General features: G+C 30.3%; 16 protein-coding genes and 2 long non-coding RNA genes across 26 annotated transcripts; 9 read left to right on the forward strand and 9 right to left on the reverse strand.

Annotated features, from left to right (window-relative positions):
* Positions 1 to 222: 222 nt before the first annotated feature.
* LOC116771181 (pickpocket protein 28-like) lies at positions 223 to 8,029 on the forward strand. 3 transcript variants are annotated; one of them, XR_009752991.1, is made up of 14 exons: positions 223 to 266; positions 368 to 556; positions 842 to 971; positions 1,119 to 1,240; positions 1,524 to 1,629; positions 1,705 to 1,856; positions 1,968 to 2,082; positions 2,987 to 3,079; positions 3,288 to 3,427; positions 3,658 to 3,788; positions 4,435 to 4,494; positions 4,707 to 4,772; positions 5,783 to 5,956; positions 6,040 to 8,029. XR_009752991.1 is itself a non-coding variant. In XM_061523385.1 (14 exons), the coding sequence occupies exons 1-14, from the start codon at positions 250 to 252 to the stop codon at positions 6,089 to 6,091; spliced, it is 1,692 nt and encodes a 563-aa protein (XP_061379369.1). In that variant the 5' UTR covers positions 223 to 249; the 3' UTR covers positions 6,092 to 8,029. The 3 variants fall into 3 exon arrangements, 2 of the variants coding, with proteins under 2 accessions (XP_061379369.1, XP_061379370.1); XM_061523385.1 differs by having other exon boundaries at positions 4,707 to 4,917; XM_061523386.1 differs by having other exon boundaries at positions 4,707 to 4,782.
* A 2,307-nt stretch (positions 8,030 to 10,336) lies between these two features.
* LOC133319292 (uncharacterized) lies at positions 10,337 to 11,711 on the reverse strand. The gene is made up of 2 exons (XR_009752973.1): positions 11,498 to 11,711; positions 10,337 to 10,582 (listed from the first exon to the last, which is right to left on the reverse strand). It is a non-coding gene; the product is annotated as an uncharacterized LOC133319292 (long non-coding RNA).
* Positions 11,712 to 11,757: 46 nt separating this feature from the next.
* Positions 11,758 to 19,476, forward strand: LOC116771182 (pickpocket protein 28-like). The gene is made up of 14 exons (XM_061523237.1): positions 11,758 to 11,881; positions 11,949 to 12,137; positions 12,347 to 12,476; positions 12,775 to 12,896; positions 13,228 to 13,333; positions 13,731 to 13,885; positions 14,011 to 14,128; positions 14,309 to 14,401; positions 15,608 to 15,747; positions 16,297 to 16,427; positions 16,506 to 16,565; positions 17,833 to 18,043; positions 18,396 to 18,569; positions 18,651 to 19,476. Exons 1-14 carry the CDS (start codon positions 11,865 to 11,867, stop codon positions 18,757 to 18,759), a joined length of 1,755 nt encoding a protein of 584 aa, XP_061379221.1. The 5' UTR covers positions 11,758 to 11,864; the 3' UTR covers positions 18,760 to 19,476.
* A 15-nt stretch (positions 19,477 to 19,491) lies between these two features.
* LOC133319291 (uncharacterized) lies at positions 19,492 to 20,461 on the reverse strand. Its single transcript, XR_009752972.1, has 2 exons — positions 20,277 to 20,461; positions 19,492 to 19,741 (listed from the first exon to the last, which is right to left on the reverse strand). It is a non-coding gene; the product is annotated as an uncharacterized LOC133319291 (long non-coding RNA).
* On the forward strand, positions 20,148 to 25,041 carry LOC116771291 (inhibitor of growth protein 3). The gene is made up of 11 exons (XM_032663111.2): positions 20,148 to 20,308; positions 20,507 to 20,578; positions 20,724 to 20,921; positions 21,108 to 21,249; positions 21,566 to 21,671; positions 22,281 to 22,370; positions 22,759 to 22,846; positions 22,930 to 23,017; positions 23,259 to 23,345; positions 23,782 to 23,917; positions 24,404 to 25,041. Exons 1-11 carry the CDS (start codon positions 20,281 to 20,283, stop codon positions 24,521 to 24,523), a joined length of 1,155 nt encoding a protein of 384 aa, XP_032519002.1. The 5' UTR covers positions 20,148 to 20,280; the 3' UTR covers positions 24,524 to 25,041.
* Positions 25,042 to 26,457: 1,416 nt separating this feature from the next.
* Positions 26,458 to 28,093, forward strand: LOC116771331 (calcyclin-binding protein). Its single transcript, XM_032663158.2, has 5 exons — positions 26,458 to 26,724; positions 26,804 to 27,029; positions 27,101 to 27,307; positions 27,420 to 27,582; positions 27,840 to 28,093. The coding sequence occupies exons 1-5, from the start codon at positions 26,701 to 26,703 to the stop codon at positions 27,931 to 27,933; spliced, it is 714 nt and encodes a 237-aa protein (XP_032519049.1). The 5' UTR covers positions 26,458 to 26,700; the 3' UTR covers positions 27,934 to 28,093.
* On the reverse strand, positions 28,085 to 31,476 carry LOC116771202 (putative uncharacterized protein DDB_G0282133). The gene is made up of 2 exons (XM_032662980.2): positions 28,331 to 31,476; positions 28,085 to 28,253 (listed from the first exon to the last, which is right to left on the reverse strand). Exons 1-2 carry the CDS (start codon positions 31,420 to 31,422, stop codon positions 28,208 to 28,210), a joined length of 3,138 nt encoding a protein of 1,045 aa, XP_032518871.2. The 5' UTR covers positions 31,423 to 31,476; the 3' UTR covers positions 28,085 to 28,207.
* Positions 31,477 to 34,087: 2,611 nt separating this feature from the next.
* LOC116771347 (large ribosomal subunit protein uL13) lies at positions 34,088 to 36,989 on the reverse strand. The gene is made up of 6 exons (XM_032663181.2): positions 36,880 to 36,989; positions 36,379 to 36,509; positions 35,624 to 35,733; positions 35,242 to 35,387; positions 34,432 to 34,554; positions 34,088 to 34,218 (listed from the first exon to the last, which is right to left on the reverse strand). Exons 1-6 carry the CDS (start codon positions 36,898 to 36,900, stop codon positions 34,135 to 34,137), a joined length of 615 nt encoding a protein of 204 aa, XP_032519072.1. The 5' UTR covers positions 36,901 to 36,989; the 3' UTR covers positions 34,088 to 34,134.
* A 684-nt stretch (positions 36,990 to 37,673) lies between these two features.
* Positions 37,674 to 38,753, forward strand: LOC133319288 (group XIIA secretory phospholipase A2). The gene is made up of 3 exons (XM_061523231.1): positions 37,674 to 38,079; positions 38,143 to 38,388; positions 38,472 to 38,753. Exons 1-3 carry the CDS (start codon positions 37,848 to 37,850, stop codon positions 38,615 to 38,617), a joined length of 624 nt encoding a protein of 207 aa, XP_061379215.1. The 5' UTR covers positions 37,674 to 37,847; the 3' UTR covers positions 38,618 to 38,753.
* LOC116771258 (myotrophin) lies at positions 38,745 to 40,004 on the reverse strand. Its single transcript, XM_032663063.2, has 4 exons — positions 39,835 to 40,004; positions 39,533 to 39,643; positions 39,294 to 39,377; positions 38,745 to 39,198 (listed from the first exon to the last, which is right to left on the reverse strand). The coding sequence occupies exons 1-4, from the start codon at positions 39,901 to 39,903 to the stop codon at positions 39,112 to 39,114; spliced, it is 351 nt and encodes a 116-aa protein (XP_032518954.1). The 5' UTR covers positions 39,904 to 40,004; the 3' UTR covers positions 38,745 to 39,111.
* A 533-nt stretch (positions 40,005 to 40,537) lies between these two features.
* Positions 40,538 to 46,947, forward strand: LOC116771257 (uncharacterized). Its single transcript, XM_032663061.2, has 9 exons — positions 40,538 to 40,706; positions 40,778 to 40,984; positions 41,152 to 41,391; positions 41,697 to 41,816; positions 42,271 to 42,652; positions 43,240 to 43,421; positions 43,775 to 43,967; positions 44,476 to 45,066; positions 45,516 to 46,947. The coding sequence occupies exons 1-9, from the start codon at positions 40,626 to 40,628 to the stop codon at positions 45,791 to 45,793; spliced, it is 2,274 nt and encodes a 757-aa protein (XP_032518952.2). The 5' UTR covers positions 40,538 to 40,625; the 3' UTR covers positions 45,794 to 46,947.
* A 2,146-nt stretch (positions 46,948 to 49,093) lies between these two features.
* On the forward strand, positions 49,094 to 53,542 carry LOC116771274 (neuropeptide-like precursor 1). Its single transcript, XM_032663086.2, has 6 exons — positions 49,094 to 49,171; positions 50,330 to 50,425; positions 50,508 to 51,291; positions 51,372 to 51,528; positions 51,883 to 51,915; positions 51,990 to 53,542. The coding sequence occupies exons 2-6, from the start codon at positions 50,330 to 50,332 to the stop codon at positions 52,342 to 52,344; spliced, it is 1,425 nt and encodes a 474-aa protein (XP_032518977.2). The 5' UTR covers positions 49,094 to 49,171; the 3' UTR covers positions 52,345 to 53,542.
* LOC116778648 (uncharacterized) lies at positions 53,431 to 54,312 on the reverse strand. Of its 2 annotated transcripts, none has more exons than XM_032672662.2 (4): positions 54,198 to 54,312; positions 53,967 to 54,107; positions 53,728 to 53,891; positions 53,431 to 53,528 (listed from the first exon to the last, which is right to left on the reverse strand). In XM_032672662.2, exons 1-3 carry the CDS (start codon positions 54,237 to 54,239, stop codon positions 53,742 to 53,744), a joined length of 333 nt encoding a protein of 110 aa, XP_032528553.2. In that variant the 5' UTR covers positions 54,240 to 54,312; the 3' UTR covers positions 53,431 to 53,528; positions 53,728 to 53,741. The 2 variants fall into 2 exon arrangements, with proteins under 2 accessions (XP_032528553.2, XP_032528554.2); XM_032672663.2 differs by having other exon boundaries at positions 53,724 to 53,891.
* Positions 54,313 to 59,988: 5,676 nt separating this feature from the next.
* Positions 59,989 to 61,137, reverse strand: LOC116771263 (uncharacterized). The gene is made up of 2 exons (XM_032663069.2): positions 61,031 to 61,137; positions 59,989 to 60,419 (listed from the first exon to the last, which is right to left on the reverse strand). The coding sequence occupies exons 1-2, from the start codon at positions 61,067 to 61,069 to the stop codon at positions 60,075 to 60,077; spliced, it is 384 nt and encodes a 127-aa protein (XP_032518960.2). The 5' UTR covers positions 61,070 to 61,137; the 3' UTR covers positions 59,989 to 60,074.
* Positions 61,138 to 65,607: 4,470 nt separating this feature from the next.
* LOC116771235 (uncharacterized) lies at positions 65,608 to 66,550 on the reverse strand. The gene is made up of 2 exons (XM_032663036.2): positions 66,416 to 66,550; positions 65,608 to 66,219 (listed from the first exon to the last, which is right to left on the reverse strand). The coding sequence occupies exons 1-2, from the start codon at positions 66,446 to 66,448 to the stop codon at positions 65,929 to 65,931; spliced, it is 324 nt and encodes a 107-aa protein (XP_032518927.2). The 5' UTR covers positions 66,449 to 66,550; the 3' UTR covers positions 65,608 to 65,928.
* Positions 66,551 to 74,282: 7,732 nt separating this feature from the next.
* Positions 74,283 to 79,859, forward strand: LOC116771431 (putative uncharacterized protein DDB_G0282133). The gene is made up of 2 exons (XM_061523157.1): positions 74,283 to 74,388; positions 75,085 to 79,859. Exons 1-2 carry the CDS (start codon positions 74,362 to 74,364, stop codon positions 79,744 to 79,746), a joined length of 4,689 nt encoding a protein of 1,562 aa, XP_061379141.1. The 5' UTR covers positions 74,283 to 74,361; the 3' UTR covers positions 79,747 to 79,859.
* Positions 79,860 to 80,215: 356 nt separating this feature from the next.
* Positions 80,216 to 99,821, reverse strand: LOC116771552 (protein gooseberry-neuro). Of its 4 annotated transcripts, none has more exons than XM_061523160.1 (6): positions 99,626 to 99,821; positions 87,286 to 87,458; positions 85,092 to 85,229; positions 84,483 to 84,591; positions 81,423 to 81,619; positions 80,216 to 81,235 (listed from the first exon to the last, which is right to left on the reverse strand). In XM_061523160.1, the coding sequence occupies exons 1-6, from the start codon at positions 99,696 to 99,698 to the stop codon at positions 80,513 to 80,515; spliced, it is 1,413 nt and encodes a 470-aa protein (XP_061379144.1). In that variant the 5' UTR covers positions 99,699 to 99,821; the 3' UTR covers positions 80,216 to 80,512. The 4 variants fall into 4 exon arrangements, with proteins under 4 accessions (XP_061379144.1, XP_061379142.1, XP_032519325.1 ...); XM_061523158.1 differs by having other exon boundaries at positions 80,217 to 81,235; positions 85,092 to 85,232; positions 99,626 to 99,815; XM_032663434.2 differs by lacking the exon at positions 99,626 to 99,821 and adding an exon at positions 88,442 to 88,867 and having other exon boundaries at positions 80,218 to 81,235; positions 85,092 to 85,232.
* Positions 99,822 to 106,645: 6,824 nt separating this feature from the next.
* On the forward strand, positions 106,646 to 121,822 carry LOC116771544 (protein gooseberry). Of its 3 annotated transcripts, none has more exons than XM_032663423.2 (6): positions 106,646 to 107,191; positions 115,139 to 115,311; positions 115,405 to 115,663; positions 117,146 to 117,348; positions 117,866 to 118,473; positions 121,179 to 121,822. In XM_032663423.2, exons 1-6 carry the CDS (start codon positions 107,137 to 107,139, stop codon positions 121,294 to 121,296), a joined length of 1,416 nt encoding a protein of 471 aa, XP_032519314.1. In that variant the 5' UTR covers positions 106,646 to 107,136; the 3' UTR covers positions 121,297 to 121,822. The 3 variants fall into 3 exon arrangements, with proteins under 3 accessions (XP_032519314.1, XP_032519316.1, XP_032519315.1); XM_032663425.2 differs by having other exon boundaries at positions 106,649 to 107,191; positions 115,405 to 115,507; XM_032663424.2 differs by lacking the exon at positions 106,646 to 107,191 and adding an exon at positions 113,056 to 113,158.
* Positions 121,823 to 123,850: the final 2,028 nt, after the last annotated feature.

Consider the following 123,850-nt stretch of genomic DNA (forward strand, 5'->3'; position numbering starts at 1 on the left):
CTATCTGTCTGTCTGTTCTCAATAAACAGAAAAACTATTATTTATTTTATATTATTTGTAAAGAGCCCGTGTGAAGCAGGGGCTGGTACCTAGTTTCCTATATAATAGTCTTTGCAAAAATGAATGGAAAAACTTTGAAACTGTCGGTGTTAAAAGCTTACCATACAAACTCGTACTAGACAAATGGGATTAATTCACACGTATAATCCAGTCATCATTTGATTTAGATCTTTCGACCATGTTGGCAGCATGAAACGACGCTCCAGGTTGGCTTGAATTAAAAAAGAATCGTAAACTTACTTCTATTTTATAACAATTGCAATAGATATAAATCACTGGCACTTAATTTTTTTCTATATCTGTCTAGATCCAGAAGTGTTGGAAGTATTAAAGATATAACCCTAGAGGCAAATGAAAATCTTTCCAAGGACGAAGAAGTGAAAACAAAAAAACATAAATTAGGTTTACTCAAAAAGCATTTAATTGACTACTCAGCGAACTCAAATCTCCACGGACTTAAGTACATTGGTGAAAAGGACAGAACTCTGTTTGAAAAGTGAGAAAAGAAACTTTTATTTTTCCAAATTACAATCCATTATTTACGCAATAAAACCTTATTAAATATTTATTATTAATTAATATATTTTTAATTTGCAGTAGGAAAAGGAAGCTGTTTACACATTGCTTTAAATAGAAAAGTCAGTGAAAACAACTTTTCACTGATTAGTACAAAAATTTATCTCTCTATGGGTAGTTAGCTGATTATTTCCACTTCATGTACAAAAACAGGTTACACACGAATATATTACAAATCAGGTCCTCATAAAAGTTACTTTTACAGAATTTTCTGGCTGTTAATGTTTTCCTGTTCTTTAATATTCTGTATTGGAAAGATTCACTTAATATGGATTAGATGGAACGAAAGTCCCGTAATTGTAAGCTTCGCGGAAAAATCAACACCAGTTTGGCAGGTATTTAAATATTATTTTATAAAGGAAATCCATACCATAAAAGTTTGCCTTTAACGATATACGTTACTTTTAATGTAATAAAAATATACTTTTTATTAGATTACACATAATACAATATTCTGATTAAATATTTTTTTTGTGATTTAGATTCCTTTTCCGGCTGTAACAATCTGTTCAGAAACAAAGGCGCGTCAAACGATTTTTAATTTAACAAAATATTATCATCTTTATGACGACGACATCACACGTTTAAATTTAACCAAGAAAGAGTAAGTAATGATGTATTAGTGTAAAACATGTGGCATATCGCAACTATCTAGAAAAAAATACCAGTAGTCTTAGTCTAAAGTTTGGATCATTCTACTGCACACGAAGCAGTTCCCGTTTCTCATACATTAACCTATTTTAATATTATAGTGTGCGAAGATTTAATAGTGAAATCTGTTAACTTTTTGTATGTAGTCTGACGATGCAAACTCGCCGTAATCATATAGATCAGCTGTATATTATCTAAAGGTATTTAACATTTAATTCAAACATATTTTCATACAGGCGCCGATTATTCGAAGATGTTTCAATGGTTTGCGATGTGAACGTGGCATCTTACTATGGAACTAAATTTTCTGATGCAAAAGAAACTGTTCAAAATATTAAAGAGGTTGACGAATACAGAACCAATTATGGAATATGTTGACGTAAAATTTATTATCATGAAATATTTTTACATTGGCAGCTATCTCCGAAAATAAATGATACATTTTATGCCTGTGTTTGGAAGAACTCTCTAAGTATCTGTTTAGACGAATTTTTGCCGATCATCACTGAAGAAGGTGTTTGCTACACCTTCAACACCTTGGGTGCTGAGGAATTATTTAGACTTGAAAAGTAAATAAAATCCTTATTAAAAAATGGAATTTTGTGGTCTTACTTTCGCAAAATACTTACCACTTTCAAATCTTCGTAAATGTGTAGTTAATGTATTTTTAATTTCTGCAGCCTCAATAAGGACTACGATTACTTAGAATATTCCAAACGAAATTCCAGTCTTTGGACGTTAGAAGATGGATATCCAGCTGATAGTCCGGTAGAGACATACCCTCATAGAGGAATTGTGAGTATACTAACATCTATTATTATGTAATATTTGCAGTTAGTGTTATATTGGTTCAAATACCAAATATCTGGTGACCTATTTGGCCCAATAACCGAATAATAGGCACTTTATGTGTAGGCCGCGTGGTGCCAAATCTCGTAACGTCCTGATTGTTTCTCTATCCTCTGTTCTATGTACTCACTTTTTTAATGAATTTAAATAACAATAAAACACTATTATTTATTCGTCTGCCTGTGACCACGGTTGCTGTAAAGTAACCGAAACGTCGAAAGCATGTTACTTAAAATAATTATAAAGGCGTAGGAAATCGTATTAATATTTTCGAGGAAGGTTTTAGGACATAATTTATTACGTTTTTGTTTTTACTTGTGTGTACATAAACGATATTTGTTGAAGATGTCGGGAAAACATGAGCCGTCTGAGATATTTTAACAAAAACCCTGCCTAAAGCCTTCGACATATAACAAAATAATATATGGTGAAATTTTTTATCTTAAATAAAAGAATATATATATATATTCTACTGGAAAGTCCGCAGTGGCATATACCTTAAGCATAACATACTATGTATATCCATTTTACAACTTTTAAAAATTGGCATTTCTAAATCGTTTATTGGAAAGCTATTTACATAAATACGGTATTAAGTCATCAAAATAAATTACTTCGTTTCCAAACCTACATCAGTATCTGTAAATAACTTTTTAAATCATAAGTTTAATAATTCTCAAAATTAAAAAGCTCTATTTTATATTTTTTGTAAAGAGCTTGTGCGAAGCCGAGACTGGTACTTAGTTATTAATTAAATTAAAAGAATTGTTACTATAATTGTGTTATATCTAAATGGAAGAAATGTATATTTTACTTTTGTTTTGAAACATGTGATACCATTATTTTACAGGGTTTTGGCATTAAATCAGGATTGAATATATTTTTACAATCTAAAGAAATTGATCAGGACTTCCTTTGTAGAGGTCCTGTTAAGGGATTTAAGGTAAATTTATTTGATAAGTTGCATCATTATGACATCTCAAAGAAATGGACAACAACATAGCAGAATAACGACAGAATATGATGATTTCTTTGAAGAAATGCATCGCTCAGTTTTTATTTGTTTCTTGCTTTATATTACTATACTTAATCATTTTATAAAACGTACATACATTAAATGTTATGTAGTACTAAATAATAATTTTATTCAGATATTACTGCATAATCCGGCCGAACTGCCTCGTCTTTCAAAACAATACTTCAGGGCACCTTTATCTCATGAGGTGGTTGTTGCAGTTAAACCTAACATGATGACGACCTCTAAAGGCTTGAAATCTCTTGATTCTTCGAGGTAAAAAATTACCATTAAAAATATTCTGAATAAGAAACATATTTATGAAATTAATGGTGTAGTAAACGAATATTTTTCTTTTATACATAACAGTTTTCTCTTAATTTTCTTTAGATATCTTTATCTTTTATATAAATATTAAAAGATTTCGAACGTGGAATACGACAGGAGAATGAAGAGTACTTTCATATATCATTAATTAACAATTTATCTTATTATTTGTATTTCAGACGTCAATGCTATTTCCCAACGGAGCGTTTCCTTCAGTATTTTAAAATTTACACACAGGCTAATTGTGAAATAGAGTGTCTATCAAACTTCACGTACGCCAGATGTGGCTGTGTTCATTTTGGCATGCCTCGTGAGTGTTTCTGTTAATATCGAACATAACAACGAAAATTGTTGCTATAATTGAAGATTTTATGCATTTATGTTTACTACATCGACGTTCAGAGTTTTTGAATTTAGAGTACCTAGTTATAAAAATAGCTTAAATTGAGTCATGAATGTTGCTCCACTGTATAAACTGTTACAGTTATTAAAGCGTTTAATATGAATACCCTATAGAAATGTATTTTTTGTAGATTCCACATATGTTTTGTACCACGCAATTTTTTTTTTTATCAGGATTCTTTTTTTATAAATTATTTACAGCTGATGTAAAAGTGTTTTGTCAGTCATATTTCTTTGTTGTTAAGGAAATATCTTTAAAACAATAATCTTTTTCTAAAAGACTGCAGACTTTTGATTGGATCAATAGTTCAGGCTTCAGTATTACTGGTAAGGGCCTCAATCTTAGCAACAATAACTTTGGATGCATTTTTCATAACCCTACTTTCTGGAAGCCCCAATACGGATACTGTGACGAAACCTCTCAGCCTTCCATGGATCCACCGTGCTGGTGACGGGTCCATCGCGCTTATTAGAGACGTTATATTTATAAACATTAATTCAATTTTTGCCTCCAATTTATAATAAAAACTATAATAAACCAATTTTTTATATAGATGGTCCTAAAATTCCGGTATGCAACGCCCGCAAAATCATCTGTATGAGTACAGCACAAAGTGAGTATCTTGGTTTATACTTTTTAATTTCAGTTTTTAAATATAACTGCCAACTATATTTTATATTCTAATAGGAAAAGGCAGTAACTATCATAATCCCCTAGGTACATTACGTTATTTCGCAGACAATGCTACATATACGTGTTACATTCATTTACATAATAGCAATAATAATTTATGTATAAATTGTATTAAAGCATATTACATTTCAGTGGAACTAGCCACAGCAGAAATACAAAGTCATCTGGGAAAAGATACAACTGATAACGGCACTCTGGGTAACGCTCTGTTAGTAGCTACAAAATGCAAATGTCTTCAATCCTGTACATCTATAGAATACGATGCTGAAACATCACAAGGCGATTACAATTGGCAACCCCTATTTAAAGCCCTCAAGATAGATATTAGCAAAGAAGACACGGAGTAAGAACTTTATTGCTATAAATTTAGTCAGAGGCTTAGCTCTTAATGGACCTTGTTTCAAAATGTCCTGATAATTAAGGTGGTAGAGCGTACCTGTGGTCAAGTTACCACAGCTCGAACACGGGCTGGCTCGACCGGGGAAATACCTCCCTCTTACAGATCGGCGTGAAGTAGTCTTTAATGGCTGCATTTCATCCAATAAGTGAGAGAGCCGGGGATCCTTTCGCTGATCAAACCCTTTCCTGCCATCTCCTTATTCCCCCCCTATCCGCCTCCCTCAACAACCAAGGTCGACAACGCATCCGCAACATCTCTTATGTTGCAGAAGTCGTTGGGCGACGGCGACTACTTACCATCACGTAGGCCGTCTGCTCGTTTTTCCACCTTTCACATAAAAAAAATTACTGCAAAGCCGAATGTATCCGAAGAGAGCCTTTATAGGCCTTATATATATGCGAAAGAGTTGGTCTCTCAAATGTGTCCCTTGACTGTTAATGAGTAAAATTGTTAGCTATTAATTCTTTTTCCAAGGTGTTTAATTGTTTTCAAAAAAAGATAGCATACGAGTATTGTAGAATTTTCGGAGAGTTAACTCTAAAACCAAACCTACGATATTTTGTGAGAATTTGGTTAATTGCTTCTTATATTGCTCGTAAAGTTTGATTACTAAAGTATATACTGACACTGTAACTTCACGGTGTTTATATAAAACATTGGCTTTTTTAAGAATTTCACTTCATCATATTTTTCAATTAATTAACCAAACCTCTTGCTTTAGTTTTTTTCCTATAAAAATATCTGATCATAGTTTTGGCACAATTTCATCATGAATTTTAAAAATAAATACGAATCTTATTAATTTCAGTGTTTCTATTAGTCGGGTTTCAATTTTCTTCAAAGAAGACCAATTCATTACATCACGAAGATCTGAATTGTATGGTCAGACAGAGTTTTTAGCCAATGTCGGTGGTCTGCTAGGACTCTTTTTGGGCTTCTCCATACTAAGTCTAGCTGAAATATTGTATTTCCTTACCTTGAGGTAATCATAACATCTAATACTTGCATATAAGGTAAATAAAAATTTTATATACAATGTATTAGTTACGTCACATTTATTTTTAGGATATGGTTTTTTGTGGAATCGCAGCCAAGCAAATTAGAAACAATCCCTTAGTGAAAATGGACGTGATAATTTCAAATTATTTCAAATATCTATTCATTGCAGACAAACGATACACAAAATAACATATAGAAGATTTAAAATTGTGTGAGAAATGGGTTTTTTTCTTGTCAATTGGAATTATTTCAATTTTCAATTATAAAAGAATTGTAAATCGGTGTAAGCTTCTGTCTCTTAAAAATCCTGTCATAATTTATTATTCATAACCATTTTGAAGATGGATATTTATATAATGTGTAGGGTCATTTTTATGGAAAACGAATGTACGTGTATTTTATAATATAATAAAAACATATGTGTATCGAGAACGTAAGATGTAGGCAATTTCAAGAAAAACTGTAAAATAAAAAATAAACTTGTATCCCAAGTTATTGTATTCGCTTAAATCGATTTCTGCTCATTCGAATCATTTGTTAATCATAATGGAAATACGGAAAAGCAGAAGCTTACATTCAAGTTTACATCATCAAGTTACGTACGGAGCGTTTCAAGTTTTTTATTCACAAATCTAAAAACAGCATTATGTTAAATAAGTTTTGTGAATGAAAAATAAGAAACGCTCTGTATGCACTTCCGCAGTTTGTATAAATGTACAAATGAGATGACGGCAAACAGTGAAATCATATATAATCATATGGATTCCCAGCGATAGCTTAACACTGACCAATTGAACGATCATAAATTGACTCTCATAGCAATGCGTATGTAAATGTATTTATGAAATAAAACTTTGAACCCTTAGTAATTTGGTACGCGATTAATTCTTTCGATTCAAATCGAATTAATAATAATCGTCTGATCTATATGGCATCTAAAACGGTCATCACTACTGGTAGTAATTTCCTTGGTTAAAATCTAGACCTAATAACAAAATTTAAAGGCTTTGATCTACTCTATTATCTTTAAATGATAATATTCGTGTAGATTACCCTTCAAACGACCTTTCAAACTGATTTTGTTTTGTAAAAAACTTCCGCTTGCATATATTGTGTTTCACGTTTGTCCTGGAACATTAAATATTAAATTTAAATTCATTAAATGAGCACAAGGTTTTATTTTCCTGCAAATGTTCTTAAAGTGGTTACTGTAAATCAGACGTTGCCAAACCATATTTACAATAGGCGAAGATGGCGTGACTAAAAGTCAGAAATTCTTTTATTTAGCGCAAAGTTGCTGTAACGAAGGTTTTTTCACCTTAAAACAATACTTTTATACAAATGACTGAACTAGACATTATTATGTTATGAGTAATATATATTTCTTTCAATATTATCTTTTTTTTAAATATGGCCTTATTATCTTCTTACATACATATTCATTCAGTTATGTACATACGTTTAGGAATGTTACGATTGACATTCGACTTTTATTTCAACCAAAGCCTAAACAAAAAAAACCTTGCATAAGTAACCTTCAACGGGTTTAGAGAACTATTAAATTCATTTTTACAGTCGTTATTATCTTGACCTCCACCCTTGAATTAAAAGTACTTCCTCTTATCCTCTCTGCATCTACACGCCGGAAAAAAAATCCTTCGTATAAAATGTCATCCTCATTAATTCACATATTATTTATTAATAAAAAACTTATTAATTTATTCTTATAGTATATTTCAAATATATATCAGAACTTAGAGTCTAGATTATATTATAGGTTATAGAAGTAATCGAAATTATTATACTTTTAATTTAAGAACATTTAAAAATAAGTGTCACCTCGGTATTGAGATTACAGTCAAAATATTATTGTTTCTAAATTTTAATATTTTTAAGTTATTATTAAAAATTTAAATTATAAGCTACAAAAATATTATTCAAACATTTAATATATTTAAATAACATTTTACAAAATTTCTGAGCACGCAATGTCCTTCACAGAAAGTCAAAAATTTTGTAGAGCACATTGAAATAAAATGACATTATTTGTATTGAAGATGTATTTTTTATACAGCCCATTGAGACTTATCACATGTCTTATCAAATATATAAAAAAAATTGATACTTTAAGCTTATTTTTAAAATACTCATTTTTGACATTATCGAAATTATAACTATTACTAAATTATAACTAAGTGAATTAAAATCTATTCCTGAGAAGTTTTTATACTATTCTTGACTATTTTTATTAACTATTAAACTTAACTTAATCTATTTTAAGTTTTGATACTATTCTATTCTTGACTGGGCAGTCATACAAAAGTCCAAAAATCTTTATAGAGGATCGAAAATTAACAGCCTTTAATTATTCATATATACGTACAGACGTATGATAAAAATTTGGAGAATTATTACCTAAAATATAATTACTCTTAAAAATTTCAAAAAACAAGTTTAAAGAACTTAAAACCTATAACTATTAAATAATTAACATATTATTAGTATTTTTTACCCTGACATTCATTAATTTATACTTCACACGTACCTATACTTCGTACTAAGAAAGAATATTTACCTTTTTTGTAACACAATATTTCATTTTAATATTCCATAAACTCTAATGTACCTCGTATAATGAGAACACACGAAAAGCAAACGAAGATATTACTTAAAAGTTAAAAGTTTAAACAACAAATTATACGAGTAAGTATAATGGTCGAGGAATGTCGCTAGTAAAGTTTGATTGCAAAATTATTTAACCAAATCAGAGAAAAGCTACAACTCTTTTGAAATATATTAGTAACACGATCGCGATATATTGTTGCCTTTAATATTAATTTTAATTATTTAACAGTAATTAGATAAACCATCCCAAAAATTTTTTTTTGTTCATCATATTAATAGTATTATTTGTATTCTCACGAGGTTACAAACGACAAATTCATCTCTGTCTTCAATTGTACCTATTACCTACAATTTGTAAACATAGCTCATTGGTTGTAATTTAAAATAAGATTGACATTTACAGATCATGCATTTTAATATGTTATTATTGAAATTAATAGATATTTTTAAAGTCTATCTAACAATATCTACATAGATATCAGTATTTACTTCTATTACATATAATAAAATCGTTCACGGGGTCAATTCTGTACATTGAAAATAAATGACAATAAATCCCTATAGGGGTATTCCTAGAAGAAAACAGATGCCAAAAATATGTTTTTTGAAATTTTTGTCTGTCTGTTGTCCACTTAAAAACTACTGGAAGGATTTCAATATAATTTTATATGGGGGTTGCTGATTACCTGATGCAACATTTAAGGTACCTTATACCTTATGCCTCATTCCCATGGGAATATTTTTAAACTATATTACTTTGAACCAAATTTATGTAAAGTTACTTACATTAAATGCTTAATGGGTTTGGGCACAGCTAGTTATTACATATAACTAATTATTTTACCGATCAGAGATCTATCAAATTTCCTAATAAGGATACTTATCCTTTTCACTTGACCATGTTTCAAATGCCAAGATGTATTGATGTTGTCTGATTCACATTATACCTTGATGTTCCAATACACGGGAAAAACTCAATCAATTGTTTTTCCTGTTTTTCGAACGCCTTAAACGTATCAGTTCACTTAAGATGCTGTTCAATCAGTGAATGTAATTATAAATATTGAAATGAAAAAAATATACAATATTTCTAATCATAAACAAAACGAGATAATTTAACTAAAATTATATAGGACGCAAGCTACGGCAACTCGAGATTCTGTTAAAACTACGAATACTTAGTTGAACATCCTACTAATGTTATAAAAGGAAAAGTTTGTGAGGATTGATGATCTTTCACGCAAAAATTACTCTACTGATTTTGATGAAACTTTACAGTATTATGCAGCACACACGATGGATGTCATGTACACCCAATTTAAAAGTTACTTCCATTGGTTCGGGAGCTAACAATTGTTTTGTGTATAAAGTGACGTGAAGCTGACTGTAAATGTCGCTGCTGGTTGGTTAACATAATACATATATGTAGCAATATTATTTTAACATGCTCCGTACATTCTCTCCGAGCCTAATTCCGAAGTTCAAGCGGACGAAGTCGCCGCCAACAAACTAGTATATTACAATAAACTTACATTACCTTAGACAGCGCATTGGTTTTGTTAGGATAGCTGTAGGGATTATTTATGTATATTGTTTGGAGTTATAAATCTTCTGTTTTATATGGCCAGATTTTCTTTTCTAGTCAGCAGATATAATCAACTTATTTATACAAGTTTGTAGATTTTCTAAACCTATATAAGAAAATTTTGAAAGTAATTTATAATAATGAAATTACACATTCAATGATTTAAAAAGTTTTTATTCACAGTAAAATTTAAAAATGCCTGAACATAAAACGAGAACTATGTCTAATTTAGTGCAAAATACGTGCATCATAACAAAACATGAGATATATTTTGTTTTTTTGTATAATTTTAAAAAATTAATAATAATTTCCCTGCAACATATATTTTTTTATGTCCCAAAGGGGCAAACGAGCAGACGTCCTTCCTGATAGGAAGTAGTTACCGTCGTCCATGGCAATCTGCAAAATAAGACGTGTTGTAGATGCGTTTCCGACTTTGTTTGTGGAGGAGCCACCTGAACACTTGAAGTTTGAAAGACCCCATTTTGGAGCTCTCTGGGAAAAACTCAAACGGAAGATCATTCCACATCCTGCAAGTGCGTGGGAAAAATGACCGCGACGCACGTACGGTCCTACAACGTCAAACAATTCCTCGAGACATTCCCCATTGAACAGACGAAAGAACACATGCCCCCTATGTTACATCCATTCGGAGGCCTAAGGGTTCCAGATCGTCTGTGAGCATGGGATCGTTGACAATACGAACAGACCGATGTTGTATGGTGTCAAGTGGAGGTAGTTGGTACTGTGGGGCACCGGGCCAGAGGTGAAAACAATATTCCATGCGGGGACGAACCAATGCTTTCTATAATAAAAGCAAGTGTCCCGTTGTAAAGTACAGCCTGGCTCTACTTAGTACCCCTAGTTTTTTAGAGGCTAGCTTAGCCTTATCCTCCAAATGCCTTCGGGTTTGAACGTCGTATGCTATGTCAACTCTATGATCACAATAGATTGGTTGATCTTTAGGGCAATGTCCTGGAAAGTTGGAGCTACGTACGTTGGAGTAAATGGGGTCTTTTTAGTGGTAAATATATTATATAATATCTTCTGAGTACTAATTAAAGTTACTTGAGGTCACTCTGTAAGAAACTTTTATTTTCCTTTATAGAGTTATTAATTTATATACATCGGGTTAGACGAAGACAGACATTAAAATAATCATGATATAAGATTATTAAAGAAAGTTAACGAATCACCTACATTGTTTTTTGTTTGATAATAATCTGTGACGTGAATGTTAATTTAAGTGGAAACTACAACATCACAACTTCAAATGTAATAGAATACTAAAATTATCGTGACACACTGCCTTACCTTTTTATTGCCGGATAAACACGTGTGTTCACTAAATATAAACAATTTTGTGACCCATTTTAATAAATTACACAATAATTGTAGCAAGAAATATATAATATCTAATTAAATAGCAATCCATTTATCAAACTTTTGTTACACTCCCTCTAATTTCATTTGTTTTAGTATATAAAAACTAGTATTGTTTAATTCATGATTCCAAATGATGACATTAAAAGTTATTCTTTGTAACAATTTAATTTCATAAATGGTGTTAATATCCCACGGGATAGAAGGTGGGTTGTATTAATTATTTGACAGCCAAGCCTCAATAAAAATTTCTAATTCATTCGTCATTTCGGAAAGTGCCTTAGAAGTTGTCACCAGCATGAAGCGACACTCCAGGTTGGTTTACATTCAAAAAGCTTGACTATATGTCACTGTATGTATATATTTTTATATTTTTAACCAGATCAGGAAGTATAGGAGGTATCCAGGACGTAGACCCTGAAGTAAACAAAGGTCATCTCAATACCAAAAATGAGAAAATTAAAAAAGGAAAGCTGAGTGCCATCAAGCGGTATTTGATTGACTACACCGCAAACTCAAATCTTCACGGTCTGAAGTATATTGGAGAAAAGGAGAGAACTTTGATTGAAAAGTAAGATAAAATAAATTTTAAATATCAAGATTTTATAAACTAACTTTTCACTGCCCTAAATAAGAAGAATATTTATATAGCTAAAAATTATTAATACTCTTTAAATGAAAATTTAGTTATAGATTGTAGTAATATGCTGAGCATATTGATATGTAAGTATGTATACAAATGTATACCTATATTGGTTCTTAAGAAAGCTTTTTTTGCAGAATTTTCTGGCTTCTAATGTTTTCCTGTTCTTTAATATTCTGTATTGGAAAGATTCACTTAATATGGATTAGATGGAACGAAAGTCCCGTCATTGTAAGCTTCGCGGAAAAATCAACACCAGTTTGGCAGGTATTTAAATATCACAAATAAAACTATATATTTAAAATTTCCCTCTTACATTTTAACCCATATGTTAGACTTGTCAGCAACCGTCACCAATTCATCGCTGTTGAAAAAAAAAGGCAATAAAATATGCTAATGAAATCCGAAAAACTTAGTTCTATCATAATAAGTACTAAAGAAAATCTGAGATATCAATAATTATTAAATTATTATTTTTATTATTACTATCAACATATATAGACTTTACATTTATATGAGTTCAATTTTTTTTTAATTTGCTTACACTTTTTTTTTTGTTACCCAGATCCCATATCCAGCCGTGACTATTTGTTTTGAAACAAAGGCTCGACAAACCATATTTAATTTTACCGAATACTATCATCTGTACAAGAATGAGACTACACGTGCGAATTTAACCGAAGAAGAGTAAGTCAATTACTTAACTACAAAAAAAATCCACCGTATAAAAATGACCCTTTAAGAAGTTAATTATATTAAATTTTGGGATAATCTTTAAATCAATTACATTATCAATTAAATTGTCGTATTTTTTTTTTTGTATAAGTTATAAGCAATTTTGGGTAGTTAATAAATTAGCTTATAGTTATTTTAAGTAAGGAGAGTTCCTTTGGCTAAAATCGACTGGGACGCCGCATGACGGTAGTTGCAGGGTCTCATACTGATTATGAAAAAAATGTAAATTATACTATATTATTTGTTGGAAATAATAATTATTTTATTATTTTTTTTTCATAAGACGCCACCTTTTTGAGGACGTATCTATGGTTTGCGATGATCACTTGGCCCCATCAAGTGGAAGAAGATTTTCTAATGGAAACGTAACAGTTGAGAATCTTAAAGAGGTAAACAGAGTATATAATAGATAGCAATTAAATTAAAAGTTATCCTTATCTACCCCTACATTCCAAAATTACGCTATTTTATGATCATTTTAATAGAGGAATTCTTGAAGCTTTTTTTTGTATATCAAAGCTTTAACCCGCCATCTATAAAGGCAAATCATAAGAGATTTTTTTTCTAAACTAAGTATACTTTTCATTATTTCACGAAAATAATTTCGTGATTAAAATAAGAAATCTTTATTGCTTTTTTTCAAATGCCGGTTTTCAAGTAACAAACAATTTTTATAGATACAGAGTTAGTCAATACCTTTAGACTCGTGGATTTATCAGTCAAAGTTTCAATCCATCGATTTTTTTTTATATTTTTTAATTTTATTAATCATATATAATTTTTTAGCTATCACCAAACATAACTGAGATGCTCTTCGCTTGTAAATGGAAAGATGTTTCCCGCGTGAATTGTTCGGATTTATTTTTGCCGATCATCACTGAAGAAGGTGTTTGCTATACCTTCAATACCTTGGGTGCTGAGGAATTATTTAGAGTTGAAAAGTAAATAAAACCTATATATTAAGATATGGAATTTTATGGTTTTGCTTTCGCAAAATACTTACCACTTTTAATCCTTTGTAAATGTTTAGTTAACTGATATAATATATATTTTTTAATTTCTGCAGCCTCAATAAGGACTATGGTTATTTAGAATATTCAAAACGAAATTCTAGTCAAATTTGGACGTTAGAAGATGGATATCCTCCTGATAGTCCGGTAGAGACGTACCCTCATAGAGGCACTGTAAGTATTTTTTTCAATAATAATTACTGGAATCTCTATGAGACGTCAATAAATCTAAAAGTAAATACAAAAATGTATTATGATATATCCTGGGAAACAAACTAGGTAATTAGTGTATAAATTGCTTCTTTAAAAAGGCTTCTATAATATATTAGAACATTAAGTTTTCTCAATTTCTAGGGATTCGGCGCAAAATCAGGATTAACGTTTTTGTTGAAAGCTAAGCAAATGGATCTTGACTACCTTTGTAAGGGTCCAGTTCAGGGGTTTAAGGTAAGATTATTGAATTTTTTCCTAAATATCAAGTTTGTAAATCAACATTTCTTTTTGATTAGTTTTGAAATGAATCTTTTAAATAAAATGAATGCTACATAACGTCTTAAATAAATAGAATAAATTTATGTCTGCAAAACCTACAGAGAAATTGTAACTATTAAAATATAAGTATGTTCCAATCTGTAAATATTTGTTGACAAAAAAAAATATTTTACAAAGGATTAACTTTTATTCCGAACAAGTAAATATAAAAAAATATACATACATAAGTTGAAGAATCACGAAATAATAGTTGCTCAGGTTATAGGGTTCCATTATCTAAACCCTATTTGTGGTTACCTGTGTAAAATAAAACGAGTGATGATAAAAAAATAAACACAATATCATTCTAATGATATACTAAAATAGTATAATACTTCAAGAAAAAAATTACCAAACCCATTTTTTTGGTTAAGTACCCACCACAATCTTGCTGTCAATAATAATTTTAATTAATATATACCTTTTTTTTAATTGGTGTAGTCTCTTGATATTTAACAATGATATTATTTATTTGCAACATATATCTGTATAAATAATTATACATGAATTTTCTTTGAACTATTTCTATTTTGTCGATTTTATTTTTCATCAAAGAAATTATTTCTTCTAATAAGTAAAGTCTTATGACATTTCGCACCTTTCTGAAATAAATGTAATTTTTTCTAGGAACGCTGTATTTTTTTTTAAATAATTTATGAAGTTAATGACTTCTCCAGTTAATTAATAAAAACCTAACCATAAAAAAAAAATTACACAAATAACAACCATGATCTATCACTTCTTTATTTAAATTCAAACCTCAAATTGTTATCGGTTCAGTAATATTCATAAATTATCCTCAATAATCGACAAACTGCCAGATAAACATTCAAATCCGCCCATGAAGTACATCAAACGTAGGTAATTGTATGAATGTGAAACGTAATTATAAACGTGCCGGTTGAAACAATTTTTTTTTTTTTTTTTTCAAAAATGCTTTTAGTTTTTGAAATCAATAAGTATATTTTTTAGCCTATTGGAACATTACCATTTTTGTTTAGACATTTATTAGTCTTTTTGGACTCAATATTCTGTAGATCTTTGGGAATGGGTATTTGCAATTAAAATAAAAAACTCGCTAATTTCTAATTTTTTTAGAGTCAAAAGTTTATATTTTTTCAGATATTACTTCATAATCCGGCAGAATTGCCTCGTCTGTCAAAACAATATTTCAGATCACCTTTATCCCAAGAGGTAGTAGTTGCAGTAAAACCTAATATGATGACGACTTCTGAAGGATTGAAACCTTACGACCCTACAAGGTAATAGCCAATGGGAGAGCCAAAAATATTCTGTTCTAACAATATTATAATTATTTTAAACAAATATTTCAAAGGTCGTTGTACGGATAGGGTAATTTCATAACAAACAATTTTTAAAAGGTTTAATGAGATCTGATAAATATATGACTCCAATTTAGGTTTACACAAAATTATCTTCCGTAATTATATTTCATTAAAAAACTCAGTCCAAGACGATGTTAAAAACAGTGCCCTTCGCCCAAATTCTCTACTCCAAACTTTTTTCTTTATGCATTTTAGATACATATGTATGAAGTATAAAGTGGTAAAATTAATTCGCTTAGCAATAAGTATAAATTAGCTTATTTAATATTAGCATTTAGTTACTTGTCTTCTTTAAATTATGTACCTAGTAGATTATTATAGAATAATTCTATCTAAGTCTCGTAATTTGTTACAAAAGGGGTTTTAGTGTTTTGAGAAATCACTGATACAAACAAAAAGTAAAACAAAAACAAAACAAAAGTAATTCAAGCAATAAATGTTTTGATACAGTTATTTGTATTCCAGACGTCAATGCTATTTCCCAACGGAGCGTTACCTACAGTATTTTAAAATTTACACACAAGCTAATTGTGAAATAGAGTGTCTATCAAACTTCACATACACTAGGTGTGGCTGTGTTCATTTCGGCATGCCTCGTGAGTGTTCCCATATAAATATATTTAATGTATGAGTGTATATTCGAGACAATTAATTTTTAATAATTTTTTTTACAGATGGTCCTACAATACCCGTATGCAATGCCGGCAGTATGGCATGCATGAAGAAAGCACAAAGCAAGTAAAATTTTAACAAAATTTAAACCTAAAAGTTCTAAAATTTTATAGTAATTTTATAATAGTTCATAGAATTTTTATATTGTAATATGAAAATTTCATGATGTGTGAGCAAAATCCACTAAAATTATGAAGCTTACCAGTAAAAGACGTTACGTTGTTAATGGAAGTTGTAACAGATATTGATTCATATATTTGTCAAAATTCTAACAATAAGAGAACAACATTTTGTTGGTTTGGATGACAAGTACATTAAGTACATTTTGCTTCATAACTTTGATATAAACAAAATAAAAAATTACGTTATTTGAAACAATGTAAGGGGGGTGACGGTTCATGTTTAATAATAAATACACAGAATCCGTTTTAGCCCTCGCTGACGATCTCGCAATACTCAAATGTATCCACAAACACTGTCAAGTACTATTGGATGAAGTGGATAAATTCTGTCAGTGGACGGATGGATTTAGGGTACAAAAATGTCACCTGTCTGTGTCTCGGTAGGCAGAATACAAGATATATCTCATACGATCCGAGATTATCTTTGGGCGGTCAATGCGTTTCTACGTTTAAGGAAAATGCTCTATTTAAATTTCTCGGACGTAAGATAAGTAATAATATAGCTCGTACTCCATCCTTAGAAGGAATACTAGATAACTTTAAAACAATCTTAGCAAGATAAATAACCAACCAATTAGTAACGTCAAAAATGCTTGGATCTACAATAATTACCTAAGATCAGTTTGAATTGACCTTGAGTTAAAAGAGCTTACGGTTCCAAGGAACCATCCCCAAAGACCAGTCCATCTAGGTCAACGAGTATTACGAACTCACTAAAAATAGTTTCGTCGTAAATTTGTATGCGGTAAAAGTGGCAGCGAGAGGCATAACAGCCAAAATGTCTCTACAAACTACTAAAAGACTTAGCCTGTCCAGAACTAACATCAATTCATTCTTAGAATGTACTTCGAAGGCAACCCTAGTAGTTTCAAATTTGGTTAGGTAAAGAGAGGATCTTGGACGGTAGAGGTGAGCAGTCAACGTGCGTTACATAGGGGCCCCTTAAACCTACACCTAGGTCACAAGTCCGAGGCACTGTTAAAGCTCTTCTCCCTGCAACACGATGGATCCGACATCCACACGGTGAATCCATGGCGGAGAAGTTTTCGTCTCTAAACTTACTTTAACGATAAATTTTAAACAAAAAATTCACCCTATATTCCCACAACATAACTATTTTTTCTGTAACAACGCCTTATTTTTTCAGTGGAATTAGTCACAGCAGAAATTCAAACCAATTTGGAAAAAGATGCAGCTGATAACGGTACCCTTGGTGAGGCTCTACTAGTAGCCGCAAAATGCAAATGTCTTCAAGCTTGCACGTCTATAGAATACGATGCAGAAACATCACAAGCTGACTACGATTGGCAATCCATATTCAGAGCTCATCGTCAAGAAATTGAAGAACAGGATAAGGAGTAAGTATTGTTTTGAGAAGGTATTACGTTTGTAGTAGAAGCCATTACAAAGTGAAGTACTTTTTTTATTATTTATACAAGTGCTATCGGCCAAATTTTCCAAGAATATCAAGTAGTAACTCCTGAACTGAAATTGGACATTAATGATTAAAGTAAGATCTCTTACTTAAAGTGGCAATTTAATTTAGAAACAGCATACATATTCGTCAAAAACTACCAATATTTGTGACATTGAATATAAGATTCACCAAGGTCACAAATAGAATAAAAAACTATTATTATTATCTCTCGCAGTAACACAAAAAATAAGTATTTAAAACCACCACTAAAAAATAATATTTATCTGTTTCAGTGTCTTCGTAGCTCGCGTTTTGATTTTTTTCAAAGAAGCTCAATTTATAACTTCACGACGATCCGAATTGTATGGTCAAACAGAGTTTTTAGCCAATGTCGGTGGTCTGCTCGGACTCTTTTTGGGTTTCTCCATACTAAGTTTAGCTGAAATACTATATTTCCTAACCCTAAGGTAAACATTCTGGAACGTGTAATAAATAAGTTTTAAGTAGTAATATGATTTCGTTAACAATGTCATAATTATTATTTTCAGACTTTACTGCGTTCTGTCAAAGCGCCGACAAGTGAAGCAAAAAAGCCTTGCTACAATTAATGGATCTCATAACTTTAATACAAATTCAAAGAATCAATTCATTGATTAAAAAAGTGCTTTATCGATTAGGAATTAAAATCGATTTATAATTTATGAAACTCATCACTAACTAACGTGTAAATTATTGAGACAAAGTTTTTACATTTTTTTAGTCTCCAGTTTAAATGACTACTAAGTACTAACTGAATAACGTTGATGGGGAAAATCAATACTATTAAGTTATAGCTATTTAAAACTTTATATATCTTTGTACTGTTCATACAAAAATAGATGATATAGTTAAAAAAAATGAAAAACTCAAATTTCATATTTTCCACCTTCGATGATGATTTCCTGAGACATCAAATTGAGTTAATTTTACTTTGATATCACTTCGTCACATAGCTTTATTTAAGTCACTACTAACCACTTGACAGTTTTACCTTTTATTATTATTATGTTTCGGGTCTTTAACTTGTTAAAACAAGCAAAATAAAAGCTAAAATCATTCAATTGACGACAGTTGATAGATAATTTAAATTAGATAGACTTAATTAATGTTAATTTTCTTCAATTAAGTTATTGATATTCAAATGGGGTGCTACTGCTACTACTGCACCTTATTACTAATACATATTTAACACATTAAATACGTTTAAAATCACTTTCTAGTGTTTAAATTACTATTATGCTAATAATCATTAAGATGCTTCATTAGTATAAGATATATGTAAGAATACATTGTGTTTACTTCACTTTAGTCTAAAAAAATATTAAGCACATTGAAATGAAATATATAATATGGACTATATTTTGTTTTATTTTAATTTATACAGTACTGGGACCTTGCTTCTTTTTTGGAGCGTAACCGATTCTATTATGTATTTCTTCAATAGTTTTTGTCCCACCAGCTAAAGATCTAGGAGTATCTTCTTGCATTTCATTACTTATAGAAGAATTATTAGCTTGTTCTCTTCTATAAGTTTCATATTCTTGTAAATCTTCAAGCTTTAGGGTTATTTCTGTTAAAGGTCTTCGAATCATTTTATAATCTGTAACAATTTTTTTAACATATACAAATAACTTAAGCAGTTGGTACACTGTCATAGTGATGTTATGAATACATATCGACTTTTTACTAGTTATGGTGAAAATTAGCAATATATATGTTAATAAAAGAAATAGTAAAAATATTATCACTTCATCAAAACACAATATAATATTATTTTAATTATTAGAAACTACCGAAGGAATTAAAGGGACAAAACAGTTCCCCATATTAAATATACTTAGTAATTAATTACAAAAAAAATCTATATCTAGATACTAAATACGAAACAAAATGACATTTTAGGGGATTCTTTTAATACACCTTAATTTATTATCATCGACAATATCAATATTAACGTAAACAGTGCAACACTAGCTCTCTAAATTGATATTTCAGTATTCACCATTACCACATTGCTTAGGTGTACACGTCATCTTTCTCTTTTATATACTGCTCTTTTCAAATAATAAAGCTGTTATAATTCTTAATAGTGGTTCAATAATTGTTTAACTTTCTGTTATTAAAAAGCAACTTACCAAAATGTTATATCTTGAAGATTATCTAGAAAGTAAGTCCTTCTGTTTCTCTTTGACAATTATTGTTGAGTCGCCATTACGGTTGCCAGTTGGCACTATTGAAAAATTAATTGTTTACCGGGAAATTTAAAAAATTATATTTTGATGCCATATATGATAAAATTTTACTTTCATTCTTTAATTATGAAGTGTTTATTGACATTAATAAAAGTTATTTATTTTATTTTTAGTGATAGAGCACTTACCTCAAGAATTAAGAGATAGGTTTACAGAAATGCGAGAAATGGATTTATCCGTTCAAAGTAAGTATTTACCATTAGCTATTAATTGTTACTGTTTAAGCCTTAAGGCAATTATAAATACTTTGCTGAATAATATTGGACACTTTAGTATAAAATTTTAAATGTATCATAATTATATCTTGTTATATTGAATTTTTTGTTTTAGATAACATGGACACATTAGAAAAACGTGTTCGCACACTTTTTGGTAGTTGTCGCCGAGGTGAAGTTAATACTGACCAAGCAAACACAGAATTTTCTGACATTAAACGGGGTTATAACAAAACACTTGAAGAGGCAGATGAAAAAGTCACATTAGCGAACCAGATGTATGATTTGGTGGATAGATATTTACGGAGACTGGGTAACAAATTATTTCTATTGTTTTAATAAAGTGAATTTATTTATAAATTACTAACAATTCCAAATAAGACAAAACACTGATGAATTCCTAGTAGTTTCTCAATTTTTATTACTTATACAAACACATATAAATATAAGGGTGTAAGCTACTTCTCGATCCCAATTCAGTTTAATCTATTGCCAACAGATACTGAACTTCATAAATTCAAGTGTGAACTGGAGGCAGATAATAAAGGAATAACAGAGTTACTGGAAAAGAGATCCTTGGATCTTGATACAAATATCAATCATACATCCACATCTAACAATAACCACTACAAGGATAACAAGTAAGTTTTGTAAATATAAACTTTTTCTTCTCTAAACTAATGAATTCTGGTTGAGAAACACTGTAGATATATACATATGTGATAAAAAGTAATAGTCATGTTTTTTTAATTAATATTATCCCACACTTCACTCTTTTTTGTTGTATTTTATTTAACTTAAAAACAGCGGGATATAATGTTATATATTTTCCAAACAAGACTATAGTATAAATGAAATTATTTTCTCTTGATTTTCCTTAATGATATTAAATAGATCTGATCGATAATTGTGTTTAAAATTAACAATATCTTTGGTAACTATACTCAATAATTTTAGATATCGTATTCGTGCTGAGAAAAGACGAGAAGCAAATTGGGCTCCCCGCGACGCTAGGGCACATACTAGCAACGGAAACCATTCACGTACTGACACAGCTTTACAGGTGATTATATGAAATATATCTTTAGATTACAACTCAATGGGACAAAGATTTAAATATTATAAGAAATTACATGTTTTTAATTCTGTTTGTAAAACCGGTACATAAATATTGAAAGTAATACATATGAAAATTAGCATTTATTCATACACTGTATAGATTAAGCAATTTTATCTGCATTGCATCTGTTATTTGTTAAAATACAAGGTACTTTTTTGTAAAAAAAATCCAGACTAGAAGGGTTCTTAGGCAGTACTCTATAATTTGATGAATTTGATAATCCAACACTAGCCTGTAAAAGGTTTGTCAAATTACTGAGGGTCAACTACATCTATATTTAAAAAAAAAATCTAAGCTACAACTATAACTTGTTGTCAATAAGACTTAGAAATACTAACTCCAATAGTGGATTCTTAATATATGAACCCTTTGATATATTCATTAAGAAGATTCTTTACTTGGATAATTCTAAGTATTAAACATTAACTTACAAGGACCCTATGTACCTACTTAATAAATCAAATAATAACAAGGACTTAGCTTACAAATAGTTTTGTAAAAGCAGGCATTTTTCTTTGTTATATTTAAATATATATAATATGTAATTTTCAGGCTGCCTTGGGTCGTGATTCCTATTCTCTTGGTCATGCTGGTAGTACTATAGCCGCAGCAGCAAGTCAAGCTATTGCTGCTACACAACAGGTTAATATCTCATTTTATATCTATATATGTACATAAGTTCAACTTATTCCCCTTCCTCACTTATTAATAATAGACTTTGGAATTATAATGTAATTCAGTCATTTAGTGTTTTTTTATAGATTTAATGTAGTAGAATTCATAACACTTAAGAAAAATACTTTTACATTACAATGATAAACTGTAATATAAATATATTGAAGGTATTTTCATAGTTCTCTTTGTACATGATAATAACATATATTTTTTTTATACTTATATTTCTGAACGAATAATACAGACACCTGTCATATACCACAGTAGATATTCGGAATACGTTTGCAAATATGAATAATTAATAAATATGTTAAACACTTTGTAAGAGACACGCGATAATTATAAATATTGTTAGATGCAACAAGGTCGTCGCACGGCTTCCCTGAAGGCGTCATACGAGGCGGTCGCTAGTGAACTGGCGCATCACGCACATCATGACCACGGTATATTAATTATAATAATTAAAATTAAACATACCATATTGATTTTTATTACATAACCTAAAAAAATATTCGTTACTTTTCAGGTCAGGCATTAGCTTCACACTCTCAAAGCGCTTCTCACGCACACTCCACTACAACGGCTGTGGCTAACAAGCGGCATAACAAGCAAAAGTAAGTTTATAAGACGTAAAATGTTTATATTATCGTATTATTGCTTAACTATATAATTTTCAACTACAAATAAATCATAAACTATTCAAAAATATTAAAGAAATTTTGCCATTTTGAAATGTGTGAACATATAATTTGTATATTGTATCGGATAAAATTTCACAAAAAAGTATGTATATGCGACAGAATTACTTTTTATCTAATTATAATATTCTATAATTTGTTTTATTATCTGTATTAGGAAGAATTCCTACAGTTCTAGCAACGTGTCTCTTCACACTCAACCAACGGCTGCAGTCGCAAGTCGTTCATCGTCGCCAACTGTGGGGTTAGTTATATTAATATGTGTATAATAAATACTATTTACTCTCATAGCCGAAAATATAAATCATCCATGTATAACTTTAAAGGCAACATACTATATAATGGAATTTAAGGAAATAATGTAAAATGTACGGCATATTATTGCTTTGCACTGAATAGTCTCCTAGAAAAAAAAAACTCAACAATAATAAATTCTTTCATTTCATAGAAGCAAATTCTAATCATAATTTAAACGTGAGAATATTTATGTGTTACTCGATATTTGTTACTTTTATTCGAAAATCTAATTATTTCATTGAAACTTAAGAATAATGTATCCCTAAATTTCATATAGTCACCATAACATTACTATTTAAATCGCAACCTGATCGAAGTCCAAACGGACAGTCACGGGAAAAATAATGTATGAATACTGTAAGAAATATTTTTTTTATATTCAGTATAAACACTGTGGTCAACAACGTTGCTATCGAAGAGCCCATGGAAGAAGAATGGACTTACGACCCGAACGAACCACGCTATTGTATCTGCAACCAAGTGTCGTACGGTGATATGGTCGCCTGTGACAACCAAGACGTGAGTACAGTACTAGTATTAAAAGTTTTTATTGAACTTATAAATATATATTAAATAGAATCTAAACGGGAATTTATATTAGGTCAAATTATTATTATAATTATTTTTACAAGTAAATAACTTATTTTGTGCCTTTACAAGGTTACATCGTCAAACTAAATACTAAATCAACAGTTTATAATTTAAAAGTGTTCTCTGGTATTTTCGACGTAGATTTATAAATGAAAAACTTTCAACTCGCCGTATTTGGTAAAGGTACTTGGTCCTTGTAACCCCCCTGTATACTTAGTCGAAGTTCGCATTATAGCACTACATACAGATATTTTCATATTACAGTAATCTTAATTATTGAATGAGAAACGGCCAACACTTTGTATTTAGTTTGATGATTAAAGCTTGGACTAAGTTATAATTCTGTCAACCTTTTTGATACATGTTATTTTAATCTAGTTGTCAGTCTATTAACTTAATTAAACATAATTTCAGTGTCCTTACGAGTGGTTCCACTATCCCTGTGTTGGTATCACAGCACCTCCTAAGGGTAAATGGTACTGTCCCCAATGCCAGACCAATATGAGAAGAAATCGTGCTCATCGCAAGAACTAATTACTCAATCTAGCAACTTCATCTGTACCACTAGTTATTAAACTGAAAACAGATAGTTTACAGTTTCTCAATGATAAACATATATTGGCAGTAAGTTAGGTGTATGAGTGAAAAAATATAAATTGTCTATGTTTTGTAGAAACCTCATATCAAGGTTAGTGTTAATGGCCCCCACTGTTAACAATTATTATTTTTACTACCCTTAGTAGGATGTGTAATGTGTATGTTTATTAACTTGTAAGACTAATAATTCTTGGGTGTGGATTGTAAATTATGTTGAATAGAAATGTACACAAAACAGTGTCAGTGACTGCATGATATATATTGTAATGTTAATTTAGCAATATTGTTTTGTGACTCAAATGATTGTATTTCATATAATTGTATTAAACATATAATTTTAAAGCGCTCCAGAGTGATTTTTAGATATCCCACCCAATACTTTACTACGCTTTAGATAATATTAATTAAGTATATTTACTCATGTACTATGTGTAGTAAACAAGATTCAAAAAATATGCAGTCTTTGATTTCGAAAGTGTTTTTATAAACCAAAACATAATATGTTATCCGGTTGTTATAATGAGGTAATTTTTTTTTTAAGTTTCACCTTAAAAACAGTATTATAATGAAATTACAGTTTTGAATAGAAAAAAAAACAAACAAAAACAAGTCAAAAGTCTATAATGATAAATTAAAGTGAAAAAATACTTAATACTCAAAAATCTTTTTATTGTTTATAAATATTTATTACTTATAATCTTGGAAATCTTATAGATACCTCTGAATAAATCGAATTTTAGGTACATATGTGAAAAAATAAATCAATGGAAAATTTAAACTGGTTTTTATTATTTTCTTTACCCAATATATTTTATTATTTTACATTGATATTATTATTTAGGGAATGGACGTTTTACCTCAATCTAAAGAAAATTACCCAAAAAGTGTAGGTGATAATATTACACATTATGTAGTAATAATGGCAATAGTATTAAAAATTAATACATAAAATCTAAAATCATCTATCACATTCCTAAAAGTTATAATCCTACGACAAGGACCTTTAAAAATATATAGAATTAAGTTGCGAAGGCGATAAAATTAATCATGAATGAATAATCCAGAATTCCTTGATATATTTTGTTATGCTAGATATTGTCGAATAATCGATATTTCACCATAATTGATTGTTTCAATCTAAATAGTAGGTACATATTGCCTACAATAGAATGGAAATGTCAAAATATTTGACATTTAGTGACTACAACATAAACCACTGATTGGCAAATATATTGTGCCTAAAGTAATGTAGATGTGTAATGTTTATTTAAAATAATTTGTTATATTTTTAATTCAATATAAAAAAAGTACTTTGTTCTTTATATCAACTTTGACTGTCTTCGTGTCCACGTTGATCAGCTCACAAAATTCTCTTAATATGGAATGCATTGCCTCATATATTAATTATATTATATTATATTCTACGTTATGGGCGGTTCCCGGATCGATGATGCATTGGGATTTGAGACATTATCTGTGTCTCTATCTATATTTATGTCTTTCACAGATATATTAATATACATATATGTATATTTATGCTTCAATTATTTTAAGCCATGTTTTCTGTACAATTTGTATTAGAAATAGAAACAAGTTGCAAAGCAATGAAAATACAATTTCACAATATTATTAATAATGTATGGTCACTAAATCTTGTCTCTTAAATTATCATATTATATTTAATAAAGCAGTCATTAAAGTTACGTTATTGTAATAGGGATCGAAAAATGTTCTTTTAGATCGACTTTTATAGAAACTATATTTTAATATTGTATTAACACTATAACATTAAGTTTTATGATATGTCATAAAGTTCATAGACAATTTTAAGCAATATCGATTTTTCCTCATAGTATTCTAGAAATTGCTCGTAATGTCGGTGAATGGGGTTGTCAGTTTAGCTGCTATAAGGCGAATTCGTTTCGAGCAACTCCAAGACCGCACTTACACTGTCACTGGCCCTTTTGTATGTGGATTGTGCTTGATACGAAGTAAATTTTTCGCTATCGTATTCTTAAAAGCGTTGTTGCACAAAATCTAACTCCTTTATATTATTGATCTTTGTCCTTAGTGTTTTTATTTCTTTAAAAAATATTCTTGAAATCTTGTACACGATGTCCGATTCCAAAGTGAATGAGGTATGTTTTTAACATTAGTGTTGGAATATAATGTTTTAATATAAATATGTACATATTCTATTCATTTGTATATTTTTAGTTGAAGAGTGATATTGATGAATTAAAAGACCTGCTAAAGCAGGCAAAACGGAAGAAGGTCCAAGACCTTTTAAGTCTGGAGATTCGTAAAATAGAAACAGAAGTAATTGCTCTCAAAGAGAGTTCTAAAGATGCTGCCCCTAATGAAGCAGCATCAGTTCCAACAACATCGGCTTCAAGTGCGCCTCCACCAAAGAAACGTTACCAAGTCAAAATAAATGGATATGGTAGATATCTATATAACAAATATATAACCATTATTCTCTGTGTAGTTATTAATTTATTCCAATTAATTTAGGTTGGGATCAAAATGACAAATTTATAAAAGTGTTTGTCACTTTGAAAAACGTTGAGACTGTGCCAAAGGAGAATGTATACTGCAAGTTAACCAACAAATCGATGGAATTACACATTGACAATCTGGATAACAAAGACCACATCTTGATCATAAACAAGTTACTTCACAATATCAATGTCGAGGATAGTTACTGGAAACAGAAAAATGGTAAAAATTTAATAACTATATACAATATTTTACAACAATAGTTGTAAATGATACCATATAAATATATATTGTGAGGTGTAACACAATAATTGTTAAATTAATATATTTCTAGACACTGTTATCGTATATTTGGCAAAAGATATGCAATGCGTGAAGTGGTCCCACATGACGGAAATTGAGAAGAAATTTGATGACCAACGCAGCAACCGATTCAAAACAGAGGATAAGGATAATGTAGACCCACAGGAATCAATCATGAGTCTAATGAAGAACATGTAAGTCACATTTTTTTACTACCTTATAAAAAGATATTTATGTTTTTGACAATTCTTTATGTACATATTTGAAAACATTTGCATATAATACTCTGTTTTATATAGATTTTTTTAGATATATACATCATAAAAATTTACTGGCCATAAATTTAAATATAAAATTGATGAAACTTAATATTGTTTTTTGTAAGCATATTTTTTTTATATGTAAATATGCTTTTTAATGCTGGATAACTTACTATTTATAATATTTACAGGTATGAATCTGGTGATGATGATATGAAGCGAATGATCTCTAAGGCCTGGTATGAAGGACAACAGAAGAAAAAGTTTGATACATTGGATCTCTAAATTTTTTCATTATAATCTATTGTAACTTCTTTATAACATTTATATAACTCAAGTAGAATCTTTTTAATTAATCTTAAGTGTACTGTCTACTTCTTGAGTGCTCTAAAGCATTCTCTATTGCTGTAGTTTAGAAAGGAATAAAAATGAAAGGTAGTAATAATATTTGTTTAATTTCACTAAATATTACATAAACATTTCATATATTCTTAACATAATGGTTACATTTTTTTAACAATAATTTCGGTTATACATGAGAAGGGTGCCGCGGTTATTTTTAGTCAAGTTTTAAAGTTGGGAGTGGCAGAAAACAGTTTACGAATCTGAAAAAAAAATTAAGTATGTGTCAAATGTGTCTTGAATTTATGTTATAAGGACATTAATTTGTGTATATGCTCACCTGGACTTCAATCCATGAGAATAGTTCTTTTGCTTTGTAAATAGACTTAAAATGTAGACTCCTTGTATCAGATAAAATACATATTGCCATTTCATTACAAAGATTTGACTGTCAGCCTGATTCTTTTCTTTAAATATTTCATATCCTGATCTTTTAATAGCTGCTCCCATTACAAGCTCCTGTCCATTTGTTTGAGACCGTGAGAGACTTCGGTGATGTCTTTCAGACCGAGAATTAGAAATGAAACGCATTTCTCTTGATCTTTCCAACCCTTCGTCTTGTACTGGTGTCAGCGAGTCCCTATTAGAAGTATAAGTCTTAGAATCCCTGTTAGTTTCCCTTCGTCTATCTGATGCAGGTCCTTGTAAATCACGTAGCATATTTTTAGATTTTCTTTCATTTATTCGCACATTGCTCATAAATCTTTTCTCTGCAATTTCGTTAATGTCACGAGTGACTTGACGAGTTTGTACATTCCTGTTGCTTTTGTTGGATAGATCTACAGTAATCGTAGGTCTCATTGTTTCTTCTTGACGGGAATCTCTAATATCCGATTTATCTTTAATGCCTCTTACTTCACGTATTTCTCTCATTCTCCTATTGTTATTATTTTCATTTCTAGTGAGTCGCATCCTATATTCATTTATTACGCCCCTCTGTGGTTCAAAAAGTCTATTGGCGCTAAAATCAAATGTTCCTTCTTCATATCTTATCAAAATTTTATTTTGTTCAGTTATCCTACTTCGTCGGTCCCTTAATTCGATTTTCAATCTATCTTCTCGCGTTTCTATAACACTATTGATGTCTCGCAACATTCTACGTCCATTATCACGCTTTTCAATTCTCTTAAATACACGAATATTAGGCATTTCGACGGCCCTAATTTCTACTGACGCTCGTTTATTTAAACGGAAGTTATCATTAGTGTTATCTGTTTTTGCAAAAGGAATTTCATCAATAGTTCTTGTTCGTTCTTCTGAGTTCCTAAAGTTTCTTCTTGAGTAGAGTTGGCTCAAAATACGCTCGTCGCTTCGTGACCTCTGTAAAACGTTCATACCTAATCGCATGTGACGATTGCGCATCCTGTTTTCATTTTCGACGTTGTATTTTCTCAAATTAAACGAACGTTGGTCTCTAGAGGCTAATCTTTCTCCCTCGTTTCTACTACGTGTATTCCTATTATTATTTCTTTCTGTGTCTTCAATGGCGTGATTATTATAGCTGGTCTTCATGGTCGTGGCACCCACTTCATCATTTTCTCTAATACGTTTGGAAATACGCAGTCTGCTAAATCTGTTTTCTTTACCAAGACGTTCTTTAATTATTTTCTGATTATTATTGATTTCCTTTTCAGGGAGTGCCACTAGTGTTAGTTCAATTCTTTCTACGCTTCTTTTTGGTATCATTCTAGCAGATCTTACCGCTTGATTTCTGTTACGGATATTTGATTGAGTTCTTTCGAATTGCCATACAATTCCATCTCTGTTATTTTCTTCTCTATTTTCCCTGATGTTTCTGAGTTGTCTAATTCTATTTTCGTCACTTAGTTCGACCTTAATATGCCTTAGAATATCTCTGTCTTCATTATGTATATTCTTATAATTACTGGTGGACCGCTGATTAAGTACAATTCTATTGGTACGAGTCCTTTGTGTCATCAAACGTCTGTTTGTATCTCTTGCCAGTCTTTCTCCATTTCTGTTATCTGTCTGAATACTTCTAATATGTTTACGGTTTAATCTTATATTATCGTGGCTTCTTTCCCGTACTTCTTCAAATAATCGGTCTTTAAAGGTTTGCTCTTTATTATTCAATAAAATAATCTTGGTATCACGGTTCTCATCCAACATATTTTCGAGATGACGTTCCTTAACTAATCTGATCTCTCTTACATCTGAAGATCTTCGATTTTCATTAGCTAAACGATACCTGTCATCTCTTTCACGGCGTTCAGTTATTGTTCTTCTAATATCCTTGTTTCGACGATTGGATGTCTCAAAATGACCATTTTCTGCAATTCTAAGGTTATCTCTCATATTTCGAGTAAGATGGTCCACAGATTTTTCTTCATGTAGTCTGTATAAACTGTTGCCTCTAATTTGTGTAGTTGTACCTGGTTCGAAAAATCGTTCTATGTTTTGAATAGAAATATATCTAGGGTTATCTCCATTCTTCAAATCGAATCTTACTTCTTGTCTTCTGATTTGTCTGTTTTCTGGTAAACTATCGACACGAACCCTATGTCTTTGTAAGCGTTGGTCAGAATATGATTCGACTTTTAGTCTACTTTCATCGTTTCTTTCACTTTCGTCTCTTTCGTTAAATCTTAAAACAGGAGAACGTTTGTTTATATATCTTCCACGCTCTAATCTGGCAACCATATATCTGCCCCTAATTTCCATTTCATCAGACAATTCGTATCGTTGGTTATTGATATTCAATCTACGTTCCATATTATTATTTCGGCGTTCAGCTGTACGACTTTCTCTTACGTTATTCCTTTCAAAACTAACATCCTGAAAGTCTGAACGACTGAGATCTCGAATGTTTCGACTTTTTAAAATCACAATTTTGTCTTGTTCCATTTTAATATTTCTTTCTCGATTACGTTGCATTTTGATGGGATTGGGTTCATTGTAGCTATCGAGTATTCGATCAGCACGATTCTCTCTGTAAATCTTATGTGGACCAGACCTTACATTTGTTCGAAGTTTTGAATCCTCAATACCTCTTAGAAAAGTGTTGTCATCGGTATTGTATCGTGTTGAATCACCAAAACGGAATGGAACATTTGTTGAGACTCTTTTACTGTTACCAGAAAAAAGTTCACTTTGCTCCAAACGATGATTTGAGCGCGGAGAACGTTTTAACGTATCATGTTTGTTGGATGGTCGTAAATCCCGGGTAGGTGATCTTAGTTCATTTATTTTATCAGAGCAACGAGGTTCAGAAATGGCGAGTCTTTTATTAGATAGTAAGGATCGCGATGGATAATCGAAACGCCCGTGCCTGCCATCTACAAAAATGCGCTCAGATGTAGCCGACTGGACTAGCCAAAGAACCGGTAAGAGTAGAAAACTCCACTTATTCATATTAACTGCACTCTTTACTGTTTTAGATTATTTTCCTTGTACTGAACTGTAGAAGCTTCTTGCTGAACTGATGCCTGTGAATCCTCAGGTCCTGTATTTATACCAAACTGGAGGCTATTGTGAATGAACTGCTATTAAGCGGTCCAACGGATTTAATTTCAAGCACTATCAGAGACAGATTTTCAAACGTGGATTAAAATTCTTTAATACTTTGGATGTGTCTTTACAAAATGTTTTGTTTGTCATTTTATTTTGAAAAAAATTTATAGGTGTAGGTAAGATCTATTAGCAGAAACATGATTAGCTTAAAATTATTAGTATTTTATGTTTCTCATAAATAACATTTTTAATTACTTTTAGCAATTATAAAATTCTTTGAAATGTGATCTAAATAATGTGGGATATTTCGATAAATTTTGATTTAAAGAATATAAATAACCAACCAACTATTGGTTTCAAATGTTAAAAAGTATCAAAATCATCGTGTTTCACTAGGTCTTTCTCGTTCACACTTTATCTCTAGTCACAGCTGCACAAGAAAATTTGTCCCACACAAAATAATTATCTGATCAAATCCATTGGAGCGATATATGGGTGTCGTATATTGAAACTCGATGACGTCAAACAGTTTTTAAATTTATACTGAAACTACTTTTCATGTAATTTTTCTACAGGGTAAGATTGAAGTTAGATTTTGATACAACTTTTCGGCAAAAAATGTATGTAAATATTCCAGAGCAAAATGGCTTCACACTTTGGTTTTAATTAAAATTTAGAACTATAATATTTACTTAAGAACTTCACTATAAAAGTAAAATATATAATATATTTAAATTAACTTATGTATATTATTATTTCTTAGCTTATGTTAGTTACAAAGTATAGACTAATTGTATTCCATTACACCACAAAACCTGAAAATTTTTTGAGCCATAGAAATCAAAAAAATTGTAATAAATATGTAATTAAGGAAAAGATTTAGAAAAACTGTTCTTATTTCTTTCCCTTTTGTATATTACATAATCATATATGTATGATATTTTAAAATCAGTTAATTAGGTGTCATAGCAGATCACACCCCTTCGCCCCACATAGGCCTCTGTCGTAAGGGCGTTCATTAGTAATCATAGGACCCTTATTATGCCAGAGAGTTACGGTTGAATGCCCAAACTTCTCCATGGCGATCTCCTAAGACGATGAGGGTCACCTTTGAGGTTTAGTGGATACTTCCGGGACTATATCCCTGGGAGTCCCGCACATTCCCCAAACTTTCCCATTGGGTCAAAGAAAACTAATAAATCAATTCCCCAACGCAAAAAAAGTGTCATCTTAGATTGATATCTGATATAAGTTCGTAGTTATGACGGCTATATATCGTTATGTATTTTATTAAATTTATAAGTACCTACTTATTGTAAATGCATAAGTGAAATTTATTATGATTCCCGTAGCGTATTCTATTTAATACTTTTTATACCTTTTAGTCAAATGATAACACAAAAATATAATATGTAGGTATTATTCTCGACTTCTTAGTATCTTGTTTATAACTCATAACTTAAAGTGATGATTTAATAAAGTTCTATTTAAGTGTGTTTTATTTGCTGATAAATTTAATTCATGCACTGTACTGTAATACCATTAGTAATTCATATTTATATAATTTTAATTTAACGATGTCACATTTCTAAAATCTAAAAGATTTATATTTTACAGTCAAACACAAGGTTTTCCCTTTTAATCATTGAATAAGAAAACTAATAAGTAAGGGAATAGTTTTGTGACACCCTTTACTTTATAGAAACAAAAAAAAAACAAGATCCTTCGTGTTTTCTCCACACAAGTACTCAAGATTATAATTCCTTCAATAAATAACAACGTTGACATTGGCGAAATATTCGACGATTCCACAGCAAATGAAACTATAGCATATAAAAAAAAAACAATATATAGAGACGTACTTATTTTATTTTAATTGTACAGATATACCGTTTAATTTTATTATGCCGTTCGTTTTATGAGCATACTGTTACTTTTAAAAAAGCATATATAGTATGTATATACAGCCGAATTGAGAAACCTCCTCCTTTTTGAAGTCGGTTAAAAATAAAAGTGAGCTAAAATTATCACTGGAAAATGTGTATTATCCTAAATTAAAAACCTTTGCATAAAACAACTATTCCTTTAATTATTTAAAAATATTGTTTATTTTTTTTAAATACCATTAAAATAACCTATTCTATTACATCAAACATTCGGTTGTCAATATATTTTAAATACACACCTGAATGAAATAGATACTATATTGAAATAATCAGATCTGAAATGTTTGTATTTAAAATTATTAAGACGCAAAAATCAATTTTAAACTGAGTAACGAAACGTTATTGAATAAAAATATTTCTTATTCCAGACGTCCTTTAGGAAACAATCAACTTGAAATATTCTTATATAACGTCCCACGATATATATATATATAAATATTATAGTGAGACCTATAATTAATTTTCTTTCTGATTATATTGCGATTACTTAAAATATAATCAATAATTTTTCAATGATGATGATTATTAGTTATGAATTTGGAATGAAATACCCGAAAACTACACACTTAGAACTTCATGTTAATTGAGTCAAGGTTTGTTAGATTAAAAAAAGAAAACAATTTTTGGGCAACCAGAGGTTTATTTTTTTTATATAATTCTCTTAGTCCTAATTGTATCCATAGGATTGCATGATGGCGGTGAATGGTGCGGTTGTTTTTGCAACCTTCTCACCAGCCTCCTTGGTGATTTTCTGTAAATAAAGAAAAAAAATTATAGATTGTTTGTTCACAACAATCATATTTTTGTTGTCAAAATTTGACATCAGATAAGTTATATTTTCATAACACATCAAATAATGTAGGTAAGATATTAAATCATCATCAAAGTTATGCAAATAAGTCCATAATTATTTAAAACATTAATATATATATATTAATAGAATATATAATCAGTTCATACAAACCTTGAGTTTATTCTCATAAGCTACTTTATGTATGGTCTTGAACTTTCTCTTGTCTTCCAGCTTACGGACAACATCACGATACTTCCATCCAACTTCGTGAGACAAACGACCAACATGACAGTACTGCAAGAAATTTACACATTAATTTAAGTTTAATAGAAATTGTGCTATAACAAACAGTAATTTAAGATCAGAGTTTAATAATGTATCAACATTTGCTGATTCAGTCGCAAATTACCCAAAATAATAACATCATGTCAATAATGAAAAAAATACAATACTAGTTTATGAAATTAAAATTATTATATTCACCTACATCACAAAAATTAAAGTTGTTTTGAATTGCTAATGCCTTGTTTTAAATCTTTTTATATGCTAAAATTGATATCATGTTTTTAAGTATTTAAGTTTTAGTAAGTAGGTAAAAACTTGTAAGTACAATTTATGGTTCAGATCATTATTTCAAAGAAATATATATGTTATAAGGTGTTTGTTTCTACACCACTGATTTTGTTAGTGATAAATACATAGCACTTCCAGATATTAATTCATGAGTCTATGTGGATATTATATTCAAGGATTCGTGATTGGAGAATTGTAGGCTCTAAACATCTAGTCCAAGCAAACTTGTGATATGGGTACTAAATTGAACTGTTTATTTTACTTGTAGAGTTATATATCTTAATGAAAGACAAATAGAACATGGAATAAGAGGTACTGAATTGAACCGTTTACTGGTAGGGTTAGAAATTTTTCAGATAGGATATTAAGTGTACATGGAATTAGGGTAATGAATTTAGATATAGTTACCTTGCGTCCAGGTCTCAGACAGAACACACGTAACGCCGCTGGCACGACAACACGACGACGGTTGTCGTATGGTGGTGGGCAACCATCGTACGCACGTAACCGTCTCAAAGCGTCCTTACCGCGCTCAGTCTTGTGAGGGATCATACCTACAAACAAATACTATCAGAAATTGTATACACAAAACACCTTTGTATAAATCAAAGGGCTATTTCATAAAATGTTTTTATCATTGACTCTGTCAAATAATGTAGGTAAAATTATAATATAATCATTAAGAGTTTTGATATCTATAAGATTTGTACTTTTCTTGAAATCAATTACGAAATATATCAAAAAAATTATTGTTATACTTTCTAATAATAAATTTATATATAATATTTACCTCGCACTGTTTTCCACAGAACCTTAGAAGGTGCTCTGAAGTGGAATGGCCCACGGGCTGGATTGACATTGCAGCGTTTGCGTAAAAATGACATAAACTTCAGCTTGTTCCTGAAATTTTATGTTACTTAGAATCTTTACATAAAACAATGAAAATTAATACAAATGTAAAGACATCAGATTATATAAAGTAGCAACATGTTACAATTCAGTCGCAAATTACCCAAATGAAACATCATTTTAAATTGAATCTTAAATTTTAACCTCACTTATATCATTTTTGGCATACATTGTAGTCATTGTTATTTATCTTTGTAGTTAGAAATATTGTATTAAGTGTATTCATCACTTAATGTGCAATATCCTTATTTTCCTCTTTTGATAATTTTTTTAAAGAAAACTGAATGATACACATGGTGTTCATGGTGCACTAATTTCATAATTCTGATGAATAGGTGAAACAACAAACGATAAAAGTTTATCACTAAGACTAACATTAATAGCTACTACAATATTGTTCATTGGATTGTTAGAAACATGGAAATTAGCCCATTTATTATTAATGCCATGAATATTTTACAAGAATTCAATAGAGTTAAATAAATCGTTCATGGAATATAGTATATAATGAAATATAGCATATACCTGCTTAAATAGACAATTTATCGTTAGGCATTTCTAAATAAAAGTATTACATGTGGTTTGGATTCCAAATACAATAAAATCGTTATAAAGCAGATGCCACTATATGTATACCTGAAGAAGTTTCCTGAGATGTTGAGTTGTTCACACCTCACGACAACCACTTTATTTCCTTCCAAGAGGACCTTAGCGATGACTGCGGCCAGGCGGCCGAGCAGATGGCCGCGGCCATCGATGACAATGGCCTAAATACAACAATAAAAGAAATTTAAAGGTTAGATCTACCATAAAACAGCATACCGCTATACATAACCTCAACGTAGTCTAGTTCAATACTATCAATCTATCAACTAATCTTGCGTAAAAGTAGCCAATATATAAATACAACATAACAAAAATTTTCAATTGCTATTGTCACTTAATACCACATTAATCTTAAGTTAATCACAATACACTACAGACATAGCACGTGTACATGCGAAAAAATAAGTAAAATTTAACATTATCACTTTAATGAACTGATTGCACATTAAAAATAAATCCTTCTTGATATTTAGATATTAATTTTAGTATTTTTTGCTACATTTAAGGAATATTCGAATATTTTAATCTCACCTTATTACTAAAACCCGTCATTTTCACGACAACAAAACGGAAAAGGCTCCCTTTTCAAACTAACATGGCCACCGGATATTTAATTGGGTGTTGCAATGTTGCGTTCAAATTATAAGAATTTTGTAAATTATGTGATTTTAAATTACTTAAGGATTAAAATAATTATATAATAATATAATACTAAAAAATAAAAAATATTTTTTGGGCAATATGAGACTCCCGTAGTTATTTATTGGCAGCAACATTTTGGAAAAATATTTATTTCTAAAAACAATTAACAGTTTTTAGAAATTTCGTTACATCGATAAGTAAAAAAAGTGTTAGACAGAAATTGGTCTGTAATATAATTGAGATAGGTTTGACGGTTAATTTTTTTAATGTGTTTTATTAAATCATTAATTTCAAATAATATTAGAATAAATGTAAAGTTTTTACATAGTAACTATCGTAATATAAATTTAAATATAATATTAAAATGAAGTAAGAAACTATAAATTATTGACAGAAATTTCGTAGAAATATCAAATATCTGTAGAAAGTTAGTTTGTAGTTTGTATTTATTAAAAATGTTGTGTCTTTACATTTAATATATAACTATAATTTAAGAATTACCTTAATAATAGAAATACTTAAATGAAGAATAAGAATCATATGGAGGATCCAGTATGGCCTATGTGCAATTCTAATACTGTCCGAAATGTTTTAAATTTTCCTTACGATTATGTTGATAGGTTGTGTTCGCAAGATATGTAGGTACCTTTCTAATATCTGTGCCCTTTAGGAACTGACTTATGACAATCATGACATATCCACCAAACTAGACAGGGTTAGGAATAAAATATAAACATAAAATAAAATAGGTATGCAACAAGTGAATATGTTTTGACCGATCAAATATATCCACGTCAGGCATGCGCCCAGGTTTTAAGATATGACTAAGACGAAAACATCACAAAGAAATTTTGAAAATGGATATACCATACAGAAAGATTTTTATTTATATTCTCACCTTTGCCGCCTACGCTTACACGGGCATTGGTTCTACCATGTTAAGAAATCTCAAGGATGCAGTCTTGTCTGCGGAATCAGTATTTGGTGATGTATTTCGAAATGTGATTACGGTTGCTGAGAAATTTAAATCTCTTCATGATGTTTTTGATGCTGCTGTAGAAGAGGATTGCATATTTACATGTCCAGAAGGTTTGTATTGATAGTTCATTCAACATATTTATATGTACATTCTAAATTTTTCTTTTATTTTAGGACATAAACCTGTGAGAAATAGAAATCATGTGCCAAAATCTGATGGTTGTGGCTCGCTCGGGTTTGAAATATCATCAGATTATTTGCCCATTGAGCAAATGACCAGGTGTTGTGATGCACATGATATTTGCTATGACACCTGCAATAGTGGTAAAGAGGCTTGTGATTTAGAGTTCAAGAGATGTTTATACAATTACTGTGATACTTATAAATCTGTGAATGTTGCCGGTGATGCTATTACCAAAGGTAATTAAGACGGTGTACAAAGTGGTCTTAAATTAATAAGTAGATATTTCAATGACAATTACATATATTATAATTTATTTCAGGTTGTAAAGGTGCAGCAAAACTACTTTTTACAGGAACTTTAACACTTGGCTGTAAGTCCTATTTAGATGCTCAGAAGAAAGCATGTTATTGTCCTCCGACCAAAAACAAATATAAAAAGTATACTACTGGAAATGATGAACTATAGTTTGTAGGACAATAATATATTTAATAATTTATTTGTGTTGTGTTGTATTTTTTTCTACATAAGTAGCTGTTAATAATTTTCATTAAATAACGTAATTGTTTGTTACTGGTAATAAATAAAAAAAAGATTGATATCACATTTTTTTTTTATTTTAGCATTAAAAATCCTATATATTGCCATCTCTGTAATATAAAATAATTTATAGGCCCTTAAAGTTTAAAGAAATGCATAAAAAATGGAATCATTAAATGCATTTCAAAAATCATCTGTGCATTTGTTAGTTATAATGACTTACTTTATTTGTTAGTAATAGAAAACAAATAATACTAATGGACACAATCACAATACAGAAGTTATTCCTCATTTGTTGTTCTTATAAAAATAAATGATTGCAATATAAATTAAGACATGTAAATATCGTGAATATTACTTTCATCTAATATTTTTCAGCTTAAAAAAAAACAATATGTGAGTGACTTCTATGTTTAGCGTTTTTATGTAAGTAATTCCTTGATCTCTTCTTTTTCTGCCGCATCAATATATGGGGTGCCATCCGGTGTTTTTCCATTTTTGGATGCTCCCTGTCATACAATTTTCGTTATTTACTCAATATTATGTTTTAAGAAAAGAGAAATATAATCTCATAGAATTTTTTATAAGTGTTCATAATACTTACATGTTTTAATAGTGTTTTAACACAGTCTGTATGCCCTTCCCATATAGCTGCCAGAATTACAGAGATGCCGTGCTTGTCTACCATCTGTAGAAATTATATTTCAATTATATTTTTCATACAAAATTTACATGTTGTGTCTCAAAAATCGGGAATTGTAATTGTATTATAAATTCAAAGATTATGCTTACAAAATAACATATAATACAAAGAGTTTAAATTTTTATTATTAGATTAATTACATTAGGATCGGCTCCTTTGTCTAGCAAGTAGTTCACAACAGCTGTCTGACCATAATCTGCGGCATAATGAAGGGGCACTCTGCCGTCAATTAATGCATTCACATCAATTTTCTGTAAAAAAATGTCGTGGCAAATTTAATTCCTATATAAATCATTATTTTGTTTTTAATTGATGGATGATTATTTGTTTAAAGCTAAATTCACATTACAAATAAAAGGAAAACTACTAAAATAATAACTTTTAAGATTGGTAGATTATGGTCTGAGGAAATATTAATATTATTTATTCCGGACCGACTTACATTTTTCTCAACAATATCTTTAACTTGATCAATATCACCATTTTTAATACCCCAAACTAATTCACTCATTATTATGTACTTTCTAAAATCTCACTGTTTGTTTCTCACAAATAAAGAGTTCAATGAATCTCGATCTATCAAATCTCGTAGAATCAGAAATGCAAATTGCAAATAAGTGACAGATAACAAAATTGTTATAATGACATCACAGTTTCCATCGGATCGTTCATAATTATTAATTATACAAAGTGTATGTAATTGTTTCTCATATTTTTTTATTAAAATTATAAAATATATTATGATTTGAACCTTTAATTTATGGACGACGTTGCGTTGAAATATCTTGATTAAAAACTGGGCTAACCATATGATGCAGACATATTTAAAAATGTTATATTTAATTAAAATGTAAGATTTTTAAATATATCTTTGTACATTTAAGTAACAACATACCTCAGTTACCTTTTTCACGAACTCCCTCAGTTTATGAAATAGTATAACATAATATTTTTGGCAGGATTCAAAAAGAGAAAAATATTTTACGATGAGGTTATATATTAACGATATGTGAGGAGTAATTAGTGTTAAGAAATACCACGACTTAATTCTTTATTTATATTTATGATTAATTAAATTAAAAAAAGTATTCTGTTCGTCGGGAAAAATGTTAACGTCAATTGTTAAATGTCATTTAAAGATCGTTATTTTTTAAATTTTTTACATATTTTTTTAATTCTTCGTGTTTAATTTTCCATTTAGAATTTATGTTAAATATATTATAAAACTACAAAATGAAAGAACATGATTTTATAACAGACGTCGATTTTATGAAAATTCCGAAAGATTCTTCAAGAGCAATAAAGTTTATTGTGGTAGAGTTAAAGGATAAAGATAATTCATTTATGTTCGTAAGTCAATCATTTTATTTTGATAATTGTTTCAGGAACTCCTCCTTCTTCATATATATCCGTTAATAAAACGAATCGGTAATAAATTAAATAACAATACATCTGATGCATATGCATTGCCTGAAGAATATGCAGTTCAAATAAGCAATGTTTACACTTTGTGTTTAGATCAAATAAAGAAGTCTGTTGTGACATTGATACATGTTGTGAAATTGGAAAATAACAAAAAACTTTATCTCCAGGTATGCTTTGTTATTAAAAATTTTACAGAATGTGTATTTAGAGACTTTATTTAAAACATTTAAAAAATCTTTTAACACAATTTATGGTATATAATATATAATAGTTTATAAATTAGATAACTATTTATGGTTTTCATTATATATTTTTAATTATATTCTTCTCTTAGGAAAGTCGTAACTGTACATTGGAAAGACTGACATGGTGTTATAATAAATTATTGTCAATTGAAGAATTTTTAAACACACCTAGTGATGCAATTGACCCCGATAACCCTATAATTGCTATAACAATGTATTTTGTAAATTGGATTGATCAAACATTTGAGGTCCTCAACAAATTGTCTAACATTGTCTATCGAACGGATGTCAAGGATGACGAAGAACAATACAGGAAATGGAAGAATGAAGTTAGTTTTAATTTTGTATATAAATCATGTTACATATGTGTTAGTATAATTACTCATGATCTGAAAGACATACCTAATCCTCTAACAATATATATAATTTTTTTTATGATATAAACAATTATGTTCTTTTGTTATTGTTAAATTATTATCAACATAAAATAATTCTGAAATTTTATATGGTATTCTATCAGTAGTTTTATAAGTTAGGAATAATTTTATTCATCAATAAATTATTTTTCACCTATTTAATGATATTTATGATCTATGACACTAATATAATTAAAATTATGATTTTTGTATTACAGATTGTTGAATGTGTGTTGAGTCTTCACACATCTATAGATGAACTTTTGTTGTCGGCACTAACTCTCTGCAAATACTGTTTGCCTGACGACCAACCTGTGGTTAAAGCTCACTGCCAAGTGGTAAATATTCTATATATATATATATATTATTGTACTTTCTTTATTTTTATTTGTATTCTTTGCTCAGCTGTAATTCTTTTTGTAATAAAGATTTCTTATGCTGCATAATAAATATGTGATGGCTTATAACATGGCATGAAAATTTTATTTTTAAAATTTATGTTTTTATTATGTAACCCTTTTCTAAATTTTCTTTTATTAATGTGTAATTTATTTTCATATATTGCTTATATTCATAGTTAATGATTTTTTCTTTTTTTCGCAATACTTATTCAAATGATTCTAACATGTTTTAGTGTAAAAGGTATATATATCTTTATATTATACTTAAAATTTACAAGGTTGGACTATATATTTATTTACTATTCTTCTGTTGTTCTGTACATATTGAGTAGATGTAAGTTTTATATAAATGCATATTTCTTATTGAATTGAATAAATCATATATTTTTAGGTAATGAGGGAAACAAATGCGCTTCTGAGTTATCTTATTGACGGAGATCTAAATGCTGTCAAGGCCACACCCGAAACACTTAAGTTACCAATAAATCCATTCAACATTAATGTACTGATTGATGTTTTTAAGGATGTTTTGTATGTATTGGAAACAAACACAAACACAGCATTGCTGGCATTAGTCGTTCATTGTTTTAGTCAAAGTGTGTCACCAACGGATATGTTACAAGAGCATTTTGATGTCGGTTCAGGAACATGTATATGTTCTAAAAATGGTAATGCTGTGGATAATTGTAAGATTATAAAGGAATTTGATTTGCACAATGAAAGACTGTTGAACATTGGATCGTTTGCTATGTCGTGCTCCTCGGATCAGAGAAGTGAGAATTTTATAATATTTAAATCTTTAAATAAAACTAGTGTTTTCAGAATAATTACACTTTTCTTATTATTTTAAACAACATACCCGCGACGTTTCGGTTAAATAGCAGCAATTTGATCACGGATATAATAAAAAAGGCGTAGTAAGTTTGAAAACATTAGTTTTATTTAAACGAACACTCGCGTCTTAGATTATCATAATATTTAAGTATTTTATAAATTTCTCTCTTATTATAGTCGTTTCATAAGCTAGTATCGAACATTTAACTTTTCTCAAACAAATTGCATCTGTGAATTATTTGTAGTCTTAAAAATATGTGACACTTTGTCTAAAATATAACTGAATTATGTCACAACCATAGTTTATTTTTACTTATACATAAATGTATCAGGAGGAAAATTAGTTTTTTAAAATAATTAGATTATCAAATACCTGCCATCATAATTAAAGCTTTACTTAGTTAAAGTACTGTATCACAAATTCAGTTTTTGTAATTCACAGTAAATTTATATGTTTTCTTGGAATCGGAAGCTAAATAATATATATTTTGTTATATAAACAAATAAATATTTTAATAAATTTCAGGAATACTATCTCTACGAAGTGGACTTGCGAGTCTAGAAGCTTTGGACCCTCATTTAGTGCCAGCTGTGATGACGTCATCAAAAAGTCCGCACTCGTCAATACTAATTGATATTTGGAATCAAGAGGTCAAACAAATAAGGGATGGGATATTTTTAATTGTCGACCCCGCAGCTTTTGCAGATGTGAGCATATAATATGAAACGTAATTTCATTTTAGCACTCTGATGTTGTTACATTGTTACTTGATTATGGGTTATGTTCTGTAAATTTAAGTGTTATTGTATAATGTAAGCTAATGTAGGGATCGGTCTGAGTGAGCTTCGATCTAAAAATATATCGATCGACGGTTTTGATCTAAAAATATAACAACTTTTTACTCTAGCAATACTGTAATAAAGTGGGCAATGATATTATGTGTTAGGTATATTAGAATATTAGTGATTGACACACCAAGGAGTTTATATGTATTCAATAGAGTATTAAAGTTATCATTACTTTTTTGGAAATTTGTTTTAGAATTAAATATATTTTTCAGAAAGTTAAGCAAATGATGCATCAGAAAATTCAGGAAATAACTAAGGATAGTGCATATAATAATACAAGGACCTGTACAGTGATCAACATGGGTTGTGTAGTATATGAGTTCTTCAAAGTATATGAACAGTTTGAACCGGATGCATTGAGATCTCACGAACTTTTGACGCCTTTATTAAGAGATTTGAATAAAGGTATCAATTATTATAAATAATACATATATTAGACAAAACAAAGAGTTATGAATGTTATATAGTATAAATCATTTATATGGACATTATAATGATACCAATTACTAGTTTTTACCCGTGACTTCGTCCACGTGGACTTTAGAATTTAGCTTCGTGTTTAGATATGTTAGCGACCATTGTTAGCGACATCTATCGGCTGTGTCACATTACTTCATGCAAAATGAAACTAATATCGAGATTCTGCCCGAAATACACGTACTTCCGGAATAAATTATAGCCTATATCTTATTCTGACATCCAGTCTATATTACTGCAAAGTTTCTTCAAAATCCGTGATTTTTTTATGTGAAAGAGAAATAAATATTCATACATCGTCATGAAACTATAATATGGAATTTCAAAACTAAATTTATTTGAACGGTTGTTTGAGAGGAAAACTAAAAAGGTATTATGGGAATTCTTGTAAAAAAGTTCTAAGATCTTTTAATTTATATCTTGATATATATTGCAGTTCAAATGGAATGCAAAATCGTGAACAACTTACTATCTCAAGCGGGCGATCATAAGTACAACGTAAAAAAGGCCCAAAACAAAAATGCTTCATTTAAACAGCTTGTAAAGAGACTGAAACTGCTCTACAAACTAGTTAAAACAATAAATAATATACTGAATCCGTCAGAAAACGAATTTTACGATGAACCGGAAATGAAAAACATCACTCAGACCATATGTCTGAACGGAAATACTTACGTTACATCACCGAAAAAAATCAACAATATGACAAGAAGTATATTTGCAAGAACAAATTTGAGATCTTCCACAGGAAAATTTCCCTTAGCTGTTCTAACAAAACATATGAAGGCTAGAACGAATAATGAATTGAGTTTCTCAGTACAATTGGACCAAATATGCAATATATCTGATATAAAAATCAATCGAGAAGCTTCTATACTATATCAGACACCTTTAAAAACACGGTCTTTAAGAAAGGCTGTACTCAATAAGGTTGTGCCTATAGATTTAGAACAGAAATGGAATGATACGGAAAAAACTTTTTCGGAAAGGGAGAGTATGATTGAGGACACTAGCTTGCAAATTACAGGTGATTATTTTTTTATTTTTTTCTGCATCACATTGGCAGAATATACTGTGCACTTTTTTGTACGGGTGAAAGCCATATTTAAAACAGCAAAACACTTTTTATACTATTTTCATATTTATTTTTAATTTAAACGAAATCCTGATTTATTATAACCATATTTATTGAATGTGATAATTTGTACCATCAGGATTTACTGGTGTAAATCTATGTCTTGTTATATAATAAAAAAAAACTATAGCATTATTTTTATAGTTTTGAATTTGGAATTCATTTAATTAAAATTATATTTTGTTTATTAATATCAATTACATGTTGAATGTTGTGAGGTTACTGTTATAAGCCAATAATTTGGGTAGACTTTGGAAAATAGCTTCTTTTACAGAAATAATAAATATTATTTAGTGATTAATTACTATTTTAATCATAGTAATATAATTATATCTTTTCAGATGTTCTAAACCAAATAAACGATTTAATGTGCAACATAACGGCATCGAAAAGGAGTTTTAATTCGACAGTTTTCATAGAGAAGTCTTGTTATTTAGGTAATAAGAGTAGTGTGAAATTTGACCGCGTTTGGGACATTAGTGTCGACGATGTCGGAGATTTGGGAGTGTCGAATGACACGCCGTCAGAAATCAACACTCTGGAGAGAATTAACGATCTTGATTTGGTTGAAAGTAAACTGAGTGATTTGAAAACAGGACAGTTTGAAACTAGCTTATAAGTCGAGACGAATGTAAGGAGGGGTTTTATATATTGAGGTGTTCAAAGATTGGGTTTACTGTTTAATTTATTAATTTCACTCTTACTAAGTTTTTAATAAGTGTATACAACTAAGTTAACAAAATTGTTACAATATATTTTACATATATTTACATATACAGGCTCAAATAATTGAGTGGAAGGTATTTTTTTTTAAGTTTAAGGTAAACTTAATGAAAATGGCTCCTGGTAAAATTATGATAATCAAAAATCTTGTATATCATGTATTAGACGTAAATTTATCATATATTAGCTGTGCCCGCGACTTTGTTTGTACGGCAAATCTGTTTTTTTTTTCATTTTGTTCATTAACATTATTAAAAAAAATAATAACAATGGTAGTCTGAAGTTAGAATTTCCTTTTATTTCCGCAATCTGCATTCAGATGTTTCAAATATTATCAGAGACAAACAAACAATGAAAAATTGTATGAGAAATTGTCTCGGTAGATATATTTATCGTGTGTAGGTACTAAATGTATTAATTTAGAAAAAAAGCGGTTATTTTAATGAAAGAAACGTACTTCAATTTTTTATTATTAGTATACCTTTATGTCAATATTTTTGTCTCTCTGAGTTTAAAAAAAAGAAATGTTATCGAATTTCTGTTGATGAATGAAGTGTTGTGATAGTGAAGGAGAGTTTTTACAATGTTGATCCGACACAATCTTTTAGTTAGTATATTAATTAACGAACATGGCAACACAAAGCTCAGTTTGATGACTTTTCAACCTTCACGTCCTCAGATATAAATTTTTAAGTGCGAGTATTTCAACGATTCTAAAACATTTAATAATATATACCAAAATCAGTGTAGATTTTTATTTTGTGATGACATTTTTCTGCAATGAAATGTAATAGTAATTATAATAGTTGTAATAATTTTGATTATATTTTATATTCAATAACTTAAATGAATCGAAATGATTCTTCCATAGTTCTATAATTAGAATAAGTTGTTTTTTTTTTAAATTTAAGTACAAGCAAGCGTAAGTTTTGCTGGTATTTTTTTTAACATACACTTAAGTGAAAGTGTATTTATCTCACAAGTCCGTCCAGTGTTTGTGTCTAAACTTTTTTTTATTGTAATATGTAATAAAGCATAATTTAAAGAAAAGATTGTTTTTATTTAAATTTTTATTCATTTCTTCATATTAAATAAATAGTTTTTTTATTTTTTTAGACTTTCTAATATAATATCTCGTAATATTAAATCTCGTAATATTAAATTTATCTGCAAGTATTTTATCACATAATTTAATGTTGAAAGGCTCGTATTACTTGAAATATAAGTCTAAGTGATCCCTTTGCATCAAATTATACAGTCAACGTTCGAGCTCTCACTGCAAGTGATATAAAATATAATCTGTGGAAGAATATGGTATTAAGTTAATCTCGGTTCCTGGATAAAATGGAGAGAATTTTGATGAAGAATTTTTATTTGTAAGAAAATAAAGTGATAGATAAGGAAAACATGGAAATAAAATAATACTATATAATAATGACCAGTAAAATAATTCAAGGCTGCTTAATATTTCAGTCAATACAGTAAATGGTCCGAAATCCTATTTATTTTTTACAACTCGTTTATTGTTATAATATTGATCATTAAATTAAAATAAAATTAGTATCCTTATTTGCAATTTTATAAATCCAAATCGTTAATCCGGAAAGTATTTCCATCTAGTAGGTTTCTGTTACACAGAATTAAAAAATAATGTTCATATATATAATATAATCTGTGATGTTTCTAACTCCGCTACAACACGGTGCTGTGAGCACAAGGGAAGATCAAATACAGAATTTAACATGGCTAGTATAGAAAATGAATTATGACAACATAAACATGCAAGTCTACAACATATAACAAAATTGTATTAAAGATGCTTCAATGCCTATATAATATACCTGTTATTGCCACACTCTAACACCCGGGTCCGGCTAGCGATGGCTCTCAGTCATGAATAAAAGATAAACATCAACGTTTAAGTACATACCTACTAGTTTTGTGGAAAATAAAGTTTATCTTATAGTTTCCTTTAATAGTAGAAGTGTAAGTTTCTTAAGGATCGTAAGAATTAAACGGAAATAAAAAGAATATTATTTAATTTTATTTGTATTAAAATCGCATTTTTATTTTATAATAATAGTAGATATGGCAATGGAAATCAATAGAAGATAAATTATAGCATTATAAATTAAGATTTCATATCCGTATTAAATGCGATTATTTATTTTAAAGAGATTTTAGAGATTATTATATAATAATACATCCTCAATTTGTGGATGTTAAGGTACGACTTTTGCCTCAAACTTAACCTCTAAAAAAATATTTCTCCTTCAATTCGTCTAAATAAGTAAATTTCTGATGCAAATTTTAAATTTCAAATAAGTTAATATGTAATATGAATATCTCACTTAACTTTTATATACCCACAGCGTCAAATTAGTAGTGATTTATGATATTCCTTCATCGTATATATTTCCACAGATACATTATTTACTCATCCACCGTTACCAAGGCCTAGGAAAATAAATAAATATTTTAGTTTCATTTACAAAAATCGTTAAAAATAGAAATAATTTTATTCAACAAAAAATATTCTGCAATTGCAGAATTAGGTATGTTTAGTTATACGGAGTTTTAAATCAAAAATATATTTTAAAATATTACTTAATTATCACATAGAATTGTATACATTAGTACAAACGTACAATAGAAAAATAAGAAGAAACTCGTTCAACAAAAGTTTAAATATAACTACAATTTTTTCTATAGATAGTATACGATCTAGTGTATGCTTTAGAATTTAAAATAATAAATATAAGGCCAAAAATGTTTTAATATATATATATGTATATGAAATACATATAAGAATAGACAATTCAAATATATTTTTAAATATTTATATAACCCTGGATTCTATCTAAAAATAAAAGGACTTATTGATTTACAAAACGAAGCGTTTCACATAACATGACCTTATAAAGCAATACCGTTTTGCTTTTAATTTAAATAGACCCTGGAAAATAAGAGCTCATCAATTTAAGTGCAATATGCACCTAGTACCTGGAAAACTCCACCCCGTGTACATTCCTCCAAATTGTATACTGTCAATGATAGTTCTTAATTGTATGACATTGAAGATGAAATTGTACTGTGTTCGATTTTTCATGGGTGAGCCTCCGTACACGCTTGCGCACTAAATGTTACGGATAGGGTATAAAACCTCTGTACTCGGGAATTAGCTACATTCCCGCCAAGACGATTGAGTTTCAACCACTAAAAATTATAGAATAAAAAGTTTTGTAGTGTGTGGAAGTGGATTATACTTGTTAGAGTAAGTATAAAGTTACTTATTCCATATTTTTATTTATTAAAGTACATCTATTATTTCACCGGTCGTTTCTTACTTGGGTAAATATATTTTGGAAGTATGAAAGGATTGTCATTCGTATGGGGAAATTATTTTGAAGTGATTTTGAAAATAAGATGCCATGTTAAAATTGATTGAAACTAGGTTTGGATGGAAAAATATTAAGAAAATTTTAACAAAAAATTGTAAATATTCCGTTATCATTATTATAAATTCACGAAACACTTTCTTTGTAAAAAGTCATCTTAATAAAAGATAATTTCTTATAAGTTCATCAGAAAAATAATTATGTGTAAATCTTTTTCTTTTGAAAACGCTAAAATATGTAGACTCTATACTTTAAACAGAAAATAAACAAGATTTAAAGTATCTTTCGTAGTGTAGTAAAATTTACTTGAAAATAATATTATATTTTTTAAATTTGAAATAAAATGTTTATTTTTACTTTCCATTCCAAATTTATAAGGTTTAGTTAATACTTCATCAAAGAAATATATATTCGAATTATTTGTTTTACCTCAATTGATTATATTTTTATGTCAGAATTCTTTAAACCTAAAGTTTAAGGAACAAAAAATAATTACATTGATTAAGTCAGGAACAATAAAAATTAAATTTTCTGTTTACTATAATTCTCTCTTTTATCGCATACATTTATTTGCAAATGTTTTATAAGTAAAGGCACGGAAAATTCTAATATTTGTTCCATATATGCACTAGTCTAATGTCGACTAATATGATTTTCATAAATGCGGAACGTGTAAAACAGACTTCATTACGACAAAATTAAATTTTAAGCGCAGAGAAAATTTAATTTCCTCGTGTAATGTAGACGTTTAATCAAGCTTTATTGTTCATTTCTATAGTTACTTCAGTGTGCAATAAAATTATTTTCCCCCTAAATATATAGAGTTATAGGTAATTCCTTAAAACGTAACTACATTGAAACATTTAAAAGTTTCATGCCGATTTTCGAGTATAATATCAGGAATTTTATGCAACTGTAAATAAGTTTACAGCACCAGATCGTATATATTATTGATTATATGACCAACATAGTAAATAAAAAAATATCCAATTAAGAATTTGTATAGTAATAAGAAAATCTCTTATATATTTTAGATGAAGCGCGGAAGCCGCATAAATAATAAAAACCATAGTAGATGGTTATTTACACTTATAACATTGGCTTTGGTCTACTGTCTCTATGTAGAACAGGTAAGATAATTTACATGTATAGGAAAGAAATGGTATAAAATATTTTAGAGACGTTTAAAAAATATATTTTATTTTTTAAAAGGTCGTGGGTTTACCTTCTGATGCATCCAAGAATACTTGGCCTACATTTCCACGAAGAAATATCGCAGCTCTAGCTAGAGATGGCTATCTTAAGAGTATGACATCTGGTATTAAAAGAAGTATTTCAACGCTGGCTAAAAATGGACAGCTCCCAACGTTTAGATCGCCTTACGACGAAACTGACAAACAGGAGCAAGACGATGAAGAAGTGCAAGAGAAAAGGAACCTGGCTTCAATTGCGCGGCTTCGGAGCTATTCGGCAATGAAAAGAAACGTACAATCACTTGCAAGAGATGGTTACCGTTTCGGACGAGGTCAATACAGCCAGTCGAATGAGAAACGCAATATTGCTGCACTTGCACGAAATGGCTTAATTCACAAAAGGGATGAAATTATGGGTGATGAATATTATTTTCCATTTTACCAAAACCCTGTACCGCCATTAACTGAAATAGACGGGCCACTTGATTTCAATGAAGTGTATGATTTCCAACAATCTATAAATCCTGAAATGCTGCCGCCACTCTCACAGGTTTTTAAACGTAGTGATGTTGGATTTTTTCCTGATTCATTAAATACTAAAATGGATTACGATGGTAACTGGTATCTTAAGCGCGGTGCTGTTGGGATGCCAGCACATGGACTTTATAGACCAATTTACATTGAAACCAATGGAAACACGAGAAATAAAAGATCCATATTTTCTCTGCCCGATGTCCTTGATCGTAATGATATTTCCCTACCAGAAGATTACGAGAACGACAACGATGATAAAAGATCAGTTGGTATGTAGAAAAATTATATAACTAACTAAAAAGTAATTTTTTATTTATTACTATTTTTTCGGAATTTGCGTCTGTTACAGATGAAGATGATCTCGATGTAAAGCGTGAAAAATTCGTAAAGCGTCATATTGGCTCATTGGCTCGGTTAGGTTTATTGCCTTCATTTAGGTTTTCGGGTGGCCGCTACAGTAGGTCTGGAAGAGCTAGACTGCTTTTACCTAGTCAAGAATTATACAGGTTTCTGAAAAGAATTTTTCAAAAAATAACTGTCGTCCATGAATAGTAGATAGGGTGTGCTTTGACGCTTGAAGACGTTTTCAAAAACCAGCAATGCACAACTTAGAGGCATGTTAAATGTTAGATATGCACACGTTAATTGATGTTAGAATCGGTGTTTAGTTACATGTGTAGAAAAAAATATTAAAAACCTGATTATGAAAGTCGTCAAAATTATTAAAACTTATACCAAGCATGTGTTGTCAAATATTTATTCAATAGACAAAAATTGTAAACTACAAATTTTACTATGAGGAGTGTTTCGTGTTACCATACAAAGTCTGGACTTATTTTTAAATTAATTTTTATTTGTAGGAAGCATTCCGCTGACGAGAATTTCGGGATTAGGTAAGACATAACATTGTATATATACGATGAAAACAGTTATAAAAATGTAGGACTTATAATGACGTTTTTATCAGGCAATATATCGCTGATTCCGAAGTTGACGCAGCCATCGATTCAGACGACTCCAACCTACCGTCGCCGCCAATACCTGCTAACTCGCACCCGACCGGAAGGTACCTCCACCGTTCGTTGAGCAACGAAATACCTAATACCCCTTTACCACAATCTCCTTTGTCCCTTTCTTATTCCAACACCCCGAAGGACCCCTGGCAGATAAAGGAAAACCCGAAGTTCTATTATTTTAGGTCTCTCAAAGTTCCATACCACGCTTCAGACAAGAGATATTTGCTTCTTCCCGCTGTGGATAATATTCTATTGAGGAAGTCGTACCGCAACAGCAGTCTTCCTAGCCGTCGTAAAAATCAGTAGCTATGCGGCTGTAAGTCGGGTGGCTCAAAGTCACGCGGCTTATAATGAGCCAAATCATGTCAACCTGGGGATACTAAATTTCATCAGTCAATTCTATAAGTGTTAATCCTTTGATAACCTTAAACCAAGATTATTGATTGAAATTTTAGTATTTTCAGGATTAAACTTTTTGGACTCATCCGTTTGAGAACGGCTTCGTTGTAGGGCAAAGAAAAATTATATTTTTAAATTATATAATATTTTAATTCAGAAAGCGGGAACCTTTTGATGCTTTTAACTCAGACAATAACACTTGGTGTACTTATATTGATGTTATAATCTATTTAAGGTATATAGAACTGCGTTACGCCAAAATAAAAGGCTAGCAGTTAGGATAATTCATACTATAAATATTAAATGACAAATTGTAACCAAACTCTTTTATGATGTCATTTTAGATTTTAAAATAAAATATATTAGGCATTGTTGTCAATCGCAAATTATGTGTACCTATTAATGATATAAAAATTTGAGATTAGTCTTCTATCATGAAACGAGATAAAATATTATAAAAATAAATTCCAAATTATTAAAGAGTTCTAATGTCTACCATCTTGCGTATTGCGGCATGGTCTCTTTTCTGACTAGAATTAGCTGTGTTTGACAAATAAATAATATAAAAACGTAATATATATTTTATTAAATATTGTAGTAGGCAAATTAACTTGTTATTTAAGATTCCTGTTTGCGAATAACTTCGACAATAAAAGCAACTTTCCGTGATCATATTAAATAAAGATTTTGAGACATTTATACTGTAGTATTCTTTCATATATCCTTTTAAAGTTGATAAGTAGTGACCCGGTCTTGCAGTAGTTGTTTATAGTAGTAAATTAAATATAGAAAAAAAATCACCATGAAAGTAACTATGACATCTATGACTACTTAAGATTTAGTCAAAATTAAATCACAAATTGACTATTCTTTCTTCTAAAACTTACGGAAATTTCCGCGCACAATGAATATAGGAAAAAAACCTTTTTCTGTCAAACAATTCCTCCACAAATTAAAACAAATATTGTCATTATAAATAAAATGCATTAAGAGTAGTGATAAAAAATAAATATAATTTAGTAGCAATAAACATTTATTTAAACAATGAAACACTAAGCCGCGTTACATAATTCGTGATACGGTTGTGGAAACTGAAAAAACAAAACGATTATCAGAATCTTTGGCACAAATAAAAAAGTAATGTTTATTATCTAATCGACCATCTATGTTTTATTTATATAATGGACCAGACGAAGAAAAATACGAATAAATTTTGTAAGTAATACTACTATATACATGATAATTTGCTCACATGTTTAATCTAATTATTAAGATATTATTAATACCTGCCTATAAATGTAACTTTAACCGGAGCTCGAGCAATTCGCGGCTGCACTGAAAGAGCACCTGCCATTATTGCAATAAGGTAAGAAACCACGGCAAGAGCGAATTATGCCGACGTTTGATGGAAGACAACGGACAGCCGTGAAGCACCCTCGGCAAGTGGATCCAGGCTGAAAAATATGTTTGACTTATTAATATCAACTATAAACTTACGCTTAACAGTAACGCTCTCTCCTATAACATACCGTTTCAGTATAGTTACATGAAGTAAATCTGTTGAGAAATCTTCCTTGGGAGTCTTCTGATTCCTCTGCGGAACGAGCAAAACGTTGCCCTTCGAATTGAGAGAATTCTTCTTCTTCGGCAAAGATTAAGTTAACAGCTATCTGCAAGTTTATAATATAAAAATATTGTTTAAGACATTATAATCTATGTTATAAAAATAAAATTATTTAAATTTATAAAAATAATTATACCAGCGCCGTAAGGAAGACGAAAGCTAATTTTGCCAGAGCCATTTTTAAAAGGTTGCAGGAATTGGTGGAATTGTACTCTTCGTTTGATGATTCGAGATGGTGGAATGATATACGATCATGTCTTCAAGATTATATACTAAAGTATCTTAATAGAAATATGACGTCTACCTTATTGTGAATTGTTTTATGTACTAAGAGAATTATATAAAAGCGGTCTAACTAAAGGTTATTGTACATAAACTAAGGCGCTACAGATAGTTATGAGTTTTTAACCGGCTACAAAGAAATTGGCTCTAAATTCGACTAATACGTAAAATTAAATAATATTTTAAAAACGAAATAAATTATGTAACTGGATAGATAACATAATGTTTAAAATTAACTAATAATTTCCTGTTTTTGATACTTTTACTTTTTTTTTGAGACTAAACTTAAAGATAATTCAATATGTTTTTTTAAAAATTGCAAATATAATTAAATTTATATTTTATTTGCATAAAGTCAAATTACAAATTCGGTTCCAAATATGTTAATATTACAGGAAATATTTTTTCATTCAGTTTTTACTCTCCGTGTTCTCAATAAAATTTAAAACTTAAGGAAATAATATTTTTGTTGATACAAAATGCATTAAGTAATGTTTTATTCTGAAATCTTTCTTAGGGCTTCTGAATAGGATAACCTGCTTCTACAGCATTACTATTTTTCCTTTAGCGTATCTTTTTTTCCATTTTTCAAGATGTAAGAAATATCACGCAATTATGACACCCATACTTGAGAACAATAGCAATTATTTTATAGCGATGGGTTTAATTCATAGAAGAAAAAATTATATCTTTTATTTATAGGTCTGTATAATTTAAAAGGTGAATAAATTTCTAATATAGGTACGTATGTGTAATCAAAGATTAGGTTTTTCTTTATTATATGGAACACCATACACATATTACGTATGAAAACAAAAGCGAAGCGCGTGATAATGTAGAAGAAAAGCTATTTTCATGTATCAAACACAACAGACCAAGAAACAATACCGATCACCATGTCGAGATCGTGAGTTTTTGAGAAAAGGATATGAAGTGAATAAGTCAACAGGTTGGGATATTTTCCACCGGTATTAACAAACGTTTGAGCTGATAGATGATTTTTTCTTAAATATCATATTTATATATAGAAACTGGATATTGAAAGAAAAAGGATTCGTTTGTGAAGAAATCTAAGTAGGTCACTATTTCTACCATCGATAAATTTTGGTACGTAATGAATAACAGCTGTGTGTGTAGTAACAATAAAGATATCTAATAAGTTACACATTAAGTGACCAATATAAGAACTAGGAATATGAAAATATTTTACGTTTATATTGAATTACATAAAAAAGGTATTGTCATAAGTAAGCAATGAACAAAGTTATTATAGAGTTTTAATTTGAAATATGTTAAATATTCGAAAATAAGTGCTTTTTATTTAAAATAAGATGGAATGTTACCGAGAAGAATAGTGTTAAGTTACAGCATAATTTGTTTTTTCAAGATATTTCTTGTAGTACTTAATCGGTGTAGATTAAAATATTTAAAAAGTTCAGTTAATAAGGTACAGGGCCAATATTTTCACACTCACATATGTATATGTTATCTATTACCAAATTATTTTTGTATACCAAAGTATTGTTTTGTTAAAATTCATTTATTTCTTCACATGTATTTTTGTAATGGTATTAAAAATTGTTAAATTTAATGTAACGTTTGTAATCCAATCATGAGGACGCTTAAGTCATAAATTATACAATTCAGTTTCATGGTTTTCGGAACAATGTGAGTAATTAGACAGAATATACTGTGAAAATTTTCGGACTGATAAAATCCAGAAAATAAGAGTGGAATTTAATGAAATTTTCTTGATGCTCTCATTTTGCAACTTAATAAAGTACAGCGATGATAATTGAAACAAACATAAAACAATTTAATTTCAGTGTTTTATTAATAAGTCATAACTGCTAAAAATTTTTATGAGTTTTTAAATAAAACATATTTATTTTTATAGAGATTTGTAAATTTTCACATATAAATTAAGATTTATATAAAATAAACTTCGATTATAATAATTCATTTGGATGCATTTAACCCGAATACAACTTTATTATTACAAAACAATTACACCTACATATTTATTTCATTATTTTAGACTAAATTGTATATTTTATGTTACTATAATAAATAAAATGTTGAACAAATATTGAATAAATGGAAATTTATTTAATAAAGGTAATGAAGCTAATTGAATTGAACCACTGTGAAACAGAAAACAAAATGCAATTATTTTTCGCAGGCAGAGTCTCGGTACTTGAAGCGGTACTAAAAATGTTTTTATACAAAAATTTCTTCATGATTCTTGTCTAGAAATACTGTGAGAGATACTTTTAAGAATAAAATTTTGCTAGGTTTTATTCTGCAATTCTTTTAATGTGCTTTTTATTCCAGACGAATTTTTTTTATTTTAAATTGTATTGATCAAGTTCGAGAAAAAATAAATCTATTGGAAAGTTATTATCAGGAATATTTAGTTAACACTTATGAAGGAATTTATGTAAACAACAAATATTTTTTTTTATATTACACAAGTGCAAGAAAACTTACAGAATATTTCTAAATAAACTATAATAAATGCAACTATTGTTATTCGGATTTACTACGCGGACCTCATTATATAATAAATGCATATTTCGTAGTATTATTTTCACCAAAAAATCCTTCTGCGGTACGAAGTTATATTATTAATACTCATTTGGAAATTTGGTTGTCATTGTACGATTAAAATATAACCTTACAATGATATTTGTAAAATAATCTATGTTGAAAAGATTGGGAGGAAATAGAGGAGCAGGATGGTCACGTAATTATAAAAAATCCAAAGCAAATTTGGGTTTAAGTCAGAAATATACTTAGTAGATGACAATAAACATTTATTAATTGATCCCAAAAATATATGTATTGCTAATTAAAACCATATCCCGAATTGATAACAAGGAGACTTTTAAAAATTTTTTTTTTCAATGTTGACGATCAACCAATGGTGCAGTTGGTGGGAACCATGAACGAGCATCTCCCATTGTTGCAGTATGGCATGAAACCACGGCATGGACGTACGATGCTCATATTATTTGAGAGACAGAGTGAAGCTGTCACGCAATCCAGGCACCTAGCTCCGGGCTGAAATAAACAGTTGCTATAAAGTCTATGTTGCAATAATAAAATTAATCAATGAATACTAACCGTTTCAGTATAGTCACACGATGATATTCTGTTGAAAAAAAACCTCTCGTTCGGTCCGTCATATCCAGGGAAAGTAGTGTAAACAGCTGCCTGTATATTATAGAATTTTTGTAACAATTTAAATAGCTAAGAATTTCATTATTAACAAGGGCCTGTATAATAAACGGGCAAAAGTATATCATAAATATTTATAGAAGTGTTTAAAAAACTTACGATCGTCACGAGGAGAAAGAAAATTATACTATTAGCGAACATTTTTCAAATTTTCAGTATTAAATGAGAGTTTTGTTGGTTTCACTTTACCCTTGGTTTGATATAAAATAACGAAATTCTAACCTTGTTTCAGTTTATATACTGTGGAGTGTACGTACACAATTTATTATTTATTGTATCACATAATAGGGCCAAGATATCTTCACATAGATTTGTGAATTGTCCTTTGTAAAGTAGCTTATTAACATAGTTATAAGCCTTACTAACAATATACAATATACCGTATATGTAACTTGAATGAAATTAAATAGTAATATTGAAGAGAATAAAAGACTTCTAAGATATTTAATAAACATTATTATTCGATAAAAATTTCGAAATATTTATTAAATGTATTTATTTATAATAAATAAATGAGATGAATATTTTTTTTATAAACGTAAAAGAATGTCTATAATTAAGCAAATAGCTATTTTCAAGACTGCATACTGTGTATGTAGTCTGTCCATAGTTATCGCAAATGACTTTAACTTGGTAAGTTTTTAAATTATCTTGAACATGGTTTTAATAGTTTTCAATTCACAACCCTAAATAATAATTTAAAATAACCGAAAGATAATATTAAAAATGTGAAGAACTCTTCACTTTCATCAAAGTCTTCTAGCGAAATTTGATATAAAGTAATGATGTCTCTTTATCAAACTTAATATAAGTGGTAGGGTATTGGATATTATATAAAATTTTCCGGTCAGTTCTTATTGGTATATTGGATACTACATTTTTATATTTATCCGGTAATCTCTATTTCGTTTTAATCTACTTTTATTGTTGTGTCATTCATTGGACTGTGACTTTTTAGGTAATATCGTTTTAACAGACACTATAATTGCTTTATTGTGAATATTTTAATGATTGTAGTTTATTTAATATAAAAAACATTATTGATAAGTAATCCACAAATGTTTCCACTGTCTTTCTCGAATTGAGTTGTCAGTTAAAATTTTGTTTTTTTTTTCCAAAACCACATTTCTGTTTTGTATCGCCTTTATGTTGAACAAATTATGCTTGTTTAGAATGGTCGATTATAAGATTAAAGAAAGAATTTGTCAATTAAATTAATTCGTTTAAGGTAATTGTGTCCGAAAAAGGAATTAAAGCGGAAAAGAATTGTGTGTTTAAAGTAAATTTACGAATTAAAATATGTAAATAAATTTCCTAAAATAAAAATTATGAAATGTGATTATTATAATTGATTTTTTTTTTCATTCATTTAAATCAATTTATCCGATTTCAGACAACACCATCTTTTGCAAATAAGTTTAAAAATAAAACTACCAAAAGATAACTATTAGCTTTTACATAATAGCTATGATTAATAAAAGAACCGCTTGCTTATCACATCTGTGGCCGTGAACGAACCAAAAGCGAACAATAAAACTCGGGCGTGAACATAACATAAAAGCTATTTTCATATATAAATAACAATACAATGTAATAGTAGAAGACATGCCGACGTGGAGAGTTTCCGTGAAAATTATTTCAATGTGAATACGTTGAAGTGTTGTCAGTACGTCGTATAAAGATTTTATTACATTATGCCATGCCAGTAGCTGGCTGTTAGTTGTATGACTAAAAGTCACCTTGTAGTTTCGTTGAAAATTTGAATAGTTCAGGAAAAATTGAATTGTTTCAGATTGAATAATTGGAATCCTTGTCGCAGTATTAGAATTTGTTTTTAAGGTTTATAACTACCACTTCGTGTAGCTATATATATATATATAATACATCATTTGGTAATACCATTTATATGTTAAAGTTTTTGGCAATTATCTTTTATTAAAATTTTAGTTTCATTTATTAACTAATCTCATATATTTATTTTCTAAAAAGCCGGTAAGTATAGCAATTTAAGTTTATTTACTCACTGGCGCTGAAATATTAAAAAAAACAGTGAATCTCAATTTTTATAATCCATTTTATTTAACTAGTAAAATATAATAGTATGTTCAAATTAAACCTAAGTTAAATTTTATTACATAAGAGTCTACAACTAATATTGCGAGATTTTCATACATTTTCAGAATACTTCAGGACACTAATAACAATTATAAGTTTTATTTCAAGTATAGGCTGAGAAGGGTCGTTGGACTATCGACATAACTTTTCAAAGCAGGAATTTTCATTGAATCGTAACATTTATTGTGCTCTACAGACTGGGTCCTAATTGCATTCTTTCGTTGAGTGGTACTTTCACAAGTCAGATAGGAGTGTAGTATATTGGAATGATTTTGAAAGAACAGCTCCGGTTTTAGCTAGTTAGTAACTTTATTTCATGCATTAGTATATTTAAAAGAAAAAGATTTATAAGAACGTTTACGGCCAGACCTAATTTTTAAAAACAATTCGCTGTAGGTGTGGATGAACATATGCCTGAATTGCAGAAAGGTCTCATTGGATCATTACATGCTTTTAAAAGACCTCCAATTGGTTTACAAATAAGTCGTGTGTTACAATTATAGCATGAAATTGTCGGAGTAACTCCAAAGTCACATGTGGTCCAATTTTTGGTATTGATAGCATCTTCGTTTAGTTTTTGTTTTGTGGGATCTTGAATCGCTTGACGACGGACTCTGCCTTGGTCTTCATGAGATCCGCCCTGGGAGACGTGAGGTTTGCCTTGGTCAATATGAGAACCTCCTTGACTGACCTGACCGTAGCTTACGATCAACAAACAACTCTGAAAAATATTAAAGTCTAAAAGTAGTCCATACATTTTGATTTGTTAAAGGAAAATGTAATATCAATAACATGATATTGAAATTTAAATTGAATCAATGCAAATGTTATTGTCCTCCTACGTACAATAAACTATTTATGGTTGCGAGAAATTTATTTTTAACTTTTATTTTATATGTAAAATACAATAACACAAGATTATTAAACTCCCAACTTCAGTTTTAAGTATCACTATACATCTGAGAATGCTCACGACTATGTTATTATTATTATTTATTTCTTGATACACAAGTTAAAATTAATATAAGAAATGGTGGAAAGTTAAGTTGATGACAAGAGCAGAACTCGAACGTACAACTTTTAGAGTATCGTATTTCAGTGGCTGTAAGTTATCATGGGCTGACTCGAGTCAGTCAATTAAGCATTCTATATATTTGACCGTCATATCGGGATGAAGGTGCCATCTGTCATTGGTGTAGACGAATTTTCATTTTATATTTTCTTCTTTTTATTTAAGTATTAGCTCAATATTATTAAAATGTTAAGGAAATAATAACACGAATCCTTTATACTTATTTAAAAGTTATATAAAAATATATACAGGTATCTCACCATCGTCAGAAGAATCAGAATGCTTTTGAATGGAGCCATTCTTAGTACTGTATATTGTAAGTGCACGATTATTTTCCTTTTATATATTATATTGTAGTTGTTATCTGAGCAAACTATGCAGCGAATAGAAAATACAAACAAGGAAATTATAGACGCTGCATAGGTTTTCCCTGCTATGTGTAGTCAATAACGGAAAGTTTGTTGTTTTCAACGGGGTTTGAGTTATGATACACAACTTTTGTATTTCACTTCATATACAGATTTACACAATAAAAATTATTCATAGAGGGCTAATATGTTTTTTTTATAAAATAACATATAACAAAGAAGAAACAGGGTGATAAACACCTTTTCGTCGATAGCTTTTTTATTTTAACTAAATTGTAAGTCTAAACATGGCATATGATAATGTATGTGGAGACAGCTATTCTTTAACCCTAAATAACTCAAGGTAACTAAAGGTGTTCGTAAAACTAAGGACCTAAAATAACAATATAAGTTCCTCCAGCATTTTAAGAGTTTCACTACCTTTAATTTTTAATTTTCACAAACTTTTTTAATTACTTTTTTTTTTAGTTAAATATACTTTAGTTAAACTGAAAAAGACTTTATAATACCGCACAAGACACATTGTTCTCTAAATTTATTATTACTTAACTCAACAATTTAAATTTTCGTTGTTAATCAATTTTATAAATAGAGGCTTGAACTTTTCTTTCGTGGTCGTGAATTTTTTTTTAACAAGTAACATTCATAAATTTTTAATATCTTTTCAGCACTCCCATGAAAATTCTTGCAAAGAATTTACAATGATGTCGTTGTGTATACTATATAGGCCATTCAAATTCTTGCCATATACCTTAGTTTTAACAACTTGTTCGATTTATAGCATAAGAACATTCGAGAACATAAAATTGAACATTTAAAAAAGTTTTCTGTCTGTTGCTACCTGATTCTTAGGTAAAATGATTATTCATTTAAATTTCTGTTAATTAAAATTCTAAGGCTCACACAGCAAAAAATTAAATAAATATTGTCAAAAGAAGAACGATGATATACCTAAAGTTTTGTGCAAATAAATAATGGAGTTGAATTTTGCTTCGTAGTGTCAATATGTTGGTAAAAAGATAATAATATTTACTTTTAATATCAGATTTGTTTTCGTTTTCTCTTGATGTATTTTCGTTCTAATTAAAGATTTTTTTAAACAGTACATTTATAAGTGAATCATGGATAGGTTTTGTGTTTTTATATAAAAGTTAAATTTGTTTTTGAAGATATACACATCAACAATGTCTAGGGATATAACATGAAAGACTCCTTAACTAAAAACTATTTACTGTATAAAAAAAGTTTGTACATAAAATATTTTCGTCTCCACCACTACTTTTCAAATTCAAAAAAAAACTCATTTTGAAACAAAAGAATGTCGATTATCCGAATTAGGCCGTCCAAAAGTTAGTTCATGTTACAATAAAACAGTGAAGTTCTGAAAAATTAAAAGTGATTACACATTTTCTTCTTTACTACAATTTTCCTAATTTTAACGTGTGTTACATTTATTGTTATGTCACGTCGACATTTGACAAGGGAAGAGCAGATTAGAGCTGTAGGCATGTTGGAAGCGGGCGCTATACAAAGCGTGGTTGCTGAAACTCTGCAAACCGGCCAAAATGTCATCTCCCGGTTATGGTCACGATATCGTGCCTCAGACGATGTCGCTGTTCGGCATTCAGGCAGATATCGCATCACCACTCCTAGACAGGACCGTTTTCTTCAAAATATCGGTAGGAGACAACGGAATATTACAGCTGTGCAAATGGTTCAAAGGCTACAATTTGACCACCAATTGTTGGTTAGTGACCAAACTGTAAGAAGAAGATTACATACAGCTGGTCTTCATTCTCGCAGACCACTTAGGGTTCCAGCTTTGCGGCGAGGCAATCGTGGACGGAGACTATTGTGGGCTCGAGAACATTCCGCATGGAGTGACGAGCAACGGTCAATGGTGCTTTTAAGTGATGAGTCTCGGTTTGAATTTCATCCGGATTCACGAAGATTAAGGTTTTGGCGAGTTCCTGGTAGACGAAGCCGTCTCCAGCATCCACACGAAGTCCATTCATATCAAGGCGGCGCTATTATGGAATGGGCTGGTAGTCGTATCGGTGCGCGAACCGATCGCATTTGGATAAGAGGACACATGAATACACTGAAATACCGCAATGAGGTAGTGGAATCTGTGATTATCCCACACAGGGTACAAATGGGGCAGGAGTCCCAACTCATACACGATAATGTCCGTGCCCATACGGCTGAGCTGGTATCAACTGTCCTTATGGAACATGAAATCAGGGTTATGGACTGGCCTGCTCAGTCCCCCGACATGAATCTCATTGAAAACGCATGGGACATGTTACAACATAATTTAACGTTCTATCGCTTACTCAGACACTTTTGTTTGAAGTGTCCATCACTGAGACAATTTTATCGCAAAATTTCCCATTTTCCAATATTTTTTTTACTACATTTATTAATTTTTTTCTCGTCGGAAATATCACCCTCTCACAGAATCTTAAATGTCTGTCTTTCGTCCGATGAGTGAGAGAGCCGGTTGTCCTTTTTCTTTCCCCAATATTTTCTCTATCTCTTCCAAAATCAAGGCCAGCAACGCATCCGCAACAACTCTTATGTTGGAGTTACCATGGGCTATTGTGACTACCTTCCATCTGCTCGTTTGCTAACATAAAATAAAAACGGATACATTGCATGTCTGTCAGTTAGTTACACAGGCTACGGCCAACGAAGTCTTTATTCTCTAGTGTACTGCTCTGGATGCACGCAGATGCGCTTAGTGTGTCTTGAGGTGTGGTCACGGACATAGGATGTTACATTTTTTGTGAGGGGGTCTCAGGTTTTACATAATAGTTAGTAATATTCTTTATTGAAATTAGATAATTTTTTAATTTCAATAGCCTAGTGATTTGCTTTCGGTATCTATCTGTTTTCACTAGCGAAGATCTGTGGTTTATCAAACAGAATGTAGTGGCTCGGTTTGTCCGTTGTGTCTTCACACACTGCTGATTTATAATCATATGATGACTCATATGATATGATCTTTAAACTTTGTACTGATGACCCTCTTTTTTGGTCCAATGTAAGACAAGAGTATAATAAATACCCTTAGCAATATGCAACGTATGAAGGGTAAATTGAGAGGCGCTAGATAGAGTTCATGTTTTCACTTACATGAACTTGCAAGTAGTGCTCAGTATTTGTGTGTTTTGATTAGTGAGTTACATAATTAATATCTTAAATTTTTAAAAAGCATCTGTAATCTAAATTCTGATACAATGTATTTATAAGGTATTGTATACTTTACACGCGAGTTGAATTTAAAATTTAAAGTGTGATATCTGGGCTATTGATTGTGCATTATGAAGTTAAAAAAGTAACTCAAATTTATTATGATAAAAAGAATAACTTTTAGAACATTTTCATTTAAAATATTTTTTTACTATGACTTCATAATACCGCACAACATAATCATCTTTCTTGTATGTGGTTAAACATGTTAAAGGTAATAAATAGCCAAGGTCGTCCGGCCTTGCATTTGTGAAAAAAAAAAATCAATGAGAGTATTGTGGAAATAATCCAAGGGGCTTCTAAAAAGAGAGCAGGAAAAGTAGAGTGTGTGCTAATGTTATTTCTATTTCTATTTTGATTTTGTTAATATTCTTATTCCGTTTATTACGTAGCTGGATTTTTAATTTCAAACACTTTTATTTTAATTCCTTAATAAACTTAAAGTTGAAACGTGTGCAAGCTTACATTGTATAAATGGTAAAAAAGAATTATGTAAATCTGAGATAGGCATAAACATGAAAAGGGCGGACATCCTATAAATAACATAAAAAGGATCACTTCTGTTTGAGGAATATATATAACTGGCATAGGAATACATTTGAATATGTATTTATTCTGCGTATACCTGACAGGAACATAAGAAAGAAGAAAATCATTCATAATATTATGTAGTATCCATAAAAAAAAAAATTAAATATATTATATTATAGGAGTAGAAAAAAAACTTTATGTTCTTAATAAGTTTTTACTATTAAAGTATGTTCATATACGTCACATGTGCCACATATGGCAATGAATCAATTCTACTTCCCCTATTTTTTTAATTTTATTTAACTATTTCTAAAAATATAATATCGTCGAATATTTGACATTTAAAATATTTTTTGTGTTTTTATTCTTAATACATTTGTTAGTTCGTAGTATCTTTTATATAAAGTTTATATTTTAGATATATACGTATTTAGTTTCGTAACTCCTAGACTCATGCATTCCTTAGATCAAGTAAATTCGTATTATATTTAAATTTTTTACTGAATGGAATAATAATTTTAAATAAATGGAAATATTTCAAGTTTTTAATAAAAAAATTAGATTTTATTTTTAGTACTAAATCAACGAGGTTTGCAAAACATTTAGGGACTGTTAACACTTTACTTTTCAAAACTTCACGATATATTTTAAAACATTTCAATATTATGAATGAAACAAGTATGAATTATCCGCATAATGTTTAATATCTTCCAAAGCCTTACAAAATATGTAAACCAATGGTTAGAATGAAACATTGCTCTTTATCTTGCATTTTTTAATACCTCATAACAACAATTTAGATTAAATTTAATTAAATAACTCCAATTTTTAGTTCGATAAAATAATTTTTTGACATTTGATACACATTTGTTAGAAGAATATAATTTAAACTATAAATACAAAAACTTGTACAAACTGTAATAGTAAACATTTTTATAAGGAAATAAGCATTGTTAAAATCAGATTCTTTTGTTATTAGTCCATTTAATATGATATGCGTGGTATTACGCTGCATTTTCTGGTACAACTGGTGCTGAGCACTCTTCAGACGGGGTTGCTGAGCATTCACCGAGATTGCAATACGGCTTTGTAGGATCTGAGCAAGTTCTTTGTAGTCCACCGATCTTGGTACATACTATTTTAGTTGAACAATCAGAGCAGGAGCTGCCAACAGTGGTGCAAGGGGTCCATTGAGGAAACCAGGGAGCCGATGATATCCAGGGTGGTAAAAAGACACCAGCTCCACCACCTCCGCCCCAACCAGGCTGGGCTGGAATAGCTGCTACTACCGCCACCTATAAAATACATATTTATAAAGCCAGAAATTCAAATTAAAGGTAATCAGGTACGTTAAAATTATGAAGTTGTAACTTTGAATTTTTAGTTTTTTACAGCCATTTATTAATAATAAATACAAACAGGATTGTAAAATAAAATAAAAATACGTAAGAATTTAATAAGTAATAAATAATATTTTACAAATAAACTTACGAAGCAAAATGCAATAATGATTTTAGAAACCATCTTTGTAGATTCTTAGAAATTACTAATGTGTTTTGTTTTCAGCCTGGTTCTTATACTTTACATTATTTATTTTGAAGATTATGGTATACAATTAGATGTTAGATATCAGCAGCACGGTTTTCCCAATGGAAAACGAGTGTGATAACAGATAAGAATCTTAGTTATACAAAATATATTGCTTTTGTAGGCGTTCATTGTATGTAGATTGTAGAGTCAGCATAACAAGCTTAAAATTAATTTTCATGTAAACTAAAAACTTAAACTATAAATCTGTGTTCTTTTAATATTTTGATTCTTAAGAAACGTATTTTTTTTGATTTATTACTTTCATCTTCATCAAACACAAATGAGCAAACTAATGTAAAATCTACTAATATTACACATGCACAAGTTTGTAAGAATATGTGTTGCTTCTTACGCCAATACTACTGAACAAATTTTAATGAAAATTTACAGTAATGTTGCTTAAAAACAACAAATTTAAAAATAACATATCTTTTATTTTAACTCACCTTATATATTTCTTTCTTTGCCAAATTACGAAGTCCACGCGGACAATTACAATAGCAAAAAGTAGTATAAAAATTCTAAATCTTCTATACAGACGTTTTTTTATCATTAGTAAAGAAAACAAAACTTACACATATGAAAATTTACAAAGGTAAAGTCTTGCTAACATTAGCTAGTCTAATATTTTTTTGTTGTCAGTACCAATTTATCCTATAACGTGTTTGTCTAAATCTTTGGGAAAAATAAGAATTGTAAATAAAGTTTCCAGATACTATTTTAATTAAGATTAAAGCGGCTATTTTGATTAAAGCGGCACAGGATTGGAGAATAAGGTTCGATAAGTATGAAAAACAATATAAAGTCCCAGAGGATATTTGTGCGTCGGCTTCAAGAATACACATATTTCTGTATTCGCAAATTTTAACGTCGTTATTTAATTTAATTTGTGTTTAATCAAAAGCCCCAAAGACCATGCCAACAAGGTTAATAAGTAATACGAGCTTATTAACCAATTCACTAAGAATGGGTTTGTCGTCAATTTCTGCGCGGTAGAAGCGGGACGCGGTAGAGGTATAACCGCTAAATTACTCTACAACCTACGAAAAGACTTGGGCCTGTACTTCGAAGGCAGCCCTAGTAGGTTCGTTTCAAATTTGGTTAATAGAGAGGGGAGCTTAGATGGTGGAGGTGAGCGTTTATCGCGCGTAAGATAGGGGCTCCTTAAACAAATACCTGGGTCGTAAATCCGAGGCATTGTTTAGGCTCTTCCTCTGCAATACGATGGACCCGGCACCGGCACACGGTGAATTCATGGAATATTAAAACGTTTCGCCTCTTTAGATATCAATTTTACTAGAAGGAAATCTTTATTAGGATTATCTGTTTTAAGCAATGTAAAGATGTCAGATTAAATTATGAGGTATATTATACCCGTGAAACAGTAAAATGACAGTAAAAATGAGTTTTAACATTTAGGTAAATAAAATGGAATAATAGGCACATGCAATGAATAAAAATAAATAAAAATTATATCGATACTACTAATATTTACGTATGTCACGGGTTTCAAAATGTACTAATAATAAAATAACATTGATATACGCTGACATATGTAATTGTAATTGAACAAATATTTATATGACTTCTATTTAATAATAATTTACTTCCTTTCTCAGTAAATTAAATATTTTTATAAGAAAACAAATGAAGTGATAAAAGTTTAAACTTTTAAATATAAAAAAAACCTATGTTTCACTCGAAGTTTCGATTACTTTGCCTTAACCCATTGAGAATCCCAAGTACAATAATATTCTCACAAATAAAATTCGAGCAACAAACAACAGTTTTATTTAAATACGTACTCGAGAAAGTTTTAGATATCATCATTAAGATGTATTCTGTTGCATGCATCCTCCCAGAACAAAGAAGGAAAGGATATGTACTCATATATACTAACTAATGAATTGTCTTTTGAAAAAGGTATGAATAATTAGAAAAGAAAGTTACGTTTCAAGTATAAAAAGTAAAAGAACGGTTAGCTCTATTAGTAAACATACGAATAAAAAAATCTAATGCAAAACAGACAATAAAGCGTTTACTACACCTAAGTACAGGTTTACTTTAAGCGATGTGTAAAAGAATCTATAAAATCTTTTATGATAAATGTAATTAATTGAAAATTTATAGCTTCCATACATTTAGGAATGTCGATTAAACATAGATTTGAATCAATTTTATTGTGTACATCCATTTGAATGAATATATTATAGTTTTAATTGATATTGTAATACTTTCTTCAGTTATCAAGTCTATTAGGCTTATAGTATTTGTAGAAAGTTCGAAGTAATCAATTTCGCTTATCTCAATGTGTCTAGTGAACTCCACTGTTGTTTGAAAGAAGATATAGCTAAAGTGAGAGGTTTTATTGAATGTTTATTTTGTTATCTCTGGCTAAATCTTAACAATTTTCACTGAAAAAGATAGATAATTAAAGTCAAATAAACGCATACAGTCTCCTGAAAACACCTGTTTTATGTTTTATAATATATTTTTTAATTTTATATATAAATATTATTTTATTACCAAATATTTGACAATGGTTCTTGTGTAAATTAATTCTTAGTAAACAAGATGAATGATTTCATTAAGATTTAAACTGCATCTTTTTCCAACGTTTTTTCAGAAATTATAATATTTTTTTTTATTTAATTTCATGTATGTCCTTTGTTGTCACAACAAAGAAATATTTGACTGCATAGTTTTTACTCAGAGGTTACAAACTAGCCGACGTATTGCGTCCCAACCCTTGCCATATTCGGATGGAGTTATGTAGGTACATGACCCATGCGTACTATAGTGTACATAAAGTAAGGTCATGTAGGATTACTTCATGTATAGTATATATAATTATTAATTATAAAAATTCACAGCCTTATGAAACATGAAATAATAAAAGTTTTGATAATTGTAATGCTTTTGTCAATAAAAATATATTATATTGAGTAAAGTATTATTTTGAAGTAACGCAGTCGCTATTTTTTGGTCAACCAAAAGAAAACTAATTGTAATAGAGTTTCGTCTAAAATTCGTTGAGGCAAACATTTATGTTTTTTCCAAATAAAATTTTAAGAGTCTTATATTAAATTCCAAGTGAAACATTACCATAGTTGGAACAGGGCCTACGACGGCAACTTATGTCACTTTATGTTTTTTACTTGTCGTGTTGGAGTATTGGGCAGTCTAGTTTTATGTACGTTTTTCTCATAACTCCTTTTATGCAGATAAAAAATGTATGGTTTTAAAAAATCAATAATTCAAAACAAAGACATATATTTGTTATAGAATCAAGTTTTTAAAAATAAGAATGCATTATCATTTTTATTTGCTATCGGATTTCTGCTGTAATTGATTAATAAATGATAAGAAATTATAGTACGAATTATTATTATGGACATTAATAATTTTCTTTGTATTAATACTAATAAATAGTAATAAAATCCGTTAGAATTATAAATCAAGTAGTAAAGATTCTATAGTTCATACGAAAAAGTAATAAGGATGTTTAAAATTAAATAAAAATATCAATTTTAATTAAATGTAAGTATAGTAATACATAATTTTCAGTCAAATCCGGTTTTAGATTTACAGAAATAGGTATCATGAAACGCAACATCGTTACGTTGCAAAGTGTCGCCATAACATTCGTCATGATGCAGTGTAACTGCGGACATTTGCAGAAATAGTTATAACAGACATTATCGCGTCACTGTAATGAAGGTTTGTTGCTGTTTGTTTGTTTGTAAAGACGAGATAGCGTCCGTCATCTTACGAACACTTTAATAACTGGTGACACAATCTTATTTACTTATGTGAATATAATGTTTTTAGTTATAAACATTTCTATTACCAAAATACCAGTAAGACTAATAATTGAGAATTTTACTAAGAAAACCTAATCACGTGTGTTATTTGTGACACTCTTTAACCCCCTAGTCTTTTGCAATAGATTATTATTTTAAATTTAATTATTACCAATATGTTCTTTTTGGTAGTGGTCTTTAGGAAAAAGTGGTAATGGACTACTAAACAAAATAATACTACGCATTAGCATAAAGAATGTAGACAAAACGAAAATATATATAATGTTTGCGTCTAAAATAATAATGTATGATTGTTTAATTAATCTAAAATAATAATGTCATATAATTAGAACTATTTAATATTTTGAAATAATCAGTAAGTAGCTATATATGTATTTTGCACCATACGTCAGGAAAGATAAGTTTTTTAAACGGAATATTATAAGTTTTGAAGATAGTTCCATAGTGGATAGTTTGGAATTGATATTTTTATTATTAGGTTCAAGAACACAAGAATCATTTATATGAGCTGAATAATAACCTATTCTATGTTATGACTGTCAAATACAACATATATATTTTCGTTGGTTTGTCTTTTGTAATACAACAATATCAGATAAAAAAATAAAAAAACACTTACACAAAATCAAAGTCCTTGTAATTCATGTACTTTTGCACATAAATGTATCTATAAAAATATGTTATGAAGGAAAGATAAGAAGGAGATACATACATATGCGTGATTGAAATAAGAATTAAATGCAGGAGAATGATCTAAAAAATATACACATCAACCATCTCTAGGGATATTACATGAAAGGCTTCTGAACTTAAAAACTATTTACTGTATAGAAAAAGTTTGTTCATAAAATATTTTCGTCTCCACCACTACTTTCCAAATTCAAAAAAAAAACTCGATTATTCGAATTTGGCCGTCCAAAAGTTAGTTCATGTTACAATAAAACAGTGAAGTTCTGAAAAATTAAGTGACATTTTCTTCTTTACTTCAATTTTCCTAATTTTAACGTGTGTTACATTTATTGTTATGCCACGTCGACATTTGACAAGGGAAGAGCAGATTAGAGTTGCAGGCATGTTGGAAGCGGGCGCTATACAAAGCGTGGTTGCTGAAACTCTGCAAACCGGCCAAAATGTCATCTCCCGGTTATGGTCACGATATCGTACTACAGACGATGTTGCTGAACTGCATTCAGACAGATATCGCATCACCACTCCTAGACAGGACCGTTTTTTTCAAAATATCGGTAGGAGACAACCCAATATTACAGCTATGCAAATGTTTCAAAGGCTACAATCTGACCACCAATTGTTGGTTAGTGACCAAACTGTAAGAAGAAGATTAAATAAAGCTGGTCTTCATTCTCACAGACCACTTTGGGTTCCAGCTTTGCGGCGTGACAATCGCGGACGGAGACTATTGTGGGCTCGAAAACATTTCGCACGGAGTGACGAGCAATGGTCCATGGTGCTTTTTTCTGTTGAGTTTCAGTTTGGATTTCATTCGGATTATATATCCGGATCCGAATATAAGAGTTTATCGAGTTCCTGGTAGACGAAGCCGTCTCCAGCATCCACAAGAAGTTCATTCATATCAAGGCGGCACTATTATGGTATGGACTGGTATTCTTATCGGTGCGCAAACCGATCTCATTTAGATAAGAGGGAACATGAATGCACTGAAATACCGCAATGAGGTAGTGGAACCTGTGATTATTCCACACAGGGTACAAATGGGACAGGAGTCCCAACTCATTCACGATACTGCCCGTGCCCATACGCCTGAGCTGGTATCAACTGTGCTTAGTTAACATGAAATCAGGGTTATGGACTGGCCTGCTCAGTCCCCCAACATGAATCCCATTGAATGCGCATGGGACATGTTACAACGAAGAGCTATGGTAAATTTTTCTCCAAATTTGGTTACAGAAGAACAACTTTTCCTACACTTGAAATGAACCAGGGACCTGATACCACAGCTCGATTTGGATAACTCAATTTTGAGCACGAAAAACCGACGCCGAACTTTAATTAAGATTAGGGGAGGAAATACTGTTTATTAACTTTAATTAAATGCCTTTTTTGTTATTTTATGACTTTAATTTTCATAATTTCCTACATAAAATCCATTATGTACAAAGTAAAAATTACACCCAAAAATAAAATCACAAATAAATAATTTAAAAATCTTTGACACATCTCTTTTTATGTCAAGTTTAAATCATAATATAAACTTCAATTTCATATATAATAGTTTTAACAAAATATAAACAGAATTTCATATAATAAGGTAAAAATGAAATATCCCTAGGCAATGTTGATGTGTGTAGTTTAGATGCTTGAAGATTGAATAGTATACCTTAGGAGATTGTTGCAGCGGAGAGAATGAATGAGATGAATTTTAAAGAGTGTTACGTCAAAACATATGGAACCAGTCAGGAAAGTCATGAGCGGTTAGTATTATTTTATAGGGAATCCTCTCCTGAATAGTCTCGAGTCTTGAAGAGCCATCGTATTTAAATTTATATACCAAAATTTGGGTAATTTTATCTGGGAATCATAATCTAGGTTTCCGTTGTATTTAACAAACACTAAACAAAGAAAGTAAACAAAGTAATCTTCGAGATAAGTTTTTAAACTCGTGACTTAATCTTATTGCGTAACGCCTTAATGACCTTCTAGAAAAAGTTAAATTTGCAACAAATCAGTGTCATTTAAAACTTTAATAAAGATGTGTATTAGAATTAGTACTAAATTAATTGCTCGTCTTCCACACACGAACAATTCTGGGTAATTAATAAATTTCAAAAAACTTACATGTCCAATATTTCCAGATCAAAATAAAGAAGTTTACAGAAAGTTGATAAAATTATATAGGAGTAATTATTTATGAATTATCTGTAAATCATAAAAGGGATTTTAGTTGAATATAAACTCAAAAAAATGCAAATACTGCCTGTATGCTTTTCAAGTCAAACATCTTCAAAAAATCACTCACCTTTTTCGAGAAACAGCACTTAGGTATACATTATACCTATAATGTTTATAGATGGCAAATATTTCATTTTTTGTTTTTCCAATTTGTTGTATCAAAATACATATGAACCAATTTTTTTACTTAATTCTTTGAGATTTAATTTATTAAGGTAATACAATATTTTGTTTTTTATTGTTTGGTGTTCCATTCAAAGTCCATCTTTTTAAAACTGATAAATAAGAAAGGATTATCGTCTAAAATTTTCCATTTACAATTAGACTGTGGCTCTAACTAACTACATTTGTTAAACAACGTTCCAAAGAACAAGATATAATAATTTTAGTTTGAATAAAAGATAAACGCAAGTATTCAACGAATTGTCATTATCTAATTATTGAATTCTTATTGAACAATCAGAGAATCAATTATTAATAAAAATATAATACTCTAATAAAAATGATGTAAATACATATATATGTTTTTAATTTTTGTATTAAATAAGCAAAGAAAGATGATATTTTAAATATTTATTTTTAAAATAAATTAAAGATAACGATTTAATGCTATAGGCAAATAGATTTAAAGTGTTTCCTAGTCTATAAAATTATTATATGTAGGATTCATTTACTTACATAACACATTCATCAAATAACTATATTTTAACTTGTATATAATTAATATACACTATAACCGTGTCTTCAAGAAAAAGTAAATCGTTCATACGTCATAGACCGATATTAAATTTAATAATATAATAAAGTATTTGCATCTTAATTAGTCGTCATATCTTTTTTGCGATATTTGTTTTGTATCATTACATCCGGCGTTAATTATTTTATGTCATTACCGCTGTTTGTTATGAGTCAGTCTATGCGAAAACAAATTTGTTGTTTCTTGTCTTTAGTTATCTTTTTAGAAAGCATTATCTCCCTTATCTAAACTAATTGTTAGACCAAGTATAAAATGGTTAGCTTAATGTATTTCGGTTCATAGTAACGAACGAACTCTTGTGTACTACATGAAGTTTTAGTGCGAACGAATTGTAAAAAATGCGGATAACAGTTTTTATATTATTCGTAAGTTTTCTTTTTTGTATATTTTGAATTAAAAAAATATTAAGTTAAACTTTAGACTTAACGTTTAGGTAATTCTTAATTTAACGTTAGGTATAAATATTGGTTTATTGGAATTTGTTTTATTTTAAACACTGACGAAAGTTAGAATTTTTGAATTACTGAAAACTTATATTGAAGAATTTTTTATTAATATTTTTAAAATTATTATTTATATTGTCACTAAATTAATATTCTTTATATAAAAGTCTCAAACTATAAAAATACTTTTATAGTATTTATATTTACGATTATATGGAAGTTAGTTTTATTATTAAATGTTACAACCTTTTGCTATTACGTTTTGGCTTGAGTATAGGTTAGGAAGAGTTAAGAAAGATAATTATTTTAAAAATTCTTAATGTTAAAAGTATTCATGAATATATAGAGTTAATTTGTTTAAACAAAGATAAACAGAATGTTTTAGATCCTTAAGAATGAAATTTTATTATTTCAAATGCTTTTAAATATAAGGTTTTAGTAACTCATGCAGAAACAATAGATCAACATTCCACAAATTTATTAATCAATTTCTATATTTAACAACTGTCTATTAGTTTACCACTATTGTATTGTATTGTTAAAAATAAATCAATAATAGAATATTTTTTTATGATAACATATTTTCTAATAATTTAATGTAACTTTTTAACTTTACAGATGGGCTTTTGCCTAGTAAGTGCAAAATATTTGCGCTATGAGCCAAGCGATTCCAATTTGTTACTGCGGTATAAAAGATCCGACTCTGATGAATCTGTAACTTCAATAGATGAAGACGACGGTGATGATGATGAGGATACCGGCGAAAACAATTCACTTGAAAAGAAATTAAAAGAATTGGAAATTAAAAAACGAGAAAAAGAAGAAAAAGAAAAACGTAAACAAGAGGAGAAACAACGTAAGCTTGAGGAAAAGAAGGCTAAAGAACAACGTAAAGCAGAAGAAAAAAAGGAAAAAGAGGAACGCAAGCGCCAACAAAAACTTGAGAAAGAAGAAGAAAAAAGGCAGAAACTATTAGAGAAGGAACAAGAGGACAACAAAAAGAGAGTTGAAAAGAAGCGTAAAGAAATAGAAAAGATAAGACAGGAATTGAATCAAGATTCGGAAGGTGATAACTTTTTGAACACTGAAGAAGAAAGTTCTATTGAATTATCAGACATTTGGAGACATCATATTTATGTTAAATATGGTCTCACTTTATCCAGTACACAATTAGAAAAGCAAGCAGCATTGAGAAGGTATCTTCAAGAAGAACTAGGATTAAGTCCTAATAGTACTGAAACTGAACGTAGGGATGCAATAATTAAACTAATTCAAACAAAGATACAAGAAAATGCTAGGGCATCTAATGGAAATAGTCAACTGAATAATCAACTATTAAGCCATCTTAATGCTATTTCAATTCAAAAATTTAAACTTAAATTAGATAAAGATATTGAAAAATTAAATAACAAATCGTCGGTATTAAGTAACGTAAATCTAACTTGGGCTTCAGAAGCTAAACAACAACTTGATGGAAAAAGAACATTACTCCAGACAATTGCGCAATATTTATCAAGTGTTATTCCTAACTGGTTGGCCGGACGACCATCCATAACAGCGTCAACCAATGCAACCGTTGAACAAAGCCTTGATAATAATGGTCTTAATGGTAATGGATCTGAAAATTTAACTCCTTCTCCCATTGGGAATGTTAATGACAACACAGTGTCTGCATCAAGTAACATTAACAATATAAATAACTCTGGAAATAATTTAAATGGCAATAGTTATCTTGTAAATAATAATCAACCAATTAATGTAAATTATAACTCTAGTGGGAATGTTAACGAGACACCAGTGATTGGTTCATCAAGCGTTAACAATACTGTAAATAATATTCCATCCGTACAAGAGTTTAACAAACCAAATGGTGATTTACCGACTTTAAGTACCGAAAATAACTTACCTTCCTTAAACGGTGACGGTGGAAGTGAATCAACGAATATTGCATCCGAAGCTGGTGATAAAATAACTATTGCTGCTACAAATGTTGCAACAACAATAGTCGCTAATAACAACGTAAATTTGACTCCTTCAGAAGCAGGTTCCCCTCTGGAAGTGTCAATATCATCCGTAGCTGGTGATAACATAACCAATGCTGATGCAAATGTTGAACCAACAATAGTCGCTAATAACAACGTAAATGTGACGCCTTCAGCAGCTGGTTCTCCTCTGGAAGTGTCAATATCATCCGTAGCTGGTGATAACATAACCAATGCTGATGCAAATGTTGAACCAACAATAGTCGCTAATAACAACGTAAATGTGACGCCTTCAGCAGCTGGTTCTCCTCTGGAAGTGTCAGTACCACCCGTAGCTGGTGATAATATAATTAATGCTAATGCAAATGTTGTTGCAACAATAGTTGCTAATAACAACGAAAATGTGATTCCTTCAGTAGCAGTTTCTCCTGTGGCAGTGTTAGTACCATCCGTAGCTGGTGATAACATAACTAATGCTGATGCAAATGTTGCTATAACAATAGTCGCTAATAACAACGTAAATGTGACTCCTTCAGTAGCAGTTTCTCCTGTGGAAGTGTCAGTACCATCCGTAGCTGGTGATAAAATAACTACTGCTGATGCAAATGTTGCTACAATAATAGTCGATAATAACAACGTAAATGTGACACCTTCAGTAGCAGTTTCTCCTGTGGAAGTGTCAGTGCCATCCGTAGCTGGTGATAACATAACTACTGCTGATGCAAATGTTGCTACAACAATAGTAGCTAATGACAATGCGACTGTGACTCCTTCCGTAGCAGTTTCTCCTGTGGAAGTGTCAATAGCATCCGTTGCTGATGCTAACATAACTACTGCTGATGCAAATGTTGCTACAACAATAGTCGATAATAACAACGTAAATGTGACACCTTCAGTAGCAGTTTCTCCTGTGGAAGTGTCAGTACCATCCGTAGGTGGTGATAAAATAACTACTGCTGATGCAAATGTTGCTACAACAATAGTCGATAATAACAACGTAAATGTGACACCTTCAGTAGCAGTTTCTCCTGTGGAAGTGTCAGTGCCATCCGTAGCTGGTGATAACATAACTACTGCTGATGCAAATGTTGCTACAACAATAGTAGCTAATGACAATGCGACTGTGACTCCTTCTGTAGCAGTTTCTCCTGTGGAAGTGTCAATAGCATCCGTTGCTGATGCTAACATAACTACTGCTGATACAAATGTTGCTACAACAATAGTCGATAATAACAACGTAAATGTGACACCTTCAGTAGCAGTTTCTCCTGTGGAAGTGTCAGTACCATCCGTAGGTGGTGATAAAATAACTACTGCTGATGCAAATGTTGCTACAACAATAGACGATAATAACAATAAAAATGTGACTCCTTCCATAGCAGTTTCTCCTGTGGAAGTATCAGTACCATCCGTATCTGGTGATAACGTAACTACTGCTGATGCAAATGTTGCTACAACAATAGTCGCTAATAACAATGTAAATGTGACTCCTTCCGTAGCAGTTTCTCCTGTGGAAGTGTCAATAGCATCCGTTGCTGATGCTAACATAACTAATGCTGATGCAAATATTGCTACAACAATAGTCGTTGATAGTAACGTAAATGTGACTCCTTCAGTAGCAGTTTCTCCTGTGGAAGTATCAGTACCATCCGTATCTGGTGATAACATAACTAATGCTGATGCAAATGTTGCTACAACAATAGTCGCTAATAACAACGTAAATGTCACTCCTTCCGTAGCAGTTTCTCCTGTGGAAGTGTCAGTGCCATCCGTAGCTGGTGATAACATAACTACTGCTGAGGCAAATGTTTCTACAACAATAGTCGCTAATAGCAACGTAAATGTGACTCCTCCAGTAGCAGTTTCTCCTGTGGAAGTGTCAGTGCCATCCGTAGCTGATGATAACATAACTACTGCTGATGCAAATGTTGCTACAACAATAGTAGCTAATGACAATGCGACTGTGACTCCTTCCGTAGCAGTTTCTCCTGTGGAAGTGTCAATAGCATCCGTTGCTGATGCTAACATAACTACTGCTGATGCAAATGTTGCTACAACAATAGTCGATAATAACAACGTAAATGTGACACCTTCAGTAGCAGTTTCTCCTGTGGAAGTGTCAGTACCATCCGTAGGTGGTGATAAAATAACTACTGCTGATGCAAATGTTGCTACAACAATAGTCGATAATAACAACGTAAATGTGACACCTTCAGTAGCAGTTTCTCCTGTGGAAGTGTCAGTGCCATCCGTAGCTGGTGATAACATAACTACTGCTGATGCAAATGTTGCTACAACAATAGTAGCTAATGACAATGCGACTGTGACTCCTTCCGTAGCAGTTTCTCCTGTGGAAGTGTCAATAGCATCCGTTGCTGATGCTAACATAACTACTGCTGATGCAAATGTTGCTACAACAATAGTCGATAATAACAACGTAAATGTGACTTCTTTAGTAGCAGTTTCTCCTGTGGAAGTATCAGTACCATCCGTATCTGGTGATAACATAACTAATGCTGATGCAAATGTTGCTACAACAATAGTCGCTAATAACAACGTAAATGTCACTCCTTCCGTAGCAGTTTCTCCTGTGGAAGTGTCAGTGCCATCCGTAGCTGGTGATAACATAACTACTGCTGAGGCAAATGTTTCTACAACAATAGTCGCTAATAGCAACGTAAATGTGACTCCTCCAGTAGCAGTTTCTCCTGTGGAAGTGTCAGTGCCATCCGTAGCTGATGATAACATAACTACTGCTGATGCAAATGTTGCTACAACAATAGCCGCCATCAATAATGAAAATGTGAACCCTTCAATAACACTTTCCCCTTTGGTAGTGTCAGTACCATCCGTAGCTGGTGATAACATTACTAATGCTGATGCAAGCCTAACAACAACAACAGACGTCATTAACAACGAAAAAGTGACTTCTTCGGTTACTGTTGCTCCTGTGGTAGTACCAGAATCACTTTTGGCAGATAATAATATCATCAAAGCTATAGGAGAAAAACCAATAAATAATAACACTAATATTACTGGAGACATATATTTGCCCCAATCTGATACTGTGAAATCACAAGTAATAGTACCTGAAGCAATTATTAATGATGCTATAAATTATGTAAATACTGTGCAAGGAAGCACTGTTACAGAAGCTATAACTCTACCACAGGAAAGTCAAGTTGGCCAAGAAGTAACTGTAGCTTTACCAACTCAATCGTCAATGTCTACAACCAATGGAACTACATTACCTAATGAAATAGGAGCCTCCGTTGTTGATATATTACTACAGAAGTAACTAAATGCGCAATCATCTATATTTATTTTGCCTGTAATTGATTGAAACCTGTGATTTTAATGACTTTTATTTATGTACTTATTATTATAATTAAAGAGCATTATTAAAAATTACTTGCGTTTTTTTTTGCATTGACTATTAAAAGTAGTTTCAATCAGAGCTATGTAGATTATAGTAGATGTGTCACGTTAATTAGCAAACATCAAAACATTACTGACGGTAATAATGGTTGCTTCAGAAAAATACAGGAAAAGATTGTTCCTCTGTGATTGTTTACTCAGCAACAAACACACAAATAGTTATGAGATCCTGATATTATATCAATCTATTATTTATAGTATTACATCACAATCTATACCAAGAAAGCTAAATGGTTAATCAAATTATTCTATTCATAAAATATATAATAAGACAACATGAGAATATCGTTTAATAAAATGAGGTTAAACTTAAACAAAGAAATTCAATTTGTATTCTAAATTTATTTCCTAATGACTTACAAAATTAAATTTGGTATTAAAATAGGTATCTTTAAATGGAATGCAAAAAGAGGTAATGTTCACTAACATTGCATAAAGATGCACTTAATCATCTACTAGTAATACTTATAATATTAAATATATCATTTAAATAATAATAACAATTATTTACATTTAAATAAATCTTATAATAGACTATAAGGTACTGCATTGGGTTAACATTCTGAAAATAAAATTTGTCTTTAATTGGTTTTAAACTGAAATTATTCGTCCTTCTGGTAGTTGTGTCAAATCCAGTATTTATTGGCTGCATTTCCTGGATTGGTGTAGGTATGTTGATTTAGGGTATCCGACGCGATAGCAGGAAAAGCATAAGGGTCACTCATATATTTATAGTCACTAGATAATCCAGATAGACTCATATTCAAGGAGTTATTAGATGCAGTCCAGTTGGTGGAGGAAGGATCAACAGAAAGCTTAGAATAATCAGTAGGAACTTTAGGATAATCACTGGTCGCTAATTCTTTGTATTCATTTCCACCTGTTTTTATGTAAGCTTCTTCACGTTGCTCTATTATTTCTTCTCCCACTCCCTTATCTTCCGCTTCCGTATCTTTAGGCATATAACTGATGGGTTTGTTGTAGACATCAGTGGGATATCGAGGATAATCAGTTCTTGGAGTGCTATCAAGAAGCTGACTGTGAGTTGGTGCGCTAGCACCGGTCACTAAATGGCTGAAAGTAGTCCCAGAGGTGCTGGGGAAGGCTGCAGTTTGAAAAGCTTGGTTAAGATGTTGAGACTGAGCCATTAGCTGGTTATAATTGGCATACTTTTGATGATGCCAGGCATCCGGATGTTGCGGGTGATGTTGAGATAGTGAAGGTATTTCTCCGGCAGGATACGGGCACGGTATCTGCGGCATTGGTATCGTCGAATAACTAGCGAGTGAAGGAGTCGGATTTGAACCAGTATGCTTTCGTAGTCGAGCTCTTCTATTGGAGAACCAAACCTTAAAAAAATATTATGATATCTATTTAAAATTTATTGTTACTCATTATACTCGTGTATATTTATTGATTATTAAAATAAGTTCTGTAAGTATTTTGCATGGCTAATAGCAAAAAACTTTTAAATTAAAAATTATGGTTATCTCTATTTGATGATACTTTAGTATTCTTGCTACGTTTACGTCTTACTTGTATTCTGGCCTCGGTAAGGCCAGTCTGCAAAGCAAGTTCTTCTCTTGTGTATACATCAGGATATTGTGTTCTATGAAAAGCTCTCTCAAGCGCGTCAAGCTGTTCTCCTGTAAACGTGGTGCGAGATCTACGCTGTTTTCTCTTAAGGGTCAGGCCTGGCTCCGATTCTATATCTGAAGAGTCTGATCCACGGCCTAAAAATATAGTTAGATAAATAGGTATATGTTGAATAAAAAGATTCGTTACAAATAAGCATAATTCATAAATAAACCTTTAAAAACTAGTCTCTTATTTAAAGATTAATTAACAAAAAATTTATTATAATAATATATTTTCTAGTATTGAAGTGACAGATAAAGTTATCACAAGTTAATTCAGAATTTCTTTATTTCGAATTCCTCATCATTGCGTTCATCCAATGTGTTATAGTGATTTGTCTATGTCTGTTTTTTGCCATTTATTAGCGACGTTTTTTAACAAACCCGCTTCATATTTTGTAAATTAAAATCCGTCAAGTCTCCATCACGGCCTGATTTATAAATCGGTAGCGGTATCCTACGGAAACAGATTAAAAATCTTAACAATACGCTCCTTTGGCCTCAAAACCGTTTTTAAAAAACGCGGCTTATATTAATAGCCTTTTGAAAGAAGTCAAATTGAATGAAATGAAAAAATTGGACTCAGCAGTGGAATAAGAACACCCAACGTGGCGGTCCTTTTGTCGGCATCTTTGGGTTCGGGTGACATTTTGGCACCATTCAATATTTTGGTGGTGATCTCGATTTATGGTATGAAAAAAGAACAACACGGTTTCTAAGTTATTTAAGTAGTTTAGCGTAAGTTAGCGCAAATACTAATATGATTGTATGAATACATAGTTCTGAACATAATTTACTTTTAGTTGTTTATTACAAGGTGATTTCTACAGAACATTTATACATATATATATATCTATTAATTATGACATACGTGCGCATTATACAGCTAAATGAAAAAGAATTTAAGAACTGAAAACTAAATAAAGTTCAATGTATTGTAATAAAATGAATTACATTTCTCAAATTCCATTGCGATATTATGAGAGTCAAATCAATCTTATTTAGCTTTTTTGTTCCGACCGTGATCTCAAAGTATGGGTCTAAACGACCTAGTACTTATATATGTAGTTAAAGTATATCTTTAATAAAATTCATTCTTAGCACGAGATGTTAAAGTTTAATTTATAACATTCGAAGCACACAAATGAATTATGGAGGACATTCAGAATGGGAAGGTGCTATGCATGAAATGTATATAGAAAAGAGATGGATATTCTTTGGCGAATGCCGAAATGTGACCCCGTGAAGTCGGCGAGTAAAGTCGAAAGTCATAATTTGGAAGTTGAAAGAGCAGCGACGGCGGTTTAACACCTTCATAATCTGGGCTCATTAAAAACAGTCGGGACGGCCTTTGTTTCATCGGTTCGTTCTGATGTTAACAGATGGCCGGATTAGCACGTTCGTGATGGGCGTGATGGGATTCTTTGAGCTTTTGACTGGTTATGCAAATAAAATATCCGATGTTTGTTATTACTTTTAAAGAAATTCGTCTTTCTGATGCAAATATTATAATATGGAGAAATATCAAAGTACAATATTCAGTTGTATATAATATTAAGGATTTAGGTACTGATATAATTGTGTTATGTAAATCCTTATGATGGATAAAATTAATATTATTACATATCAGTACTATACTTCACAAGATGCTTCGTTACTGTGAGTGCTTAAACTTCCGGCGATGTCCTTGTCATTGGGGGGTTATTGTGTCATGAAATGTTGAATACATGTAACAATGCCGCTTTATAAATGACCGCATAGTTAGGATGTTCCGCGTCGAGATAATTGTACTGAGGTTGATCTATGTCTGGCATTTTGTAAGGCATCTCGTATGGAATTTTATAAGATTGCTTATGAGAAAATAAAATCAGAACATCTTATGTAATCTCGCAATAAAATTTATATCTATTGGAATTCCTTCCCACATTTCTTAGTGTAACTTAACTTAAAATACATTTCATATATTTTAAATCTATTGTAAAACCACAAATAAATACATGAGCTTCATGTGAGGTAATCCAAACATAACATAATCTTCTTCTTGGACTTTAAATTGTCTCGACCGTGACATTAGTTGATACTAACGACTAAGGCTATTACAAAGATTTTATCACTTTTTGTATTGTTCAAATGTGAAAGCGGTCTTATTGTAATGATTGCAATTATTCTTATAAGCAATGCCTTTTTAAAAATATTTGTTTTCAAGGCTAAATATGAATTCAAATATAATAAATATAGATATTTTAGCACGAGTCAATTTTGTTGGTTAGATTTATAAAAAATACATGGGTACTTTGTTGAACTAATAAAATCCAACAAAGACAGTTACTTTTAATTTAAAACTATAAAAAATAATTTCTATAATTATTTGGAAATTATAATTTAATGTAAGTTATTTCCATACAACAAATTTTTAGTACATACAATGGATGATCGAAGGTAAAACATTGACTAAACTGTTGGCTTTTCGGTCGGGTGTGCAACAGGTACATGTACACAATAAAAATTAAGTACAGAATAATACAACAATGACACTAAACCAAAACATTACGCCGATTGTTGTCGTTTTCAGCACTATCGAAACGCGACGGGAGCTAGCGGAGTTCTTTGTCGGATTGCTTTGCCTAACTATTTACAAACGCAAAGATTCTTTGCTTAGATTCCGACAAAAGTGCCGGTACAGCCCAAAAGTTCAATATATCACCTGTGACAATGACTTTGGTATTTCGTGTGCGGAAATTGATTTTTTTTGACACGTGAGAAAGCTGTGACAAGTTGTGGGTTTGTAAGATGTTGCGACATAAACGTTATTGTACAACCTTTAATAGTTCACTGTTGCTTGGGCTAGTTTTTGTTGTTTATAGTATGATTAACATTATATATATTTTTTAAACTTTACTGTATCATGCACGACGTTAATACTTCAAGAATTATTATGATTTTTGGATTAATATTTTACCTCCTAATATGCCATCGATGCTGTAATCTTTCTTCCCATCTGGATCTCTAGAGCCGCCTCGCAGTAAACGAGATATGGATGAGATACTGGGCGGATCGGATACCCCCTCCTGGAAATAATATATGTTTTGCTTAAATGTTTTTTTTTATTATTATATGTACTATTCACGGTCAACAGAATTGTAAACTTTAATGTTTATTTGTATTTTCAGGCCGATTTATTTTTAAAGAGTATTTGCTTAAGAGTTTCTTTTGGCTTCAATATACTGTTATCATTATTTACGCCGTTTTTACCAGCCTTGTATATTATGATTATTACTATCATAATGCTCTATTTATTATTTTATACAATTTACTAAGGACTTATCAACTAAGTAAAGGTCTTTTCAAATTACATCCGCTGCTTTCTGTGCAGTAATCAGTGGATTTCTTTTAGCTATCGTAATTAATGAATTAATTTTTGTGTATTATGAATTCATAACCAGCGGCTTAGTATGGGCTTAATGTTCTACAAAAAAACAGACATACGTCCCTACAAATATGTAAAATTATTGCAATGACTTACACAACCCTTAACATTTCTATATATTTATATTACATGATTAAGTACCTTAATAAGTTTTTCACGGATTTCCCACGAGAATATGCCAGGATTTTGTCTTTTGAGTTCTTCAATTCTAGCTTCCACTTCAGGGGTCGCAACTCTTGGTTTTGACCCACCAATTACACCGGGTCTGATGGAACCAGTCTCCTAGATGATAAAATGCATTCTAAGATTTATGATTCTTAATACTCTTTGATTAGTGTTGTGTTTTTCTGTTCATAACAGAAGATAAGATTAAAAAAAATAACTATGACCTTATGTTCTATAATTTAGTTAATTTAAGGCAATATGTTGGCATTCCATCATTATGTCAATGTCACTTATGTAAATGCCAATAAATTTTCGAACCAAAATTGTTTAAATAATTAGCAGCAGTAGCATTACTTTGTGATTGAATAATTTACAAACCTATGGGTATGTGTCTGTAATATACATTTAGAGGCCACAGATTCTCTGGGCGTGAAAACTTACTTCCTGAATGAAACAATAACTATTATAGTAGCCGGGAGAGAAAACAAACCTTCAGGCATGGCTGAACAGGGAATCAATGGCAATTGTTTTGCCGGTTGATAGGGTGTTTTAAAAAAAATGGTTTAAAGGGTTTAATCCAACTAATAAGTCACTTTTAATCTATTTGACTTCAAACCCCTGTAACCAGTCAGATTTTTCAAAACTTTGCTTGAAGAAAAGCAATAAACTCTACACTATTACACATATTATAATTTTTTTTCGTTGGAGCAAGTACAGTATTTTCGTTGGAGTATATTCAGTTTAACAAAATATTTTATTATAAGATATCTAAACAAATTGACGGTTAATGGTATGTTATGTCGAATTATGTCTTTTTTATAAAAAAAATTAAGTGAAACTTAAACACAACCCGTTTTTTTAATTACATTACTTTTTAAAAATATGCTTTAAACTTAATTACTCATTACGTTTTGCGATGGTTTGGAATTTAGCTTGAAAATCTTTTAAGCTGTACGAAATATCACATTTCATTTCGTTTATGTATTTTTATTGTTTGTCACAATAAATGTTGGTAATAAATATTTCATTGAAAAACTCTTTGAAAATAATGATTTACTTTATGTTCCCCCATTTATTGGAATACTGATTCGTCAAGGTTATGCAGCTGTAAGGGGATTAGTGCAGTTACAAAAATTTGTTGAAGAAAATATCTATTTCTTTTAAAACAGCTAGTTAATGCGTTATACGATTTTAGATACTGTTATAATAAAATGATAAAACACATTTATATGTAATATTCAGAAAAAGAAAATGTAACGTTATTATCTAAGATCTTCGAATGTACTCATTTAAATGAAACTACGGTTTTCGGATATTACGCATTTTTTTTATAATGTATGTATTTTTGTATTATGTAGTTATAAATGAATATAAAACGCATAGTATCCGAAAAACTTAGTTTTATTTATATGTAACGTTATTTCTTACATTTACTCTTCTCTTCCTCAATGAATCGAAAAAGTTTTGTTTAAAATAAATTCAGTTATTTTAAATGAAATAGCCGTTAACGCTTGTTTTGAAATTTCAAATACTGAAGCTTCCAACTCTATACAACTAAACTAGTATTTCAAGCTCGGGAAAAACACTATAATATTAATTTCTCTCACATGAAACTTTGTTTTGCGGATTAATATGTGATATATTATTTGTCTAATTTTGTTATTTACAAAATAAATGTCAAATAATATTTTAAATTATACCTTTTTTAAGTTCTTTACTCGTTTTATAATGATTTAATTTCTTTATTTATCAAGTGAAATAATTATAAAAGGCAGTCTAACTTTTTAGGCGTTCATTCTTAGTTCAATATTTTCTTAAGACTTTTTCATAATAAATTTTTTTTTGATAGTACTTCTTAACACCAAGAAATCTGACATAAACAACAAAAAATATTAATTTATTTTACTATATTTTTAAATAGATTTTTTATGTCTCATGAGGTCTATTATTTATGTATTAGTATAAAAATAAGCTACAACCTTTTTAGACCAAAAATCATGTCATTATATTTTTGTTTTAATCCAATTAAATATTTATCGAAACGACAGGATTTGATCTGTGGAATATGAATTCCCAGTCTACTTTTTAGTCCTTATTATATATTCAAATATTTCGATTTATTTCGCTATTTATAACATACAGTTATATATATTTAATAACAAGATATAACCTGGTATCTATTGAGTATTTTAGAGACACAGCCGTGAGAGACCCTCAACTGTCTTGAGATGACGCAAGGCCGTACTCCCGCCGCTGCCATCTCAACGATCTTCAGGCGGATGTGGTTCGGCAGAGGTCGTCCATTGATGAACAAACCACCCAATTGGTTAACCCTGCCCTGACCTGAAAAATTTAGGGTGTGAAAGAAAATATAGTTCAGTCTAATGTTTATCAGTAATATTTTAAATACGTTTTTGATATATATCTATATTATATATAAAGAATGGTATAGGTTTCGATTAGATTTGTAATTGCTTTCATATTGATGTGTTGATTTTTTATTTCTCTATTTACAAATCTTATGAGTATCTTTAGTATTTTATAATCTATAAGATGTTTCAATTATAATTTTTATAGTGGATGGCAAGGTGTAAATGTATTAAAATCAATACATTTATATAATTCGTATTAATTAAAGAGTTCTATCTAACTACGCTCCTAAAATGATCGGTTTTTCTAATAAGACACTGTTTTCAAATTTTTTGAATACTTATTGTTTAATTTTAATGACTATGAATCTATTCACAAGATAGTTATTATATAGATTATATAAAAAAATCTAGTTTCGACCGTCGGATGTGAATAATGTATATACATACAATACAATAAAGACCACAGATTTTATTAGAATTTGTAATCAAAATGTGACATTGGAATCATTTAATTTATAATCTTTTTGGAATTCAATTTAAATTGTAGTCAATTCAGATTTCTCAAGTATGCTTTGATTTTAAATGCTTTACGTAAATTTAGTGCAGTTAAAAGAATCTAAGACAAATCTAAGACAAATCTAAGACAAAATTAGAATTTATTAACGTTCTTCTAACCTCTAATATTTTAAATATAAATCTGCAAATAAATTCCTAAGAGTCCTAAAAACTTAATGTTGTTTGTATAATTAAGTTAGCTTAATGTGGGTTGATTGTAATGAAACCTAGCTTTGCATTGAAAATTAGTGTATGTATTAACGTATATACATATTATATGTTTTTGAATTTCATGTAAAAAGATATTGAATGTGCATAAAGTTCACATTGGATATAAGATTTTATATTTACACTTAATGAATTAGTACAAAAGTAACAAAATTACTTATATACCCTTACCTACCCACACATCCATACCATTTTGGTGGCGTTCCATAATGGTATGAGAGATATACTTTTTGAAAAACAAGCACGTTAACTTATCGAACACGGCAGAACATCTCCCAACGAACAGTTAAAACATAAACACTATAAATGTCACGTAACTATAATAAATATCTGTTTACATTAAATTAAACTCAGCAAGCACATAATTCAAATTGATGATCACCCATTTGTATCTACATAATTAAAACTACGTGTTTTATAATATTTAATTTGAATATGATGGACGCGTTCGTTTGTAGAGGTCAGTTTTATTCGACTCTGGTTGGAATTTCCTTGGCAGCGGTGACTTTTATTGGAAAAAAAAAAGATCTATATCGCGTTATCTTTTTTTCTGCGCGTGAGTGCAGTTGAGGAGGTAGTATAGAACTGAGAGTTCTGTGTCCGTACAGAGTGTAGCGTGCTGGTGTGCGTCGTTCTACGGAGGAGCCTTTACTTAGAGCTGAATGGTTATGTGTGAGTGAGTGCACATGAAATACACCCACAAACTAAGCTTATAAGGCTTTATAATGTCTTGATGTTAATATATAGATTATGAACATTTTTTTATGCCGTTCGTCAAATGAAGTTTGTTAGTTTAAAGAAGTTTAGTTACGTAAAATATTAGTATTTATTCATTTAGCACACCGTCATGACAAACTTTGTAACAGGTAGCTGAATATGCGGTTGCGTCGATAGTTTTGACATATATTAAATTGAATTATTTCAAAAATATAAAATAAATAAGTGATAATCTGAATTAGGCATATTGTAAAATAGCTACGTATAGAATAATAAAGATTTTTTTTTCATATTATAACTATATAATAATAAACCATTCTTTAAAGAAAGTTATTGTCAACGGAGTACTCTACCAAAACCGGCGCAAGCGCTTGGAGGGGATTAGTTCTGCCCATTCTTGTTACCTTCATCGACAAAAGTATAGACATCTCTTTCTTACACATTAAAACTCGGCTTAAAACCACAATAGGGTAAAGAAACAGTCTATATGTCCACTGAAGGGATCAAGCCTCCATTACAAATATAGAAAGAGTTAAAGGATTGATCCCTTGAATTAATGTGATATTAAATTCAATTGACCTCGTACTTATTGAAAAGACAATCGATTGTTTTATTTGATAGCTTATTATTTTGTATGAGAAGGTGTTACTCAATTTAATTTTATTGTATTTTTTTTTTTGAAAAAAAAAATGTTGTTTTTTAAAAAAATATAATAAAATTAAATATATTCTCCAAATCAATGGAAATATATTTTCTCGGATTCTTGATCTAGTTTTTAATTATTTATTTTTTTTCATTCATTTGAACGTTCATTTCACTTAGTTCTTACTTTTTTGGGATTCATATATATTTTATTAAAAAAAAATAAGGTATTATGAGAACTATACCTTAATATTCATTGTATAAAGGGAAAATTCAAATTCAATTATAATGTCTTATTTTTTCAGTCGTTATTAAAGTAATGAGGACAAAAAGAAATAAATATATTATATCAGGTGCATATTATTCGTTTTTCAATATAGAAATTAATTGTACTCTATATTTGTGATGTATGAAAATCGTAAATAGGATCTGGCAATCTTCTAGAAAACGCTAGGGATCTTCTTGTCAAATACGTAATTAAGAAAAGGCAACATTTTTTTTTTTTAATTTAGGCAATTTTGTAATAATTATAAATATAAAAGGAAATAAAAAATCATGATATGTCATATTATACAGCTAGAAACAGAGCAGACGAAATAGTAAATTATTCTTGTAATAAGTTAAAAATTAAAACAACGTGAACACTAATTAAAGAATGAATTAAATTAACAAAACTGAAAAATGAAAAAGTTTAATTGCACTATTAACATTTTTAATAATTCAATTACATACAGCTCATTTCAACAATATTAATGGTCCATTTGAAATACAGATTTTTTAGCATCAGAATTCAGTTTAAAATCTTTTCTACTTAAGTTGGTTTCATTTTAATAGATTCTTATGAGATCAAATGTATAACAGAACGAAGATGTTTTGGTGCTACTAGAAATAAAAGCTTTAAATTTATTAGAATTTCTCAAAAAAATTATTAACGACAATAATATGTTTCTGTTTTAAATTTTGGGAAAGAACGACACTACATATAACAAGTTCCTATCTTTAGAAAGTACCTTTCTGATATTAATCCTCCATATTTCGGGAAAAAAAAAATCGTTTGTTTGTTTATATATGGGTTAACAAATAGTCCAGTATTTATTTATATATTTTTAATTTTCCGAAATACCAAGAAGAGATCAGATGACAAAATATAATGTCAATTCGATTTCAATTTGGTTTCACAGGAAACAAGGTTCCGCAAACAGTGCTCCCAATATCTGAATCGGAAATATAGCTTCGTAAAAAACGTTTTCTAGAATAGAATCAATATTTGTTTCGGAATCCAAATAATTCATAGACACGAACAGAATTTTAACCCGGGATTTCTTGGGTATCGTGTTAGTAATTAAACTATAATTTGATATTCCATATAATTCTTTAGCCGAATATTATTAAAATCTTGAAAAAAATATACAAAGAACTATTCCAATATGTGTCATTAACAAATATATTAGATTGTTGGTTATTGCGTGCCCATAATAATTAATACCATTCAAAGCATTTGTTAGTAATAGGTTTGTATTCGTATTACAAACTAGCTTTTCTCATGTTCACGAAAATTGGTACGATATTTCCGATATGGTAATTTAAGTTTTGTATATTTTTAAGGATTTATGATATGGAATCATAGTGTTTTCATGGATATTTTTTTTAAATATTTTATGTAAATAACAACATGGCATTGAAATTAAGTAAAACATTTTCTAAATTTTAATAGTTTAAAAAGAGAGTTTTGATGATATATAAAATCTTTACAAATAAGTACTTAATAAAGAAGAACTATATCAATTGAATCAAGAAAACTAATACTATCGATTTTCCCGAAACCAGATCGACCTCACAGATTTCGATCGACACTGAACAAATTTTGCATTAAATTGTTAATTTCTACGGCACACTAATTTGTAACTGTATATTTAAGGTTTACGGTTTTTATTTGTTGCTACACTTACCTGTCTGTCCATCGTGAAGAAAAAGTTTTCCCACGCTTTTAGTAGGCAAATAATCTAGCTTTCTTTTTAAATTCTGCAAATTTAAGCTAGGAACATACTCGTAGTGCATTGTTTTCGAGACCGTAACATTTTTGAAATGTAATACATGATTTGTAATATATTAAAATTTTCAATATCTATTTTCATAAAAAATATAAATAAACGGAACGAGATCGCTGTTTAAGAAGCAAAAAATTGTAATAATCTCAGATATAATACAAACATTTAAGAGTAATTTATTTTTTGTAAGGGGATAATTTCATGAACCTTGTATTCTTTCAATATATTTATATCCAGAAATACAACAGTGTGGGTAGAGCCTTTAGTTTACAGTTTTTGATCGTTAGTCTAGGTTTAATTTTCACATAATTTTACACTTCACTGATTTTTTCATAATAATCATATTTTATGATTTAGTTACGGGCGGTTGGAGAATTACCGACTTGTTCTATATTTGCACAAAAATAAGGTAAAAAGTAAAAGACGAAATGTTTACCGTTGCGTAAAAGGCTTTATAGTATCTAGGATCCTATACCATTAACTTATTACGAGCGTAGAAGAGAGGATTCAATTGAAGTCAAATAAAACTTTGTTTTTTCTTTTTACTCAGATTTAAATTATAAAGATGATTTATAAAATATACTATTAAATGGTTTAAAAATAAAAGAAGAAATCAAAGGAACATTCTGTGATTTCTGACGGTTATAATATTTTTTTTAATATTTCAGAAGACGTGTAGGTTAAGATTCCGTGCTTAATTTCCTGAACGGACAACATACATTGAGGTTATACTCGCATTGCTTAGACCAAATCCAAGGTTTATTGCACAGAAGCTTGAGAAGTTTTAGCTTATGTACTATTTAGTATACTGCAAAAAAACTACGTACCTAAATGTAAAAAGTGTTATATTTATGTACTTGTTGTCTACATATTTTGTCTTTCATTGTCATCGACTATGATTTATTTTTAAAATATCTGCCATATTTTTTTATAAAAATATATTAATTTATTTGTGAATGGACTGTAGAATATCTTTTAAGTTACTTTCATTTTCATCTGGAATTTTAGATTATATTCGGAAGTAATTGACTTTCTCAACGCTCGTGAGACCAGCCTCCTGTAACACTGGTAGCTTCGAAGTTATCAATGGATTCCACGGAATAAAATGCTATTGTAAGATATCTTTCATCCAAAAACGAAGAATTGATATGTAAAAAATGTAAACTTTATTACATAGCAATAAGAGCTGTATTAGTTGCCCAAATTGAATGGATGCTGTTTTTATGCAGTGGAACCTACGTCAGTGGCTATCAATGAAGTCCACTATCATGTTTTTGTTAAGTCATCGTATTTTAATGAACCGTCGATGACATGCTGTACAAGTAATAGACTCACGGTGTTATTCTTTTAGCGCCGAATTTTTTATCATCTGGTGGTCCAATCCTCGGACGTGGTGGAGTCATGAGGAATGACTCACTTTTTATAAAGGTTTTTTCTTCGCATTCTGTATCCTGACTAATTTATTAATTTCCTTTTTGAAGCATAGCTGTTCTGAATTCTTATTATTTGTGAATATACATTTCTGGACTAATAGAAAAATTAAGTGACTTATAAATTATTATCTGTGAATTGTTAGTGAATTTATGATTTAACATTCCTTCCTAGATTTAGTATGACAACAAAGTCGAATTTGATCCGATTTGTGTAAGCGGATGACAAGAGGGCCGATGGTACACCGGAAAGGCCAATAAGCACTGAAGCGGACCAGGTTCGTTACCGCTATATACATTTCTCATTTCCTCATTTTTTACTGTAAAGCGAAAACCTTTCCCACCGATGGAGACAATCACAAACATGACTTGCTGAATATTGATTGTAATTCTTACAGCTCGAAAGTTAGACTAGGCTAGACTAGGATTTTGAATTAATATTAACTTTTTAAAGAATTTTAAGAAATGAGACTTTTATTGGGTAATAGGTAAATGTAACCCAATATTTTGAACGAAAATTGTAGAGAGATTTTACAATAACAAATTTTATAACATGCTTACACGATTTTATTATTAATTTCATTAATTTTCTGTGAACTATTCAATATTTTTACATATTTTTTTATTTCCACATTGTATAATTTATTTAAATATTATTATTTCATTTTTGATTACAAAATAGTTAGTTCAACCTAAGCAAAGATTAATGTTTATGGAAGCTTTTCATAACTAAATGTTGCTTTTAAATATGCACCTTTATCAAAGAATTAAAAAATTATAGTCACAAAGAACCTAGTTCTAGATACCGAAATATAAATTTTGAATCTTAACCTAATTCTTTAAACCCACATAGCGCCAGTAATGACAAGTCGAATTCAATAGTTATAATGCTTTATATTCTATTACATATTTGTATTTTAATTAATAAATAGTACTAGCTATTTCATACTTCATCCTTCATGTAGTATAAGTGTTTCATCACGATTTACGATTTTAATTTTAATTTATTCTTGATAAATATAAGCCTTTTAAGGTGTAACTTTACTTTAGTACGTACTAAAAGTAGGGTGTCATTTTTATTCTGTCTATATATTCATGTTTTATACGTTGACTGACGTACGTCACACGATGTACAAATGAAGGCGACCTAAAACAATTTCCTCATGACTGACAGAGGTTTTGTGTGATGGCAAATCAAGAACATCTGTAATTACTCGTAGCTACAGGCGTATTATGTTTGTATACGTATAAAAAGTGTTCTATCGGTCGGCCGATCCTTTGTTAAATAAATTAGTTTCGGTGTCTACCAAATTACGCCTCGCATCTATATATGTACATGTAGAGCATTCAAATCTTGTCAGGAAAATATGCTCAACCTATTATATCTCTCTGAATAAATTAACATACGTAAAAATTTCTTAACAAAACGGGAGCTGAAACAATAGTAGATTATACATCATTTTAAAAAAGGCTTTTAGGAACACTGGTAGCCGAATACTATTTGTTTTCATTGATTTATTCATGGTCATACTGAAGATATAAGGCGCCGACAAAGACGAGACTTTTGAAACACTTGTTCGAATTCCTAATGAGCGATGTTACAAAATAACGAAGCACGTACCGCTTTAGTGAAACCAACAGAATGTTTCAAAGGTTGAGGAATTTAGAAAACTCATACCAGCTCAATTTATTTTCCATTGTACGGTTATCCTGTAAACTGTGATTTTTAAAGCGCATAAAACAGCTATTGTTTAAATAAGTTTCTTCATATAAAATTTATCAGTTCTGTGATAAGGCCACATGTGATAAATTGCCTGTTTCATAAGGCGTTCATTAGAAGCGTGTAAAATGCGCTCCGTCGCGCGGCGATAACTTCGCCGATAACGCTTTTATTGCTTCAAATATTACCTATTTACGTATCCGTGGCTGCCATTTGTTTAAGACCTTCAAAAGATAGTGGGAAATGAAGAAAAATATTGTATTCAAATCTATTAAATAGTCAGTATTATTATATTGAAGAACATCTATCATAGAAGTTTTTTTTATCATATCAGAAACAAAATCTTTATTACAGTGCATATATCGCAGTTTTCCATTACGGGTATTAGTATTTTTTCAATAAGACAATGTTTTATTATTATCAAATAAAGTAAAAATACTACATTAGCATGAGCAACAATATATATATATATATATCTATAAAGTAGAGCCTATTTCCGTCGGTGCATAAAAGATGCAGCTAATCTTAATGAAAGAATCACCTCTCGAGTGAATCAAACCAGTCGGTGGTCCAAAGCGTATATAGGTGACTTATCAAACAATTATTCTGTGTTATTTTATCATCACATACTTGAAAAATTAAGTTTTGAATCATGATATAGTATACAAGTAATACAACCAACTAAATATAAGCATAATTTGATTCACCATTTCATAAAAATTTACCCAATATACGCGGTTTAGTAACTATATTAAGTTACATCAAAGTGTACTTCTTCAAATCATAATTACTTTTAAAGGAATTGTCTTCACAGATTCGTGTAAGGGCGTGGAACATATTATGAAAGACGTTGGAATGCAACAAACGAGTGTTTTTAATTCTACACAATTCATTTTTTTTTTATCGTGGTATTAATATTTTTAAAATTAATTAAAATTGTCAATTATTTGACACGTGGAAAGTAAGTAAAGTAGATTACATTCAGTGACGTATATAAAAACTGTAAAAAATAAATTAAAAATATGGTCTATTTGTATGTTAAATACATGCATATAAATATTACTTTATATATAAATTGCCTTAATTAAGAAGAGGTCATTTAGTATGTGTGGACTAATTCTCAAGGTGCTGACTTGCATTAGCTCGTCATTCATTCCCTTAATTAAGCTTCACCCGAAGCCCTTTACAACGCGGCTACTCGGCTTTGTAATTACATATCGGAGATTTATCATATAAAGTAGAATAACAAGCAAAATCCATACATTGTAATTCAAAACGTCTCATCTACAAATAAACGTAAAAAGTCTTATGCATTTGCAAAGACTTCATTGAGTTCTGTTCTGGTGATATATTTCAGTTATTTTAATCTTTTTTTAAAAGCAATCACAAGTTATGTTATAATAATGACTTGCATTGTATAAAACTTCATAAAAATTTGCTATATCGATGTTCTAGAAGAAAGGATTACAGATATTATAAAATATTATTAATTCAAACGAAAATTGATCTTATTCACATACATTAAGATTCGTTTTTAAATCCTGTTATAATCTGGCGACTAGCCGTCTCGTCTCAGAAAACATGTTTCCAAAATTAATTAACTCGTGGTTGTATTCATGTGAACTTTTATGCGGGTTTTAATAAAACTAAATATTCATTTCGTTTATTAAATCAATAAATATTATTATGACAAGATAAAAATATTTTTTTGATATACTTCTTATTTATTGCCTAATATTTATGTCAATAAAGGTCTAAAGGTCGGTTTTGTTGTTACATTTGACATATATATATTATTGTGATTCATCGCATACTACTTTTTCTCTCAAATTAATCCCTCTACTCTACGCCAGCCTTCATTCATAATCATAACTAAAATTAACTCATTACATTCATTCGCATACTACACATTTCCTCGCTTATAAACTTTAGATAGAAACGAAGACTCCAGCGCAATGTAATCAAGTTCCTCAGTCGTCCATAATAACATATTACAGATAATAACAAAAAGGGATTCATATATCAAAGGTGACAAATCAAAATAAACAAGTCACGCATTCCCCTAGCAGCAGTAAGAACGCTGAAATCAAAGATCGAAGCCTAATGTATATTAAATATGAGTAGAGCCTCACCATATGGCATTCAAGTGAAAAACAGTGCAAAAACAAGATGGAATTGCCATTATAGCTTATAACTCAATCAAGCGCTACTCCCGGTGGCACGATAGGTATTTTACACTTTTTCACCGACTACCCGCGTTCTTCAACACATATATGTCAACTTCTATTATCAAGTGAGCGACCGGCAAACTCCATAAAATTAGAAAAGCAGAAAGATAAAACTTGATGGGAAAAATTCCGCGCGTTTTACTAGGCGTACTTGATAGCTGCTTTTATTATAGAAATAAAAGTTTTTGAAGGATTTGATTAAGATTGATGTTTTTGTATTTTCTGGGCCTATAGTTGTTGTTTTTATCGATACATATGAACGGTATTAGGATGAATTGTACGGAGTTAGTCTACTTTGATAGTAATTTTTTAACAACTTTTCATGAATTCATATTACATATTTATTTATATAAAATATGACAAAAAATTACAAATTAATGAATTCTATGAAGAGGTTTAGGAGGGTATATTAATAAATAAATCTCTCAGTAATTAATCACATATATATTTCTTGCAATTTATTACAATTGTACAGTTTACTGAGAATAGGGTAAGATAGCTTTTAGCTTTTGATATGCATGATCAAGATTATTTCAGAACCAAATTATTTTAATTATTAATTGAATGTTTGATTGAATTGAATTTGATGTTTCGTAAGGTTTCACTTATATTTACATGTATGTTAGAGACAATTTTTCCTATATTATCTCATATAAGTTTAATGATCAATGTATTTTTTTTAAATTAAACAAAATACTTTTGAAGGTAGGTGTATAAAATCGATCATAATCAGTCAATGAAGAGGAAAAATATACCTAATAAGATTTTGGTAAGAGCGTCGATGATGAGTTTGTCGCTTCTTATAATAAGAAGGGAGGTTTCTCTTTGTGTTCATCATACATCAGTGCGAAATTTATCAGATGCCGCAAAAACTTGGACGTTAACAGTCTACCGAACTGCACGTTTTAGGGGTGTCAGTATATATATATATATATATATATATACATATATTTTGGTGTTATTTAATCAGACCCAAATAAATAATGGTAACAATTTTTAAAATACTGAAAGGAATTTATAATAATAATGTTTTTTATAAAAAAAAAAAAACTTAACTTAATTTTGTAATTATATATAAAGCAATGAAATTATTTGCAAGCATTTAAACTAAATGAAAATTCGAATAAATTTTATTTTGATAATTTATTTGTTTTAATTGGTCTATTTAATAGGCATTTTTGCATTCATGCCAACCCTGTTCCCGGTGAGACACTTTTGACGCCTTGAAATGATGGACAGTCATTACAATGTCATTGACATCATTTGTTTCATCCGCCTTCATTTATTCTGTTGAGTTGAAAAAGTCTAAGTTGTTGTGATGGCCGGCTACCGAACTTTTGAAACAAGATATTTATATAGGCTTACAGGTGTTGAAGTTGAATTGTTCCATCGTACTAAGTGATAGTATCATAAAGATGATGAAACAATTACCAATATTTACATTATTTGCTGCCATAAATATAAAATAATTTAAGTTTTTGTGTTTAAGAAAATCATTAAGTCAGAAAAAACTATGAAGTATAAATTTAATCTAGTGGCAGGTTGTATAGTCCAATTTTGGATCAGTTACTTGCTGCATCATCGGTCATCTAATCATGTATCAGGCGAGATTAAACCAGCCCGAGCGGACCGCATCAAAGGCGGTATCACACTGTTATTTTGACTGATTGATCTCTGCCAACAAAAAAAGGTTGCATTGCTACCGAGATCGACAGTAGCTGAGAAAAAACAAATTAGTTGGCTAAACCTTTTCATAAAGCATTGTTATTATCACCACCTACCCCGTCTTATACCAAAATTCATTTTGTCGTATCCAAAGTTGACTTTTTTGTTGACTCCGCAATTTACGGCTTAAAATACAGTGTTGATCAGTTTGGTACGGGATACGGGGGTATTGTTACCACGTAATCGTTGTAGTCGGAAGGCGAAAATTATGCTGCGTTTGTGACCTTGCGTTGTTAGAAAAAACGCGATTCAGTTTTTTTTTGAGGAATTGTGTTCGGTGTCAGATGTAGCGGCTTCAGCTTTGATTATCGAAATTCTCATATTTAGTTTTAATTGGTGGCTTTATCGAGTTTACATTTTACGGTCGGATTCGATGAGAGGTTAATAAGCGGCTTTTTGAAAGGTATCTTCGTTTTTTAGAGGTCCGCGGCAATAATAGGAATATGAGTTTCGTTACATTAGAGTGTTGTGAATGCTATATTAATTTAAATATGTATTTCATAATATAATTAGCATTTATTATGAAATGTTTGTACTTATTGTAATATTATATTAATAATATCTAGTCTCATTTAAATATAAGAATAAATTACTGATACGAAATGATGGTTATTTTGACATTTCCGTTGCCAACCTAAACCATTTTTACGGAACCGCTCAAGGAATGTAATTGTAATGCGCTGTGCCCAATTTTTTATTGTTTAAGCTATAGCCGATATTGATTTCGGGTCTTTGATACTGATGTATTATTGCTTGTTTTATTGATACCTGGGAACATTGTAATTAAGCATATCGAACCTTTTCTCATATTTTTCGTGTCTAATGCCTATAAATTTGTGACTCACCTTGAAAAGCGTATGCTCCGAAGATTGGTCTCATATTGTTCATGGGAGACGCTGTTCCTGTTGTGTAATCCATTCTTTGAGTTTAATTGCGATCCGTTTTTTATTATCTTTCACAACACAATATTATTCACTTATCCACGGCTCAATTATAAGATGCCAAAGCCACTAAAATTGAAACACGACATTTCTAGTTATTTTTATTGCTTGGCAACAAAAAATTGTGTTAAAATTGAAGCAATTGGATCTGACTAACTAAGTATCGTATTACGTTTCACACAACTACGTATCTATGATATGAGCGAATCAATTACAAAGTCGCTAGCTGCACTATTATTTTCGGACCCTACTCGTAGGCCATTACAATAGCATTTCGCTCCACCTCTTTGCTCCCCTACCACTTTTTATTTACTGGTAATAATAGTAAATCACTGGGAAGTCACGTATATGTTATAAGTGACGGTCCTGATATGAAACCGAGTAAATTAATGTACATAACATTAGTAATGTTTCACTGTTCACAACTGTAAAATATTGCCGGCTGCTTGACGAAATTAGCTTTATGTTTGCGAAGGCGACGATTATGTCATATTAAATTTAATGATTTTCATAAATATAAACTTTAATTCACTTATTAATTTCCTTGGATATATATAAAATACACACATCCTTGATGAAAATTAAACTATAAAAAAAATATTTTTATAAGACTTTATATTTTAATGTTTAAAAATAAATATTTTTTTCTTAGAATATATTTCAAGTCGCAGCTGTCTGTAAAGCAGTGGAGGGTAGGTATTAATAAAAAGTCGTCATGCAAATAATTCAGTATTGTGTTCATTGTCGTTGGGAGTGTATGCGAGTGTCCTGTAACGCTGTATGATTCGTTACGCATTGGATTTTAGGCGATTCTTTGTAAAATAAAAACAGCTGTTCCGAAAAATACTTTCATAACTAGAGTACTAATTTTTCGAAAACTAAGGAGTATGGTATTATTTGAAACATAATTTTATATATTTTTAATGAGAATTATTGTCATTTGTTGACGTTAAGCCTTCTATGAATATGATATATTAAATAGCCGAGTCATGTTTCATTATATATCTCATTCTTTTCATATGGATGAATGACACTCGTTGCTCATGAATGTGTCATTCGGTGGCAACTTGACTGTGACAACATAGCGTGTGTCAAAACAAAATCGAGTGGTGTCTTGGGATTAGCCGTATGAAAAGCACAAACAGTATACATTGAAGTGCCTCCTTAAGCCATTGTGGAATATAATACAAATGATTTTACAATCGTATGACTACTCAGATAAAAGGTTAGATTGATGTTTATTGTATAAATCGAATAGCTTATAACAACTTTCAAACATTTTCGTTCTTTATAATTCCGAAGCTTGTTTGGTGAAAAGCCTTAAAATGTCTTTAGAGAAAAAAACAAACCCTGAGAAATCGTGCTGTCGAATTTATTAATAAAATGTAAGGAACGTTACTTTTCATATCATACTGAAAAAAAAATTTTCAAGACAAAGTAAAAAGTAAGTATATCTTATAATCAATGTTCTTAATATTAAGTTAGTTGGTAAATTTTAAAATTCGAAAAGTAATTGTCACATACTATTAATGTCTTAGATAGAGCTTATATAAAATTTACTTTAGAACTACAGTACCTCAAAAACAGGCGAATAAAATAGAATTACCACGTCATGAATGATGATCACTCCAAGTACAAGTGCGCCTAAATATAAAGACCTCTCAACTGGGAAGCTCTGTCTACAATGGTTAATATTTCATGCTTGAAGTTAGTCATATTTGAAATCTGTTACATCTGTTATAAAGTCATTTGATGTCACATACACCAACAGGGTTTGATGATGCGTGAAGACATGAAACTGCAGCCTGTGTAGATTTACAAATTTACTTTGCAATGTGTGAAAGATCTTGGAATGTAGTTATTGCGAAAGTAATGATTCTTATATAATTCAAGTCAAGGTTTCCTTATTTATTTCAATTTACCTTTTTAATTTATATCAAAGGCCCATGAGTGCTTTCTTCTTTATTGTATAGGTTTTTTTACGATTCCGGCAAAAATATTCATTATTCGGCGTAAATATTGACTTAGGATCTTTCACATTTTTGTAAAAAGTAATTTACTTTTCCGATCTTAGTAAGAATTATATTCACATAAATTTATATATTTAAATATGGGGGAATCATATTTATAATATAAGCACAAAATTATTCCTGTATATACCTTTAGTATTATATAAGAGTCTTGGCCGCGATTTCGTTCTCGACTTGGATTTTAGAATAACGTTAGAGAGCTATGTATAGACAATAAATATATATGTATGTATATATGTACTATTGATATGGCAACCAAGCTACAACGACTTCTATAATCTAAGTCGTGTGATTTCGTACAAACCCAATTCATGTGCCTTGATCCCCCGGTGACTATTTGAAATTTTAAGATAAATTTAATCCACTTGTTCTCATGCCTGAGCTGCAATACAAAAAAAAAAAAACTACAAAGTTTCGTCAAATTTCGTTAAGTAGCATTTTTATGAAAGAGTAACAAGCATCAAGACCTGCTCACAATCTTTCCTATTTATAATATTAATAGAATTTGCACATTTGAAAATAAGTAATATTTTAAATGCAATTGGACTAATGTAAATGCGTCGTACTTACTCGTAATATAATGTCTATTGTTCTACGTGCAGGCTGTCAAAGGCTCAAGGAAACCACTTTCACCGACGATAATCATACAGACCCCGTTACACGGAGAGCGATTGTACTTACTGAACTCTTTTACCTAACTACTAAATTTCAATTTTGTAGTCTAATGTGATATCTATAATTATAGATTTCTCGATTACAAATATATAGGTAATTTAAATAATAAATTGGGTAATTGTGAAAAAACAACTGAATGAATAAATATGTCCAAATTGTAAATAAATAAATCTATTATGTATTTAAAAACTAATCAGCCAAGAGAAACAAAGCGACGCACACAAACAAAGCACGATTTATCGATGTCAAAACAACTAACTGTATCGACCTTCCTCAATATATGTGGTAAATTAATAAAATATGGGAATGTTAATTTGAATCATTAGACAAGAGACAAGATGCCGAAAAAATTATATGAAAAAAAAAGTATGTGATCGCGCCGCCCGTGCTGTAGTGTGTGGAAACAAGTTAAATGTGTTAAATGTGGGCCTGTCATACATTGATACTTGAAACTGGATATGATTTAATCAAAAAATAAAAACAATCTGTGGAATATTAAATTTGTGAATGTTCATTTCTATGCTATGGGATGGTTATCATCTGGTAAACCGAATGTAGGATTTTGGGGATGCTATAATTTTGGTACTATGACAGCGATCTCTTCCAGAAGGTCTACGTCTTCGAGTCGCCCATTAAGTTATTCAATTCACGCTAAGTGTATATGATTTTCTCTAGTATAATGGACTCTAATCCGTTGTCACACATGTCTAATACCGTGGTCGCATGAGTCCATTATAATTTTTCGTAACGGATCATTACAATATCTCATCGTGACACAGAAAAATTCTACATGTAATTTGGGTGAATTTTTACGAGTATTTGTTTTTCCTGGGCGGGCCCTTTTATAACCGTTAAATTGTTGGGAATGTTTCAGGTCGCTTACTTTGTTTTTTTGTGTAAGACTATATCGCTAGCGTCTTGAAATCACATCGCATGCAAAAGTCATAACAAAATATTATTTTATTATATACGTATAACAATTGTAAATGAACTTACCTACTCATAAATTATGTTCCATACTCTAATAGATAAATATATTCGCGATTATATGACCAATAATAAATACATACCTTTACAAAATATGTTTTAAAACAAAAAATACAAGCCATATCCTCTTAATTAGTCGGTGTTCTGAGGATAAAATTAACTTCATTAATCGAGAGCCGAGTGTCCCGGAACACAAAGCATGTCGAATTAGACTAATTATATACCCCGGACCTGTCACATGTGGCACACCTTAATGACAAAAATATAACGTTCAATATTATGATGTCTATTTGTCTTTCTGTGTGGTAACACTTTACTAAATAGTTATTCTTATCGCCACGCAATAAAATGAATTTGGTAATGACGATGCCATTTACATTAATAATATAATATAATACCTATATAAAAATATATCATGTTTCGGTTAGATCAAGACTATGACTAGGTCATTCCTGGTCTCTGACTATTGTCTTCAATTTTCATTTCATTTAATTTTTGTACGTAGAATATTAGTTATATAATGATCGAAGTCAACCTATGTATTTTGAATTGAAATAATGGCAAACAGACATCACTAATGAGAAACGTTTTTTTTAAATAAAAACTTTTAACACAGAATACCGATTCGAGCAACTAATATTCAGGATCCTTTTAAGGTATTATCTGAAAAGGGTACCTACTTGTAATAACCGTTAAAGGGTTAGTAAAGTTCCCTATAGGAACAATACTATTAGTTGAAATACATAGACTTTATACAGATAAGCAAATGCATAATTTAAAGATTTCATTGGTGTACTATAAGAGCAAATTTTGTAGCGTTTGTCTTGATTTCAATATTGTAACAGTATTGCGATTTGTGGTCTCTCCAGGCCGAAAACCAAAACCCGCCAAAACGTTTACATGACTCATCACTCACAGCCGATTTCGATTTGATACTTGATTCGACATAACACTTACACGATACGCATAATTCTAAAACAAGATAATGATCGGCCTATTTGTATCTTTACGATCACATGGAACTTATGGACCTTAAAATTTTATACTGTTACTAATCAAACGTTTCTGACAACTCAGGCGTTACCTAAAAACTTTTTTATAGGTTTGTTATATAAAAAAAGTTTATCTTATTTGTCATATTGAAGTAATAGAAATGTTTGAGTGTGAGATATTTATAGTTTTTACGTATTTGGATATTCAATATTGATGTTGTTTTTTTTTTGTAGATTCTGTTAATTAATTATTTATGTCTGCAACGTGTGCGGCCTATCAGTGCATATTTCAGCGGCACCTTTGCTTCTCAATGACGCCTGAAGCGTGTATAAGGATTTCAGCTTGTTTCACGCCTTTTTTTGGACATTTGTGTAAATATTATTAGACCATGAAGTGTTAGATGCCGTGATAATTAGTTGACAGTAAAGTTTCAAGCTATTAATAATAAACAAAAAAATTATATATTTGTTATGAACGTTTTACTTAATTTTTAATTTAATTATTTATTGTTGAAATATACGTTTTGACAATATAAACTTGGTAGTATTTAACTTTTTCAATAAAAATCAGTTACAAGTTGGCAGTTTTAATGTAAATTAATTATGGCATAATTGTTTCTAAAAGATTAGGCCCAAGGTGCGGGCTAAGTAAGGAAAATTCAAGATAAACGAAAAGTTTTGTAAGAGATTCGTTGAAGCGTTCGTTTTAATTAAAACGTTACAAACCTTCCAAGGTTATCGTTAATTACAAGATTTCTGTTGTCTCAAGATTTCATTGTTTCCGTCACTCCTCTTTATCTCAATCAGTTTTCTGTTATTACTATCAGAATTTGCAATCTCCTTTGCTCGGTTCGCTGTATATGTGGGTCAAAGTTACAGAAACCAAGTAATTCGTATTTAATGAAATATTTTAAATCTAATCACGAACTAGGATCATACGTCAGTGTCTCATGGATTTACCCTCTATTATACCAATTTAGTGAATGGTCAGCATGTCAAATTCACTCCAATTAATAATTATTAGGTATCTTATAAGAATTTTGTCTTGTACAATTAAAGTTAATACCTATATACGAGATATCTACGTACAAGTTGAGTATGAAAATACATTTTTTTTGCAATTATCTATATTTTCTTAGGACACTTATTCCAAAATATGTGACAGTATATACCTATCTACTCAACTTTAGTTTATTATTTATTCTAGCTATTTCGTCTATTATTAAAGCTACGTACTGAAAAAAAAATTGTATTGGTTTCTGTTACTTTTACATACTTTTTTCATATTGACAAATAAAATTTTTAAATAATTGATGACATTTTTTTGTAAAAAAATACAATAATTTTTCATTATATCATAAAAAATGCAATTTTTTTTCTATCATTTACATATTTAATATGAATTTAATTTAAACTAAAAAATAATTTTATTAAATAACATTCTAAACGTAAGTATAAGAAGAGTCTACCTGTTTTAAAGTTATTAGCATTTCTTACTACTAAAATATATATTTTTTTACATTTTGTCGTGGATTAGAGATAATAATAAGTATTACATTAAAGCCAAAATGTAATTCTATTAGTACCTTATGTAAATTACATATAATATGGAAGATTTTTGAAATATTTTTTATCTCATATAGTAGACATACATAAGTTACTTTAAAGTCTGACCTTTAGTTTAAATTACATAAAAATTGTTGGTCTATAGAATTTTTAATCTGTTAAAAATCGATTTCAATTATTTTACTTGTTACATTTATTTATGAAAATTTTAAATTAAATAGAATAGCTTTACAATAAAAACTGCAAAAAAATATAATTGCTCCAAAACGCCATTTGAAATCGATGTGGTATAATATTAAAATTGTAGCTTGATCCAAAGAAAAAAATCTAACAACAAATTAACTTAGCTAAAAGAATAATACGTAATAAAATATTGCTGAAAAATTATAAATTGTATCGTACACGAACACGGAACGACAATGCAATTAACACACACAGACATAACAAAATAATATTATAGTGTGCACACAAAACTCCGCCTTGAACAAAATTTGACCAATCGGTGAATGTTGTAGGCATAGATCGGTGTAACCGCACGCCTCGTGTTCCTCGTCACGGAGCACCGACTCAGGCGCGACTCACACATTGTTAAATATAAGAGCTTCACTTTGAAGATACCGGATCAGACTCTTCATGCTGTCCCTCTTCAACGATTTACCTGCTCTGTTCTCTAGCAAACGTTTTCGTCAAAATCTAACAGTACCAAATTTTATTTATGAACATTAGTACTGAATTTGAATCCTGAATTACATTTGACACCTATTTGTGATTTAGTATCATCGAAAAATTAAGGTGATGTAGAGATATTTGGAGCCGGTCGATAGCTCGCAGTTGAAAACGATCGGGCAACAGAAAGAGACAAGTTATCAGGTAGCGGTGCCGAAGGCTGTGGAGGCGGTTTGACTATTTTTTGTTGCACCGCTGATTGTGAAAGATTACACTTGAGAGTCGAAATACATCTTTACATCACACGTCAGTGGCCAGTGAGCTGTCTTCAAAGTAACACGGATTCGACACACGCAGTTTCCTTTTACGTAATCATGCTTGCGTGCAACCTGTGATTGTAGTGATAGACTCATTGTGATTTTCTTGGACTTTTGTATGTGCTAGAACTTATTTGGTGTTTGGAGTCGCTGTATCTGCTTCAAGATTCGTTGCTGCGTCAATGGCTGTATCCACATTAAACATGACTCCCTATTTCACTGGATACTCTTTCCAAGGTAAGTCTCTTGTACTGTTATTGTATGTTAATTTATTTATCGTTATCCTCCTCATCTTCATATATTTGTTCGTTACAAATCTGTTAATGCTTACATTCATCTTTAAAAACTACCGATATATTACACTTATTAGTACCACAAAAGAGGTCAATAAAGAATACCGCATTAGGTTTATGACCTAAACTTAACAGGTGATTAGTAGTTAATTACGAGTATCGAAATCATCTAAAATAACATAATTAGCTTCACAACTAATTTTCTCATCTCAAGCTTCATAACCAACCATAAAACGATAAAATCAAGAAGAAATTATAAGCACCAGGGTCTTTATGACTCTCCATATACCGATATTTTGGAGACTTGGGACAAGGAATACAAAAAAATTAAACCCAAAACCGTAAACAAAATAAGTTTCTTATTTAGTTAGTTTTTGGGAAAGAGAAATGACAGCTTATAAAAAATATTTGTAAAGGTAATAACATAATATTGTCACAACTTCTTTTGTAATGTATGAATTTTTTCACCAATGGTCTTGATCTGAATATATTTATGAAAGAACAATTTATTTCAAATTATGTAAATATTTTACTAATTTGAGTGCCAATTTCCTATCCAAGTTCCTTGAATGTATTTCCAGAATTGAGGTTTAAAGCGATATGTATTTATTAACTGGCGCGTCGGTAAAAACTTTTTATGCCTTAGATTTAATCTCAAATGATAATTATCTCTGAATCCTTAGACTGTATAAAACAAATTTTTCTTGCTACTTTTATAATGCTGTGTAGATGTTATCAACTACTTTTAAAACATTTACCTCGGTAATCATTTTATAAAACAAATTCATTAAAAAACAATTAAAATGCAGAATTTAAATAATTACCATATCCAGGATATTGATACGAATTAAAGCCTTCAAGCAACATAATTTTTAATTTACATACTTTATTTACTTTTATTTAGTGTTATCACTGTTAGTTATTTAAAGAATATGGGAACTGTCATAAAGTTAAGTAATGGGCTCGTAGATGTGCTGTCAACTGTTATTTTTTGTACGATTGTAAAAGTTTCGAACAAAATTATTACCCGTCATAAAAGTACTATAGAAGCTTTGTTTTAGTTTCTATTTATTGAACATTTATTGCAAGAGACAGTTCTTTTAACACAAACGGTCTAAACCATTTGGAACTTAACTTCTGATTCCTAAAATTTATTGATTTGAAAACAGAAGGTTTTAAGAATTTAAAAGTAAAGTAACGTTATGAACTAGCCCGATGGAGGTTAAGCTTTTTCAAATTAAAGTAATGAAAGTATATAAGCCATAAAATATACTTCATTTTACATTACTACACTCATGTATAGGAAAAAAAAATTTGAGAAAAATATATTTACTTTTATAAAATTGGTACTTATTTAAATTGTTGTACACTTGTTCTCTTCATAATATTAATTTTTGATAATTTTAATATGGTACTTATTATCGTTCTTCATAGTATAAGTGGTATTTCATTACCAGTTTATTGATGACTGTGTTCTGATTGAACTTGTACTACTTCTTAGTTCTTACAGCTACGGTCTTAAACATAAATCATCATAATACGAAAACATTACAACAGCATTGTTAAAAATGTCACCACGACTTATGAAATGTTTCGTTCAGTTTGGTTTAAGAAGACCGGGACTGTTAAATGTGAACGGATTAAAAGGAGACATGTGAGGCAAAGGACGCCGCCTACCTTTGTTGTTTTTAGGAAAAAATCTATGTTAAACGTATATACACATAAATAAAGTATGGTTAAAAGAGTTTTGCTAAATGTAATAAAATAATAGTTCAATGATTGTTATAATGCTTTAAATTAAGAATTTTTGACGCGTAAAAACATGAAGGATATTTCACTGGTACAGATTATTTATATATAAATATTTCAAATCAGCTTGTAATTTCGATGATTATGGTATCGAATATAAAAAAATTATCGTATTTCAAAGGAATATATAACATTATTGTTTGTATTTTATTTAATATATTTTACAAGTGTATTGTAGTGTTTGCGGAAAATTTTAATAAGTTTATAGTTTCTAATTTATAACACGAAACTTTGCACGATTCTTTTCTTCGGTGGTTCTTAATTTGGAACATCCATAATTTTGGTTACATTCACGGAGCTACATATCATATCATTCGTGTTATGAGTTATTTCTTGTGTTACATGACTCATTGTTACGCCGCGCCGGTTCCTTTCAGCTTACTAAACTCTTAAATCCTTAATTCGACACATAATTATATAACTACGGGTATAAATCGGGCTTAGTGTCCTAAGTGCGATGCGCTTACATCGAAATATATTCTTGTTATACAAAAGCGAAAAGGAGATTATATCTAAATATATGACACGTAGCGATTTGCGATTTCTGTTTACTTTTATTTTATTGAATACCTTTTAAAGTTACCGCCTTAATGAATTATTTTATATTGTAAATTGATTAAGATATGCTATTTAAAAAATAACCTGATCAAAACAGGGTCATACTGTATATAGTAAACAAGATTTTTAATGTGGAAGTTAATGCCGATATTTCGCATAATACGTTCGAAGAGTGTCGACGTGTTTTCGCCCGGGGCTAGGTGACGGGCCGTTGAGATAACATCGTGCCTTATAATTTCTCCAACACCAGCAAACTCGTATATCGATGTTTTCAACAAAATCTGACCTCTATAAAAAGGATACCTACCATAATCAAGGTATAGTCACATTCATATCAAGTTGGACAGCGGTGCACGCACACAGACTCGGGATCAAAGGCACCGACAGGCTCTTTTAGCCGCATAATATGACGCCCCCTCCCCTCCCGCAAAACTCGTCTTACCTCCAGGGCGCTTACTTGCCATTATTTATGCCGATCTATTAATAAACAAATTGATATAACGGATGATTAATTTATATAACTTAAAGTTTTAGCCATTTGATGAATTGCTCTTTGTACCCAAAAAGCGGTTTCTTTGGGAGTAAATTATGAGCTTGCCAAAGTCATTGATGACTTTGTATGTAATTTTAGTTGATTCCGCGATAAGATTGTGAAATTAGTTTTTTATAATTTATAATCAGATAAGGATTATACTTAAGATGACAATCGTTGTTGCCTCAGGCAGAGAATAAGCGAGCTTATCTAGCCTTTCCCTGTATTATTTTACATTTTAATTGTTGCCTTCGCTATCTAATTTGTTCAATCGTGGTAACAATCTTGTTATTTTTTATTGTTTGTTTTTACCTCCTCCCCCATATCTTAATTATTTTATAATCATTACAGGGCTATTATTGTTTCAGCGAACATATTATTTTTAACTCTCCATGACACCTTTGATCGATCTTGGATTATGTTCTAATTAGCGACAATAATATTTTGTTAGCCGTTAGGTTTATCATTTAATAAGTTTTGAATGCGATCTTCTATGATAAAATAATGTAACATGCGCATTCACTAGTTTCTTTTATTTAATTTTTAAGTAAAAGCTCTAGCGGCAAGTCGTCGCTTCAAAGAATATATTTCTTATAATAAAAGAAAAGGTTCGTCAAATTAGTATATAACGCGTTATGAATACAGAATGAGGTCAAATAGGGCACTTTCAAACAAACTATTATAATGAAATAAAATATTCATTTCCATTCATAGCTTGTACCTTATATTATTCGTTGACGAGCCGTAAGGCGTTGCCTAGTTTGAACAGTTGGCATTTAGTTCAATGGAGGAAGATTTCGTTGGAGCGCATATCTACTTTTATTTTAATACATCGCATTTCGTCACTGTTTCTTATGGCATTGTGGCGTTGAAATAGAACTAAACCATTTAAAATAAATAATAGCTTAATCATATCAAAGTTAGCGTAAAATAAAAAGGCTAAGTAAAAATTTTTGCTGTGAATACTCACTGAAAAAAACTTAATGTCATATTGTTATAATAAAAACATATTAAATTCCTTTTTTTAAACACGTTTCATAAATAATTCATACCTACCTCGAAGAGGGTCTTAGATTGAAGATGTATATTTTTTGTGACGGTTTTAATTAAATAAAATATTCCATAGCGTACCTACGTTTAATCGAAATAGACTCATATTTTACGGACATAATAGAGCTGATTTGATAAGCGATTGCTACACCAGCCACGCGACCTGGAGGCCACACAAATATCCGAACGCTTGAAGAAGGCTTAATGGAATGACATAGCTTTGTGCATGCCGCCCAATTCTAATGCTCATTCAAATGGCATTTCTTCGCTTTGTTACTTGATTTTGGACAGCAATAGCTTATTTTATTAGTGTTTAAATGATTTTAACAGGTTTCAAACAGAGATCAATTTGACGGGTTATGTTCAAATGGATTCTATTAATCATTCTTCAATTTCTTCATTGGTATAGGAATGGTATTATTGTATTTGGTATATAAAGCCTTGACCCTGAGTTGATAGGCTTTTGGAATCAAATCAATGTTTACTCTACAAACATGTTTTATTGTTACGCTAGATTGATTGTAAATATTTCTCGTGAAATTGAAAAGAAATGGTAACATGTGTATGAAATTAAAACAAATAAATCAAATCATTTCATAGGCATGTTTATAATTTCAAATGTTGTTTACAATATTTTCGTTAAATTCAATCAAGAATAATAATTATTACATAACATCGAATGATTGTTAATATTTTAACTTGAAGGAAACTTAGATCACATATGTAGGCAAGTAGCATGACGTAAAGCCTCATATAAATTTTACTATTGGCACATTAATGTCGCTACGTGAAATTGATTTGCAAGCAGAAACATATTATGATTGTGAAAACGGGGTTTACGATTTATTTACACAGTATAATATTAACTCCAAACATTATGCACTATCATAGTAATGTGAAGTTGAAGGAAGAGTATTCGTTCCACGTCACATTTTTTATTGTTTACCTTTAAATTTTGATTTTACAAAATGCCTTTCATTGGTCTTATCTGCTTTTTGTATATTGTGATATTATTTATTTATAATTTAACCAATTTATATTGTTAAGCTTGTATAACATTTTAAGGATTTTTTTTGCCAACGAGGTCAACTTCTGTAGCGACCTGCTGATTATTCTACAATTAAAATGCATATCTGCAAGTTAAAAAGGATCTTACCTAACACCTTAGAAACTATTCAGATAGTCAATTCATAAGTTTATCGATGAACTATTGTTTAAATTTTATAGGGCATAGCTTGTAACAAACGCGCGAACGGGATATCTTTACGCCTATTGCCTTCGTAACTTTTATTGGTCACTCTACCGTAGTGTGCCTCTGGCGGTATCGAAGCAATAACCTATGACATTTAAAATCACAGCCAGTATACAACAAAACGTGACAAATTGTAAATAAAGAAAAATCAAAGGCTCATTCATAATAGATATGAGACAATAATGATCAGGATTTTAAAGATCTGTGCGAAAGACCGAGTGAAATGAGAACGTTGAAAATTTATTTAAAGTGCTTCGTGAATTTCCAAACAACAAATCCGTTTGAACGTTTCGGAACGTTGGTGATGAGCCCCGGATTAAAAAATCGGAATCCATTAAATTGAAAATAAAACAGTAAAGCAAAAATGTACTTAAGAAATTCAATCACGAAATAACAATGAGTATGACATCTGGACGATTCTTCAGAGTTTGATGAAATTGTGATTGCTAATTAAAGTTGACACAGAAATGCGAATAGTGAATAGAAAATCTTCATTTATTTTGATACGCTTTGCCTCTTACGTTTAGCATTAAATGATTGACTCTGTATCAATTTCGTTTTACATGAATGCGACGGTTGAACGAATTGGAACATGATTATGTTATTTTAAGGAAATTTTCTTCATTCTATAGAACTGCGCCTTCATCTCTTGCTTAGTGTGTGATTATATTTCAAGAGAACTACTATTGCGTCGGTCATGAATAAGACACGTAAGTAATGAAATAACTACAAGCTTCCGAATAGGCAGTGACTATTATTTTTTTGCAGTCAATTCAAAGTTAGTATTGTGTCAATTTGTATACCACCCTGGTAGCTTCTATTGTACTCACAAAATGGCGCATGATCAAATTGTGCTTCCGGACGATTACATTTTATGAATCAATGTATAAAGTTGTTGTTAACTTTGCCTCCTTTAAAGCTAATAGTGTTACAATGTTTGAGAATTCTATTACGCATTGTTATTTTTGAAACTGTATATATAAGTTATGTGTTTAATTGAGCTTAAATTTTTTATATACAGCCTATTAAACGTTCTTATGATGACTTATTTTATAAAAACTATTTATTTATTTCAGCTGTTTAATAGCAATTAAACAGAGTTAAAATAAAGTGATTCGTTTATATACTTTATTTCTTAGCCTTAAACCACCCAAATCTGTATAGAGACGCTATTATAGGCACGTTATGCGTCATAAATACTTCGAGAACATTAAATTAACACTCAAAAACATGGGCTCTTAAGGCACCACGACGTCTACGGGATTCCAATAAAAAATATGTATTCGGGGATCACTTGCAGAAACTTAGCTGGGTCGGTCCATAAAAATCTAAATTCTTTCCTTTAAACGAAATCTTACTACAATGGAAATAAAGATGAATATGTGAACTACAATTTCATTTCTTGTGGTATCTTTGGTTCATTACTAGAATTAGAATACATATGTTGTTTGTGTTACGGTTTATTTTACAATAATCTGTTTGTGGATTCTCGCCTTATCAAAGGACATACTTGTTGACATGTTGTTTAATTGATCGGCGGTTCTCTGCAGGGGTCTAGGGTCGTAGTGTGGCGGTATCTTTGTGGAATTATTCGAAATTGATAAACTATAAATGCCACAAGTGGAAGATGCCACTGTTAATTTTTTCTTCATAAATGATAGGCGTCTGTCACTTTTGAGGAATAAGAGGAGTGAGTGTTGGAATTCGGTTATGAATGTGTTTTGGTTAAATATTTTTTTAGTATTTTTTAATACGATTGAAAAAAAAGTTAACTATAAAAATTTATTTAATGTGTTTTAATTTTTTTTAAATTTGAAACTTTAATTACTAAGTAAAAGATTAAACCCACCTCTTAGTATACATATGTATAACGTTTATTAGATAAAGATTATTCTATTATACAATTAAGGTTATAATGGGGCCTACATAATATATTTTGCTAACGCTTTTCGGCTGGATAGACGTCGTCATACAAAAGCGTTGCAAAAATCGATGATCGGCGGCTTCCTTTGACGATAGGTGGTCCTACCACTACCCATGATGTGATTATAATAGCCACTTTACCCACACATACATTAATAGTGCCAGAAATATTTTCTACCACGAGAAGATTTTATTTGCAATTACTGTCGAACGAACTTAATTATCGCTCCCGATGCTCATCACGATAAAAGATTAATTAACTTTTTGATGACTTACCTTTCATTGTGGGAAATTGCGAATGACCATATAAAAATAATGTATGTATTAAATAAAAAAGACGATGAAATAAATTACATGTTCTAAAAATAAAATACTGTTAAAAATGAACTTCGCTATAAAATATTACATTTTCTACTAAAACGCACAATTTTATGATATAACAATCATTCTATACGAGCTTTTGTACTTATGTCAAAGCCAGGAACAGCTTTTGATTCCTTTTAAGTGAAATCGGGTAACTACTTCAACTTAATACCGCACGCAATCAAACGTAAAATAAGCAGTAGCCGGTCGTTGTATTGACGGTATTGATGCTGTGTATCGGTCTTAAGATTTATTTACATTATTTATATTCCATTAAATGTTATGAATGATACTTTTTTTCTTAAAAGAGCCATGACTGTAAGTGTGAAAAGATGCATGCACGAGTCAAAACGAAATTGCATCTAGAAGTTTTTGTGGTGTATTCATAGAATAATATTTTACAGGACAAGGACGTATGAATCAGTTAGGCGGAGTCTTCATTAACGGACGTCCTCTGCCGAACCACATCCGTCTAAAAATCGTGGAGATGGCAGCGGCGGGTGTTCGGCCTTGTGTCATCTCAAGACAGTTGAGGGTCTCCCACGGCTGTGTTTCTAAAATACTCAATAGATACCAGGTAAAGATGTTTTATTATTATTTATATACATAAGTCAAACATTAAGTGGTAAAGTGGAAGAACTTTAAAATATTAATAATATATTTTTGTTAGGAAACTGGATCTATACGCCCTGGTGTGATAGGGGGATCGAAGCCGAGAGTAGCCACGCCCGAAGTTGAAAACAGGATCGAAGAATTGAAGAGACAAAACCCAGGTATATTTTCCTGGGAAATTAGAGATAAATTAATAAAAGAAGGCATATGTGATAAAAACACCGCGCCATCAGTAAGTTCGATTTCGCGACTCATAAGAGGAGGCAAAAGGGACGAATCAGATCCTAGAAGGAACCACAGTATAGATGGTATTCTTGGTAAGTCTTACTTACCTGAACTAGTATAAAGAGATTTAAAACATATATGTCATATTATAAAAAAATTTTAGTGATATAACGACAATTCAGAAAGTTCATATTGTGCGTGTATAAAGACAGAGCGGTATATTAGTTTACATAGACCTTTTTAAAATGAAATGAGAATCTCGTTTGTTCGAAACTCTATATTACTAAAGTTCTGTTCACATTTTTAATAAATGTTACTTGCTGTATGGGAATACAGTTCTTGATTTCTATTTCGCATATATGTAAGGTTACCTCTAATGATAATTTAATAAAATATTATTTTTAAGACCTCCAGTCACTTTAGCCACATTTTCATCTTGGTGGATAAAACCTTAGCTTTAATGAAGCGTTCATAACTACCATGTCATCGTAGTCTTTAACGTGGATTCAAGACCATAATCACTTAATTCACTTTAAAGTACATTATTATTACAAATTTATTCCCGTAATGAGAATATCGGAAACGTTTGCAAACTTAGTAAAATGGCGTATAAAGTTAATAATCCACGTAAAAGCGAAGCAAGCGAGGCGCGCGCGCACGCCACGGCAGCGCCCCTTGTGTCGGCTTCGGAAATTGTAGGTTATAAAAATGAAATTAGTACTCAAAGGTGTTATTATCCCATCGCGTTTGGCCGCGAGGCTTGCATTACGACAATCTGTCCGTACAGCACGTCTTGTGCCGTATAGCTATCCAATATAAAATGGCGCTCCTAATATCCCGGTTCTGCGATGGTGCGGTTTTGCCGGAGAGATTCTGCGCCCCGATAAGATTATGCATATTATGTTGTGTGCGGCTAAGGTAATATCTACACTTGAAAAGCGGTCCCCTTTACACTCATGTTCGCGAACTTAAAATTTGTGTTCTGTACCGTCTACGAAGGCATTTAGACTTACATAAAATGCATTTCGAGGAAATATTTGCAGTTCTATTAAATATTGGGAAACGTGTATGTGTATTTTGTAATAATTAATCTCTAACACGCTTATGTAAATATTTATTGTACTAAAATAAAAGAAGGTGCACTTAAATCTATATAAGAAGTAATTATTTTTTCATCATTTTATAATAGATAAATGTATTAACAAATAATTAGATATTTTGGCATCAGAGGCAGTGCCGTTAACTTTAATTTAATCGAGACCGCGTGTGGTCCAACAGTAGCGATGATGATAATAACAGTGGAAATTGTGAAACAAAATAATGAACAAATAGAAAGTCGCATTAAAATGACAAATGTATTCGATAATCGTTGTTAATTTAATGTATAGTGATTTAAAGTTTTATTTTCCCCATTATAATTTGTCACGTAGCTGCAATTGAGTTATCAAGATAGAAAGTAAATTTTCCATTTAAATAGTAATATCGTGATATAATTCAGTTGAAATTAGTGCAGTATAAGAGGGAAGAATTTAATAGGCCTATGATAAGTTCTACATATTTTCTTCCTTTTGTAGGACCATCCTCATCGTGTGAGGATTCTGATACGGAGTCTGAGCCTGGTATAACGTTAAAAAGAAAACAACGAAGATCTAGAACAACCTTTTCTGGAGATCAACTTGAAGCTCTCGAGCGCGCTTTCACGCGAACCCAATACCCAGACGTTTACACTCGTGAAGAATTAGCTCAAAAGACGAAGTTGACTGAAGCACGTGTTCAGGTAACTAAGATAATATATATAAAAATATTTTCCCGCATCACAGCGAATCTATTTTACTAAATAATAGATTTTGCTATAATTATATGCTTCTCATAATAAAAAAATTGAGTAATGTCTCCGTCCGCCCATATAATAGAATGGTATAAAAAAGGTTTAACAGCCTTCATAATTAATTATGACATGTAATCCAGCTACCATATGTTGTATGCTACTGTACCCTTTTTGTTGAATTAATGGCCTTCGGTATAATTATAAAACCCAATAATTATTGAAATTCTAACACAGTCTGCAATTACCTTAATCTAACTCTATAATAACGTGTTATGATACTTTAAGTAAGCTCTTACTTTCTTATCTATTGAACTACTTGATAAAGAAATTAATGGTCATATTACAGCAATAAATCAAATTTGTACCGGATTCTATATCATTGTAAAATTATTAGTTTAGTTACTAACAGTTTTATAGGTTTAACGCATTTTAATAAATTTGATCTTCATATATTATTCCATTTTAGGTATGGTTCTCAAACCGAAGAGCACGTCTTCGCAAACAACTGAACTCACAACAATTGAGTGCTTTTAATACAATGTCTTTACAATCTGCATTTCCCTCCGTTCATCAACAATACGAACCACCAACAACATTTAATGCACAGTGCGCGTCGTGGCAACAATCATATTCTGCTTTGGGTAGCAGTTCTGTTCTGAATTCTGCTTTGGCACCTTCTTTACATCAGTCATCATTATCAGCTCCTTCTGTTTGTCAATCTGCTCTTACAGCACCATCCCTCCATCCTCCCACATCGAGTTCATATTCATCAGGAAACTTGACGCCATTGTCACATTCATCTGAACTGCCTACACCTATACAAGCCTCTACTGATGCTACACCACCAAGTTCAAGCCCAATCACTTCCAGCCCTGCTGGAAATCAAAGCGGCGGCATCACTTACCAACATCCAACTTACACTAATACTAGTGATGTAGTTTCACACCCATACGGCTATGGTGACTACGCAAAACAAGAACATATGTCAGCACATAACCACTGGACTTCAAGACAACTGAGTGGACATTCACAAAATAAATTAGCAGAAGTCAGCGCTTGGCCAGAAAATTATAGGTAAGTTTAAAAATATAAAGATTAGAAATATCTCTTGTAACATTGAATCTACTAATAAATATTAACTACCTTTAATATCTCAATAAGCCCTGGCGGCGACTAAATTACCTTTATGAATTATTGATGTTTGCTTCTTATGTCATGTTCAACTTTTGGATTACGGAGACGAACGTCAAATTATGATAAATTACGTCAAAATTTAAATATTTTTTATTTTAATACATTACATTTATATTTGCATTCTAGTTATGGTTATCGCTAACACCACAAAAATATAACAACCAACTTTATGTACCTGTCGTTTTGCAATTTATAATACAGTGGCTTGATAGTTAAAGTACAATCGAAGCGTAGATCTCGCTGAATTGTGGTTCATTTTATTTCTTTTTACCATCCTTTATCATTAGCCGGAGCGGCCGCTAATCAATTAAGAGTGTAAGAAGTCAGCCATTATACGGCGCACGGGTAGTTATTACAGACCTCTCTTCATAATATACCGATGCGATCGGTACGGCAATGGGCTGCGATTTTTATGTACATTTTTGATCGATTACTAATTACTTTTCAACTTTACCACACATTTACTTTTACTTTGATGCGATTGAGTTTTTAATATCACAAAATACTTTTCCGTCACTATGTAACAATGAAATTGTCGAAAAGCCATGTGAAATTTATTGTCGTTTTGTATTTGAAACGGTGACAACATTTATCTATGTTATCGAGACAAAGCAAGTCTATAAACTTAGCATTGGACCACACACAATATATTTCGTAGTACAATGAGAGACATTCTAATAATATATGAGTTAGGCTCATGTATGGTGTCAGAATATGCTAGTTCTTTAGGTAACGACAACTGACGTAACTTAAGTGAGGCGATTTGTTAGCTTCGACAAAACTGTTTTTTCTTGCGGAGATTAGAAGAATTTACGTCATTAAATTTTGAACGGTTTGAATAAAATATATGATATTTTTTTTAATTTATTCTACCAATTACAAAAGATGCTGCAAAACAAAATATAAACTAAATTTAAGAGATCGACCTTCCGTAACATTGTAAAAGTACTATTCAATTATGTTTTTTTTGTTACCTATATACTTTAAAATTCTTCAATACAAAATGATGCCTATCCTCATGTTACAAGGTCTATTATCATTCGCTTCAACACGTGAAGGCTTTATCGTCGCCTTACATTGCGGAAAACAGATAAACATATGTTGCTTTGTACTGAGCGCTTGGCAATTAATGGGAGGCCGAACGTGACATTAGTGCGATGAACCTGTGCATTAAAGCTAACTCGAACCTTGTATTAAAACTTATCAGCAGCTATTTGCATTCAACTTCCTAAACATCGTTCTGTTTTATTGGACACTACAACACGGACCGTTTGTTTGAAGCGTGATTGATGAATGCTGCGAAACTAAAATTGCTTTTCGATTGCACCTTGATTGAAATACTAGACTTTCGGCGCAAATCATACAGTACAGACATAAGTGCAGATTGTGATATTGACCTTTGTGACCCATTTTATAAACTAAACGGTACGAGTGAAATATGTCAAACGTAGCATCATATATATGTATATTATATCTACGGAAGAGTTTGCCTTAGATCCGAATTTTGTGTTCTAAAATCTGCAAAAACGATTAAATTATAAATCCTCACTACACATGGTTAATTAAAAGTAGTTGGTCCGCGATCATATATATTAAAACTTTTACATATTTTTTGTGCATTTAAAATGAATTAGTTTAACTATTTCGATTCGCAAGTTTAGAAATTTTTATTTCTCCATTTGATCAATAGTTATAATACAAATTAGGGATTCCTGATTCGCGTGTATCGTTCCACTCGGTAGTTTCAGCTTTCCGAAATGATATCTTGCACTGTAATTACGATAACTGATTAAATTCTCTTTCACCTGTTTCGGTTTTATCATCATTATAAAACCAACTGCTTATTTACGGTAGTTACAGTAGCGATTTTTACAAGTTAACTAACATGTGATTACGTTACAGATAATTTCTTTTACGTAAGTCCGTGAGTTATGCTTAAGTATCAACATTTTTATATTATAAGCTGAGTTTTGTAACATTGTTAATATTCCATGCTTGGTATTATCGTGGCAAACGTTTTAATCTCAAAGCCTATCCACCTACACATTCTGTAATCTATTATTGTTTATGTGTTACTTCGAACATGAATAAGCCTTAATAACGTATTAGCCACTGAATTCAATTGAATTTATAATTTTATTGAACGCTTAGTCACGATTTGTTTCTATCAAACGTCATTTATATGTTTTCTTTCATACAATTCCGGACCAAATTATGCATTCCGGTAGACTAAAACTAAGTATAAATTATACAGATATTAGTTATTGCTCTGTGATTATTAAATACAGCCGATACTTTCGTCTTCGAGTCAGAGCAATTATTTTATTTATATCGTATAATCTGTTCCCACGCTTGTCTCGGCCACACAAAATCTCCGTATTGTTTTATTATATTTGCATAATAACCGAAAAATTGCTGCGATTCTACGATCTAAGCTATTTCCAGCCAATTTATAAACTTGCTAAGTTTATTAACTTCTGCAGTTTCTGATTATAAATTGGATATACTATTTTAAACGTAATAGAAAAAGTCGTTTATTATATACAATGAATTATTGATTTATCTTTTATTTTTTATTGTTTCAGTTCATTCTTTGGCGCGAATACTCACTATGCGTCGCACGCGCATTCACCTAGTGAAGCAAAGTCTGGTTATCCCTATATAGGACAGCTTGGCGGAATGGATATGGGGAGAGTTCATTGATGCATGTACCATAAGACAAGACAAATAAACTACCCTTATTGTAATAGTTTTGGAAATAGGTCTTTGCGGATGTGAGGGTTTTATTGTTTCTTAATTAAAACGGATGTTTAAAATGTTATGTATAATATTCAGCCTTGTAATGTACTTATGTTAATGCATATCTACAGTGCCTTGGATTCAGATGTATAAATTTTTGATATTTCTATTTTTATAGCTTTATTTACCTCTACTATTTTGTAAGTAAATTTGTTCCTATAAATAGTAATTATTCATAGTTCAATTGACTTATATCTTAACTTGCAATTGTTTAGTATGAAAGTAGATTTAATTATAATTTAAGATATGTATATAGTGTAGAATATTTACATAAGTATTTTCTTAGTTAGCAGTTTTTATAGCCTTGTTGCAATTGTGATTTTTCGATGTATTTATTATAAAGTTACGTTTTAATTATAATAGTATAATTTAATGTAATAAGCACTTTTAAAAATTGTTTATACAAATAAACTTTAACATTTAAAATATACATCTGGTTTTTTTTCACCATCATTATGTCGTCAATTAGTTCCTTTGTTTCTTTTAACATCTTTGTTCTCAGAAATGTTTTGAGTTATGTATTATAAATGAACACAAAACAGGCATACGCTCCTTTAGGTAAAAGCTTTCTTATGTCTATGTGGGTTACTGAAATTACTCGAGCTTTATGCCTCATATATTTGATGTAAATATTAGTTATTACCCGAAAGTTCTGTTTCAATAATTTTGTTGGAGCCTGGAATGTTGAATTTCATGTATTTCGTCTAATATGTTAAGTTTGTCCTCTATACCACTACCTATGTACAGAACAATGCTCGCTTGGTTTTCTAACTTCATAGTCCATGAAGTTTAGTAGCGCATAATTATTTAACACTACTATTTTAACCTAATATATCTCCATATAAATCCACTGTATGAATATAAACTTAATTAATGTAATTCTAATTCTTCTCCTATAACTAATTATCTTTAGTCTTGTTTCTACTATTTAATTTATAAAGAAAATTTTGTTTTGTTTATCAAGGATTTTCTATTTTATATCCATTTCGAAGTAAAAATAATTTTTTCTTATTTTTTTTTAAGTCATTAAGAAATCTTCGTTTCGATTTTACATTCGTTATTTTAAAAAATAACTTTCACGATAAACAACTTTTCAAACTGTTATTTGATTTCTTAAATTGTATTGAATTATGTTCATATAATATTATGCTCTAATTAACAGATTATACATGAATACTACAGTGTAACTTAAACAGTATGCATTCCATTAAAAAAGGACACACTGACAAGTAAATTAAAGAGATATGACATTAAAAAAAATATTCAAATAAAAATATCTGAACACAGAGTAATATCTGGTAACAAAATGTAAGAGGGAATTAAAAATCCGACGTTGGAACGTGGTGTATGCAGTGTGGATTAATTACAAAATACAGTTCCACAGAAAATAGAAAACAAAATTCTCCAGTGCTGAGTACATTCCATTCATTTCATTTTTTATTTCTTTTTATTAATTCATTTTATATCTTCGACGTTTAATATAATTCCTGGTAAATGTAAATTGCTCTATATAGGTATCTACTGTAGTAGAATTGAAACGTAATTAATAATTTTTAAATATTTTATGGCATTAATAATTAGATTTCATTCATACTAAGTGTAATAAATAGAGTTTATCTGTAAACATACATGTCGCGGGCAGATAGGATGTGATTACAATAGGCGAATTCATGAAATGGAATTCCCATAAATGTCGATATTACAATTTCGACGAACAAACTGTTCTAAGCACATAAAATAAAATATTTATACTATCTTATTTTTTAAATAAATTCAGCACACACACCCACACAAATATATATATATATATATATATATATATATATATATATATATATATAAGTCACTAACCCGCAAGATGGAGCGAATGTAACTACTGTAGTAGTACTGTACTGTGTTTTAAATAGGTTTTACATAATCACACAGTCACTAATGATAACTATCACAAAAAAAATTGTTAAATTAGGTATGTCTTTGTTAAGAAAACTGATCATATGACTTAAAAATTAATGGCCAAGTTCGTCGAAGAAGACTTATTAAGCAATTTGAGTTCTGCTCACTGTTTGTTCTTCTGAGCATTTGTAGCCCTTTTCGTGGATACCTATAAGTATTTTGGAAATTTTATAATTTTTAGAACGAAATTTTCTTATTGACTAAATAAATCATAGAAATATGTTTTAACGTTAAACATAATTTGAGATGTATTATTGAACAATCATAACCAAAATAAAGACAAATCTAACGAACAGCAAACACGAACAAATTATAAAAATAAATACACCTAAATAACCTTTTAAATGAATGGGTTTATTGAAAAGTAAAATAAAATATTTTATATCTTCATGTTTTAAAATAAAGTCCTTTTGCTATAACTACAAACGATATATGTTGCACGAAATTTGAGTTATATTTTAATTTTTGTAGCATGAAGCGGAAATGTGTTTTATATGTCAACAGA

This window comes from Danaus plexippus, chromosome 17, assembly GCF_018135715.1.
Source record: "Danaus plexippus chromosome 17, MEX_DaPlex, whole genome shotgun sequence".
NCBI lineage: Eukaryota > Metazoa > Arthropoda > Insecta > Lepidoptera > Nymphalidae > Danaus > Danaus plexippus.

Coding starts and splice junctions, on each gene's coding strand:
- LOC116771182 (XM_061523237.1), top strand. Junction 12,897..13,227: donor GCGAATTTAACCGAAGAAGA/GTAAGTCAATTA, acceptor TTTTTTCATAAG/ACGCCACCTTTTTGAGGACG. Junction 15,748..16,296: donor AAACCTTACGACCCTACAAG/GTAATAGCCAAT, acceptor TTTGTATTCCAG/ACGTCAATGCTATTTCCCAA.
- LOC133319288 (XM_061523231.1), top strand. CDS start 37,848: ATGGATATACCATACAGAAAGATTTTTATTTATATTCTCACCTTTGCC. Junction 38,080..38,142: donor CATATTTACATGTCCAGAAG/GTTTGTATTGAT, acceptor CTTTTATTTTAG/GACATAAACCTGTGAGAAAT. Junction 38,389..38,471: donor CGGTGATGCTATTACCAAAG/GTAATTAAGACG, acceptor AATTTATTTCAG/GTTGTAAAGGTGCAGCAAAA.
- LOC116771235 (XM_032663036.2), bottom strand. CDS start 66,448: ATGGTTTCTAAAATCATTATTGCATTTTGCTTC. Junction 66,220..66,415: donor TCATTATTGCATTTTGCTTC/GTAAGTTTATTT, acceptor TGTATTTTATAG/GTGGCGGTAGTAGCAGCTAT.
- LOC116771258 (XM_032663063.2), bottom strand. CDS start 39,903: ATGAGTGAATTAGTTTGGGGTATTAAAAATGGTGATATTGATCAAGTT. Junction 39,644..39,834: donor AAGATATTGTTGAGAAAAAT/GTAAGTCGGTCC, acceptor ATTTTTTTACAG/AAAATTGATGTGAATGCATT. Junction 39,378..39,532: donor ACAAAGGAGCCGATCCTAAT/GTAATTAATCTA, acceptor TAATTTCTACAG/ATGGTAGACAAGCACGGCAT.
- LOC116771431 (XM_061523157.1), top strand. CDS start 74,362: ATGCGGATAACAGTTTTTATATTATTC. Junction 74,389..75,084: donor TAACAGTTTTTATATTATTC/GTAAGTTTTCTT, acceptor TTAACTTTACAG/ATGGGCTTTTGCCTAGTAAG.
- LOC116771552 (XM_061523158.1), bottom strand. CDS start 99,698: ATGGATTACACAACAGGAACAGCGTCTCCCATGAACAATATGAGACCA. Junction 87,459..99,625: donor CGGAGCATACGCTTTTCAAG/GTGAGTCACAAA, acceptor TAAATTTTTCAG/GTCAGGGCAGGGTTAACCAA. Junction 84,592..85,091: donor TCCGTGAAAAACTTATTAAG/GTACTTAATCAT, acceptor TATTATTTCCAG/GAGGGGGTATCCGATCCGCC.
- LOC116771291 (XM_032663111.2), top strand. CDS start 20,281: ATGTTATATCTTGAAGATTATCTAGAAA. Junction 20,922..21,107: donor TAGATATTTACGGAGACTGG/GTAACAAATTAT, acceptor TATTGCCAACAG/ATACTGAACTTCATAAATTC. Junction 23,018..23,258: donor AAGCGGCATAACAAGCAAAA/GTAAGTTTATAA, acceptor TATCTGTATTAG/GAAGAATTCCTACAGTTCTA.
- LOC116771544 (XM_032663423.2), top strand. CDS start 107,137: ATGGCTGTATCCACATTAAACATGACTCCCTATTTCACTGGATACTCT. Junction 115,664..117,145: donor CAGTATAGATGGTATTCTTG/GTAAGTCTTACT, acceptor TTCCTTTTGTAG/GACCATCCTCATCGTGTGAG. Junction 117,349..117,865: donor TGACTGAAGCACGTGTTCAG/GTAACTAAGATA, acceptor ATTCCATTTTAG/GTATGGTTCTCAAACCGAAG.
- LOC116771257 (XM_032663061.2), top strand. CDS start 40,626: ATGAAAGAACATGATTTTATAACAGACGTCGATTTTATGAAAATTCCG. Junction 41,392..41,696: donor ACAGGAAATGGAAGAATGAA/GTTAGTTTTAAT, acceptor TTTGTATTACAG/ATTGTTGAATGTGTGTTGAG. Junction 43,422..43,774: donor ACCCCGCAGCTTTTGCAGAT/GTGAGCATATAA, acceptor TATATTTTTCAG/AAAGTTAAGCAAATGATGCA.
- LOC116771263 (XM_032663069.2), bottom strand. CDS start 61,069: ATGGCTCCATTCAAAAGCATTCTGATTCTTCTGACGATG. Junction 60,420..61,030: donor TTCTGATTCTTCTGACGATG/GTGAGATACCTG, acceptor AATATTTTTCAG/AGTTGTTTGTTGATCGTAAG.
- LOC116771347 (XM_032663181.2), bottom strand. CDS start 36,900: ATGACGGGTTTTAGTAATAAG. Junction 36,510..36,879: donor TGACGGGTTTTAGTAATAAG/GTGAGATTAAAA, acceptor TGTTGTATTTAG/GCCATTGTCATCGATGGCCG. Junction 35,388..35,623: donor TCTGTGGAAAACAGTGCGAG/GTAAATATTATA, acceptor ATTTGTTTGTAG/GTATGATCCCTCACAAGACT.
- LOC116771202 (XM_032662980.2), bottom strand. CDS start 31,422: ATGAATAAGTGGAGTTTTCTACTCTTACCGGTTCTTTGGCTAGTCCAG. Junction 28,254..28,330: donor TCTCATGGATTGAAGTCCAG/GTGAGCATATAC, acceptor TTTTTTTTTCAG/ATTCGTAAACTGTTTTCTGC.
- LOC116771331 (XM_032663158.2), top strand. CDS start 26,701: ATGTCCGATTCCAAAGTGAATGAG. Junction 27,030..27,100: donor AGTCAAAATAAATGGATATG/GTAGATATCTAT, acceptor CAATTAATTTAG/GTTGGGATCAAAATGACAAA. Junction 27,583..27,839: donor ATGAGTCTAATGAAGAACAT/GTAAGTCACATT, acceptor TAATATTTACAG/GTATGAATCTGGTGATGATG.
- LOC116771181 (XM_061523385.1), top strand. Junction 3,080..3,287: donor GTCCTGTTAAGGGATTTAAG/GTAAATTTATTT, acceptor AATTTTATTCAG/ATATTACTGCATAATCCGGC. Junction 4,918..5,782: donor ATTAGCAAAGAAGACACGGA/GTAAGAACTTTA, acceptor TATTAATTTCAG/TGTTTCTATTAGTCGGGTTT.
- LOC116771274 (XM_032663086.2), top strand. CDS start 50,330: ATGAAGCGCGGAAGCCGCATAAATAATAAAAACCATAGTAGATGGTTA. Junction 50,426..50,507: donor ACTGTCTCTATGTAGAACAG/GTAAGATAATTT, acceptor ATTTTTTAAAAG/GTCGTGGGTTTACCTTCTGA. Junction 51,529..51,882: donor CCTAGTCAAGAATTATACAG/GTTTCTGAAAAG, acceptor TTTTATTTGTAG/GAAGCATTCCGCTGACGAGA.
- LOC116778648 (XM_032672662.2), bottom strand. CDS start 54,239: ATGGCTCTGGCAAAATTAGCTTTCGTCTTCCTTACGGCGCTG. Junction 54,108..54,197: donor TCGTCTTCCTTACGGCGCTG/GTATAATTATTT, acceptor ATAAACTTGCAG/ATAGCTGTTAACTTAATCTT. Junction 53,892..53,966: donor CATGTAACTATACTGAAACG/GTATGTTATAGG, acceptor CATATTTTTCAG/CCTGGATCCACTTGCCGAGG.